This window comes from Salminus brasiliensis, chromosome 2, assembly GCF_030463535.1.
Source record: "Salminus brasiliensis chromosome 2, fSalBra1.hap2, whole genome shotgun sequence".
Classification (NCBI taxonomy): Eukaryota; Metazoa; Chordata; class Actinopteri; order Characiformes; family Bryconidae; genus Salminus; species Salminus brasiliensis.
Window position 1 is genome coordinate 16,091,038 of NC_132879.1, and position 144,179 is coordinate 16,235,216.

General features: G+C 40.3%; 5 protein-coding genes and 1 pseudogene across 16 annotated transcripts in view; 5 read left to right on the plus strand and 1 right to left on the minus strand.

Moving 5' to 3' along the window:
- Positions 1-566: 566 nt before the first annotated feature.
- On the plus strand, positions 567-4,221 carry LOC140549847 (protocadherin beta-15). Its single transcript, XM_072673590.1, has one exon. It carries the CDS (start codon positions 708-710, stop codon positions 3,129-3,131), a length of 2,424 nt encoding a protein of 807 aa, XP_072529691.1. The 5' UTR covers positions 567-707; the 3' UTR covers positions 3,132-4,221.
- A 5,997-nt stretch (positions 4,222-10,218) lies between these two features.
- On the plus strand, positions 10,219-15,007 carry LOC140549627 (protocadherin gamma-A3-like). Its single transcript, XM_072673376.1, has 3 exons — positions 10,219-10,928; positions 11,568-12,678; positions 14,981-15,007. The coding sequence occupies exons 1-3, from the start codon at positions 10,219-10,221 to the stop codon at positions 15,005-15,007; spliced, it is 1,848 nt and encodes a 615-aa protein (XP_072529477.1).
- A 1,425-nt stretch (positions 15,008-16,432) lies between these two features.
- LOC140545618 (protocadherin gamma-A11-like) lies at positions 16,433-93,175 on the plus strand. Of its 12 annotated transcripts, XM_072668503.1 has the most exons (6): positions 23,225-25,747; positions 33,673-33,847; positions 35,861-36,042; positions 80,656-80,714; positions 87,726-87,823; positions 90,479-93,175. In XM_072668503.1, exons 1-6 carry the CDS (start codon positions 23,309-23,311, stop codon positions 90,802-90,804), a joined length of 3,279 nt encoding a protein of 1,092 aa, XP_072524604.1. In that variant the 5' UTR covers positions 23,225-23,308; the 3' UTR covers positions 90,805-93,175. The 12 variants fall into 12 exon arrangements, with proteins under 12 accessions (XP_072524657.1, XP_072524681.1, XP_072524595.1 ...); XM_072668494.1 differs by having other exon boundaries at positions 23,218-25,747; positions 33,673-36,042; XM_072668556.1 differs by lacking the exons at positions 23,225-25,747; positions 33,673-33,847; positions 35,861-36,042 and adding an exon at positions 16,433-19,020.
- LOC140545686 (protocadherin-10-like) lies at positions 25,783-29,275 on the plus strand (annotated as a pseudogene).
- On the plus strand, positions 49,799-52,859 carry LOC140545678 (protocadherin gamma-A11-like). Its single transcript, XM_072668601.1, has 2 exons — positions 49,799-52,323; positions 52,792-52,859. Exons 1-2 carry the CDS (start codon positions 49,885-49,887, stop codon positions 52,825-52,827), a joined length of 2,475 nt encoding a protein of 824 aa, XP_072524702.1. The 5' UTR covers positions 49,799-49,884; the 3' UTR covers positions 52,828-52,859.
- Positions 93,176-121,627: 28,452 nt separating the features above from the next.
- The window catches only part of LOC140549628 (protein diaphanous homolog 1), a 126,494-nt gene continuing 103,942 nt past the window's right edge, over positions 121,628-144,179 (minus strand). Inside the window, exons 18-27 of the mRNA XM_072673377.1 lie at positions 142,824-142,919; positions 142,464-142,558; positions 142,268-142,369; positions 141,275-141,514; positions 140,732-140,861; positions 139,393-139,518; positions 138,035-138,198; positions 137,144-137,285; positions 131,627-131,716; positions 121,628-122,886 (exon numbers count right to left, since the gene is read on the minus strand). Coding sequence (XP_072529478.1) covers positions 122,699-122,886; positions 131,627-131,716; positions 137,144-137,285; positions 138,035-138,198; positions 139,393-139,518; positions 140,732-140,861; positions 141,275-141,514; positions 142,268-142,369; positions 142,464-142,558; positions 142,824-142,919 — 1,373 coding nt within the window. The 3' untranslated portion in view covers positions 121,628-122,698. The remainder of the gene's footprint in view (positions 122,887-131,626; positions 131,717-137,143; positions 137,286-138,034; positions 138,199-139,392; positions 139,519-140,731; positions 140,862-141,274; positions 141,515-142,267; positions 142,370-142,463; positions 142,559-142,823; positions 142,920-144,179) is intronic.

The window sequence follows — 144,179 nt, forward strand, 5'->3', positions numbered from 1 at the left end:
CAAAACTTCTGGACTCTCATGTCAACAAATAAATTGATTTGTTTTCAGCTTGTTTATTAAAAGTGGTATAAATTCACACTTGTTTTGTGAAATTATGGAATGTAATTACACATGTAACAAGTTGAGAGCTTATTTTCATTATTTACTATTTAAAACTGATATGAATTTTTAAATTTACTGATGTTTAAAGCATTCAATCCCAGAGAGACTACCTTTTAAAATCTACTTTTGGACAAAAGGGAAAAAAGTGCACAAGGCCTTATGTGTATGTTATATAGCATATGAGTTTTCTTTCTTTCTCATCTCTTTTTTTATTTCCTTTTTTTTTATTTGTCTACAAATATAATCTGCACATCATTTTGCAGTTCATATGGAAGCTGCATGTTCGTCACTTGGTCTCTGGGTGACGCTCTTCTAGTGTAGTACCACAGCAGCCGAGTGCCCTCATTCCCTGATTTCATTAGCGTTACACAGAGAGACTGAAGGGCGGGGGATGTGTGTTAGTGCTGCAGGCACAGAGCAGGGAGTGAGAGAGAGAGAGAGCGAGAGAGAGAGAGAGAGATGAAGAGGGAAATATAAGCCGACAGTATCAGGCTTCGCAGTACAGGATCTACTCCATTTTTTAACAGTCAGATGGAGAAAGAATCTGCTTTTATTTTTATTTTGATGTGTTAGGTTTTGGAATGTAATTTACTTTTTTATATAAAATGTTTTTTCCATCGAGATACATTCTTTTTTTAAGGGTGCAATGCAAAAAGATGCTTCTGATGCTTCTATCTGTTTGTTTTCTGTTTGGAGGCACACTCTGTGAAGTGCGCTATTCAGTTCCAGAAGAAATGCAACGGGGCTCAGTAATTGGAAACCTAGCACATGATTTGGGACTTAATGTAGATGAACTGATCCGACGCAATGCACGGGTTGTGGCAGAGGGCAGCCGACAGTTTTGCGAACTGAGTACTGAGAAGGGCTCTCTCTTAGTCAGTGAGAGAATGGATCGAGAAGAGCTTTGTGCACAGACTGAGGTATGCATCATCCAGTTTCAGCTGCTTCTCGAAAATCCACTCAAAGTGTACAGCCTAGCACTGGATATACAGGACATCAATGATAACAGTCCCTTCTTCGATAATGGACAAATCGAAATGGAGCTTTTGGAGTCGACAGTTTTGGGGAGACGCTTTCCACTAGAGAGCGCACAAGATCCTGATATGGGAGCTAATTCAGTTCAGCACTACCGACTCAGTGAAAATGATTATTTTGCTTTGGAAATGAATACTCAGATGAATGCAAATGCATACCCTGAACTGGTTCTTAAAAAGCCGCTTGACCGTGAAAGCCAAGCAGATCACTTCTTGACCATCAGTGGGGTGGATGGGGGTCATCCACCTCGTTCTGGTACAGCTTCTATTCACATTCATGTGCTAGATGCAAACGACAACATCCCTGTTTTTGGTCAAAGAGTTTACAAAGCCTACATACGTGAAAACTCTGACCGTGGAACGATATTGGCAAAGTTAAATGCGACAGATTTAGATAGTGGACTGTATGGTGAAATCAGCTATTCCTTTAGTCACATGCCTGATAAGACAAGAGGGGTTGTTGAGATCGACCCTGTGACGGGCGAGGTGAGGGTGGTGGGGGCAATTGATTATGAAGAGGCAATCACACATGAACTGGATGTTCAAGCCAAAGATGGAGGAGGACAGTCATCACACTGTAAACTTATTATAGAAGTGACTGACCTCAATGACAATGCACCAGTTATAGCAATCAAGTCTGCTTCCCTCTCTGTCTCTGAGGATGCCTCATCTGGAACCATGGTTGCTTTACTTAATGTTTACGATCTGGACACTGGTGCAAGTGGCAGAATAACTTGTGACATTTCTGATGATGCACCATTTAGACTTGTGTCAGAAGTAAAGAATTACTTTATGCTTGTGACTGATGGTGTTTTAGACCGGGAGAAACAGTCTTACTATAACATAACAGTAACTGCAATGGATTCGGGTACACCTCCTATGTTCAGTAGTAAAGTTGTGCCCATAATGGTTGAAGATGTTAATGACAATTCCCCTATTTTTACTCACAGTGAATACACCATTCAGGTGCCCGAAAATAGAGCTCAAGGCTTGCTTGTGATAAGGGTGATGGCTGAGGACGCAGATGCAGGGCAGAATGCTCAAATTCACTACTTTTTAGCGGAGGATGCAGTTTCTTACTTCTCACTGAATGCAGAGACTGGAGAGATTTTTACGTTATGCCCTTTTGATTATGAAATGTCAAGTCACTTTTTGATACGTGTGATGGCACAGGATGGGGGAAGCCCCCCGTTCACTAGCACCTGCACTGTTCGGGTTTTCATAGGGGATGAAAATGACAATGCACCAGTTGTCCTTTACCCAGATCAGTCTAGTGGACACATTGCAGATGACATAGTGCCCTTATCTGCTCCTAAAGGTTATCTGGTCACCAAAGTGGTAGCTGTAGATGCAGACGCTGGGCACAATGCCTGGTTGTCTTATCATATAGTCAAAGCTACACAACCTAATTTATTCTCCATAGGGTTACATTGTGGAGAAATCAGGACCCTTAGACCATTTGCAGGTGATGATGAACCAAAACAAATTTTGGTAATTGCTGTAGAAGATAATGGACCTGAATCTCTGTCCACTACAGCCATAGTAAACATTGCTTTTGAAGAGGGCCTTCCCATTATAGACGAGCTCTCTGCCTTTGGTCTGGATGAGTCACGAGCAAGAAATGATTTCACAATTTATTTAATAATCTCCCTAACTGGCGTGTCTGTTCTTTTACTCATCCTCATCACTGCAGTGGTTTACATGAGGTTTTGTAGGCGCAGCCGCATGCACCACACCTCCACAAAACTGCCTGTGTTCCCCTCAACCTATGGACCACCAGGCTACTTTGACGTTAGTCAATGTGGTACACTGCAGGATGATGATAGGTACAGTTCATTTTTAACAACAGGGTCTTGGAGAGGTGATTTTAGATTTGGGCCAGAGGTCTTTGATTATGAGACACTAAGGAAAAATGGGACAGTGGTACGCGTAAGCGGAGACAACACAGCCAATGTAAAAATTGGACCACGTACACGTCTCTCGTTGAGACAGTAATTTCAGTGCAGTTGTTGAAGGGATTTCAAATTCAGCAAAAGTAAAACATCAAATTAATAAATAATGTTTAACTTTATTATTTTTATGATTAACCCATGCATATTTTTAGAACAAATTTCTGTATTAGTGTGTATAAAAATGTCTGTTCATACTGTGTATTGAGTCTGTAATTTCAGTGTTTTTCTGCAGTACTGCATGTGACATGACCCTGTGTTTGATATGAATCTGAATTCTGTGTTTTATTTTAAGTCAAACAAACATTTTATTACATATTACTTGATTTGAAATATAATTGAGCCTGTTTTAAAGTAGCATTTTGTTTTGAGACAAAATGAAAATATAAAGACTTATATATAAAGACCATCCATTTTTCTCTCCCTTTCACCCTTTCTTGCAACATCTCATTCTGTCTCACTCTGTCTCCCTTTGTATGTGTGTGTTTGAGAAAGAGAAAGTTGGTCACAATTAAGTTATTTACAGTCTACCACTTAGTCACAGATAGTCATCCTCTATCTGTAATTCACTCTCTCTCTCTCTCTCTCTCTCTCTCTCTCTCTCTCTCTCTCTTGCTCTCGCTCTCTCTCTCGCTCTCACTCTCGCTCTCACTCTCGCTCTCTCTCTTTCTCTCTGTGTGCCAAGATCAGGGATTGGGACAGAAGGATGATCAATCTGCCAATCACATGCAGACCCATTTAGGAAAATAATTACTTACTTTACAAATCATTATCTCTACTACAGTATATATACTACTGCTATATCCTGGTTATATTTTGGTTATGTGTGTGCAATGTATCACTTATAATGGAAAGTAAATACAATAATGAACACTTCCTTTCTATGTATTATTATTCTTATGTGATTGTAGATACACTTTTAGCCTACACTGTTTGTGCCTATTGCACTGCAGCAGGAAAACAAGTGTTTGATGTGGATTTTTTCTTTGACAAAAAAAAAAAACAACACTTGATGACTAGAGAATTCCAAAATTCCCCAGTGATCAAGTGTTGCTCATTGTACTATTGTCTACCATTTCTGTTTTCAACCAGCATCTTATTGGTTAATAAAACCAGATTACTAATTTTAATAAAATCATGCAAACATAATTAACATATGTTTTTAAATAAAATGCAATATTTGTTTTCTGAATAAATTAGGATAAAACAGGTTGTGTGTGTGCTACTAGTTACTTTATGATGTGTGTATACCAAGTCTTACATGTCCAACCTTTAACTTGAGTTCACAGGCTTTTCTTTAGTTCAGCCATTTAAGTAACTTTGGCCCATGAGCTTCTCTCATGTCGAGAATCAAAATGGAGGAAGAAGGTTTGTGCCTGACCCTGCCAAAAGTAATTTCCAATAATCTGCTAGACTCTCAACGCTATAAGCCGGTTAGAGGGCTCTCACAGGCTGTGTAAGCATGAAAGCATGAAAATGAAATGCTTGGTCATTGCAAAGTGTATTGAATGTTTAATGCTCTTTGTGGTCATTTTAAAGGCTTGCAGGTTCTTCTATCCATTAATTTATCATCCCACTAATGTTTACTCCTCATGACAGAATCACCAAATCTCACACTATCCAGAATTTGGTGCATGGCTATTTTTGACTGTTTTTTAAGCTTGATTTGCTTTAATTTGATGATCTCTTTATTGAAAACATTATAATACTGTTAGATATGAGGTCACCCAGTGCGGTGTATCTCCTTGGCAGACAGTTTTTTTATGTGTACTTTATAGCAGCTCACAACAATCAATTTGAGGCATCAACTCAAAACATCTACTTGGAGGAAAAACACAGCAATTAGACAATTTCATGTAGGCCTGTAGATCCCTCAGTCAAATCATACAATGCCACAGACAACAAAACAAACAGAATATTCCCAATAGTGATATATCAAATCACTGTGGATTGCAATTATAATCTCATACTCTGACTTTCATGTGCTTGTAGATGTACAAACTGTACGGACACATGCACAGCCCTACTTTTGTAACAAACACGCATACTGTAGTGCATTTCATAATGAAATATATTACAAAACAACACTTAAACCGTAACAATTTGACTGACCACTAAACACAAAGACAAAGTTAAAGTTGGCTTCACCTTACAGTTTTACCTATGAAATAGGTCACACAAGTGAAACAAAAATCACTTTTTTTATCAAATTTGAATCAACACTTAATATTTGTCTTAATTTGTGTTGTGTTATTTGTGTTAATATTTGTGTTAATGGGTATTTGTAATTACCACAAGCCTGAATCAATCCTGTAATGTTTATACATTCCAATTTCATAGCATATACATGTGTTTCAGAGGCCATTCAACCATATACAATAGATTTCTGCTTTTAATTGTGTCTATATAAATATTCAGCAAATCAATTACTGGACACATGATTTTGGGATTTTATCCTGGTTCTGACACTGAAATGTCTTTTTCTAGCTTATCTGTGATGGCTTGCAGAGCAACACAAAGCTGTACACATGCAAGACAGTCACTGTGTGCTAACTCCCATGTATGCATAAATGATTGCTTTAGGCAGACCTAGTTTTTGCTCCACACAGCAGCCATGTAGGAAGGAGAAGGAAAAGAAAGCATGCATGACTGTGTGCAATACAATATCATCTTCAGGATATATTTTGTTAATTAAATATAGTTTTTTAAGATTTGTCATTGTCATTCATCAAATGCATAGATGAACAATGCAGTATTAACTTTGAGTTAGTAGTAGAGCTGGGGAATATGACAATATTTTATTGTATCATGATAAATTTTGCTATTGTGATACACAATATCCTTTTATTAGTGTATTATTCATGAGTTGTATGAGTTCACTACAAAGGTTGGAATCTTATTTAACTGAATGGAGTGTAGTAAGTTCTGAGTAAGAATTACAGTACTCAGTATGGGATAGTATTTGGATAGCAGTTTTTTTTTAAATTACGTTGTTAGTGCATTTTGTCTACATAAATATTGGTTGAACTGACATAAGGTTGAACTGTTTACTGTCAGATCAAGGCATGCACTCAATAATGTGCTTGTGCACTTCTGTACATATTCTATACTCTCCATATTATTTGTGAAATTACCAGTTATTTGATTGTATAGTTACTCCATCTTGTGGTGGTTGAGAGAAGCAAGAAAGCAAGTTGGGTTTGTCAATAATGTGTGTGTGTGTGTGTGTGTGTGTGTGTGTGTGTGTGTGTGTTCTGGTCTCTGTTGTAGCTCTCTCTGCTGCCACAGTATGCTTTTATGTCTAGGGTTCTTGGCCCACTTTCTGTTGCATTTAAATTCACTAGGACTTGCACACAAGCACAGACACTGAATAATACATATTCTTAACACTGTGCATTTTGTTTGCAGCACTATTAAAGGCTTACCCTTATTTGATCCCATCAATGCAAAAAACTACACATTATAAAATGATTTATGCCTGTGAGTGACATAACAAATGATGGGTCATACCAAGGGAAAACAAATCACATTTTTATTCAGTGTGAACAGTGCAAGCTTTTGTAAATTGTTATTTATTTATATTAACATATGTTGCTTCATAGACACAGGTGGAGTTTTACAGCCAATGTTCACATTGCAAACTTGATTTCTCCATCATTATTTTGAGTTTTAATTTCATCTTCTGATTTTCTACATCACATACATGTTTGTAAGTCAGTACATTTTTGTTTCTTATTAGAATAAACAGTCCACCTTTTCAGCACCTGAAATTACTTTTTTATCAATATGTCTTAAACAAAACATTAATCTGGGTTTAATTGTCGCATTGGAATGTATTGGATCTAAGACCACACATGACTTGAGATACTGTCTGGTTACAAAAGATCAGTTTTCTTCTGTTTACACTACTCTTAGAAATACTTTGCAGGGTACTTGTCATGGATCAAAAAGACATGTACAGCTTTACATGAGGCACTTGTCCACAGCTTTACCTAGATATTAGGATAAGTATTCATGAAACTGAAACAGATCTCCTGAATGGTCTTTGTTACAGATAACTGAGGCAAGACAGCTGTGTGGACAATAGCATATTATGGAGATTTTGAAGCATATATGTGTGTGTGTGTGTGTGTGTGTGTGTGTGTGTGTGTGTATAAATAAGATATTTGGTAAATTTATCAGCCAGACTTTGCAGTTTGAGTATGAATTCTGCCCAGCTGAGGATTGTCATAAGTTGTGGTTTACACTAGCATATATTTAGTTCAATTCAAAATCACTTTATAGTTTTTTTGTTTGTTGTTTTACTGCAAATTTTGTCACAAAGGGATGTTTTAGCAAGCCAAAAGCGACAATGGCAAGGAAAAACTCTCAGACTGAGAAACCAAAATCAGCACTTAAAAGGGGAACCCATTCTTCTCTGGTCAGCCATTATGCAACCATTCTTTTTCTATGCACAGAAGACAAATATAATAATTTCGATTATTCCGTATTATGCTCTACGTTACACTGACTCTGTTGGCACTGGGACCCCCCAACATGTTTATAATTACAACTACATGTTGATGAAGGCAAATAAACTAATTCCAGCGGCTTGGGGACTATGTGAAACAAGTGATCCTAGGAGCGGAAAAATCCATTAGTCAGACCCTGTAATCAAACTATGCAATTACAAACTCATGTTTTGTTTTTTGTAAGTATATTGTTAATGTATAATTATATTGTGCATGTGTTTAAATGATTTAAATTATCCACAATTAGCATATAATGTGTTCAATATTCCTGACAAAGAGGATGTATAGAGAATCATTGAATAAATCTTTTTTTTATTTAGTGCTTTGATAATATATTATTATAGTTGTTCTTGTGCACCTGACGAGCAGCAGCATGACTTCGTTTTGTTGAATGTAATTTTCTGTGTCATGGACCATTAAATATGTCAGATTATGTCATATTCTGTTTTTGGACTCTTAGTGGCGCTGTTGATCTGGGATTTTTCCCATTTCGCAATCTCTGAATGCTAGCCACTCATATGTCTTTTTGAATTGCCGGCCCTTTCCCTTTGTGAGAAGAAGAGCATCAAAAAGCAGAGTAAGAGATTTGCTGGCTGTTTAAAAGGCGGAATTCCATCGAATGTTTGGGAATAACCAGGAAAAAAGAAAGAACACGCTGGATTTTGCCAATGAAGCCTTTCTTCTTTGTGGGATTCAGTCATGCCTTTCCAATGATTTTTTTTCATCGTTTAGACTTCGCGGATGTGTACCTTACATTCTTTTGTCTGTTATTTTATTCAGTTCTTTCGTTGCTGTCATTACGCAAGATCTAGTTATTTATTTAAAAAGGCTCCGAGCATGGATAGTGGCCGGAGAAAACATGCAGGACATAGAGCTAAAAATAGATAAAGGGGACCGTGTGGTAAATGAAAGAATAGACCTAGAATGGATCTGTGAAGACATGGCATCCTGTAACTTTAGTTTTGAGATCATCCATTTAGAAAATCCAATTAGGTGGCACCGAGTCATTTTAGAGTTTACTGACATATATGATCATCCGCCTACATTTCTGACCGAGGATCTTACATTTGAAATAAGCGAGTCGGCACTCCCGGGCTCGCGGTTTGTGTATGAGAGAGCGGACGACCCGGATGTTGGGCTAAATGCTCTGCAGAGCTATTTTCTGAACACAAATCATGATTTTGTTTTAAAAGAGCACGCCAATCCGGGCGGTAGAAATGGTGATCCAGAAAGCTTTAGATAGAGAGGAACACCCTTTTTCTCCAAAGTTGATTTCTGTAGATGGCGGGAACCCTCAGCGCTCTGGCACTGTTAATTAGATGTGTTAGATGTGAATGACAACGTTCCTGTTTTAACCAGACTGAATACAGAGCTTTGGTGGTAGAGGCTTATCTGATTCTATTAAAATTATAATTAAGGTTATGGATGTTAGCGACAACGCACTAGTCATTACCATAATGTATTTTAGCAGTGCTGAATCAGATGATGTTCCTCCAGGTACAACGGTTGCAGACTACGATTTGAATGATAACGGACGGGTGACCTGCAATAATTAAAGGAATGCCTTGTCGGATACAGTGTTCTCTATCAAACCATTACAATTAGGTTATTAGTATCATTAAAACTCAGGATAGAGGCTCCCCATCCGTAAGCAGCAATGCAACAATAAATATTTTAATCCAAGATGAGAAAGACAACGCGCCTCAGGTTCTGCACCCAGTTCAAAGTGGTGGCTGTTGATGTGAGTTTATATGAGAGCCAAAAATTCTTGGCTCTCATTTAAACTGCAGAAAGCCACAGACAGGGCTCTCTTTGAAATAGACAGGATGGAGAAATAAGAACTTTGCGCCAATTGATCGTTAAAGATGTGTACTCTGTAAGTAGTTGAAATGACAATAAAGCCTCTTGACTTTACTTGAAAATGTTTATATTTTCTTGTATGTCTTATATTATATAGTGGGTAATGTAATTCTATTGCAGATGTTATGGCGTGTGTTGGTTCTCGCAACAATTTTCAATTTACCTAAACTTGCACAAATCAATCTTAGTGTTAGCGTGTTCTTGGCATCCATTAGCAATGATAATACATAACTCTGCTCAAAAAGACACTGCGTGCCGCTATTGTGCCGCTATTGGCTAAGGTGTTGCATATTGCGGCAATTTTTTTACCAGTTCTCATTTCAAGACATACAGTCAGAGGAGACAGAAAACAATGGCTCTGCTTGTTGCGTAGATTTGGTTCTGTTTGGAATTATTTGGAATGTTTCTTTCTTTCTTTTTGTTGACAAGGAAAATGTCTATTATTATTATTAATATTGTTGTTGTTGTTGTTTTTAAGTTCCTTCAAACTTAAGTAACTGATTTCATTTGCCTTTATTTTATTGCTATACCCGTTGGATACTGCGAGTGCCGCTGTTGGCTTGAGCAGCAGAACTGTTTTAAATATTGTAGTCACTCCCTTCTCTTTTCAGTCTACGGGGCAGTACAGGGACTGTCACATACGAATCCTCGTTTTACACTTCATTGTTCATTACCGCATATTTATATCTACTGTCTGTTTTCTCTACAACATTAGTGGGATTTGTGAGTGCAACGCTTGTATATACGGGAGATAATCCGGCTATGTGCTCCCTCGACATAACCGTTTCTGGAATCGTCATCGAATCTATGCTCAGCCTTGGGCGGAGTGGATTTTCGTTCAGGCTGCAGGTACAGGCCTTAACACTTCTTCTAGCCGCTGATGTGATTTTGGGACAGATCCGCTACTCCATCCCAGAGGAGCTGAAAATTGGCTCTTTTGTCGGAAATGTGGCGGAAGATTTGGGTTTAGATGCACACCGGATGAAAATGAGTGGTGCTCGCATTGTTAGCAACGATAACAACGAGTTTATAACCCTGGATTTAGACAAAGGGTTTCTATTGGTCAGAGAGAGGATAGACAGAGAGCAGCTCTGTGGGCAGACCTCACCATGTAGTCTCAGTCTCGAAATAATTGTTACAAATCAGATGCAGCTTCACAGCGTTGTGTTGGAGATATTAGACGTGAACGACAACGCGCCTTCCTTTACTGAGAAGGAGATACAATTAGAAGTGTCTGAATCGGTGCAACCGGGGACACATATTTTACAGGAGAGTGCAGTAGACCACGACGTTGGTAAAAATTCTCTTCAGGGATATACTTTACATCCGACTGATAAATTCAACGTTAAAATGCAGTCTGGTCCCGACGGCAGTAAGTACGCGGAGCTTTATTTACATGCGCCATTAGACAGAGAGAAAGAGGACAGTCTCTTACTCACATTGACTGCCTTCGACGGCGGAGAGCCTCAAAGGTCTAGCACGCTTAAGATACGAATTTCTGTGTTAGACGCAAATGATAACGCTCCAGTATTTATGCAGAAAGAGTATAGGGCTACTGTTGTAGAAAACTCAGCGAAAGATACAAATTTAGTAACTGTGAGTGCCACAGACGCAGACGACGGCTCATACGGTCATGTGACCTACTATTTCTCTCGTATGTCAACTGAAATTGCTGATATTTTTACAATTAATGAAAACACAGGTGAAATAACTGTACAAGGTCCAATTGATTATGAGAAATATAAATATTTTGAGCTCAGCGTCCAAGCTAAGGACCAAGGAGGGTTAATTGCGTCCACTAAAATAATGACTGAAGTTCTTGATGTGAATGACAATGCTCCTGTGATATCTTTGACGTCATTTTCCAGTCCTGTTTTAGAGGATTCACCTAGTGGCACTACGGTAGCCATTGTAAACGTAAAAGATCAGGATTCTGGTAAAAATGGAAAGGTGAAATGCTCCATAAATAAAAATATTCCATTTTCAATCCAGTCATCTTTAAAAAACTACTATATTTTAATAACGGACGGTGAGCTAGATAGAGAGAGAATATCAGAGTATAATATTACTTTCATAGCAGTTGATGAAGGCACACCGCCTTTTTCTACCAGCAAAACGGTCACACTTAAAATATCTGATGTGAATGACAACAATCCCATGTTTGAAGAGCAATTTTATTCCGCCTTTGTGATGGAGAACAACGCTCCCGGAGCGTCTATATTTTCAGTCAAAGCTAAAGATGTAGATTGCAACCAGAATGCCCGAATTTCATATCTGCTAATAGACGGACAGTTCAACGGAGAACCAGTGTCGTCTTACGTTTCAGTGGATGTGGAGAGCGGCATCATATATTCAAGACGCTCCTTTGATTATGAACAAACTAAAACGCTAGAATTCCTTGTAAAAGCGCAAGACGGAGGATCGCCGTCACTAAGCAGCAACGCCACTGTGAAACTCAACATACAAGACGAGAACGACAACGCTCCTCAGATTCTGTTCCCAGTTCAAAGTGGTGGCTTTGCGGTGGCTGAAATGGTTCCTCGTTCAGCAGAGGTGGGCTATCTCGTGACCAAAGTGGTGGCTGTTGATGTGGACTCTGGACAGAATTCCTGGCTCTCCTATAAACTGCAGAAGGCCACAGACAGGTCGCTGTTTGAAGTGGGCTTACAGAATGGAGAAATAAGAACAGTGCGCCAGGTGATCGATAAAGATGCTGTGAAGCAGAAGCTCACTGTTGTAGTGGAGGACAACGGGCAGCCCTCTCGTTCAGCTACAGTCAATCTTAACGTGGCGGTGGCGGACAGCTTCCCTGACGTGCTCTCGGAGTTCACTGACTTTACACACGACAAGGATTACAACGACAACCTGACTTTTTATCTAGTCCTGGCCTTGGCTGTAGTTTCGTTTCTCTTCATCGTGTCCATAATAGTCATACTCTCAGTCAAATGCTACAGATGGAGACGTGAGAGAATGTTTTACAAATCCGGTGCCAATCTGCCAGTGATTCCGTATTATCCACCCCTTTACGCAGATGTAGGGGGCACGGGGACTCTACAGCATGTGTATAATTATGAGGTCTGCAGAACGACTGACTCCAGAAAGAGTGATCTAAAATATGCCCGACCTTCCAGTGAGAGCATCAATAGTTTGGACACCAGTGGAACACACACACTCACGTCTGCGCATAGAGATAAACAGGTCCATGATGGTTCTAGTTATCAGGTAAGTGGATCGCTGTTACTGTTTAGATGTTCGATGTGTTTTCGAGGCTGTATTCAACTGTAGCTTAAAGTGGGCGAGTATCACAGACAAACGGCACGCATTAACGCAGGGGTAACCACTCTTAGGGCTGCTGGCCATGGTCCTGAAATACTGTATAAAAACTCATATTTAAAAAAATGTCAAGTCTGTTGATTTGAGATTTATTTAATCCAATCACTGATTTATTTATTTATTTATTTATATGTTTGTTTGTCTGTTTTATTATGTTTTTGCCCAGTTAATTAAAATATACTTTGACTACATGCGTGATCTAACCATGCAATCAACTGATGCATGATTCTGAAGACATGAGTGCACTACAGTCGCAGCCAATTATAAAATGACTGGGTATTTCACACTTCCCGAATGCGTTTTGCTGATTTTACGGCGAATGAAACAATGTCCTTGATTAAATAAAAAAGAAATAACTATGAATCACTAGGGACCAGTGTGAAGACCAAGTTAGCATTGTACTGCATGTTCAATGTCTAGGAGGTGAACAGCATTGCACATTCCTATACACATTGTCGTTCCACCTTAAATAGTGCTGCAGTACTGCACACGTACTCGGAGTCTGCGCCCCTTACATTCGATTATCTATAGCTATACAAGCTACAGTGAGTCCAAGAAGTATTTGATCCCTTGCTGATTTTCTTTGTTTGCCCACTAATAAAGACACTATCCTTCTGCACTTTTAATGGTAGATATATTCTAACATGGAGAGAAAGAATATCAAGACAAAAATCCAGAATATAATTTTAAAGAATATATTTTAATTAATTTGTATTTCAATGAGGAAAATAAGTATTTGATCCCTCTTGCCAAACACACTCAATACTTAGTGGCAAAGCCTTTGTTTGCAAGCACAGCGGTGAGACGTTTGTTGTAGTTAACCACAAGTTTAGCACACACACCAGGGGGAATTTTGGCCCACTCTTCTTTGCAGATCCTCTCTAAATCATGAAGGTTGGTGGGCTGTCGCTTGGCAACTCTGACCTTCAGCTCCCTCCATAGATTTTCGATCGGATTGAGGTCTGGCGACTGGCTGGGCCACTCCATGACCTTAATGTGATTTTTCTTGAGCCAATCCTTTGTTGCCTTTGCTGTATGTTTAGGGTCGTTATCATGTTGGAAGACCCAACCACGGCCCATTTTCAGATCCCTGGCAGAGGGGAGGAGGTTGTCCCTCAGGATTGTGCGGTACATGGCTCCATCCATCTTCCCAGTGATGCGGTGAAGTAGCCCTGTACCCTTGGCAGAGAAACACCCCCAAAACATTATGCTTCCACCTCCATGCTTGACGGTGGGCACAGTGTTCTTGGGGTCATAGGCAGCATTTTTCTTCCTCCACACATGGCGGGTGGAGTTGAGGCCAAAAAGTTCAATTTTGGTCTCGTCTGACCACAAAACCTTCTCCCAATAACTTGGTTCATCTTTCAAATGATCATTGGCATACTTGAGGCGCGCCTCCACATGTGCTCTCTTCAGCAGGGGTACCTTTCGGGCACTGCAGGATGTGAATCCATTGTTGCGCAAAGTGTTGCCAATTGTTTCCTTGCAAACTGTGGTCCCAGCTGCCTTCAGGTCATTTGCTAACTCCTGCCGAGTGGTTGCAGGACGATTTCTGACTGTTCTCAGCATCATTGCCACCCCACGAGGCGAAATCTTCTTTGGAGCACCGGGCCGAGGTCTGTTGATTGTCATGTTATACTCTTTAAACTTTCTGATAATTGCACCAATAGTTGTTACTTTCACATCCAACACCTTACTAATCTTTTTGTAGCCCATTCCAGCTTTGTGAAGGTCAACAATTCTGACTCTGAGGTCCTGTGACAGCTCTTTGGTTTTACCCATGTTGGAGACTTGAAATCTGTGTGATCTGTCTGATTCTGTGGACAGGTGTTTTTCACACAAGTGATTAGTGAGAACAGGTGGCTTCAGGTCAGGTAACAAGTTGATTGGGAGTGTCTAACTGGTCTGTAAAAGCCAGAACTGCTAATGAATACTAAGGGATCAAATACTTATTTCACTCCATGAAATACAAATCAATTAATATATATTCCTTAGATTTATTTTCTGGATTTTCTTTTTAATATTCTGTCTCTCCATGTAAGAATACATCTACCATTAAAAGTATAGAATGATCATGTCTTTATTAGTGGGCCAACGAAGAAAATCAGCAAGGGATCAAATACTTCTTGGACTCACTGTATATGTAGCTTGTGTACATTTAGCACTTACACTTTGGTCCTCGTATTCTCAGGTTGTCATTGTGAATTTAGAGGAGTAGAAGGGGGTAAATGCTCATTAGGGGACCTTCAGGGCTGCAGGAATGTGAAGTTTAGGGATGGGCGTTCAGCTAATTTAAGTGGCACCCATCGCTGACACAGATGCAGATGCACACACACACAGCTTGTCTTGTGCCTCTTAAGTATTGCCAATGGAAAATGACACCCTGAAGCAGATAAATATAAACCTATTAGCATCATGCCCAAGGCCAGACATAGGCCAGAGGGGTAAAAGGCCCCCAGCATAAGGCTGTGGAGCAATGGAATTGTGTTCTCTAGAATCATGGTGCTCCATCCAATACTTTTGGGATGAGTTGTGGTGGTGATCATCACTCAGTTCAATCAAATCCCTAAAGTAATGCCATATTCAGCAGAAGTAGAAACAGTTACTGAACCACATACAATCATTTTTAATATCCTTGATTTCAGAAAAAAAACAATGAAGGCATCAGTGTCCCAATACATCTGTTCATATAGTCTCATTCATATTGACTGTGTGATTTGAATGTATTCGTACTATTGCATATATTGTATTGACTTATGATTCACCATTTCAAATTTCAAGCATTGACTTGAATTATGAATGAAATCATTTGGGACAAATTATAAATTTGATGATGTCATTTGATTACCTTGATTGCCAAATATGTTAAAATTCTAAAAATATACTATATGATGTGTTTATAATGTGTATGTAATTGATGTTTGGATTTTTCAGAGCATTTCACTATCCTTTAGTTGAGTCCCTTTGCCGTAAACACATATTTAGAACCATTAGTTTATAACTATAAAAATGACAAACATGCCTTATATGTTATGGCATATTAAAATTTGAGGAGGGCTGTGCTGCAACAGGAAGAGCTGATTCTGACTCTTTAGTCACATATTTTCTTGCAGTTATGAACTGTATTTCATTGTGATATATTAGCATAATAAAAGTGATTTTGTGTAAAATTACAGAAAATGTTATTACTTTTTTTAAGAAACATTTAGCTTGTTAAAATTGCAATCTTAAAGTTGTTCAAAATAGATTCTACCTATACAGCATTTTCTTATAATAGCACATACCACGTTTCAATAAACAGTGTATTCTTGATATTCTTTTAAATACATGAACAATATTGTAAAGTTTATTGGGGAAAACTTGTTTTTTTGTTTGTTATATTTATCATTATGGACGTAGATCATTTTGTTGTTTAATGTTAGATTCCGCGCAAGATTATTTTATTTAATTTTTAATTCTATTTGCTTAGCATACATAGTATAAATGTCTAAAACGTACACAGACTTACTTCTCATATGTTAGTAGTAAGTAATAAGTAGTACATTATTTTGGACAGTGAGTGCCGCTATTGGTCAATGTGTGACGTTATAGAGACGTGAAATAGTCCCTCTCCCCTCTTTTTGTTATATGAAAGAGAGGCGAGCAGACCTCTTGGCCTAGTCATAAGAAGAGAAAAGACGCAAAACATATTTTTGACGGATTTGTCTGAGAGAGTTGTGCATTTGGATTTTTATTACACATGGATCTATTACTATGAAGAACACCGCGTGGGTCTAGTTTTTATTTACATTTAAAGTAATAGTGGACATGTTTTTAAAATCGAGAACGAACATGTCGGAGAGAACAATGGCGCGGCAAGTACTGTTGTTTGTGTGTCTCCTCTTTCTCAGTTCAGTGCGCGGACAGGTCAGTTACTCCATTCCTGAGGAGATGCCGAAAGGATCTTTAGTCGGTAATATAGCACAGGATTTAGGTTTAGATTTAAAGAGACTGACATCGGGTAAAGCTCGTATTTATACTAGAGATAGCGTGCAGCATGTCGAGCTGAATAAAGAGAAGGGAGTCCTTGTCATCAAAGAGAGGATAGACCGAGAAGCGCTGTGCGGACAGACAACACCTTGCGCTCTACATTTTCAGATTGTCCTGGAAAACCCGATGGAACTGTATCGAGTTACGGTACAGATCACGGATATTAACGACAATGCTCCCGTTTTTAACCTTGAACAAATTACATTTGAAATTAACGAATTGGCCCAGCCCGGAACTAAATTTGTTTTAGAGACTGCAGTAGACAATGACGTTGACATAAATGGTCTGCAGAGCTACTCACTGAAACCTACAGATAATTTTATTGTGAGAACTCGCACTGTGCCAGATGTGAGTAAAACAGTAGAAATTATTTTGAAGAACCCCTTAGATCGGGAGACTCAATCGCATGTGTCGTTGTTATTAACAGCGTCTGATGGGGGCGAACCACGAATGTCTGGTACAATGCAAATACTGATCACAGTTTTAGATGCCAACGACAACGCACCTGTGTGTACTCAGTCAGTATATAAAGCCAGTATTGCAGAAGATGCTCCAAAGGGAACAATCTTAACCAAAGTTAGTGCATCTGACGCAGATGAAGGTACTAATGCAATCATTACTTATTCATTATCCAGTTCTGCTAAAGGAACGACGGATCTCTTCGAGATAGATCCTCAAAGTGGTTTAGTTAAGTTAATAGGAAATGTGGATTATGAAAAGAACAAAAATTATCAAGTTGCAGTACAGGCCAGAGACCAAGGAGGGCACGTTGATAACTGTAAACTGATTGTTGAGGTGATTGACACAAATGACAATGAACCTGTAATCAATATAATGTCTAAATCAAGTGACATTTCAGAAGATGCTACGCCTGAAACAGTCATTGCGATGATAAGCGTGGAAGACAAAGACAATAATAACAACGGTGTGGTGAAATGCATTCTTAATGAAAATATCCCTTTCACCATTGAGTCATCAGCCGATGGGATTCATAGTATAGTATCAAATAGTGATCTAGACCGAGAGAGAGAGTCTGGGTATAACATTAGTGTGATGTGCGCTGACGAAGGATCCCCGTCTCTCTCCAGCAGCGTCAGTCTGTCCTTACAAATATCAGACGTCAATGATAACGCTCCTGTTTTTGAGATGAGCTCATATGAAACATCTATTCCAGAAAATAACACACCAGGCCTCTCTATATTCACAGTCAAAGCCAGAGACGCCGACTGGAACCAGAATGCGCGTGTCTCCTACATACTGCAGGACTCGTCGGTTAACGGGGTGCCTGTCTCATCTTGTGTATCTGTCAATGCTGATAGTGGTGTAATCCACGCATTGCGTTCTTTTGATTACGAGCAGATAAAGGAATTTCAGTTCCGAGTAATAGCGCAAGATGGAGGCTCCCCTCCTCTCAGTAGTAATGCGAGTGTAAAGATAATGATTCAGGACCAAAACGACAACGCTCCTCAGGTTCTGTACCCAGTGCAGACTGGTGGCTCTTTGGTGGCTGAAATAGTTCCTCGTTCAGCAGAGGTGGGCTATCTCGTGACCAAGGTGGTGGCTGTTGATGTAGACTCTGGACAGAACGCATGGCTCTCCTATAAACTGCAGAAAGCTACAGACAGGCCACTGTTTGAAGTGGGCTTACAGAATGGAGAAATAAGAACTGTGCGCCAGGTGACCGATAAAGATGCTGTGAAACAGAAACTCACTGTTGTAGTGGAGGACAACGGGCAGCCCTCTCGATCAGCTACAGTCAATATTAACGTGGCGGTGGCGGACAGTTTCCCTGAAGTGCTCTCGGAGTTCACTGACTTTACACACGACAAGGATTACAACGACAACCTTACTTTTTATCTAGTCCTGGCCTTGGCTGTGGTTTCGTTTCTCTTCATCGTGTCCATCATAGCCATACTTTCAGTCAAATGCTACAGATGGAGACGGGAACGGATATTTTACAAATCAGGTGCCAATCTGCCGGTTATTCCATATTATCCACCCCTTTACGCAGATGTAGGGGGCACAGGGACTCTACAGCATGTGTATAACTATGAGGTATGTAGAACGACCGACTCCAGAAAGAGTGATCTGAAATATGCCCGACCTTCCAGCGAGAGCATCATTAGTTTGGACACCAGTGGAATACACACTCTCACGCCTGCACATAGGGAGAAACTGGCTAGTGCTAATTCTGATGTTCAGGTGAGCATTAATCATCTTTCATTCTTTATATTCTTACACAATTTCTTTCTTTCTTTAACGTTTGTAATGACACTTGTAAGTGTCTAATTCAGTATTGTGTTGTTGTTTTTGTTATTATTATTATTAATAGGAGTAGCAGTTACCTTTGACAGTCAGTCCCTAATGGTGTGTGAACGAAAACTTTATCTTATGCTAGCCATGGTATAAATGAATATGAGTTCCCTTACACGCTACCGTTACGTCACGTTTTTCGTGTATGTATGAACACAAATTAAAACGTTGACTTTTTAAAGTTTCTTTGCAAAATCTAACATGGATGGCTTTACTGTTATTTTATTTTTATCACTGGCATTCTTTCAGTGCTTTTCAGTGGCATTTCATTGTCTGTTTCGTTGGCTTATTCTATTTTGTGCTCAATCTTCTGCTTATTATTCTCACATTTAATGTGAAATGCATGCTTTAGGGACTCCCTCATGGATGAAATTTAATCTGCTGTCACTTAATGCTTTCCTCTGTGGTCTGAAGATTTGCCTCTTTAGGCAAAACCTATGTTAATTTATTTCGGCACTCATGCATTTAATTCCTGAAATAGTGTGTAATTTTTCTCATTAATCATCTGTTCTTAACTAATGTGTTTATTGTTCGCCTACATAAAACAACATCAAGCTGCACTGGCGCGTATCCTTCTGAACGGCTCATTGATTAATTACTTTGTTTATTTAGTTATTTGTGCCATACTGCTGAATAAACATTCTTTTGGGCAACATATTCTTTCAATAACTAAGGATACGTTGTATCCGTTGACATCACTGTTTACATGCCTTACAAAGTTCTGGAAAAAAAGATTTTTGCTAATTTATCAAATGTCAATGTAAATGGACCATGCCGCTTTTAAAGCCTTGGATTCAATACAATATATGTGCAGTTCATCGTGTTGCACTCAGTGTGCCGCTATTGGATAGCATGATGCAAATCAGACAGCAGGTTTGGGCAGAGCCTCTTTTACTATTTCCTACGTCCGAGTGAGCAGAGAGAACACAGTCCGAGAAGAAGCGGAGAGGAAATTCGTGGAAAATTACATTTTAAATTACTCTTTAGGAAATATCGATACATTGTTTGATGTATTGCTGCATTGGACGTCACTCAGAAGAAATCTGCATTGGATTTTAATTTGTCAGTGTGAAACACATTTATTTGGACGAGGAAAATGTCAGAGACCACAATGGCGTGGCAAGTACTGCTGTTTATTTGTCTCCTCTCTCTCAGTTCAGTGCGCGGACAGGTCAGTTACTCCATTCCTGAGGAGATGCCGAAAGGATCTTTAGTCGGTAACATAGCACAGGATTTAGGTTTAGATTCAAAGAGACTGAAATCAGGTAAAGCTCGTATTTATACTGGAGACAGCGCTGAATACATCGAGCTGAATAAAGAGAAGGGAGTCCTCCTCATCAAAGAGAGAATAGACCGAGAAGCGCTGTGCAGACAGACAACGCCTTGCGCTCTACATTTTCAGATTGTTCTGGAAAACCCGATGGAGTTTTACAGCGTTGCTGTTGAAGTAACCGATGTAAACGATAATGCACCTGCGTTTAAGAAAACTGAAATGAAATTTGAAATTAGCGAGCTGGTACAAACCGGTGCTAAATTTACACTAGATAGAGCATATGATCATGACGTTGGTGTGAATGGACTACACGGCTATTCTTTAAGACAAAGTGACAACTTTATCCTAAATCCACAGAGCCAGTCAACGTTTAATAAGAAGGTAGAAATGGTTTTACAGAAACCGTTAGACCGTGAAAAACAGAAGCATTTCACACTGTTGCTAACTGCTGTGGATGGAGGTGTTCCTCAGATGTCTGGCACAATGCAAATAGAGATTACAGTCGTAGACGCCAATGATAACGCACCTGTATGTTCTCAGCTTGTGTTTAAGACCAGTGTTGCTGAAAACTCGCCAAAAGGCACAATTGTAGCTACCGTTAGTGCGACCGATGCAGATGAGGGCGCGAATGGAAAAATTGCTTACGTCATAACAAACAACGGCGACGAAGGTGCAGATATTTTTGAAATTAATGAAGCAGACGGGGTATTAAAATTGATAGGCGACATTGACTTCGAGATCACTCGTTCACATGAGATTGACGTTCGAGTTACAGATCAAGGAGGCAATTCTGATACCTGTAAAGTCATTGTTGACGTAATTGACACAAATGACAACAAGCCATCAATTAAAATTATGTCAAAATCGAAAGACGTGTCTGAGAACTCACCAGCTGGCACTGTTATTGCAATGATAAATGCTGCAGATCCAGACTCGGGGGAAAATGGCAAAGTTCACTGCTCCCTGGATGATCATTTACCCTTTACTCTAAGACCTACATCTGCTAATTTTTTTAGTTTGGTTACCGATAGTAATCTAGACCGAGAGAGAGAGGCTGGGTATAACATCAGTGTAATGTGCGCTGATGAAGGGTCTCCGTCTCTCTCTAACAGTGTCACTCTCTCCTTAAGGATATCAGATGTGAATGATAACGCTCCTTTTTTTGAGAGAACCTCATATGAGGCCTCCATTCCAGAAAATAACACACCAGGCCTCTCTATATTCACAGTCAAAGCCAGAGACGCCGACTGGAACCAGAATGCGCGTGTCTCCTACATACTACAGGACTCAATGGTTAACGGAGCTCCAGTCTCATCTTACGTTTCTGTAAGTGCTGATAGTGGCGTTATCCACGCAGTGCGCTCTTTTGACTACGAGCAAGTGAAGGATTTCCAGGTTCGCGTAATAGCGCAAGATGGAGGCTCCCCTCCTCTCAGCAACAATGTGAGTGTGAAGATAATAATTCAGGACCAAAACGACAACGCTCCTCAGGTTTTGTACCCAGTGCAGGCTAGTGGCTCTGTGGTGGCTGAAATGGTTCCTCGTTCTGCAGAGGTGGGCTATCTCGTGACCAAAGTGGTGGCTGTTGATGTGGACTCTGGGCAGAATGCCTGGCTCTCCTTTAAACTGCAGAAAGCCACAGACAGGGCACTGTTTGAAGTGGGCTTACAGAATGGAGAAATAAGAACAGTGCGCCAGGTGACCGATAAAGATGCTGTGAAGCAGAAGCTCACTGTTGTAGTGGAGGACAACGGGCAGCCCTCTCGATCAGCTACAGTCAATATTAACGTGGCGGTGGCGGACAGTTTCCCTGAAGTGCTCTCGGAGTTCTCTGACTTTACGAACGACAAGGATTACAACGACAACCTGACTTTTTATCTAGTCCTGGCCTTGGCTGTGGTTTCGTTTCTCTTCATCGTGTCTATCATAGCCATACTGTCAGTCAAATGCTACAGATGGAGACGTGAGAGGATGTTTTACAAATCTGGTGCCAATCTCCCAGTTATTCCATATTATCCACCCCTTTACGCAGACGTAGGGGGCACGGGGACTCTACAGCATGTGTATAATTATGAGGTCTGCAGAACGACTGACTCCAGAAAGAGTGATCTGAAATATTCCAGACCTTCCAGTGAGAGCATCATTAGTTTGGACACCAGCGGAACACACACACTCTCGCAAGTACAGAGGGAGAAATCGATTATAAGGGATGGTTCTTATGAACAGGTGGGTTCTAGCGGTTATGAAATGCGAGTTCATCCACAGATATACCACGACATGCCGTTTACATGTATGTACTCTTAAAAGTATTAGTATAAATGTATAATAATCTCTCTCTCTCTTTCTCTCTCTCTCTCTCTCTCTCTCTCTCTCTCTCTCTCTCTATCTATCTATCTATCTATCTATCTACCTATCTCGCTCTCAATTAAAAGCTATATATAGATATTTTATATTTAAAAGACGCCCTCAACGTTTTAATGTCCTCATTTTATTGTTTATTATTAGTATTATTATTATAACTATTACTATTGTAAGTGTTTTGCTTTTTTGACTTATATAGTATAGTTCACAGTCTTATTTCGTTGTTGTATAAAAATCTGTGTATTATAGGTATTGTCATTGTTTTGAAACTAAAACATTGCACAGCTTTTTCGTTGTAATGTGTCGCTTTTGCTCTAAGTGACGCTGTTGGGCAAAGCATGCAGCATCGAACGGGATGTTCTAGATACTCCTCCAGATTCTGACGTCACGACGGAAAATACTCAGTCTTTTTTCTCAAATGCGCAAAAACGTTCAGTCACTGTTGGCCAAGGTGTTGGCCTGATATTTTATGTTTTTATATTTAAGTTCTAAAATTCATCGTGATTGTCTCAAATTAGGATTGTGCACTGTTGTCGTTGCATTATGGCCGGTCTTTGTTCTCTCTTTATTTATAGATGTAGCTACTCCGTCTTTATTTCGACATGTTTGAAGCCGCTTCTCGTTCTTCATTTCTTTGTCCTGGTCTTTTCACATGGGCAGGTCCGTTATTCTATTCCTGAGGAGATGAATAAGGGATCTGTTGTGGGAAACATCATGCTGGATCTCGGATTGGATGTTAATAGACTGAAGTCTGGTCGAGCACGGATTTTTACCGAGGACAGTCGTGAGTACATAGGTCTAAATGTGGACAAAGGAACTCTGGTAGTGAGAGAGAGGATAGATAGAGAGGAGCTGTGCGCCCAGGTCACTCTATGCTCCTTACATTTTCAGATCATTTTAGAAAACCCAATGGAGCTGCATAGAATTGATGTAGAAATACTAGATAGCAATGATCACGCGCCTGTATTTACGAAAAAGGAGATGAAATTTAATATTAGTGAATTAGCTCTGCCTGGAGCTCGTTATTCGCTTGACAGCGCTAAAGACCCTGACGTAGGTCAAAATTCTCTCCAAACGTATAAGCTTCATCCAACTGATTTCTTTATACTTAAAATCCCTGCACTTTCTGACGACACAAAATATGTTGAGATGGTTTTGCAAAAGCCTCTAGACAGGGAGAAGCAAGAGGAGCACAAGCTAATTTTGACTGCTTTTGATGGTGGTATTCCCCAAAAATCAGGCACCATAAAAATAAACATTATTGTTCTTGATGCAAATGACAACGCTCCAGTTTTCACTGAGTCGGTTTATAGAGTTTCTGTCCAGGAGAATATTGCAAAAGGCTTAGTTGTTGTAACAGTAAGCGCTACGGATGCTGATCAGGGAACCAATGGGGATGTCAAATATTCTTTTTCTCAAAGCAGTGAGAGCGTATCAGAGCTTTTCGATATTGACAGCAATACCGGGCTCATTACAGTAAGTGGGCTCTTAGATTTTGAGAAAATAAAAAAGTATGAGTTATACGTCGAAGCAACAGACAAGGGAGGATTAACTGACACCAGTAAGGTAAATATTGAAATAACGGATGTAAATGACAACGCCCCGACCATAAACGTAATTTCATTCTTGAACCCAGTTGCAGAGGATGCGCCTCCCGAAACAACAATTGCAATGCTAAGCGCCAAAGATTTAGATTCGGGGAGAAACGGGCAAGTTAGATGTACAGTAGATTCAAATGTGCCATTTAAAATTAAATCCTCCTCTTCTAATTTCTACACTTTAGTCACCGATCAGTTTTTAGATCGAGAGAAACGCTCTGAATATAATATAACTATAAGAGCTACTGATGAGGGTTCTCCTTCATTTTCTACTAATAAAACACTGAATCTGAAAATATCTGATGTGAATGACAACGCCCCTGTGTTCCAGCGTCAGTCGTACACCGCTTATGTGCTGGAGAATAACACACCTGGAGTGTCTATATTTGCAGTGACAGCAGCCGATAAAGACTCTGGTAACAATGCTCGTATTTCCTATTTTCTTGAAGATGTTCTCGTGAATGGAGTCTCTGCCTCAACTTATATTTCAGTGAATGCAGAGAGTGGAGAGATCATTGCAGGTCGCTCTTTTGATTACGAGCAAACTAAAGAGTTTCATATTCGCGTAAAAGCGCAGGACGGAGGAAATCCTCCTCTCAGCAGCAATGTAAGTGTGAAGATAGTGATTCAGGACCAGAACGACAACGCACCTCAGGTTCTGTACCCAGTTCAGACTGGTGGCTCTTTGGTGGCTGAAATGGTGCCTCGTTCAGCAGAGGTGGGCTATCTCGTAACTAAAGTGGTGGCTGTTGATGTGGACTCTGGACAGAACGCATGGCTCTCCTATAAACTGCAGAAAGCCACAGACAGGCCATTGTTTGAAGTGGGCTTACAGAATGGAGAAATAAGAACTGTGCGCCAGGTGACCGATAAAGATGCTGTGAAGCAGAAGCTCACTGTTGTAGTGGAGGACAACGGACGGCCCTCTCGTTCAGCTACAGTCAATATTAACGTCGTGGTGGCGGACAGTTTTCCTGAAGTGCTCTCAGAGTTCTCTGACTTTACACACGAAAAGGATTACAACGATAACCTGACTTTTTATCTAGTCTTGGCCTTGGCTGTGGTTTCGTTTCTCTTTATTGTGTCCATCATAGCCATACTCTCAGTCAAATGCTACAGATGGAGACGTGAGAGGATGTTTTACAAATCCGGTGCCAATCTGCCAGTCATTCCATATTACCCACCTCTTTACGCAGACGTAGGGGGCAACGGAACTTTACAGCATGTGTATAATTATGAGTATTGCAGAACGACCGACTCCAGAAAGAGTGACCTGAAATTTGCCAGACCGTCCACTGAGAACATTAGTTTGGACACTAGTGGAACAGACTCGCTCACTCATGTGCAGAGGAAGAAACTGGTCCATATTGATTCTGACACTCAGGTGAGGTTTTAAACATATCAATATCGACATCTAGAACTGTAGTTAATAAGAAAAAAAAGGGAATATTAATGAACATTTAATGAATAAAAAAATGAGTATTGACAAAGTAAAAATATACATTATTACTACTACTACTACTACTACTACTAAAAATCGTTCATTTGAGTCCTCTGTCCATGGTGCTGAAGTGCTGCTATATTTCGTTATTTACTCTAATGTTCTATCCATGTTGTGGATGCCATCACATACCGATTCATAAGCATTTTGATTTTGCTTTGGCATATGCATCTGTCTTACAGCTGTATTTCTCCACTTCATAAAAAGAGTATACTTTTTTTTGTTTGTTGGGTTTTTTGTTTGGGTAGTTCAGTGCATTGGACTCAGAGTGCCGTTGCTGGCCAGCCTGTTACAAAGATTATCTGAGGAACCTTCCACTCTGTTTCCTCATGTCAGAAGAGGAAATAGACCGGAGCAGAGAGAATTAAAGATAAAGATGAATTCAATCTGTCTGAAAATATAGTTCTTGATATTTTAACTGAAAGACAGCAATGCATTTTTTTGTTGCACTGTGAATATCGCTATGGGAGAATCAAGTTTATTTACATATCACTAGATTATACACCATTTTCTTCTGATTTTCTCTCTGATTGAAAAATGGTGCGACAAGTACTGCTGTTTGTGTGTCTCCTCTCTCTCAGTTCAGTGCGTGGACAGGTCAGTTACTCCATTCCTGAGGAGATGCCGAAAGGATCTTTAGTCGGTAACATAGCACAGAATTTAGGCTTAGATTTAAAGAGACTGAAATCAGGTAAAGCTTGTATTTATACTGAAGACAGCACTGAATACATTGAACTGAGTAAAGAAAGCGGAGTCTTTGTCATCAAAGAGAGAATGGGCAGAGAAATTCAGTGTGTACAGACGACGCACTTTACATTTTCAGATCATTTTAGAGTATCTGATGGAGTTTTATAGTGTCACGGTCAAGATTATAGACATAAACGACAATGCTCCTTCGTTCAGAAGGAATTAAATGCAATTTAGAATATGTGAGTCAGCTACAGCTGGAGTGAAATGTTTGTTAGAAAGAGCTGTGGACCCAGATGTTGGTGTTAATGGTCTTTGAGTCATACAGAACTTCTCACTCAAAATTCATAATCAAGCAGATGGAAATAAAATTGTAGAAATGCTTCTCCATGTACCTCTTGATCGCGAGAAGGAGGGGCAAATGTCTTTTGTTCTGACTGTCTGACGGGGAGATCCGCGGTTGTCTGGAATTTACATTATCGAATTCACTTACAGGCAACTGATGATGGCAGCTTTACAGATTCATGCAAAATTGCTGTTGATGTTATTGATATAAACAATAACATGACATTCATAAATATGATGAGTAAAATTAATATTATATCTGAGGGCCCACAGAGGAGAGGTTGTAACAATGATACAAGTTCAAGATCCAGACTCCGGTGAAAATGGTGAATAATTTCTTTAGTTTGGTTACAGATCTAGACCGAAAGAGAGCCTGGGTATAATATTAGTGTGATATGCACTAATGAGGGGTCTTCGCCTCACTCCAGCAATGTCACTCTCTCCATACAGATATCAGATGTGAATGATAACGCTCCTGTTTTTGAGAGGATCTCATATAAGGCCACCATTCAAGAAAATAACACACCAGGCCTCTCCATATTCACAGAGAAAGTGAGAGACACCAAATGGAACCAGAATGCACGTGTCTCCTACATACTGAACAGAACGTCCACCTCCTCTTACATATCTGTCAATGCTGATAGTGGCGTTATCTACGCAGTGCTCTCTTGAGCAGATCAAGGATTTTCAGTTTCACAAAATAGTGTGAAGCTAATGATTCAGGACCAGAATGACAACATTCCTCAGGTTCCGTACCCAGTTCAAAGTTGTGGCTCTGTGATAGCTGAAATGGTTCCTGGTTCAGCAGAGGTGGGCTATCTCATGATCAAAGTTGTGGCTGTTGATGCAGACTCCGGACAGAATGCTTGGCTCTCATATAAACTACATAAAACCACAGACAGGGCACTATTTTAAGTGGGCTTACAGAATGGAGAAATAAGAAGTGTGCCAGGTGATTAATAAAGATGTTGTGAAGCAGAAGCTCACTGTTGTAATGGAGGCCAATAGGCAGCCCTCTCGTTCAGCTACAGTCAATATTAATGTGACTGTGGCAGTTTCTCTGAATTGCTCTTAGAGTTCACTGACTTTACACACGACAAGAATTACAATGCCAATCTGACTTTTTATCTAGTCTTGGCCTTGGATGTAGTTTCGTTTCTCTTCATCGTGTCCATCATAGCCATACTGTCAGTCAAATGCTACAGATGGAGACGTGAGAAAATGTTTTACAAACCTGGTGCCAATATGCCAGTCATTTCCTATTATCCTCCTCTTTACGCAGATGTGGGGGGAACGGGAACTTTACAACACTTTTATAATTATGAAGTCTGAAGAACGACTGACTCCAGAAAGAGTGATCTGAAATACATGATACCTACTCAGAGTATCATTAGTCTCAATTCAAGTGGAACACAGACTCTCACACATGCGCAGAGGATAAAACTGATGAATGACGATTTTAAATTTTGGGTGAGATTATTATTGTTGTCTTTGTTGTTATCTAGTTTCTTATTGAGCTTGAGGCTCTGTCGCTACTCTTTAAGTATTCCAGACTGTTTATGTCTCTACTCTTGTTGCTGAATGTGCTGAAATGGGAACTCTTTTTTGTGAGTGCAGTTTTCTGTATAGATCAGTGTTTTTTTTATTGTTAATGTTTTTTAATCCATTGCGTGTCAGACAGAACAAAATTAACATTGCATTAATATAGTTATCATGCTCTATAAAGGGAATTTCACACAGTAAATGTGCTCAGTGATCATGTATGTCATCCATTTTTACAAACCAACTGTATTAATAAACGCACACATTCGTGCACAGTTTATGTTGATGTTTAGTAAATAACACAATTCTTCATTTTATGTCTTTAAAATCAAAATGAAGTAAACAGAAAATTTAGAATTATATTACACAAATATGTATAATACTATATAATGTGTTAGAGTGCTCCTAACTGGTGATGTGTAGACGAACTTCACATTGTTTGAGTGTTAAATGTTGCAAGACAATTGTACTGATGTATTGTTTTAATCAAGAGTGAGCAACCATGTCCAATTATGTACAGTTTAATAAAGCACAATCATGTAATGATAACACATGACAACTAGATTTGCATGAAATACTAATTTTTATCATCTTATATATCACAATGAAGATATGTCATATTCTGTTTGCTTGTATGCCTCTCAGCATTTTTGTACATTTGGTCATTTTTTATTCTGAATTTTTATTTTTTCTGTCTTTTTAATTAATGATCCTCTTTCGAACATAGCATAGAGTGTGCGTGGTTCGTCATATTTATATATTTTGCTTTTTTTCTCAGTGCTTACGTGCATTTTTAAAAAATCTTTCCCACGTTGTTCACTTTCTGTCCTTTTTCACCGCAGAGATCTCCTTTTAGACGTGATACCTTTGATTATTGTGTGGATCGTCATTTTTTTTAAATGTTTTTCTCTTAGTGTTCTCATTCTTTTTGGACAAATCCTTAAGCTTTATTGCAATGATCCTCTCTCAGGCAAGGTAATTTACATATTTGTGTAATTCTTCCTGCTGGACCCACAGTGCCGCTGTTGGGCAGCGTGTTAAAGTGTGAATGCCGGATTCTGAGGAGAGCCTCCCCTTCACATTGGAGAAAAGAGAGTGAGAGACAGAGAGAGAGAGAGCTTCATAGGCGCACTTCAAAAACACAGAGCCTAAGAAAGGTCTTGTGGATAAAGAGATCTACGTTACATTTTAATATTTTTCAGAAACATTGACTGATATGTATTCGAACTGGATTTCTAGTCCGCAAAAAAATATTCGTTTTGGCATTTAATACATGGACGTTGCTGTTTGTATGGCACTGCAAAATTCCGGTGAGAACAATGACGCGGCAAGTACTACTGTTTGTGTGTCTCCTTTCTTTAAGTTCAGTGCGTGGACAGGTTAGTTACTCCATTCCTGAGGAAAAGCCGATTGGATCATTAGTCGGCAACATAGCGCAGGATTTAGGTTTAGATTTAAAGAGACTGAAATCAGGTAAAGCTCGTGTGTTTAGCGGCGACACTGCCGAATACATCGAGTTGAACAAGGAGCTAGGGGTACTGCTAATCAAAGAAAGGATAGACCGAGAAGCGCTGTGCAGACAAATCTCCCCTTGCGCTCTACATTTACAAATCATTCTAGAAAACCCGATTGAGCTCTATCGGATTACTGCTGAGGTTACGGACATTAATGACAATGCTCCTAGATTTAAACGGACGGAGAAGCGCTTTGAGATAAGCGAATCTGCCATTGTGGGATCTAAATTCATGTTAGAGAAAGCAATTGACGAGGATATAGGAATAAATGGTCTTCAAAGATACATTTTAACGCCTACTGACAGTTTTAATCTAAAACTTGGTAACCAGGCGGATGGTAGCAAAACAGTAGAAATGATTTTGCAAAAACCATTAGATCGAGAAAAACAGGAGAACATGTCATTATTATTAACGGCGATGGATGGTGGAGAACCGGTCATGTCAGGTACACTTCAAATACACATAACGGTGCTTGATGTGAACGACAATGCTCCAGTTTTTACTAAGCCATTATATAAAGCTGTAATCACTGAAAATTCACCAAAAGGCACGTCAATTATTTCAGTTAGTGCGTTTGATCAAGATAATGGATCAAATGGCCACGTTAGTTATTCAATTTCGAATAACATAGACAGGATTTCTGAGATGTTCCATGTCGACGAGAAGGGTGTGGTAACTTTAGTTGGATACATTGACTATGAAATCGCCAAGCATTATCAAATAGATATTGAAGCTACTGATAATGGTGGACTTTCTGATTCTAGTAAAATAATGTTAGACGTTATTGATATAAATGATAATAAACCAATGATCACACTTATGTCAAAATCCACAAATATACTGGAGGACTCACGGCCAGACACAGTGATAGCTATTATCAATGTTAACGATCCAGATTCTGACAGCAATGGCCAAGTCCACTGTCGAATAATTGAGAGGATACCTTTTACAATTCAGTCGACGTCCAGCGACTTTTACAGTATTGTCACTGAAAGCGATCTAGACCGAGAGAGAACGTCTGCTTATAATATCAGCGTGATGTGCGCTGATGAGGGGTCTCCGTCTCTCTCCAGCAGCGTTACTCTCTCCATACAGATATCAGATGTGAATGATAACGCTCCTGTTTTTGAGAGGACGTCATATGAGGCCTCCATTCAGGAAAATAACACCCCAGGCCTCTCCATATTCACAGTCAAATCTAGAGACGCCGACTGGAACCAGAATGCGCGTGTCTCCTACATACTTCAGGACTCGTTGGTGAATGGGGCGCCCGTCTCCTCTTATATATCTGTCAATGCTGATAGTGGCGTTATCCAAGCAGTGCGCTCTTTTGACTACGAGCAAATTAGGGATTTTCAGTTCTGCGTCACAGCGCAAGATGGAGGCTCTCCTCCTCTCAGCAGCAATGCCAGTGTGAAAATAATGATTCAGGATCAGAACGACAACGCGCCTCAGGTTCTGTACCCAGTGCAGACTGGTGGGTCTGTGGTGGCTGAAATGGTGCCTCGTTCAGCAGAGGTGGGCTATCTAATGACCAAAGTCGTGGCTGTTGATGTGGACTCAGGACAGAATGCCTGGCTCTCTTTTAAACTGCAGAGAGCCCCAGACAGGCCACTGTTTGAAGTTGGCTTACAGAATGGAGAAATAAGAACTGTGCGCCAGGTGACCGATAAAGATGCTGTAAAGCAGAAGCTCACTGTTGTAGTGGAGGACAACGGGCAGCCCTCTCGATCAGCTACAGTCAATATTAACGTCGTTGTGGCGGACAGTTTCTCTGACGTGCTCTCGGAGTTCACTGACTTTACGCAGGACAAGGATTACAATGACTACCTAACATTTTATCTGGTCTTGGCCTTGGCTGTGGTTTCGTTTCTCTTCATCGTGTCCATAATAGCCATACTGTCAGTCAAATGCTACAGATGGAGACGTGAGAGGATGTTTTACAAATCTGGTGCCAATCTGCCAGTGATTCCATATTATCCACCCCTTTACGCAGACGTAGGGGGAACGGGAACTTTACAACACGTGTATAATTATGAGGTCTGCAGAACGACTGACTCCAGAAAGAGTGATTTGAAACATATGAGACCAACTCAGAGCATTATTAGTCTCGATACAAGTGGAACACAGACTCTTACACATGCGCAACGGGAGAAACTCATAACCGACGAATTCGAAGATCAGGTAAGATATTATTATTGTATAATATCTATCTATCCATCTATCTATCTATCTATCTATCTATCTATCTATCATAATAATAATAATAATAATAATAATAATAATAATGACTATTATTATTCTTTTTTTATTATTATTTTATTTTCGCTATATATTTCACGTTTATTTTTTTATTGTTGCTACGATTCAGATCACTCTCTTTCGCAAAGCAGCTTTCTATATGGTTTCCTTCATATCCATACTGTATTATAATGAAGTGTACTTTATTTCTAAGGGCTACTTAATTTGTAATATTTATGTACATTATTTATTTAAAACATAATCATATGACCAATATTTTTCCATTTGAAGGACAACCGTAAATGCTTTCCTTCTTTAATTTATTTAATTAAACAATTACGGTATAGTGGGCATTAATGTAAACTTTGCTTAATTTGTTTTTTATTTTAGTTGTAGTATAATTTATAGGCTATGTTTTACGCTGTTTTGGTCAGTGTCTAAAGGCTATTTCCTGATCTTTCCTATATTGTGAAATTACTAAAACTATGCATTCTGTCTTTAATTCGAGATAAAATCGTTCTCGATCTTTGTTGGATATTGTGTCCTACCTTGATTATATTTACATATGCCAGTAATTGTATAATCTTCGGAAGTGGATTATACGCCTTGTGAAATGAGATCTTTTTTATATAGTGGCTGAAATAAGAAGCTCTTCTTCCCTTGATTTCACGTCGCAGAAACAGATTAAACGTCCATGGGCTCTAATATGGGCGAAATTCTCTTTAGACAATGCAAATTACCCTCAACGATATACTCTAGAACCACTCTTTATACTCGAAGTAATTGTTAGCATTAGTAACGCTAATACAGTAAACAACGTAAAGACGCTGTGAAGCAGACACTTTCTTCTAACGTAGTAACGTAACGTTTCCTACTACATGTTACACCCCTGTCCTTGGTGCTGACATTAAGACTTCCAAGCTTTCAGAGAGCAGTTTTTCACATGGGTCACTTTAAATACTAGAAATCACCTGTTTGACTTTTATTCATTTGTTTGCCTAAATGTTCTTATCCAGTACAATGAACATTTTGCTTTTTTCTCATTTAGGATTAACTTATTATTATTAGTAGTAGTAGTAGTAGTAGTATTAGTATTATTATTATTTTTGCTGTAGGTTAGATGGCAGTGAAAATGTCACTTTATTACATTTTTTTTTTATTTCTTTTTAATCATATTGTAGTTGCAATTACATTAATAGGCTCTGTGTGACGCTGTTGATTAGTGTGTGATTCAAACGCATATTACTTGAGCCTCCCAATGCAGTGACGTCACTAAGACTGCCCATACTATTACTCATTCCAGATAAACTCTGCAAACCGGGAATACGTACAGACGTCGTTCTTGCTCAGTTTAGTTATTTTGTGGTACTATGACTACATTAAAACATGTGAATGTTTCTATCAACATATAAATCGGATTTTAGACTTTACAATAAAATATCTCTTTGTTCTATGTTGGAAATGACATCGCTGAATCAGGTGAAGCTTCTCGTCCTCTTGTCCTTTGTCCTGGACGTTGTGCACGGACAGGTCCGTTATTCCATTCCTGAGGAGATGAATAAGGGCTCTATTGTGGGACACATCCTGCAGGATCTCGGTTTGGATGTTAAAAGACTGAAATCTGGTCGAGCCCGGATCTTTACGGAGGACAGTCGTGAGTACATCGGTCTAAATGTGGATAAAGGGACTTTGGTTGTGCAAGAGAGGATAGATAGAGAGGAGCTGTGCGCCCAGGTCACTCCATGCTCCTTACATTTTCAGATCATTATAGAAAACCCGATGGAGCTGCATAGAATTGATGTGGAAATATTGGATATAAATGACCATGCCCCTGTTTTTGCAAGAAAGCAAATCGATTTTGAAATAAGTGAGTCAGCCGTCCATGGAGCTCGTTTTTCTTTAGATAATGCGCGTGACCCTGATGTAGGTTTAAATACATTGCAGAGATACACCCTCAACCCAACCGATCATTTTACATTGAAAGAATTATCTCGAAGCGATGGAACAAAGTACGTTGAGATGGTTTTGCAAACACCGTTAGACAGAGAACAACAAGAAGAGCATAAATTACTATTGACAGCATTTGATGGAGGCACTCCTCAAAAATCTGGAACTGTTAAAATTACCGTCGTTGTTATTGATGCAAACGACAATCCTCCCATGTTCAGTCAGCCTGTTTACCGCATATTCTTGCCAGAAAATGCCCCGAGAAGTAGCATAGCTGTCACAGTTAAAGCTACAGACATGGACAAAGGAGCATACGGAGATGTTACATATTCATTTTCACAGAGCACTGGAGTCGAGGCCATAGACTTATTCAGTATTGATTCTGTAAATGGAGCAATAAAAGTGAATGGTCTCTTAGATTTTGAGAAATCTAAACTTTATGAACTTAATGTTGAGGCCAAGGACAAAGGCGGACTAACTGATACCAGCAAGATACTGTTAGAAATCACTGATGTAAATGATAACGCTCCTGTTATCAGCATTATCTCATTTTCTAATCCCATCCCAGAGGATTCTGCCCCAGAGACTGTTATAGCGATGCTGAATATTAAAGACATGGACTCCGGGAAAAACGGACAGATTAGATGTTCAGTTAATTCAGAATTACCATTTCGCATTAAATCCACCTCCTCTAATTTCTACACTTTAGTCACCAATCAGTTTTTAGATCGAGAGAAACGTTCTGAATATAATATAACTATAAAAGCTACTGATGAGGGTTCCCCTTCATTCTCTACTAATAAAACACTGAATCTGAAAATATCTGATGTGAATGACAACGCCCCTGTGTTCCAGCGTCAGTCGTACACCGCTTATGTGCTGGAGAATAACACACCTGGAGTGTCTATATTTGCAGTGACAGCAGCCGATAAAGACTCTGGTAACAATGCTCGTATTTCCTATTTTCTTGAAGATGTTCTCGTGAACGGAGTTTCTGCCTCGACTTATATTTCAGTGAATGCAGTTTCCGGAGAGATCATTGCTGTTCGCTCTTTTGATTACGAGCAAAGCAAAGAGTTTCATATTCGCGTAAAAGCGCAGGACGGAGGAAATCCTCCTCTCAGCAACAATGTGAGTGTGAAGATAGTGATTCAGGACCAAAACGACAACGCGCCTCAGGTTCTGTACCCAGTGCAGACTGGTGGCTCATTGGTGGCTGAAATTGTGCCTCGTTCAGCAGAGGTGGGCTATCTCGTGACCAAAGTGGTGGCAGTTGATGTGGACTCTGGACAGAATTCCTGGCTCTCCTATAAACTACAGAGAACCACAGACAGGGCACTGTTTGAAGTGGGCTTACAGAATGGAGAAATAAGAACAGTGCGCCAGGTGATCGATAAAGATGCTGTGAAGCAGAAGCTCACTGTTGTAGTGGAGGACAACGGGCAGCCCTCTCGTTCAGCTACAGTCAATATTAACGTGGCGGTGGCGGGCAGTTTCCCTGAAGTGCTCTCGGAGTTCACTGACTTTACGAACGACAAGGATTACAACGAAAACCTGACTTTTTATCTAGTCTTGGCCTTGGCTGTAGTTTCGTTTCTCTTCATCGTGTCCATCATAGCCATACTGTCAGTAAAATGCTACAGATGGAGACGTGAGAGGATGTTTTACAAATCTGGTGCCAATCTGCCGGTTATTCCATATTATCCACCCCTTTACGCAGATTTAGGGGGCACAGGAACTTTGCAGCATGTGAATAATTATGAAGTCTGCAGAATGGCTGACTCAAGAAACAGTGATCTGAAATATACCGGACCTGTTAGTGAGAGCATCATTAGTTTGGACAACAGTGGAACACACGCTCTTACGTATTTGAAGCGGGAGAAACAGGTCTGTGAAGATCAGGTGAGATATAGTTTGAATGTGTACACACACACACACACACACACACACACACACACACATATATATATATATATATATATATATATATATATATATATAATTGAATATCATTAAATAATATAATATTTACACCACACACTAAAGTGGACATATGAGAGGGGTCACATTTTACACAGTATATTGTTTTTGAACTTTTTATGTAAAATCTACAGTCATTCACAATACAAACATTTTTGGATTACGAATGATACAACGAATGTGTTTTGTTGTCGTTATTGTTAGATGTTAGTTTGTTAAGATAATGTATGCATCTGTGTTAATCGCTTTCATAAGGATTCCCGCTGCAGAATTTTTTTTTTTTCAGTTGCAATAGTTTTCAAGCACTCTGGGTGACGCTGTTGGTTAGTGTGCGCATATTTCTTCATCTATTTCTAGACACTCCTTCACATTTTGACATCACGCATAAAGGAAGAAACCACTTTTCAAATAACATCTTCTTGGCGTGGGCGTCGTAGGGCACTGCTTATCAGCACATTTTGATAATATTTAATCTGTATTTGTCTTCAAGTTCGTGATCATCTGTATTTTGTAGGTAGATTAAAGCTCTGACTTCATGGATGTTCTTTGTTCTCTCCCTGCTCGGAATAGCGTCTCGATGACTGCCGTTTTTCAGCGGCTGATATGTTTTTCCGTGGCTTTTTTCAATATCCTTGAAGTAACACGCGGGCAAGTCCGTTATTCTGTTCCTGAGGAAATGACAAAAGGCTCTGTTGTGGGAAATATCGTTCAGGATCTCGGTTTGGATGTTAAAAGACTGAAATCTGGTCGAGCACGGATCTTTACCGAGGACAGTCGTGAGTACATCGGTTTACATGTGGACAAAGGGACTCTGGTAGTGAGAGAAAGGATAGATAGAGAGGAGCTGTGCGCCCAGGTCTCTCCATGCTCCTTACATTTTCAGATTATTCTGGAAAACCCGATGGAGCTGCATAGAATTGATGTGGAAATATTAGACATTAATGATAATTCTCCTGTTTTTACAAGAAATGAAATCAATTTCCAAATTAGCGAGTTGGCGGTTCCTGGTGCGAAATTTTCTTTAGACGTTGCGCATGACCCTGATGTAGGACTGAACGCGCTTCAAAGATACACTCTTGAACCAACCGACCATTTTACGCTAAAGGAAATATCACGAAGCGATGGCACAAAATACGTGGAAATGGTTTTACAAACACCATTAGACAGAGAGCGACAAGAAGAGCATAAACTAAAATTAGCCGCATTTGATGGAGGCACTCCTCAAAAATCTGGTACGGTCAAAATTAATATCTTAGTTATTGATGTCAATGACAATACGCCAGTGTTCAGTAAACCTGAATATCGAGTTACTATTGAAGAAAATGCACCAACAGGTGCTGCATTAGTGACAGTAAGTGCCACTGACAAGGACAAAGGCTCTTACGGGGAGGTTATGTATTCGTTTTCGCAGAGCACTGGTAAAGCTTTAGAGCTTTTTACATTAGATGCAGACACCGGAGCAATTCGAGTCAATGGTCTCTTAGATTTTGAAAAATCTAAACAATATGAGCTAAATGTTGAGGCAATGGACAAAGGGGGACTAGCTGAAACAACTAAAGTGCTAGTAGAAATCACTGATGTGAATGATAACGCTCCAGTTATTAGTGTTCTTTCATTTTCCAATCCCATTCGAGAGGATTCTGCCCCGGAGACTGTAATAGCGATGCTCAATGTTAAAGACATAGACTCCGGTAAAAACGGACAGATTAGATGTTCAGTTAATTCAGATTTACCATTTCGCATTAAATTATCCTCCTCTAATTTCTACACTTTAGTCACCGATCAGTTTTTAGATCGAGAGAAACGTTCTGAATATAATATAACTATAAGAGCTACTGATGAGGGTTCCCCTTCATTCTCTACTAATAAAACACTGAATCTGAAAATATCTGATGTGAATGACAACGCCCCTGTGTTCCAGCGTCAGTCGTACACCGCTTATGTGCTGGAAAATAACACACCTGGAGTGTCTATATTTGCAGTGACAGCAGCCGATAAAGACTCTGGTAACAATGCTCGTATTTCCTACTTTCTTGAGGATGTTCTCGTGAACGGAGTTTCTGCCTCAACTTATATTTCAGTGAATGCAGAGAGTGGAGAGATTATTGCTGTTCGCTCTTTTGATTACGAGCAAATCAAAGAGTTTCATATTCGCGTAAAAGCGCAGGACGGAGGAAATCCCCCTCTCAGCAGCAACGTGAGTGTGAAGATAATTATTCAGGACCAAAACGACAACGCGCCTCAGGTTCTGTACCCAGTTCAGACTGGTGGCTCTTTGGTGGCTGAAATTGTTCCTCGTTCAGCAGAGGTGGGCTATCTCGTGACCAAAGTGGTGGCTGTTGATGTGGACTCTGGACAGAATTCATGGCTCTCCTATAAACTGCAGAAAGCCACAGACAGGGCGCTGTTTGAAGTTGGCTTACAGAATGGAGAAATAAGAACTGTGCGCCAGGTGACCGATAAAGATGCTGTGAAGCAGAAGCTCACTGTTGTAGTGGAGGACAACGGGCAGCCCTCTCGATCAGCTACAGTCAATATTAACGTGGCGGTGGCGGACAGTTTCCCTGAAGTGCTCTCGGAGTTCACTGACTTTACGAACGACAAGGATTACAACGACAACCTGACTTTTTATCTAGTCTTGGCCTTGGCTGTAGTTTCGTTTCTCTTCATCGTGTCCATCATAGCCATACTTTCAGTAAAATGCTACAGATGGAGACGTGAGAGGATGTTTTATAAATCTGGTGCCAATCTGCCGGTTATTCCATATTATCCACCCCTTTACGCAGACGTAGGGGGCACAGGAACTCTACAGCATGTATATAATTATGAGGTCTGCAGAACGACTGACTCCCGAACGAGTGATCTAAAAAACATGAGACCAACTCAGAGCATAATTAGTCTTGATACAAGTGGAACACAGACTCTTACACATGCGCAACGGGAGAAACTTATACCCGACGATTTTGAAGATCAGGTGAGATTTGGTTCTTATTATTGTTATTATTTTTATTGTTCATAATATTATTATTACTAGTATTGTTTTATATTAGTAGTAGTAGACGTTGTTGATGTTGTTGCTGTAGTTTTAAACGGGTTTTCACGTTGACATTAGCACTTTTGATCTAGAAAGAGTCCTTACTGAATGTGTTATACCGCTGTCCTTGGTGCTGAAATTAATATTCGGATTTCAGAAAGTGCAGCTTTTTACTTGAATCCCTTTAAATACTGTATTTCCCAGACATCAGCTGTTTGGTTTGTATTATGATATTCACCTAAATATTACAAAAAACATTTCTCCAAAGTTTATCATATCATTTAAAATAAACTGAAATTCTTTCTATTTTGTATTGCATTTAGCTGTAAATGTACGTGGTGGCCCGATGCCGCAGACATTTATTTCGTTTTTTTTATTTTTTATTTTTGCTTCACTTTCTAGCTTATGTTAGCTGTAGGGACATGTTTAGGCTCAGTGTGGCGCTGTTGGTCAGTGTGTGAAGCCTTTCATTGCTCATTGCTTGATCCTCCATATATTGTGACATCACTGAGACTGCGCCTTTTCCCTTTCATTCCCCCTCAAAAAAACCCTCATCAGACCGAGATCACGTACATGAGTCATTCTTGCTTGTACTTCTTTTCAATGTACAAGTCTTTTATGATCGTCAGGAGCGGATTATAGTAATTTCAGTATAAGATCGTTTTGTTCTTTGTTGACCGAAAGAAGACTCTCTTTTACCCGAGATTTGATATCGCTGATACAGATGAAGCTTTTTCTGCTTCGTTTTTTCTTTGTCCTGGCTTTTGCGCACGGGCAGGTTCGTTATTCTATTCCTGAGGAAATGAGTAAAGGCTCTGTTGTGGGAAGCATCGTGCAGGATCTCGGATTGGATGTAAAAAGACTGAAATCTGGGCGAGCACGAATCTTTACCGAGGACAGTCGTGAGTACATCGGTCTAAATGTGGATAAAGGGACTCTCGTAGTGAGAGAGAAGATAGATAGAGAGGAGCTGTGCGCACAGGTTACTCCATGCTCCTTACATTTTCAGATTATTCTTGAAAATCCAATGGAGCTGCACAGAATCAATGTGGAAATATTAGATATCAATGATAATGCTCCATTTTTTGCACGAAAGGAAATAGATATCGAAATTGGTGAGCTAGCCATTCCTGGAGCACGGTTCTCTTTAGACAGTGCACATGATCCTGATGTAGGATTGAACGCACTCCAGAGGTACACGCTTCATCCAACTGATCAATTTTCATTAAATGAGGTATCTGGTAATGACGGTGTAAAATATGTTGAAATGGTTTTAAAAACGGCTCTTGATAGAGAAGAACAGGAGGAGCTCAATCTAATTGTAGAAGCTTTTGATGGAGGCACTCCTCCTAAATCTGGAACGGTAAAAGTTAGGATAATCGTAATTGACGCAAATGACAATGCTCCATTGTTTAGTCAATCTGTTTACAGGGCTGTGTTGACAGAAAACTCACCGAAAGGAACTGTTGTTACCACCGTGAGCGCATCCGATAAAGACAAAGGAGCAAATGCTGATGTTGTCTACTCGTTTTCCCATAGCTCTGGAAAAACATTAGATTTGTTTAACATTAATGCTCACACTGGTGATATCACTGTTAACGGTGACCTAGATTTCGAGAAGACCAAACAATTTCAGCTAAACGTTGAAGTAACAGATAAGGGAGGTTTAAAGGACTCCAGCAAAGTCGCAATTGAATTAGTCGATGTTAACGACAACGCCCCAGTTATAAGTTTAATTTCCTTCTCTAACCCAGTTGCCGAGAACTCCGCTCCTTTTACTGTTATAGCAATGCTAAATGTGAAGGATTTCGATTCTGGTAAAAACGGCCAGGTAAAATGTACAGTTGATCAAAATTTACCGTTTAAAATACAACCTTCCACCTCTAATTTCTACAGCTTAGTAACTGACAATCTTCTGGATCGAGAAACTACAACTGAATATAATATAACTATAAGAGCTACTGATGAGGGTTCTCCTTCATTTTCTACTAATAAAACGCTGAATGTGAAAATATCTGATGTGAATGACAACGCCCCTGTGTTCCAGCGTCAGTCGTACACCGCTTATGTGCTGGAAAATAACACACCTGGAGTGTCTATATTTGCAGTGACAGCAGCCGATAAAGACTCTGGTAACAATGCTCGTATTTCCTATTTTCTTGAGGATGTTCTCGTGAACGGAATTTCAGCCTCGACTTATGTTTCAGTGAATGCAGAGAGTGGAGAGATCATTTCTATTCGGTCTTTTGATTACGAACAAAGCAAAGAGTTTCATATTCGCGTAAAAGCGCAGGACGGGGGAAATCCTCCTCTCAGCAGCAACGTGAGTGTGAAGATAGTGATTCAGGACCAGAACGACAACGCACCTCAGGTTCTGTACCCAGTGCAGACTGGTGGCTCATTGGTGGCTGAAATCGTGCCTCGTTCAGCAGAGGTGGGCTATCTCGTGACCAAAGTGGTGGCTATTGATGTGGACTCTGGACAGAATGCCTGGCTCTCCTATAAACTGCAGAAGGCCACAGACAGGGCACTGTTTGAAGTGGGATTGCAGAATGGAGAAATAAGAACAGTGCGCCAGGTGACCGATAAAGATGCTGTGAAACAGAAGCTCACTGTTGTAGTGGAGGACAACGGACGGCCCTCTCGTTCAGCTACAGTCAATATTAACGTGGCGGTGGCGGACAGTTTCCCTGAAGTGCTCTCGGAGTTCACTGACTTTACGAACGACAAGGATTACAACGACAACCTGACATTTTATCTAGTCTTGGCCTTGGCTGTAGTTTCGTTTCTCTTCATTGTGTCCATCATAGCCATACTGTCAGTCAAATGCTACAGATGGAGACGTGAGCGGATGTTTTACAAATCTGGTGCCAATCTGCCGGTTATTCCATATTATCCACCCCTTTACGCAGATGTAGGGGGCACAGGAACTTTACAGCATGTGTATAATTATGAGGTCTGCAGAACGACTGACTCCAGAAAGAGTGATCTGAAATATGCCCGACCTTCCAGTGAGAGCATCATTAGTTTGGACACCAGTGGAACAAATACACTAACGTATGCGCAGAGGGAGAAACATGGCTGTGAGGATCAGGTAAGATGTAGTTGTAATATATACACAGTAGCAGATTTATCTATTTATTATTATGTTATGTTATTATTATTATTATTATTATTACTATTATCTGAACCATTTTGTAAGGTTTTTTTAACTCCGTTAATAGCGTTTATGCACTCATGCTGCAGAATATTTTCAAAGACTATATTTTCGCGCTGCAATATTTTTTCAGTGCTCTGAGTGACGCTGTTAGTCAGTTTGTGGGGATTTCTTTATGTAAGTGTAGACACTCCTTCCCGTTTTGACATCACGCATAAAGGAACATGCCTCTTTTCAGAGTGTCTGTACACAGTGCAGGAATAAACGGGTGCTGAATCTTAGTTCAATCGGATTATTAGATATTTTAGCTTCACCTTCAAAATTGTATTTTCTAATTTTATAAGGTAGACTTACCATCTGACAACATGGATGTTCTTTATTGTCTTAGCGCCCGGAACAGCGGTTTCATCACTGGTGTTTTTCGACGGCTGATGTGTTTTTTCGTGGCTCTTTTCTTTGTCCTGGCCGTTGTGCTCGGGCAGGTCCGTTATTCTATTCCTGAGGAGATGAAGAAAGGTACTGTTGTGGGACACATTGTGCAAGATCTCGGATTGGATGTTAAAAGACTGAAATCTGGTCGAGCTCGGATCTTTACGGAGGGCAGTCGTGAGTACGTCGGTCTAAACGTGGATAAAGGGACTCTGATAGTGAGAGAGAGGGTAGATAGAGAGGAGCTGTGCGCTCAGGTCACTCCATGCTCCTTACATTTTCAGATCATTCTAGAAAACCCGATGGAGTTGCATAGAATCGATGTGGAAATATTAGATATTAATGACCATGCTCCTGTTTTTACAAAAAATGAAATTAAAATCGATGTTGTTGAGCTAGCTCTTCCCGGTGCTCGATTTTCTTTAGACAATGCGCGTGATCCTGATGTAGGACTGAACTCATTGCAGAGATACACCATTAGTCCAACCGATCATTTCACTTTGAAAGAATTAACTCGAACTGATGGTACGAAGTACGTTGAGATGGTTTTGCAAACACCGTTAGACAGAGAGCAACAAGAAGAGCATAAATTACTTTTGACAGCATTTGATGGAGGCACTCCTCAAAAATCGGGAACGCTTAAAATTACCGTCGTTGTTATTGATGCAAACGACAATCCTCCCATGTTCAGTCAGCCTGTTTATCGAGTATCATTAACAGAAAATGCTAACAAGGGAAGGACAGTAGTGACTGTAAGCGCGACAGACAAGGATAAAGGCGCAAATGGGGAGGTTACATACTGTTTTCCAGAAAGCACCGGCATTGGAGCTGCAGATTTGTTTAGTATTGATTCTGAAACTGGAGAAATTAAAGTAAAAGGTATTTTAGACTATGAGACATCAAGACAACACGACCTTAATGTTGAGGCCAAGGACAAAGGCGGACTAACTGACACCAGCAAAGTGCTGGTTGAAATAACTGATGTGAATGATAACGCTCCTGTTATCAGCATTATCTCATTTTCTAATCCCATCCCAGAGGATTCTGCCCCAGAGACTGTCATAGCGATGCTGAATATTAAAGACATGGACTCCGGGAAAAACGGACAGATTAGATGTTCAGTGAATTCAGATTTACCATTTCGAATCAAATCCTCCTCCTCTAATTTCTACAGTTTGATCACTGATCGGTTTTTAGATCGAGAGAAATGTTCTGAGTATAATATAACTATAAGAGCTACTGATGAGGGTTCTCCTTCATTTTCTACTAATAAAACACTGAATCTGAAAATATCTGATGTGAATGACAACGCCCCTGTGTTCCAGCGTCAGTCGTACACTGCTTATGTGCTGGAAAATAACACACCTGGAGTGTCTATATTTGCAGTGACAGCAGCCGATAAAGACTCTGGTAACAATGCTCGTATTTCCTATTTTCTTGAGGATGTTCCCGTGAGTGGAGTCTCTGGCTCTGCGTATTTTTCACTGAATGCAGAGAGTGGAGAGATTATTGCTGTTCGCTCTTTTGATTACGAGCAAATCAAAGAGTTTCATATTCGCGTAAAAGCGCAGGACGGGGGCATTCCTCCTCTCAGCAGCAACGTGAGTGTGAAGATAGTGATTCAGGACCAAAACGACAACGCGCCTCAGGTTCTGTACCCAGTGCAGACTGGTGGCTCTTTGGTGGCTGAAATTGTGCCTCGTTCAGCAGAGGTGGGCTATCTCGTGACCAAAGTGGTGGCTGTTGATGTGGACTCTGGACAGAATGCATGGCTCTCCTATAAACTGCAGAAAGCCACTGACAGGGCACTGTTTGAAGTGGGCTTACAGAATGGAGAAATAAGAACAGTGCGCCAGGTGACCGATAAAGATGCTGTGAAACAGAAACTCACTGTTGTAGTGGAGGACAACGGGCAGCCCTCTCGATCAGCTACAGTCAATATTAACGTGGCGGTGGCGGACAGTTTCCCTGAAATGCTCTCGGAGTTCACTGACTTTACACACGACAAGGATTACAACGACAATCTGACTTTTTATCTAGTCTTGGCCTTGGCTGTAGTTTCCTTTCTCTTCATCGTGTCCATCATAGCCATACTGTCAGTCAAATGCTACAGATGGAGACGTGAGAGGATGTTTTACAAATCTGGAGCCAATCTGCCGGTTATTCCATATTATCCACCCCTTTACGCAGACGTAGGGGGCACAGGAACTTTACAGCATGTGTATAATTATGAGGTCTGCAGAACGACTGACTCAAGAAAGAGTGAGCTGAAATATGCAAGACCTTCCAGTGAGAGCATCACTAGTTTGGACATCACTGGGGCACACACACTCACGTATGCCCAGAAGGAGAAACTGAGCGTTGATGGTGGTGATGAGGTGAGATTTAGTTAATACTAAGACTTGTAGGGCTGTGTTAAGGTTTGCAATAACATTGGAAGTGTAATATCTCTGAATTCGGCCTTTTCCTATATGTTTTTGTGAACAATACTTTATTGAACTTTTTCTAACAGATTAGTTCCACATATCAACATTATATAGGAATTATAAGGGATACACTCACTAACAAAAAGTAAAGAATAATAAATAAATACATGCAATGATAAATTACATTCTTGCTATTCTTTTTCTTCTTCTTCTTCTTCTTCCTCTTGTTATTATTATTATTATTGTTATTATTGTTAATAATAATAATAATAATAATAATAATAATAATAATAATATGTTGGTGATGTGTGGGTCTTTACATCGTCAAAAATAAATACATTGCTTGTTTGTAATTTAACAATAATATCTGAGCATTGTCTCTCAATTGGATTTTCTTGAAGGCAAAATATTTCCAAATACTGTGTGTTTGTTGTATTATTCCTTCAAATGCTCTAAGTGACGCTGTTGGTCAGTGTGAGCAGGTTTTCAAATCTTATTTCTGGATCCTCCCCCACATTGTGACATCATGCATAACGAAAAGTATCTCTTCATTTCGGAATGGCGATCCAGCGTAGACCCATTGAGAGTGATTGCTTTACAGAACATTTGTATTCTGCTTATTAATGAGAATAGGCTTGTACTATCGTAGAGCGTTTAAATAATTTCATTATGGATTTCCTTTTTTCTATCACCAAGCGGAAAATCCTCTCCCTCACTTTTGTTAATCGACGGATGATACCGTGTTTTGTGGCTTTTTTCTTTGTCCTGGACGTTGCGCACGGGCAGGTCCGTTATTCTGTTTCTGAGGAGATGAATAAGGGCTCTGTTTTAGGAAACATTGTGCAGGACCTCGGATTGGATGTAAAAAGACTGAAATCTGGTCGAGCTCGGATCTTTACGGAGGACAGTCGTGAGTACATCGGTCTAAATGTGGATAAAGGGACTCTGGTTGTGCGAGAGAGGATAGATAGAGAGGAGCTGTGCGCCCAGGTTACTCCATGCTCCTTACATTTTCAGATAATTCTGGAAAACCCGATGGAGCTGCATAGAATCGATGTTGAAATATTGGATATAAATGATCATGCTCCTGTTTTTGAAAGCAAAAATATAATTATAGAAATTATGGAATCTGTCACCGTGGACTCTTTATTTTCATTAGAAAATGCACATGATCCAGATGTTGGACAGAATACAGTGCAAAGATACACCCTTAATCCAACCGATCATTTCACACTGAAAGAATTTGTTCGAAGTGATGGAACAAAGTACGTTGAGATGGTTTTGCAAACACCGTTAGACAGAGAACAACAAGAAGAACATAAATTACTATTGACAGCATTTGATGGAGGCACTCCTCCAAAATCTGGAACTGTTAAAATTACCGTCGTTGTTATTGATGCAAACGACAATCCTCCCATGTTCAGTCAGCCTGTTTATCGAGTGTCATTACCAGAAAATGCTCCTAAAGGCAGTACAGTAGTGAGAATAAATGCTATTGACAAGGACAGAGGCTCTCATGGGGAGATTACATATTCATTTTCACAGAGCACTGGTAAAGCTATGGACTTTTTTACCATTGATCCGGAGACCGGAGACATTCAAGTTAATGGTCTCTTAGATTTTGAAAAATCTAAACAATGTGAACTAAATGTCAAGGCTATGGATATGGGCGGACTAACTGACACCAGTAAGGTGCTGGTTGAAATAACTGATGTGAATGATAACGCTCCTGTTATTAGTGTTATCTCATTTTCCAATCCCATTCCTGAGGATTCTGCCCCGGAGACTGTTATAGCAATGCTGAATATTAAAGACATAGATTCCGGTAAAAACGGACAGATTAGATGTTCAGTGAATTCAGATTTACCATTTCAAATCAAATCCTCCTCTTCTAATTTCTACACTTTAGTCACTGATCAGTTTTTAGATAGAGAGAAATGCTCTGAATATAATATAACTATAAGAGCTACTGATGAGGGTTCTCCTTCATTCTCTACTAATAAAACACTGAATCTGAAAATATCTGATGTGAATGACAACGCCCCTGTGTTCCAGCTTCAGTCGTACACTGCTTATGTGCTGGAAAATAACACACCTGGAGTGTCTATATTTGCAGTGACAGCAGCTGATAAAGACTCTGGTAACAATGCTCGTATTTCCTATTTTCTTGAGGATGTTCCCGTGAATGGAGTCTCTGCCTCTGCGTATTTTTCACTGAATGCAGAGAGTGGAGAGATCATTGCTGTTCGCTCTTTTGATTACGAGCAAACCAAAGAGTTTAATATTCGCGTAAAAGCGCAGGACGGGGGAAATCCTCCTCTCAGCAGCAACGTGAGTGTGAAGATAGTGATTCAGGACCAGAACGACAATGCGCCTCAGGTTCTGTACCCAGTGCAGACTGGTGGCTCCGTGGTGGCTGAAATGGTTCCTCGTTCAGCAGAGGTGGGCTATCTCGTGACCAAAGTGGTAGCTGTTGATGTGGACTCTGGACAGAATGCCTGGCTCTCCTATAAACTGCAGAAGGCCACAGACAGGGCACTGTTTGAAGTGGGCTTACAGAATGGAGAAATAAGAACTGTGCGCCAGGTGACCGATAAAGATGCTGTGAAGCAGAAGCTCACTGTTGTAGTGGAGGACAACGGGCAGCCCTCTCGTTCAGCTACAGTCAATATTAACGTGGCGGTGGCGGACAATTTCCCCGAAGTGCTCTCGGAGTTTACTGACTTTACGAACGACAAGAATTACAACGACAACCTGACTTTTTATCTAGTCTTGGCCTTGGCTGTGGTTTCGTTTCTCTTCATCGTGTCCATCATAGCCATACTGTCAGTCAAATGCTACAGATGGAGACGTGAGAGGATGTTTTACAAATCTGGTGCCAATCTGCCGGTTATTCCATATTATCCACCCCTTTACGCAGATGTAGGGGGCACAGGAACTTTGCAGCATGTGTATAATTATGAGGTCTGCAGAACGACTGACTCCAGAAAGAGTGACGTGAAACATGCCCGACCTTCCAGTGAGAGTATCAGTCATTTGAACCCCAGTGGAACTCAGACACTCATGCATGTGCAGAAGGAGACACTGATTAATGACTTTGAAGATCAGGTGAGATTTCAGTAGGCCTACTATTTTGATTTTATATGGCTCTATATAAAAACAACGTTGACAACTTTGCCACAAAATGTTCTATATGTAATTTTATTTTATTATGAATCATTATCCTGACATCACTTGCAGCTTTGTTGTTGTTATTCTTTTTACTAAATGTTACTTATAATAATAACATTCATGATAACGGCAATAATAATAAGAACATGAGCGGATTTACCAGGGTGGCATAGGGTGGAAAATGCCTCCCTCAAAGAAAGCCTTGCCACCCCTGCTGCCACCACAGTTGGCAGCACTAAAGTAGGCAATTAAAGCTAATACTGATTCAACGTCTGTCAAGGAAAACATTGTAACTAAAGTTACTTTGAATCAAACAAAAATTAAGATTAACGGTAGCATTCATAGTTTTTCTCATGAAAGAGAAAGGATGAGGTGGAAGGAAAGAGAGAAAAGAAGGATAAGGAGGAAGGAGAGAGAGAGAAAAAGTGTGAGGAGAGAGAGAGAAAAGAGGTTGAAGCGGAGAGTGAGAAGAGAAGGATATTGTTTATTGTTGTTATTGTTGCTTTTAATGTCTCTTCTTTTGTATATAAAGTATAAATCTGTTCAAGCTACTGAGGGACAAATGGGGAAAATGGGATCTGAGTAAACAGTAAAAGTGATGTCCAGTACCTGTTTGAGTGCCATGATCCATTTACTTCCACAATGTATTTATGCTCACCTTAGTACAGGTCAGTCCATAGATCTTCATGGGTGAAGGTTTTTAAAAAAGTTTCTTCTTCTTGTACAAATACTGCCTGCAATGTTGCCACTCTGACAAAGTCAAAAACTGTTTACTTTCCCTCTCACACATCTGCCACTCATCACCTGCGTCTTACCTTAATCTCTTTCCTTTGATAATGCCCACCGACAGTTGTGTCACCATACTTCTGTCTCCTATTAAGGGACATCAAATTGTATGGTCACTTATTCCTAATATGAACTGTTTCACATGAAACCTGCAAGACATTGATTGCATGAGATTAAAATTGTATGAGATTGTGAATGGCAGCCTGTGCCCTTTTGTAGTGTGTACATACTATTTCTCATCAAACTGTGATAAAAAAATTATATATATATATATATATATATATATATATATATATATATACATCTGCCATGTGTTGCCACCCCTAAAAAATCCCTGCCTCCTCTCGCCAGCCCCTTAATATTTTTTTGATCTACCCCTGAATACGAATATTATTATTGTTATTATTAATGCTATTAGTTCTCTTAAATGCCAGTGCGTTAATATATTCAGCAATGAAAATGTTTTATACTAACCTTGTTTAATGCATTGAGCATTTTATTTTAGTTCAATGTTTACAGCTGCAAAACGTTCTTTTTTGGTTGTTGTAATATTAGTTAAAGTCTCTAAGCGACGCTGTTGGTCAGTGTGTTCAGTTTGAAGCTCAGTTGTGGATCCTCCTCCACATTCTGACATCATGAATAAACCAACATTGTTCAGTATTGTAGAACAGTAGACAACCATTACTTGCCAGTCAATACAAAAGTATTCCGTTGCTGGACGGTTGTTGGCATATTTGGCGCTGGATTGAAATATTTGCGTTATGGATGTTTTTTACTCTCTCACTGCCTGGAATTGCTTCCAATTCACTGGTGTTTTTCGACGGCTAATGAAGCTTCTCGTCCTCTTGTCCTTTGTCCTGGACGTTGCGGACGGGCAAGTCCGTTATTCTATTCCTGAGGAGATGAATAAGGGCTCCGTTGTGGGAAACATCGTGCAGGATCTCGGATTGGATGTTATAAGACTAAAATCTGGTCGAGCTCGGATCTTTACGGAGGACAGTCGTGAGTACATCGGTCTAAACGTGGATAAAGGGACTCTGGAAGTTAGAGAGAGGATAGATAGAGAAGAGCTGTGCGCCCAGGTTACTCCGTGCTCCTTACATTTTCAGATCATTCTAGAAAACCCGATGGAGCTGCATAGAATCAACGTGGAAATATTTGACATTAATGATCATGCTCCAGTTTTTGACAGAAAAGAAATCAATCTTGAAATAATGGAATATGCCGTGACAGGCTCACGGTTTTCGTTAGGCAGTGCGCATGATCCCGATGTAGGACATAACACACTGCAGAGATACACCCTAAATCCAACGGATCACTTCACTTTAAATGAATTATCTCGTAGTGATGGCACTAAATTTGTTGAGATGGTTTTACAAACACCGTTAGACAGAGAACTACAAGAAGAGCATAAATTAATTCTGACAGCGTTTGATGGGGGCACTCCTTCAAAATCTGGTACCGTAAAAATAACCGTTGTTGTTATTGATGCAAACGACAATCCGCCTGTGTTCAGTCAGCCTGTTTATCGGGTATCATTACCCGAAAATGCTCATAAAGGCAGTACTGTGGTGACAGTAAGTGCTACCGACAAGGACAAAGGGGCTTTTGGGGAGGTTACATATTCATTTTCACAAAACACGGGAAAAGCTATGGATTATTTCACCATAGATTCAGACACGGGAAATATTCGAGTTAATGGTCTCTTAGATTATGAAAAATCTAAACAGTACGAACTATATATTGAAGCAATGGATAAAGAAAGACTAACAGACTCAAGTAAAGTGCTGATTGAAATAACTGATGTGAATGATAACGCTCCTGTTATTAGTGTTATCTCATTTTCCAATCCCATCCCTGAGGATTCTGCCCCGGAGACTGTTATAGCAATGCTGAATGTTAAAGACATAGATTCCGGGAAAAACGGACAGATTAGATGTTCAGTTAATTCAGATTTACCATTTCGAATCAAATCCTCCTCCTCTAATTTCTACAGTTTGGTCACTGATCAGTTTTTAGATCGAGAGAAATGCTCTGAGTATAATATAACTATAAGAGCTACTGATGAGGGTTCTCCTTCATTCTCTACTAATAAAACACTGAATCTGAAAATATCTGATGTGAATGACAACGCCCCTGTGTTCCAGCTTCAGTCGTACACTGCTTATGTGCTGGAAAATAACACACCTGGAGTGTCTATATTTGCAGTGACAGCAGCCGATGAAGACTCTGGTAACAATGCTCGTATTTCCTATTTTCTTGAAGATGTTCTCGTGAACGGAGTTTCTGCCTCGACTTATATTTCAGTGAATGCAGAGAGTGGAGAGATCATTGCTGTTCGCTCTTTTGATTACGAGCAAAGCAAAGAGTTTCATATTCGCGTAAAAGCGCAGGACGGGGGAAATCCTCCTCTCAGCGGCAACGTGAGTGTGAAGATAGTGATTCAGGACCAAAACGACAACGCGCCTCAGGTTCTGTACCCAGTGCAGACTGGTGGCTCTTTGGTGGCTGAAATTGTTCCTCGTTCAGCAGAGGTGGGCTATCTCGTGACCAAAGTGGTGGCTGTTGATGTGGACTCTGGACAGAACGCATGGCTCTCCTATAAACTGCAGAAGGCCACAGACAGGGCACTGTTTGAAGTGGGCTTACAGAATGGAGAAATAAGAACTGTGCGCCAGGTGACCGATAAAGATGCTGTGAAGCAGAAGCTCACTGTTGTAGTGGAGGACAACGGGCAGCCCTCTCGTTCAGCTACAGTCAATATTAACCTGGCGGTGGCGGACAGTTTCCCTGAAATGCTCTCGGAGTTCACTGACTTTACACACGACAAGGATTACAACGACAACCTGACTTTTTATCTAGTCTTGGCCTTGGCTGTGGTTTCGTTTCTCTTCATTGTGTCTATCATAGCCATACTGTCAGTCAAATGCTACAGATGGAGACGTGAGCGGATGTTTTACAAATCTGGTGCCAATCTCCCAGTTATTCCATATTATCCACCCCTTTACGCAGACGTAGGGGGCACAGGAACTTTACAGCATGTGTATAATTATGAGGTCTGCAGAACTACTGACTCCAGAAAGAGTGACCTAAAACATGCCCGACCTTCCAGTGAGAGCATCATTAGTTTGAACACCACTGGAACACACACTCTCAGGCTTGCACAGAGGGAGAAATTAAGTCATGACTATGAAGATCAGGTGAGATTTAGTCAATGATGAGAATGATATAAAGCTACTACAATTAATTCACAACATTTTAGATTTTATTTCACATTTTTTTGATAATTTTAATACATGTTTTTTAATTTGATGTTATTTTATTGTGGGTCATTTTTCTATGATCACTTGCAGCTTTGTTATTATTTTTTTCTTTTCATTTTCTTTCCTATTTTAACTGCTATTATTTTCATTATTTCTTTTCCATGTAAAGATGTCAAACTTTTTAGAAATTAAATATTTTATAATAACGTATTGATAATATGTATTTTTTCTATAGCTCAATGTAAATAGCTGCATAATTCTTTCTATTCCTTTTTTTCGTTGTAATATTCTTTTAGGTCTCTAAGCGACGCTGTTGATCAGTGTGTGCAGGTTTTTAGAGTTCAATTGTGGATCCTCCTACACATTCTGACATCATACATACACCAACATTTTTCTGCATTTCAGATCGATGCAACAGTGTTGAAGAGGAACATCTACTGATTGCCAGTTCATATAAAAAATGACCATAGTACGGAATTGTTCTTAGCATATTTGACGCTGGATTGTAGAATTTTCATTATGGGTGTCCTTTGTTCTCGCACCTCCCGGAATAGCTTTTCTATCAGTGGTGTTAATGGACGGCTAACGAAGATTCTCGTCCTCTTTTCCTTTGTCCTGGATGTTGTGCACGGGCAGGTCCGTTATTCTATTCCTGAGGAGATGAATAAAGGTTCTGTTGTGGGAAACATCGTGCAGGATCTCGGATTGGATGTTATAAGACTGAAATCTGGTAGAGCTCGGATCTTTACGGAGGACAGTCGTGAGTACATCGGTCTAAATGTGGATAAAGGGACTCTGATAGTGAGAGAGAGGGTAGATAGAGAGGAGCTGTGCGCCCAGGTTACTCCATGCTCCTTACATTTTCAGATCATTCTGGAAAACCCAATGGAGCTGCATAGAATCGACGTAGAGATATTGGATATGAATGATCATGCTCCAGTTTTTGACAGAAAAGATATTAATCTCGAAATTAGAGAATCTGTCTTGGCAGGCTCAAGGTTTTCATTAGACAGTGCCCATGATCCCGACGTAGGACAAAATGCACTACAAAGATACACACTTAATCCAACTGATCATTTCACTTTGAACGAGTTGTCTAACAGTGATGGCACAAAGTACGTTCAAATGGTTTTACAAACACCTTTGGACAGGGAACGACAAGAAGAGCATAAATTAATTTTGACAGCATTTGATGGAGGCACTCCTCAAAAATCTGGAACTGTTAAAATAACGGTCATTGTTATTGATGCAAACGACAATCCTCCCATGTTCAGTCAGTCTGTTTATCGAATATCATTACCCGAAAATGCTCTTAAGGGCAGTACCGCAGTGACAGTAAGAGCAAACGACAATGATAAAGGAGCTAATGGGGAGGTTACATATTCATTTCCACAAAACACTAGGAAGGTTATGGAGTTTTTCACCATAGATTCAGACACGGGAGACATTCGAGTTAATGGTCTCTTAGATTATGAAAAATCTAAACAGTTCGAACTAAATGTCGAGGCAACGGATAAGGGCGGACTAACTGACACCAGTAAGGTGCTAATTGAAATAACTGATGTGAATGATAACGCTCCTGTTATTAGTGTTATCTCATTTTCCAATCCCATTCCAGAGGATTCTGCCTTGGAGACTGTTATAGCAATGCTGAATATTAAAGACATAGATTCCGGGAAAAACGGACAGATTAGATGTTCAGTGAATTCAGATTTACCATTTCGAATCAAATCCTCCTCCTCTAATTTCTACAGTTTGGTCACCGATAAGTTTTTAGATCGAGAGAAACGCTCTGAATATAATATAACTATAAGAGCTACTGATGAGGGTTCCCCTTCATTCTCTACTAATAAAACACTGAATCTGAAAATATCTGATGTGAATGACAACGCCCCTGTGTTCCAGCGTCAGTCGTACACCGCTTATGTGCTGGAAAATAACACACCTGGAGTGTCTATATTTGCAGTAACAGCAGCCGATAAAGACTCTGGTAACAATGCTCGTATTTCCTACTTTCTTGAGGATGTTCTCGTGAACGGAGTTTCTGCCTCAACTTATATTTCAGTGAATGCAGAGAGTGGAGAGATTATTGCTGTTCGCTCTTTTGATTACGAGCAAATCAAAGAGTTTTATATTCGCGTAAAAGCGCAGGACGGAGGAAATCCTCCTCTCAGCGGCAACGTGAGTGTGAAGATACTGATTCAGGACCAAAACGACAACGCGCCTCAGGTTCTGTACCCAGTGCAGACAGGTGGCTCTTTGGTGGCTGAAATTGTGCCTCGTTCAGCAGAGGTGGGCTATCTCGTGACCAAAGTGGTGGCTGTTGATGTGGACTCTGGACAGAATGCATGGCTCTCCTATAAACTGCAGAAAGCCACAGACAGGGCACTGTTTGAAGTGGGCTTACAGAATGGAGAAATAAGAACTGTGCGCCAGGTGACCGATAAAGATGCTGTGAAACAGAAGCTCACTGTTGTAGTGGAGGACAACGGGCAGCCCTCTCGATCAGCTACAGTCAATCTTAACGTGGCGGTGGCGGACAGTTTCCCTGACGTGCTCACGGAGTTCAATGACTTTAAGCACGACAAGGATTACAGCGACAACCTGACTTTTTATCTAGTCTTGGCCTTGGCTGTAGTTTCGTTTCTCTTCATCGTGTCCATCATAGCCATACTGTCAGTCAAATGCTACAGATGGAGACGTGAGAGGATGTTTTACAAATCCGGTGCCAATCTGCCGGTTATTCCATATTATCCACCCCTTTACGCAGATGTAGGAGGGATGGGGACTTTGAAACAAACTTTCAATTATGATATGTATGGGACCACTGACTCCAGAAAGAGTGACCTGAAATATGTCAGACCTGGCAGTCAGAGCATCATTGGTCTGCATGCGGGTGGAACTCAGACACTACTGCGAGTACAAGAGCAAACACAGACCCTCGAAGAGTGTGAGGATCAGGTGAGGTGATATGTGTTATAAAATACATTAGACTGCTTGTCTTGATTTAAAGTAAGGAATAACTCATTCAAATTGTAGTTCATGTTTTTTTTTTTCACATGAGCGCTCTGTTGCAGTGTGCTGCGTTTCTGGTATCTTGATGGTGTCATTGAGGGCACAGGGTTACGTTGTCAATCTGACTGAAACACTACAAATGGAAGAGTTTAATTCCATCACGCACTTTCCATCTTGGTTTCTTTTATTATAAAAAGAAAAACAAAGGTCATTTTCCGTGGCATTGGTCATTTGAATGTATTTTGAATTTCTACAGATGTAGTTGTTTATTTCTCTATCCTGAGTCGCCATTTAAACTTTTTTTTTTCTCGCAGGGAGTTGGAAAGTGTAGATTACAGGTGTACAAATGAAAGTGACAATTTATTTAAATGTTGCTCTAAATCTGTTTTTAGACACGAGTTCTGTTTAACAGTCTAGAGGCTTTATTTGTCATTTCAGCCATATACAAGTACACAGTGGAGCGAAATGTGTGTGAAGTGCAATTTGTAAACATCTGTGCACACATAAAAAATACAATAACTATAATAATCACAAAAGACAGTGGGTACAATAAAACAGACAAGAGAGTGTAGCGCCGTTCCATAAAAGCCATGCTTGTAATACAGAAGAGTAAGTGCAAAGAGCATTTATAAAATGGTTAGCATGTTGAACGAAAAGTGGTTCGTCTGTGGCGTTGCTCAAAACCATTAATAGCGCCTTTATTTTTTTTATATATTTTAAGTGTGAATGAATAGATTTTCCCTCACACTTTTGACTGTTTAATGTTTTCAAAGAAAAAAAAGTCCTACCGAAATAACTGGACTTAATCAATCAGTGGGTTCATGTGACGATTTAAAAAAATGAAAAAAATCATGACAACATTAAATTGAGATTTATACCACTACCTTCCACTCGGTACTTTAATGGAAGTCACTGCTCCATTTACACGCCGTGTGTTAGAGTTAATTTAGGATTTCTTAACTCGTTCAGTTCAGATGATGGCTCTTCAGCGCTTCAATTATAAAGCTGAGTAAAGTTGCGTGTAGTTTCTATTCGAATCTCTAAGTGTCGCTGTTGGTTAAAGGCTTTGATTCTTTCTAATGTAAGCAAATTCTGCACCTCCCATTTTAGTGCTATTTGCGCATGCCTGCTATCTTGGATATCCATTTCATATTACACAAAGACTTGACTCTGTCGCCCCAGCTTAAACGTTCTCTCACATTTCTCTCTGTTTTTTATTCCTGTAACATTGGATGCGCAAAGTGATTGATTTTTAATGAACAGTCTTGGGGATATGAGATATTAATCTTGGGTACGATTCTGTGACGCTGCCACCTCGCAATGGGAGAAAACGCCTTTCTTGTACGGCTGTCCTGTGCGTTCGTTGTCTGCGCGTATTTAGTCCACTGTGCGTCTGGACAGGTCCGTTACTCCGTGCCTGAGGAAATGCCTCCTGGTTCTTTCATAGGTGACATCGTGAAAGACCTGGGTCTAGAACCTGAACGTTTGACCACGGGAAAGGCTCGGGTCTTTACAGCAAGTGGACAGGAATATGTGGAGCTAGACCGGGGCAAAGGGCACATTGTTGTGAAGGAGAGAATGGACCGCGAGCTCCTCTGCTCTAGCGCGATGTCTACGTGCAGCATCAGCTTTGAAATCATTCTAGAGAATCCCATAGAGCTCTACAGGGTCACGGTGGAGATATTAGATGTTAATGATAACAGTCCTGCGTTTCCAAGAGGAGATATTCAGCTGGAAATCAGCGAGTCAGCCTCTGCTGGCGCGCGCTTTTCCGTGGACAATGCGCTCGACCCTGACGTGGGATTAAACGGGATTCAGAGCTACTCGATTCACCCAACTGATCACTTCAGCCTGAAAACACAGAGCCGAGCAGGAAGTGGGAAAAACGTGGAGCTTGTTTTGGAGACCGCTTTAGATAGAGAGAAAGAGGAGCATGTGTATCTAACTATAACTGCTACAGACGGAGGCACGCCTAAACGTTCTGGTACTGTAAAAATACACATTTTTGTTTTAGATAATAATGACAACTCTCCTGTATTCATAAAGCATTTTTACCGAGTAGCTGTACCTGAAAATACAGCTAAAGGGACATTATTGCTTATAGTTAACGCCTCTGATGCAGATACACTCCCTAACGCACACATTGCCTATTACGTTGAACACACAACGCCTAAAATCAGAGATTTATTTTCCATTGACGCATCCACAGGTGAAATATGGCTCGTTGGAGAGCTTGACTTTGAAGAAGCCAGTGTTCATGAGTTTAAAGTCCAAGCAAAGGACCAGGGTGGGCTATCTGACTCTTCTGAGGTGGTCATAGAAGTGACTGACGTAAATGACAATGCACCAAGAATCACGCTCATGTCTTTTTCGAACACATTGCCTGAAAACTCGCCCCCTGGCACTGTTGTAGCAATGATCAATGTGCAAGACAGTGATTCTGAGGAGAACGGAAAGGTTACATGTTCATTGGACAAAAGCCCGCCCTTCAGGACTGAATCATCTCTAAACAATTACTACAGCATATTGACCGACTCCAGCCTAGATAGGGAGCAAATGGCAGAATATAATATTACAATCACAGCAAAAGACGGCGGTCAGCCGCCGTTGTTTAGTACAAAAACATTGTTGGTGAAAATTTCGGACATCAATGACCATTCGCCTCAATTTGAACATGACTCTTTCAACGCGTATATAACTGAGAATAATTCGCCCTCTTTGTCTTTGCTTACTGTAAAAGCGAATGACGCAGATTTGGGGGCGAACGCGCGCATTTCTTACTTCATTGTGGATAAAGATTTGAACGGCGCGCTTGCATCGTCTCTAGTGTCGATTGATTCGGGAAATGGGATACTTTACGCACTGAAATCCTTCGATTACGAGCAAATAAAGTCCTTTAGCATCACCATCAAAGCGCAAGATGGTGGCTCGCCTCCTCTGAGCACAAACGCAACCGTGAACTTCATAATCCAGGACCAGAACGACAACGCGCCTCAGGTTCTGTACCCAGTGCAGACTGGTGGCTCTGTAGTGGCTGAAATGGTGCCTCGTTCAGCAGAGGTGGGCTACCTCGTGACCAAAGTGGTGGCTGTTGATGCAGACTCTGGACAGAATGCCTGGCTCACCTATAAACTGCAGAAAGCTACAGACAGGCCACTTTTTGAAGTTGGCTTACAGAATGGAGAAATAAGAACTGTGCGCCAGGTGACCGATAAAGATGCTGTGAAGCAGAAGCTCACTGTTGTAGTGGAGGACAACGGGCAGCCCTCTCGATCAGCTACAGTCAATATAAACGTGGCGGTGGCGGACAGTTTCCCTGACGTGCTCTTGTTCAATGACTTTACACACGACAAGGATTACGACGACAACCTGACTTTTTATCTAGTCTTGGCCTTGGCTGTAGTTTCGTTTCTCTTCATCGTGTCCATCATAGCCATACTGTCAGTAAAATGCTACAGATGGAGACGTGAGAGGATGTTTTACAAATCCGGTGCAAATCTGCCAATCATTCCATATTATCCACCCCTTTACGCAGACGTAGGGGGCACAGGAACTCTACAGCATGTGTATAACTATGAGCTGTGTGGGACAGCTGACTCCAGAAAGAGCGACATCAAATTCGTGCCTTCTTCCAGGCAGAGTGTTTTAAGTGTTGACCTCGGTGGCACAAGGACTGTGCCTAGACAAAACAAACACACAGTTGACCCGGATGTTGATAATGAGGTGAGGACCCTGTGGTATTTAGTTTAATTTACATTGTAGATAATTGTGGTTGCATGCTACAAACATATGAAGTGTTTTGGTAATTTATAGCAATTTATGGAGCTGTATTTGGTCTGTTTTGGAGGGGGCAGAATGTGGGTGGAATGTAACAAACATTGGCGTTACAAGAATCTTATGTATTCTCTTATGGATTTTTGCTTCTTTGTTTACTCCTTACACAACCCATTGCCCCTAATGCAGGCCACTCTACCCTGTACCATCATACTTTAAGCTGATTCAATACGTTACGATTTGTGTTGTGAAGGATCCGTCTAAAAATAATTACCACAGATCAAAAACAGTATGAATAAGAGAGGAAAATATACATGTCAGGTCTGTCTGTGTAGTTCTGAAGGAAGCTAAGTGGTGAGATATGTTAAGAAATTGTATCTTTCTGCAATTCATGAGTGTACAGTTGCATCATACATATATACATAGATACATATATATTTTCCCTTTTCCCTATTTGTTTGAGTGCTTAAGTTAAATGTTTGGTAGTTTAATGTTGCTCTTGACTTTATGCACAATGGACACTAAACATGTAGTTAATTTTTTGAGAATTTCCCCACTGTGGGACTAATAAAGGATTATCTTATCTTATAAAGGGCCCCAAAGAGATTTCAGCAGTGAAATGTGGGGCAGACCTTTTGAATGGTATGTTCCTTTTAAGTTCACCTGTCTAAAAGCTCTCAATGTATGGATGAGAGAGAGGAAACATGCTTCATAACATGATCAGCAGTTTATGCCTGCATGGTGCTGCTAATTAGTGTAAGCTAAAACTGTTCTCACTTAAGACAAGCTAAAATTAAAATTGTTTATTTGAAATGACAGGGAGTGCCCTTATTATTATAGTCCTAAATCCCATTTTTGGATCATACTGTTAATTTATTCATCATAAAAGATTCACACAATGTCTGTGAGATTGAAAAAAAACAACCAGCAAACTAATGGTTAAAACCGCGCAAGTCTTTACCACGACTAATCTGTGTGTAGCTCAATTCTTCATCAGTCTTCTAACACTTAAGCTAATGAATTGTCCAAGCATCTTGATTGTCAGCATCGAGTTTAGTGAACGAAAGAAAGGTGGCCTTAATCTGAGAAGAGAATTTAGAAAATATATTGACTCTGACAGGCCTTCTGGTTTTAACTATACAGTGGGAATAACTGACAGTCAATTCAGCTGTGTATCACTGATGGTATCAAGTTATCTAATCCTGTCCCATTTCTTTCTGATGCTTAGAAAGAAAAAATAGTTGGACAAAAATGCTTTAACAAGAAAGGTCGGAGGTTAAGATATTTATGACTGTGGCTTTTCTTTCCAGGTGGGTGTATAGCTTTAGAAGATTCATTGTTGACCCATGTTAAAAATAACCTCTTTTCCAAGTGGCTCCACTTTTTAAAAAGGTCCTATCAGCACCAGCTCCTCTGTTTTTGGTGTTTTGGAGAGGCAGTGGACCTGAGATAAAGGTTCATGTGGCAGTCAGATGTGGTACTCATTTTATACAGGAAGAGAAGCATGTGGATTGTGTTTTTGCATCACGCTGAGTTTTATGAGGGTACGGTGTGGCGGAAGTGTCTGCTTCTGTGAATAGTGCTCTTCTGTTTGTAATTTAAACAGAATAAGGTTGTATAGTTCCGATATTTTTATATACAGTGGGAGTGTATGTTTGCATATTTCATGATTTGTATGTAATTATTCATTCATTAATGTCCATTAAGTGTGTGTGTGTGTGTGTGTGGGTGTGTGTTTGTGTGTTGTGTGAACTTGTGCTCTTCAAGAAACAAGCTTCCTCACATCTGGACTCACTTTCCAGACTTAAGTGCTTTCCAGACTCATTACTGTCAATACTTTTCACTGCAGAGTGTAAATCTTCATGCCTCTGATGTTACCCTGCTCAGTCCTCACTTTAAAGAAGTTGGATAAATCCAAACCGAGTGCCTATGGAAAGTTAAAGGACACAGACTGGAATGTGAACATAGAAGTGTAAACTGGACGATTTTGTGCTTTGTGACTGTGGATAGAGTATCAGTGTTATAAATAATTTGCACCTGCAGTAACCATTTCTCACAGTTCACATTCATAAGCAGAGACTAGGAAAAACAAAAAATCTTTCCTCTGTCTTTCAGTGGCTGTTCTGACAGTAATACAACTGACATTAAACTAACAATATTAGGAGCCTATTGGCATTGGCTACATTGTGGATATGTTGTTGATCATTTCATTGTAAAGTAAACACTTGTGACTACAGCATACAACTCATGATATGGCACTGCTGATGCAAGCAGATGGTCTTTTGCCTTTCTGATTGACCAATTTGTTGATATTGTATATCTGTGCATGCATTTGATGAATAAAACTGCAGGAACATTCAGCTGGTTTGGCAAGATCAATACCAAGCCAGCTTAATAATGCAATATACCTTGTTTGGCATTAGTGTTGGTCAGTTTCATACTCAAATGTGATTATGAGGTCTGGGTCAGGTCAGGGTTAGACAACATTTTGTTGGGCTGCATTCAGGTTTAAGAGAAAATTTCAAAACACGCTTTCAAGCGAGAATAATTTTGAAATATTAAGGTTAAGGGCTGTTGATAACACGGTTGTGGGTTCGATGCCCTTGAGCAAGGCCATTCACCCTCTCTGCTGCCTGTGCACTGGAGTTGGCTGCCCACCACTCTGTGTGTGTTTACTACCACAGATGTGTCAAATGTGGTGGACATATTTCACTGTACATTGTACAGCGACAAAGACTTGCACCTACTTTTATATGCTTAGTTATGGTGTATTCATGGTATTGATTAAATGAGGACACTGCAATATTCAGTTCCACTTCACAGTCCAGAGCTTGCAAAGTCACATGGCTGTTAGTTTCTTTATTTCTAATGGTCAATGTGAGATTCCTTCCCTGACACTTTTTTAGTCAAGTATATTTTCTAAAGCTTGTGTTTGTGTCTGTTTCTCTCTGGGACATTCTTTACGTTCTCTATATTGCTACCTGTAATGGTGATCTAATCATCTTTGCTGTAGAGCTATTTCTGTCCTTGCCTGTCTTGTACTCTCTGACCCGGTGTGGCCCTCAATGCAGATTAAAGAAAGACAGTGATCAGGCTCTAAACACCGGGGTGTGAGTGTGTGTGTATTTAAATATATCTCTGCTGTGCCCAGTGTGGCATGTGCTAATCCTCTGAAGGGATTACTTTAGCTTTATCAAGGCCAGTGAGACAGTAGGGCAAACACACAAAAATGTGTATGTTTAAAATTAGAACTTTACAGGAAAAGGAAAACACATTCTTTACTTTCAGTGGCAAAATCAGTGTCTGTCAAATGGCTCTGCTACTGTGAATGGGAATTGAGCACTGATGCTCTTAAGGTCACAGAAAGAGTTCAGTATGGCCGGTAATAGCTACTGTTTCTTAACAAGTCTTGCTCTAAGGAGGTCAAATGACTAAATTACTGAAAAAAGCAACAATTAACCTGCCTGCTGTGTTATGCGTAATGCAGCCCAGTCGTCCCATTTTCTGGGTTTCTCTCTGTGCTTCCCATCCCTCTTCTGCACTGTCTCTTTCTGTCTTTCCCCTCCCCCTCTCCAGTTGCACCATTCTGCAGTCTTTGTGCCATGTGAGTGTGTATGTTTGGCTGCTTGCACTTTCTGTATAGAACAGGCTTCTGTATAGAAAAGGCTAAAAATATACAACAAGGTAACAACCCTGCTGTATACGACAGGGTAACTTTACTACAAAATACAGCAGAGATCCTTAATCAGTCATTATTAGTATTATATATATATATAGTTCAGTTATTGACTAATATTTAATATGGTAATAATATGGTACTCACATCATTACATTGTGTGCTTTAATGTGCTGTATCAATCTTTTTCCTCAGACTGTTTTTGTTTTTTTCAGCTCCTAGTCCATATTCATCTTGGGATGTGTTGCCACAGCAACAAGCTGACTCACAGGCAGGGTTGTACCATTATGGCAGAGTCCACAGGGGGGCAGTGAGAGGTCTAAATCTGAACATTATAGAATAAGGGAAGGGGGAAATGGAGGGGAAGATGAGATACCCCTGAACTAGATGATGCAGTACAGTAGTCTAAGTTTGTAGGCAAATGTGATGGGGGAAGGGTGTGTGTCTATGTGAAAGGGTGTGGATGTTTTAGGTTCACAAGGGTGAGTGTTGTTCTCACCACAGTTTAAGAAATCTGACACAAGTGTTGTTGTATCTTCAGTTGCCAATGGATAGCATTCAAGCAGTATCACCACCAACCATAATAGTGGTGCTGTTTACTGACTAGTGAAATGTAATAGAAATTAAAGCATGTAGAGCACTATACTTGTCTATTTTTGCCTCTTTATCTAGCACACATGCAGGGGGGCGGGGGGGGGGCACATGCACAGATACACATGCACACAGTCATGAATAACACATTCTTTGTCATCTGACATGGGTCCTCTGCTGCTGTATTAAGGATAGTGCACATTTCTTAATTACAGAGAAGGATAATGCAGCTGATGAGGAATAAGGAACTTTCTTAACTTGTAATTAGATTTATTTCCAAGCAATTTGTACTATTTTTATTGATACATTGATCATGAATGTGTTGATTTTGTTTTATTGTGATAATACATCTTTCTGCCTTGCTCTGCAAATCATTATTCTGACAGTCAAAATACAAAGCTTTGTTCTGACACTCACAGCATAGTAGTACATTTGTGTTTAAGTTACATTTGTGTTTAAACATCCTTCTAAGAGGAATCTGCTGAACTGCCTTGTAAACTATGTCTGCCTATGGGTTAAGCTCAGTTTACATTACATTGGTTTTTCACAAGCATTTGTGCACTCTGACATCACATACAACAGTGTTTTTTATGGTAATCTGTATATTTATGTGTCTGATGTGCTTAATATGTCTCTACACAAACATGGTATGATAACTAACAATGATTTGTTTGACCATAAACTGTGAAATAAGCTGTGTTGTGTTTTGCTGTAACGCAAAGAGGACGGGTAAGTATGAGTCTTGGCCCTGAGCTGCCTGAATAGTGCGTCATCCTAACCAAACTCCTTCATATTTTTTCTTTTTCATGACATGATGCTGATGATGGCCATCTGACCTGCTCCTGCTTCTGCTCTGGTCTTATGGTGTCTCTTAATAAAGGTAAGAGACCTTTTTCCAGTAAGGTACCAATAATATTACTAAATGTTCTTTTAATGACAACATATTTTGTGTTATTTTCAGCACAATTAGTGTGTTTATCTCATTGAACACTGATGGTGTGTACAGATATTTTACTAGGCTAATGTGTTTTGAAATCTTGTCATGTCAGTAGCATGTTTCATTTTTTCCTGATACCAACATGGTGATTAAATAACATGTACAAGACCCAGTTTACACCTAGTCACTTCATGTGACTAGTATCTGAATTGTGTCCTGATAAGATTTTAGCTGCATGCATACACATTGGTTTAATAATGCTGTGTGTAATTATGTTAACCTCACTGTTACATGCGCCCTTATGCAAAGATTTGTGCAACACGCATGACGCATTTGAAGTTCTGCACAATTTAAAAGAGCACATGTTAAAAGAAGTCTGACGTACCTTGCTGACAGGCAAAAAGAAAAGGTTAAGTGTTTTATTCAGTTGCATTAGAAGGGTTGAATGTGTTTAGTGTTCAAATAGACCATGTGGGGGTTGGTTTCCTCGCCTAGTAACCGCTTCGGTGTGTATCTGTGGGAGGAGAGCAGGAGGTCTTTCTGTATGTATGGCTTTCTTCCACATGGCTGTGCGCTGGATGCAGAGGCGCGTGCTCGCCGCCTGAGTGGCGCTGTTCGCCGTAGTGGTGCTGAAACAGACTCCATGACTCTGCTGTGGCGTCAACGTCTTACCCCTCCCCTCCCTCAGCCTCCCTCCTCTCACCACTGCGCATGCCTTTTAGCTGTCTGCAAGTTCAGGGATTTTTAACATCTGACTTGAATTGTAGGTGTGCTTTGTGAGAGTATATTCCAGATTTTGTACTTAAAAGTGCTGAAAGCAATTTTGTTAAAAACTGTGTTAATGTTGTTAACAAGTAAAGATAATGTATTACTCCTGCCTCTTGCCTGCACGAGCGCTCTGAGCAAAAACGGCAGAGTGAGGTTTGAGTGCTGTACCACAGGGTGGCACTAAAGAGGTCTGAATCGAAATCAGACAGACGGGAGATTTGTTTTTTTGTTTTTTCTTGGTATATTTATTTCTTTTTAAAATGATGTATGGGCTTACTAATGTGCTGTAGGCACAACAACAAAAACAAATAATAATAATAATAATAATAATAATAATAATTATTATTATTATTATTATTATTATTATTACTATTATTATTATTATTATTATACAACACTAAACCTTTCTTTTTATAATAATAATAATAATAATAATAATAATAAATACATATACTACTAATATGCGGTGAATGAGTGATCATGCTCTTTTTCTCTTAAAAAAAACAGAATCTTGCGAAGGAAAGCAGAGTGTACAGGTTTTTGGTGTGTTATGATGTAATATAATTGGTTCCTTTACAGTTTTATCTAGACTTTGTACATTTTGAACCATATGTTTGAATGTTTGTATGACAGAATAAGAAAGGAGTGTGTTATAGTGTGTTATGGTGATATTATTTATTACTATCATGGGCCACAAGATATGGAGACATTCACTACCGTGTATCAGAGGAACTGCAGCAGGACTCTTTTATTGGGAACATAGCTTGGGATCTGGATATTGGAATAAAACTGGTGTAAATTGTATATAACATCCAGGGCTAGTCAGCAGTACTCCAGGTTGGATTTGGGAAAGAGGAATTTGTGGTGAATGACAGGACTTTCAGCAAGACTCTGTGTAGACAAAGTGACCCATGTATTTTGCCTCTGGAGCTTGTGAGAGAAAACTCATTGCAGTGGTAGAGATGGAAATATACAATATTAATGATAATCCCCCATCTTTTCTCACTACAAAGCAAACTCCTAAGAATCCATGATTGACCATGAAGAAGCCATTGTACTGTAAGTGATTGTGTGCTGGTGTTCCAAGCTGAGCTTGACTGTGAGAAATATTCTTAGCATTCTTATCATGAAAATTGTTGCCACTGACGAAAACTCTCATTGGTGATGTTTTGGTTGTAAATGATCATTCTCTAGTTCTAGCCTGAAGGTAGAATAATCTATCCTCTGTGAGAAAGCAACAATACTTCAAAGTGCAGTATGTGTCTGTATGTGAACATTTTGTTAAAGATAATGTCTCTCCATCTTTGAGCAGCAATATCACAGTTTATTCTTGACCAAAATGACAATACTCCTGTTGTTATCTACCCCTTCATACCTTCTAACCACAAGATACACCACTCCACTCATGTATATGGTCACCCAGGCTCAAGCCACATTGCCTGGCTTTTCTACAAGCTGCTGGAAGCTACATGTGCATTCCTGTAGAGAATACTTATGCATGTGAGATGAGAACTAAACGTGTTTAGAGCATGACAGGAACACAGACGGGCCTTTTAAGAACATTGAAGTCCTGGGAGGAGACTTTGTCCCAGAGCCACTCTTATAGGTCCTCTCTCTTCTTCAGTATCAGAGTTAGTCTTATTAGTTACCATCACTGTTGACTTTAAAGACATGATTAATGTCCTGGATGCGTATTTACCTGTCAGCACCTGGACCTTTGAGAGACCACAAGTCTATAGGTTTATCTTCAGATGTTTGAATATGCATATACTGTTTCCAAAATAGTTTGTTGTCCAGAGCAAAGCAAGATTTTTCAATAAGACTACTTGTCACCGCTGGTGCTGTTCAGTTTTGTAGTGTTGAAGACTGCTAGATCTAGTGATTCTTTATTATTTCTTTAATAATCCAGTATAATCATGATGAAAGGGCCAGGAGAAGTGGTGCAGAAGGAATTATATATTGTGATAATACTTCACATTAAAAGTTAGGAGTGTTTTTGTAAAGTTATAATTTTGGAAATACATGTTTGTGTGTATGTGTGTGTGTGTGTGTGTGTGTGTGTGTGTATGGACAGCAATGATAAGCAAGTACATTTGATTTCAACTACTAACATACTAAATACCACATTGCCCCTAAGCATTGAGCTTTGTAAGAGTAAAGGCTCAATAAAGACTCTTACATTGCAAACCTGTATTCTTTAAAACAAATCTTTGTCTGTCTGGGTAACATTTATAAAAACAGTTACATATTCCCACCGCTGTCTCTTTAAACTGAGTCATGCTCTTATTGGTTCATACTACATTGTCTGTGCACCAATAGGAGTCCAACTAACTCTGAGCGATCCAGTCTTCTCAGCTTCAGCATCAGCTTTGAAAGAGTGTGCGCAAAAGGATGGAGACAAACACTTACACCTGTTTTGATTTTACAGCGCGCTTCGGTTCTCTGCTATGTTTTAGAGCTTTGGGGTTCTAGGCGTCTGTTTTGCAGATATGGTGGACTTTATCAGTATGGGAAACCTCGTCGTCTTACACTGATCGGTATGGCTAACGGTATGCACAGAGGCGTGTGCTGTGCGCTGGCACTCCGGCTGGTGTGTGCGTGTTTTTGGTGGACCACAGTCTGCGGGCAGATTCGATACACTGTACTAGAGGAATCCAAACGGGGCTCGGCTGTCGGAAACCTCGCGAAAGACCTGAGTTTAAGTTTGGCTGACATGTCGAGCCGTAACGTGCGGATTGCCTTCGAGGCTGACGAGCGCTTTTTTAGCGTGGACTTGGGGAAAGGGGAGCTAGTGGTAGAGGAGAGAATAGACAGGGAGACTGTGTGTGGACCGAGCGCCAGCTGCGCGCTTCCCTTAGAGGTGATCGCAGACTCTCCGTGGCAGCTGCACCGAGTGGTCGTGGAAATTCAGGACATAAACGACAACGCGCCCAGCTTTGCCACAGAGGAGATGGTTCTGAAGGTGGCTGAGCACGCCGTGACTGGAATGCGCTTTCCTCTCGAAAGCGCACAGGACCCGGACGTCGGCAGTAACGCAGTTCGCTCCTATATCTTGAGTAGCAATGATTATTTTTCTGTGGCTACCAAAACTTTGAAAAACAGCAGGAAGCTACCTGAGCTTGTTTTAACGAAGTCTCTCGACAGGGAGAAGCAATCTACTCACGAGCTGCTGCTGACAGCGGTAGATGGAGGGAGTCCGGTTAAATCGGGCACTGCAAAAATCACCGTGCATGTTCTGGATAATAACGACAATGCGCCTCAGTTCACCAAACAGACGTATGAGTCTGCCATAAGCGAGACAAGTCCACCTGGAACACTTATAGTCAAACTTAAAGCTGTAGACATAGATGAAGGTTCAAATGGGCAGATCCGCTATTTATTTGGGGAAAGAACTGTTGATGATGTTCTTCACACTTTCGATTTAAATTCAGAAACAGGCTTGTTAACTCTGAAAGGCTCTCTTGATTATGAGGAGGTGTCATCCTATGAAATTGATGTAGTGGCCAAGGATGGGGGCAACCCTGAAATGGAAGGGCACTGCAGTGTCCAGATTAATCTGATTGACGCCAATGACAACAGGCCAGAGATAATTATCAAATCCCTGGCTAATAGAGTACCTGAGGACTCCCCCATAGGCACTGTTGTGGGATTAATAAACGCTCGGGATATGGACTCTAATAACAATGGAAAAGTCACACTCCAGGTAATAAGTAATGCACCTTTTAAGCTAAAACCAAGCTTTGAAAATCACTACGAATTAGTTACCACCGCTTGGCTGGACCGTGAGAAAAACATGCTTTACAATATTGACATCAGTGCCACAGACTCAGGCAGCCCCCCTCTCTCAGCTCAGAAAACTCTCATAATCAGTGTTCAAGATGTCAATGACAGTCCTCCAGTATTCTCCCAGCCTTCATACACTGTATATGTGAAGGAGAACTTCCCAGCTGGAAGAATCATCTGCTCAGTAGCTGCTTCTGATGCAGACCTGGGTGAGAATGCAAAGATCTCTTACTCCATCTTGGACTCCAAAGTCCAGGATGTGTCTGTGTCGTCTTACGTGTACATTAATGCGGATAATGGCAGCATCTTCAGCATGTACTCTTTTGATTATGAACAACTGAAGGTGTTTCAGATTCAGGTACAGGCCAAAGATCACGGTTCTCCCTCCCTGGGCAGTAACACCACAGTTCATGTGTTTATCCTGGACCAGAATGACAACACCCCTTCTGTTATCTACCCATCTGTAGCTTCTAACCACAAGATGCCCCGCTCTGCTAAAGCAGGCCATCTGCTCACTAAGGTAACCGCAGTTGATGCAGACTCAGGCCACAATGCCTGGATCTCCTATAAGCTTCTAGAGGCTACAGATGCATCTCTATTCAGTGTAAATACCTACACAGGCGAGGTGCGGACTAAACGTGTTGTTTCAGAGCATGACGACTCCTCTCAGAGGCTGCTCATAGAAGTGAAGGACAATGGTGATCCAGTGCAGTCTTCCACCATTAAAGTAAATATACAGTTTGAAGATGGTCTGCATGAACCTGTCTTAGACCTCCAGCACAAAACTCCTGAACCCATCAGCAAAAGTGACCGCATTACATTTTACTTGATTGTGTCTCTGGCCTCTGTGTCTCTGCTGTCTGTGGTGACATTTGTCATCTTAGTGATGAAGTGTGTGAGAAACAGAAGCAGCTCCACTTGCTGCCTGAGACAGATCGACTCTGATGGCTACAAACAACCTAGCCAAAAACTGCAAATCCAGCTGAACACAGATGGGCCTATTAAGTATGTGGAGGTTCTGGGAGGGGACATGTTGTCCCAGAGCCACTCCTTCAGGTCCTATCTCTCTCCAATGTCAGAGTTCAGTGATTTCACCTTCATTAAGCCCAGCAGCACCATCGACTTTAAGGACATGATCAGCGTGCTGGACGCATCTTTACCTGACAGCACCTGGACTTTTGAGAGTCAGCAGGTGAGATGAAATGTGCTGGGATGTTGTAAACACCACACTTCTCTCACGTGTGAAAAATGAAAACTGATTGTTGTGAATAATTCAAGTTGGTTCTATGTCATTAAGTTGTGTGATTTTCAGTTTTGTTCTCCAAGCTGGCTCTAAAGTTATCTAAAGTCTGGGTGAGGAGTACTTTCTTGTATGTTTTTGTTTGTTATTTACGCAGTCTAATGCAAATTGTACAAATTACATATTTTGTTGATTTTCTAAGTGGAAGTATGTACTCATTCTCAACTGAAATATACTTATGTGACATATATATATATATATATATATATATATATATATATATATATACACACACACATATATATATATATATATGTATATATATATATATATATATATATATATGTATATATATATATATATATATATATATATATATATATTCTTCACTTATTTCACTTTTCTCTTTCTTCCATCTCCTTAATTCATACTCTTACAGGGTTTTGTTAGCTTATTTGGTTTATGCTAAGTTTAAACACACCTACTCAAATGGCACATTTTGTTTGGTAAAGGACTATTTTTTGGATTTTTTTTCCGAAAACCAACAAAGCATGTGCATTTTTGCCTCTCACAGTTAAAATTAGTAACATATAAATACTCATTTCAATGTGGAAATATTACTGCAACCTTTTCAGTTTGAAAACGGAGATTAAATTAAGCCGCTTTAAAGAAACAGTGCCCTCGTGTGGTGGATTCTGGACTTGGCATCTCCGGCAATCTGTTGAATAGATTGCCTTCAATGTTCCGTTTTTTCCATTGCACACCAGGCTTCAGCATCTATCACACGGAGAAAAAACATAACTCAGCTGTATAATCAGAGAAAAAACGTATTAACAATATGATCCTATGGTAATTATGTATTGTCCATACGATGAGAAAAGTTGTCCCTGCAGATTGAAATCCATCCTTAGTTTATCCATCTTCGTTGTCACTTGAAAATATCTTTGCTGTGAGTCGCCCTAAACGAGTGTGTCCTCAGCCAGACAGACTTCAGTCTGCTCTTCAAGTTTTGTGCCTCTGCAAAAACTGTGGATGCGTTTATGTGAGAAGAGTGATTCCCCAGCCGTTTTCGGACACAGACCTCATCCTGCTTTTCGATTGGTTGGTAGTCTGTAGATATGTTAATGCTGGTGAATGTGTGCTGCTGGCATATCCTAGCACCGGTGACGGGATACTACCAGCCAGTCCTAGCACAGGAGAGGGGATACCATAAACCAATCCCAACACAGTAGGCTGCGCATGTCGGAAAACGGGTGGAAAAGAAAAAGATGGTGTAAAAAGCCTGTTGCTCGCTTGTGACCAATAGGAAGAGGCCCTTTGTGGCCTAGTCTCCTCCCCTCTGAACAACGGAGAGGCAAAGGCAGCGCAGGGAAGTTTGTGGAGACGGCTGGATGGGCTCTTGTTTTTCTTCTCGTTTTCTAATTTACCGAATCGTTTATCGGTCACCATGAATTCTTCAAAACGCCTCATTCTTCTGCACACGAAACGGATTAAGTTTCGAACGGCGTGGTAGAGACCGTGGTAGAGAAAATATGGATTGAACACGGGAGGAAACCCCCTTCCGAACTTTCTTCTCCAGCTCTCTCTCTCTTACAATGGAGTTGAGAAAGAGGAGCCGCTTCCCGGAATGGCGCGCGCTCTGGCTCGCGCTCTCCCTCTCCTGCCTGTCGAGTGCGTCTGGGGAGCTCAGGTACTCCGTCCAGGAGGAGCAGAAGCCGGGCTCCTTCGTGGGCAGCATAGCGAAAGATTTGGGCCTCACTCCTCAGAGGCTCATCGAGAGAAGCGTGCGCGTCGTTTCGGACTCTGAATATTTTGAGATCAACTCGGCCAGTGGCGCCTTGGTCATCCGGGAGACCATCGACAGGGAGCACATGTGCGACTCGAGCGCGGCATGTTCTCTGCACCTTCAGATTGTCCTCCAGACCCCGCTGGAAATGCATCGCGTTCTTGTGGAAATATTGGACGTGAACGACAACGCGCCGCAGTTCCCGGCGAGGAACTCATCGCTGGAGATCTCGGAGGCGGCCGCGCCTGGAACGCGCTTCCGCCTGGACAGCGCGCGGGACCCCGACGTGGGCGTTAACTCTTTGCGCACGTACCACCTGGCTCCCAACGACTGCTTCGGCCTGCGGGTCGAGACCAAGAGCGACGGCGGTAAGTTCCCCGAGCTCGTGTTGGAGAAGGCCTTGGACCGAGAGGCGCAGGCCTCATTCCGCCTGCTGCTCACAGCCGTGGACGGTGGGCAGCCCGAGAAATCGGGCACCACCCTGCTGCTTATTAAAATCCTGGACGTGAATGACAACGCACCGGTATTTGACGAGCCTGTGAAAAGGGTCAGTCTTCTAGAAAACTCTCCTGTGGGAACGGTTGTAGCTAAACTCAATGCCACTGATGCAGACTCTGGAATGAATGGGGAAGTGACTTTCCTGTTCAGTAAATACACATCAGACAAAATCCTGAGTCTTTTCAGTGTGGATTCTAAAAGTGGGGAAATGCGTGTTATTGGGGAGGTGGATTATGAGCAAACCAATAATTATGACATCACTGTCCAGGCCCGGGATGGTGGGACCCCTGCCATGGAGGGCTCTTGCAATGTCAAAGTAGAAATAACAGATGTGAACGATAACACTCCGGAAGTAACACTGACCTCTCTCACCAGCCCCATCAGTGAGGATGCTGAAACCGGCACTGTCATTGCACTAATCAGCGCGAGGGACTTAGACTCTGGTAAGAATGGCCAGGTGACATTAAAGGTGTCACCAGGCTTGCCATTTAAACTGAAATCTGCCTTTGGGGAGCATTACACCCTTGTCACAGATGGTCGTTTGGACAGGGAAACTGTCCCTGAATACACTGTTGTTGTTACTGCGACAGATGCAGGCATGCCACCGTTGTCTTCTCAGAAGACATTTGTGGTTAGTCTTTCTGATGTGAATGATAATGCCCCAGTGTTCTCCCAACCCTCTTACTCTGTAGACATTGTGGAAAATAATGCCCCTGGTACCCCAATAGTGACAGTCTCAGCATCGGACCCAGACTTGGGGGACAATGCCCACCTGACCTACTCCATTCTGGCCTCCACAGTCCATGGTAGTCCTGTGTCTTCTTACGTCTACATCAATCCGGAAAATGGGAATATCTTTACTATGCGCTCGTTAGACTATGAGCAGATGAATGCCTTTAAAATCGAAGTGCAGGTACATGATGCCGGGACGCCACAGCACAGCTCCAACGTCACCGTCCATGTCTTTGTCATTGACCAGAATGACAACCCTCCCGTTATTCTTTATCCTACCCACACGGATGACTTGGGCCTCCAGCTAACCGCCCCTAGCTCTGCTCCTGTCGGCCACCTCGTGAACAAGATTGTGGGCTTTGACCCTGACAGCGGGCACAACGCATGGCTGTTCTACAGCATTACTGGGGATGATGCTGCATTCTTCCGCATTGGAGCACACACAGGCGAGCTGCGCACCACGCGTAAACTGGCTGACGATGAGCAAAGTGCCCGGGAACATGTGTCTTACAACTTTGTGGTGGTAGTGCAGGACAACGGCGAGCCTTCCAAGTCCACTACAGTCCCTGTTACTGTCATTGTGGAGGAGAAGAGCATTGATGCAGTCCCAGATTCCCACAAACCTTTCTCTCGGAAAGTGAGCGGGATGACCGACGTAACGCTGTACCTCATCATATCTCTGGGCTGTGTTACATTGGTCTTTCTTGTGACCACTATTGTGGTGTTGGTGCGGTGCCTCAGACACAAGGACAACTTGACGTGCTGCTACTCAAGGAAGGGCTTCCGTTCCAGGCATGCCTACCAGCAGCGCTCCCATAAAGACCTCCACCTCCAGCTCAACACGGACGGTCCGATCCGCTACATGGAGGTGGTGGGGGGCCCTCAGGAGCCCCACACACGCACATATAGACCCTGCTACTCAACCCTCTCAAGCAGGAGTGACTTTGTGTTTGTCAAGACTCCCATGCTGAGCCATAACAACACATTAAACATGACTCTAACCAGGAAGCACTTAATGAACTCAGCCAATGAGGTGAGCGTTCAGCTCTACACACAAGCCAATAATATTCTATGACGTTTTGTAGTTCTGTGCATGATGGTTATGCTGTCTCTACATTGAACATGTTTCACTTCAGGTGCACATTAGTCCAGCACATTGTGATCATTTCCATGCTCGACACACCACCTAAAGCTGATAACTAATTGGTGTGTCAAAACAGGTGTGTTTGAACAGGGAAATCACCAGACTGTGCTGGATGAAGGCCCTCCAGGACTGAAGTTGGGCTTGCTGCAGATCCATAATTTGACCATAATTTTCTTTCATAGTCTACTACAGTAATAAGACAAGATTACTATGCCAGGCCAAAACAGAGGGACGTAAGGAATAGGAGAAGGAAGATGAGACCAATAGAAATGGTCAAAACAAATACATACATATTATACAGACCTAAGGAATCAAAGGCAGAGTCTCTGGAAGTAGAATTCAGTGGAAGGAAGTGAGGTTGATCATGAAGAGAGAGGTTTTGGGTGATAAAGGGGTTGAGAGAGAAATAGTTGGCAGATGGCAAAGAAAGGAAGAGGAACTGACTTTTGTGCTGAGAAGGAAAGTGGGGGCTGGGTAAATGGGGACAGGGGGAAGGACAGAGTGGATGGGGGTGTGGAAGAGAAGAAATCACTGGCTGAATAACAGGATCTCAGAGGTCATCCTGTGACCCTGAATTTCCTGTTGTGCTGGACGCCAGTGATTGATCTCATACCTTTTGAGTCATGTGACCTCCGGTAATGTGTAAGTGTGTCATCTCTGGGCAACCCCATAATAAATCTCCATGGTAACTGGGTTTCTGACATCCCTTAGTGTTCTCCAGACCAAGGAAGAAAATAAGTTTCCCTCAGACAAGCTGAAATCTGCTCTGTGGAAACACAGTGGACATGTTCAGAGTCAGCTGTACTTTTTGTTATTCCTGAATTGAAGGAAATTGAAGCATTGTGCTCTTACTTTGACCTCATTACTGAAATGTACTTACCAGTGCTTTAGTCTCTTCTTTCACTTACTAGAGTGAAGGTGTTTGTCAGACCCCTTAAAATGTTGGGTTTGCTCTGTTGGAATGTAAAATCTAAGGTGAAAATTTATTCTGTCTTCAGAACGAGGTTATTTGTGCCCATTGATTGTTGAAGCAAGGCTTTGAGTAATCTCTGATGTTTAGATCATGTTTTTAGGGGAGGGAAGCGGGGATGATCCTGAGGATGAGAATTTGTTGTCCTGTTCTTCCTCTCAATCTCCTAGCTTCTCCCTCGTGTCCTATCGTTCAGTCCTCTGGGAGTCATTTTGGCCTTTGGGCTGTGAGGAGACCATCTGGCTCCTCTGGCATGACACGTGCACAGTGTGTCACTGTGTATGTGTATGTGTGTGTGTATGTGTGTGTGTACTGGAGGGCATGTGAGCTGCAACAATAACAGGAGGACTAGCCACTAATGGCTCTGACATTCAGCACAGGAGAGTAAAGCCGGAGGTTTAAGCCTTCTACTTTAACAAGTATAATGGCTCTAGGGCCAAAGGGGACATTGGATTATATTGCATAAGTTTGTCTCTCTTGTGCTTACTGTCATTATCCATTAATCCCTTTTTTTTCTATTATAGATAGAAAAAAGGTGGAGGGGCCTTCCCTTGCCTGCTTTGTCTGCTTTGCTCTCTTTGTGTAGCAGTAGACATTAGGTATCTTATACAGCCAGTTGTCTCTTAGTGTGCTGTGTTCCTGGCAGTCATTCTGTTCCTTTTCTGTCTACTTGTGTGTTTTTCTGATGATTCTTCTGATCACCATGGCAGCCATTTTACCCTCTAGAGCGTAGGTGTCTCACACTTGGTGTCAGTGTTTAAAAAGTGTTTGTGTATAGGGTAGATTAACCCACATCAGTGGAGTGCTTCTGATCTCTAGTGTGTTCTTCATCTCACTAAGACCCCCTGCCATGGTCTAAATTGTGCTGGTGGAGAAGACAGTTCTGCTGGCAACCCGTATCACAATAATCAGATTAATGAACACCCTTCAGGCAGAGTCGACTTAGAGTTCTAGATTACTCTGCACAAATGTCAGTTTAGCCAAGCTGGAGGTCTTAAAATGTTCCTATAATTGCTACAGCAGTTTCAATAGCACTCTTAAAAATGTGGGTTCTTTAAGGGGTATTTAGTAAAAGCTAACTTAAACAAACATTTGAATACAAAACAAAACATACAAAAACAACTCTTGAATATGGTTCTTTGAGCAGTCTTTTAAAAATAATTCTATATATCCCCAAAAAGGGGTTACTTCAGTATAAAGCCATTTTTACATTTAAGAAATTTAAATCACTTAAATGAAGATAGAAATGAATTATAAGCTTCCCCTTTAAAGAAATTCTAGTTCAAAGCAAAGACCAGGCATAGAGATGATAATGACTAAAATGATAAATAAGCTTTCCAGAGACGATGTGATAATTGTGGGTCAGTGGCAGTATTGTTCACATACTTATCAAATGTATACATGCCAATTCTGATGCAGATAAATATACATAGTTAGGAAGGTTTTTTTTTTTGCCATTTTGGAAATTTTTGGAGTTTTTGAGGTGTCACAGAGGATAAATAATACAATGATTTATGCTTCAGAGTTGCAAAACAGAACAAATCATAAAATATAAACCTTTTAGAAGGTTTAGATATCTAAACATTCTGCTCTTCTGATGTACAATAGTGTCATCAAATATCAGTATATGTTGGTATAATGTTATAATGATGTGATGTGTCATAATATATGTTATGATACACTATACAAATGGTACATTATACAGTTAATTTGATGATTTATTTATGTAGATCAACTGCAAATACTAGAATAAAACTGTTGCTTTAGGTGAGAGAGGTTTAACACACTAGCTGTTTTTTTGCAGCTGGCCATAGAATTCTATGTTAGTCACATTGCTTCTGGCTGCTGGTTTAAGAACTGTCAGAACAATGAGGCATGGTTCTGTAACAAGCTGTGATGATTACAGAAACATTGAGGTGTTCTTTTGTCTCTACTGTGTGAGTTTCATACACACAAGCCTGGCTAGACATCCTTGAGTTTAAGTCTGACAAAGAGCTGGAAAACAGTATCATAGGAAACATTATTAGCTAAGAGGAACTTCCTCCCTGATGTAGAGAATAGGTTCGTGAGGTCAGCAAAAGGATGTGTGTGTGCACATGCATAGAAGCAGCTGTTTTCAATGCTTTTTCCGCTGTGGTGTAGAGTTTGGGTATGTATCCGGTTTCCACATTTATAAGTGACACTGGCACTCAAAGTGTTAACTCCCTGTTAAAGGAATGGTTTAGTCAGAAATGCTAATAGTGGACAAATAGCTAACAGTGGACAATAGTTAATAGGCGTGTAAATTCTTTTAAAGCTTCATTTCAGAATTAAGCTTCTATAACCATATCAAGAACAATTTAGGAACACTTTGATGAGTGTGCTGATTTGATTGTTGTTTTTAATAAATCATATGATATTTAGTCCTATTAGAATCTTGCACTTTTCAGCCGTGTCCGCTGTGGGATTTAAGTGGTGCTCCCGATGCAGCCAGAGAGATCTAACCCACTGAGCCACAGCTGTTTCATTAAACTCCTCACCAACACACACAAAGTCACGGTAGACCCAGGAGCACTAAAAGCTGTGATTTAGGTTAACCTCATGTTGGAAATTTCCTAAAGATTGTGTTGAAACAGAGTGCTTCTTTAGTGGTCCCCAGGGCAGTTAGGCTGAGCGCATGACCCAACCATAGCTATAAATGTGTGTGTGTTTGTGTTTCTATGTGTGAAGATGCATGCATTTGTTTCATTGTGACCTTGCACTTTCTCAGTATCACTCAATGGGCCTCATTCACCAATATCTTCTTAAGAATCTTCTTAAATTAGCAAAAAAAAAGTTATAACGAAAGGTCAGATTCTTGATGTATTTATAAACCACAGAATTGTTCACAGCTCTGCTGTTATAATGATGGATGCCATTGTACTTGTAAACTAAACAAATCCCAAATAAGTAAATATTGGAGAATGTAAGAAAATTTGTGAAAACTACACAAGTGAAAAGTGGATTTTAAAAACAAATGTATTCTCAAGAATACAGGTAAATATGGCCCATAGTTATTGTTTAAAGAAACTAGTGCAGAAAAAGTTTAGAATTTCTTGTCATATAAATGTTTATTTGTTTAATATACAGTAATAATACTGTATAAAACATTATCGACTCTTAAATATTATAGACTCTAAAGTTTAGAGATACTTAGATTTGTATATTAAATATTTAGAGGATATGTTTTTAAATGACAAATAATAAAGTGTAATTAAAAATATAGTTAATAAATTGATGGTCAGCTTATCTGTCTGAGATGTTATTACAATTTTAAATCATTGTTTTTCTTTTTGTTTTTTTTTTGTTTTGTTTTTTTAAAGAATGTACATGTAATACATATAGGTTTTAAATATGTATCCGCTGACCTTTATTTATTTATTTATTTATTTTAATTGAACTGAAAACAGCGACACAAGGCTTTAGAACAGTGGAAGAAATGACTTTGTAATAACCTTAATATCGGATTGCCCCAAACTCTCTTCTCTTATCACCCCTTTACCAGGCCAAGAGAAGCCACTACATGCTTGTATGTGGACATATAATGTATTGAATGGACAGTAAAGGGACAAGCCAGAATAAAAAGCCAGTGTTAAGAAAAATAGGTTTGCTTAGGTTTTGAAAGGTTTTATTTGACAAACTTGTACAAACTCTATACTGTGATATACTGAGACCATCAGAGACTTTGTTACACAGTCACATACATTTTTGTGGCCTTCCTGTCCTGCCCATTAGTAGTAGTATAGTTAATGCACTGTACTGAGTTATCATCTGTGACTGAACTGTGTATTTGCACTTTAAATTTCATCACAAAGTTAGCATGCTTTTGTGTTTTTCCCTGGAAAACAGCGTGACCTTGGCAGCAACCTTGAAAGCGCACAGGGCCATCTGACTCTGCACTGCAGTCTTTACAGTGCAGGAATGTCAGGCCTTTCAGTCGCCATGTTAAAAAACAATGATTTTTCCTGTCTGGTGTTCCTGTGACTGCTAAAACAGAGAAGTGAAGGGAAACAACTACACCGATAGTGAAATGGATCAGGGAATGAGATCGGGAGGAAGGGAGGATAGAGAGGGATCAGAAGGATAGAAAGTGAGAAATGCGGATGAGTAATGTCCTCCCTCAGGTTTCGGAGTGTGGGCTAGCTCTACTCACATTCCTCTCTTCATTTGTAACCTTCGGTATATATATACACACAGAAGGGTCATACCCAGAAGGGTACTGGTCCTGGTTGGAGAAGCAGAAGCTCAAAGCACTGTTTTGTACACATTTACAGAGAGAGAATATTTTAACTAATAATATAAAGGTTGTACTAATGAAGGTCATGTGACTGTTATGAGACTGTACCCATATGTGTTTGATATTTTAGTGCTTTGTTTCAGTCTTGAGATCAACACTTACTGTGTGCACATTACACAGAAGGGTGCTGCCAATAGCAGTGGTAGTGTTCGCTGCGAGTGTATATGTGTGTGTGCAGTGATCACACCTGCGTTTGCCGTGTTAATGGACTGTGCAGTGCATTATGTTTATTGTGTCTTTTTGTGTGACAGCTAAATGTGTTTTGTGTGTGTGTGCACACTGCTAGTCCCGGAATAGATGTTAGTTGCCTGTGATGCGTGTATGTGTGTATCCCTTAACCCCTGCATAGAGAATGAGTAGAGGAACTTAAATTTTTCTGTAACTACCCATCATCTCTCCTCTTTGACCCTTTCTTTTGGTGCATTAGTACAAGATAAGAGCCTCTCTCCAGTGCTGTTTTAGTTGTATACTGTCCTATATGCTTCCTGTCCACTGAGCATGTCCTTTGCTCTCAATATAAACACAATGGCATCTTTGTTTGCTGGCTGTGTTTTCACGCACTCACTCAATTAGTCCTAGCGCTCATTTCCCGAATCCAAAAACAACCAGGGATTGTTTTGAAGGTAGTTGTGTTGAACTTCAAGCTCAGAGTTTTTTTTTTTTACTAATTCATAACCCTAAAAGCTGTTAACTGTTTGAAACAGGAGGCTGAGTGCTTTATAAAACAATATTGCAAACGGACAGATGTTAGGGGGCTTTCTTCATGTTGCAATCAGTGCAGACTCTGACACACACAAACACACAAACTCCTTGCCCTCTTTGCTAATGTAGCCTCTGCCCCTTTTTGTCTCTTGATAATTGAGTGAGAAACACAGTGGAGCGCTGCTTTCCAGAATTAAATGGCTTCCACTGCTTGCATACTGATTTTGCAGCAGGCCCATAACCTCACAGCACCAATGTTTTAAAATGAACCGATAAACGTGCAGAATGCTGTCTTTTATTTTCTAAAGTTAAAACAATATCATTTTTTTTCTCTACAGCAAAAACCTCCTAATGCTGACTGGCGTTTTACGCAGAACCAACGGCCCGGACCCAGCGGGTGAGTTCATTACCATAGATTTGGATTATGCAAATGCTTTAGTTCCAAAACATGAGTACACACCCAGCTAATGCTTACACATTTGCAATGTATTTAAGTAATTTTTGAATTATTTTTTACAGTATATTCCATACAGTCATATTAAATATCTGCACAAATTATAAGCAATACAATACAATTGCTTTTTTTTGGCAAGTAAACATTTTACTTAATCATGCAATTTCCTGCAATGATCTACTGTTGCATAAGTTTTGGTTTATTAATTAAAATAGCTATTTGGCATTTATTTTTGACTTTTTTATTTTTACAAATTACATCCCTATAATCTACTGATAAGGACATGGAGTTCATTGTAATGGATTCCCATCAATACTGTTAACAGAGGGATTACATTCATCCAGAGCTACTTGGGTTTGCTGTGTTTTGAACATACTCCACTAATGAATGCACTGCTAATGGTGGTGCATTTCTATATACTATTTATAGTGTAGTTTGGGACACAACCACAACAAATGTTTTAATGTGCAAGTGTGCTATTTTCTGCAATGTTAATCGTCCTTCTTATTTTCAATTTTCATACCATATGTCTTCAAACTTGTTGAGGCTTGTTTGGCGTCCATGTCCCTTAAATGGAGACATAGCTACTATGTCTTATATAAAGTATTCCTGGATCTGCCAGTTGCTGCTGAATGTTAGAATGAGCCCAAAGCACTGTGAAGAGATGAAGAGATGGGAGAGGGCGTGTAGGGGTGCCCCTGTTGTGTAAGGGAGGGGAAGCTCTGAGTGTGTGGGTCTGTGTGTGTGTTGGCTGATGAAGCAAAGGTCGATGTTTGCTCATCAGAGTTCACAGCAGGAGAGAGGACACAGAAATGTTGGCCCAGAGACAAACTGAACACAAATAGAAGCCCACTCTTCCTCCCTATCTTTGTTTTTACTCATTGTTAAGACAGCATCATCACAGCAACACAAGAAAGATGTTTATATGTTTAATTTTCCCACCATTCAAAAACATCTACTAGTTATTCAAATGTAGTTGATCAGCAAATACATGTTTGCTTATTATTTAGTTGGCTAATGACGTTTGTATGAGATTATGTAACAACTGAGAACGAGGGGGGAGGGACAAGTAGGAAGAAGTATGTGGAGAAAAGAGCAGTGAAGGAGAGAATCTCTCTGAATAACCACTCAGATTACTGTGTGTTGACTAAAATGTCTGCCGCCTCATCATCCCCTCCTCCTCGTTTTTCTCTTTCCAACATGATTCTGATTCAACACAGACAGAGCAAAAGCAAGAATGAGAGAGGTTGGAAAGTTGGAAAGAGAGCTAAGAAGAGGGCCAGAGTAAGAGAAAGAAAGGAGAAAACTGGAATGTTGGAGTCGTGTTGATGCCATGTCTTCTCCCCCAGTTCTAACTGATTGCTGCAATGGCAGAGAGTGCCACTGGGAATACTGTGTCGTATGTGACTGACAGTCACTTGCAGCACTTATTTCCAGTCAGTTAACCATTAGCCAATGGCATTCGTCCTCTTCTTGTGTGTCAGCCAGACCCAATACTCACTCTGCAGCAATTTTTACAACAGGCATTATGCAACACATTTCTGCCAGAGAGTTTAAAATAAGCCATTTGGATTAAATTAAATCTCTGTGTTTAGTGTGAAATGTCAGCCTGTATGTGCAGCAATATAGAAAAGCTGTACAGAAATACAGCTCTGTTCACCAAAAGGGTTCGGCTGGAAGAGGCAGTATTTGTACTGTCATTCTGTTTGAAGTAAGCCTAGAGGGAGCATTTAGGAATGAGGATCACATAGTCATAGTCAACATCATTGCCTCTCCCAGTGTTGTACACCCACTTCCCATAAAGCAGAAGGCAAATGGTGTGTCGCTGATCTTGTTTCAGTCATTACCCGTTCCAGTCCAGCCCCCTAAGATGGACATCGCCCCGCAGGCTGAGGTACAGAAGTGTAGAGTAGAGCAGGATGATATATATGTTAAAACCCTTTGTATTCCTATGTAGTCATCCCCTATCAGCTTTCCCTCCTCAGACTTTGGTCCAGCTGTAGTGTGTGGTGTGTGTAAGCCATTGCATTGGCTTGGGTCACTTGTCGTTTTAATATATATATATATATATATATATATCCTAGGTTAGCAGTCTAGGTGGGAGTGATGGAGTAGCGTGTTTGATGTAGAAAAGTGCTGTCCAACTGATCTAGTGCGGAGGTTCTCAACAATTTTGCAGCCAAATACCCTTTCTATGTAGAGTGAAGAGCATGAACTTCAACAGCCAGCTGCTAAAATCTTCCACTTATCATTATACACAGTCATGTCAGAATATTATGACCACCCCTGGTTTTGAATAAACTCTGCCCAGGACGCCATAGATACCACATGACAGGGTTTGTCCAAGAACATGAATTAACAAGGCCAGTAAAAGTACTTTAAAGTAGTATAAATAAAGAAGTGTAAGTAAGTGAGCACACCAGTTAGTTGTAGCAAAGTGCTAAACGATTATCATGAGCAAAGGACGTGAATAGACGGATGCTTAAAAGGGCACAATAATAGGGTATCAGGCAGTAAAATCTCAGAAACTGCTAATTTTGTGGAATGTTCTGGTGCAGCTGTAGTGTAGGTGTACAAAGAATGGACTTCTTGCACATTGAGTGCCTCCGAACGTCATAAAAGTGGTGCCCCACAGGTCATGCCACACCGGCTTACTAGCATAATCTGAGCCAAAGGGTAGCCAGTACCACTTTTGGATAGGTGATTATAATATTCTCATATGACTGTTTACATATAGCATTGATGTTGTTGTTTTCTGTACTCCTTATTTGAAAAGTGGTTTTGTTTTGCTGGTATAATCAGATTGTTTTGTGAACTGATCTTGGCCAGCTTAAATGCCTCGTTTGCTAGAACCTTAAGATAGATTGCATTTTAGTCTACTATCATTGATCTCACTAAAACAGCTTCCAAAGTTACCATTGTGTTTGAAACTGGTATGAATTTGCATAGTGATGGTTCAAGTCAAAATGTAGACTGACTGTACATCATAGGCCCATGTGGGTTCCCCATCCCCACTTTCAGAACCGTGGATGTAGTGACATAGTGATTAAGAGAGAACTAGGAGTCTCTGAGAAAGAAAAATATTTTTTGTTTATTCTTGGCAATGTAACAGCTTACTTCTGGCCAGCAGTGCCTGTGTGTTTGTGTGTGTGTGTGGCTGTCTGTTCGCTCTTTCTGACCTGGAGCCTGCAGTCTTGACCACAGGAAGTCATTATCCAACCACAGTATATGATAATGCTGACCAGAGGAAGTGCTATCTACGGTCAGAGCGGTGCAAAGCTAATTAGGTACAAATGAGGCATCTTATCCACTGCAACAGATTCAGTGGAAAATGGGAAACTCACAATGACAACAAAGTGTCTTTTTCCTAAATCCTGTCCTGGATGCTAATCTGGCATCGGATATGCTGTTTGAACTCATTTTACTCTAAGTTGAGAAAGAGGGACCTGACATGATCAGAGTTTTTCTGCTCCCAGACAGTCTAGCGATCTGAACTGCAGGTGTATGTTATTACTAAATTACTTTTAATAAAAGACACAATCTTTTCATCCTGTGCTCTTATGATCATTCCTGAACATTGTGTGTATGCCTGAACATTATGCTAACTTGCTAATGGTTCTTAGATGGTGCTTAGTTCCTCTGTTTAACTAGTGTAGCTAGCAAGCTCAGCTTAGAGTCACCTATTTTAGCTTAATGATACCATTTTATTGCTAATCTAATAAAGGTTAGAAGTAGACCAGTTAATGGTACTGTTTTTCAGACAGTGTGTGCTCATGGAGGACCTCTCTGTGATTACATTGCAGCAACCAATTGTCATGAAACCCTAACTCCTAAAAGAGTCAGTGATGTTGATTAAAGTCCACATAAATCAGAGATCGTTTGATGTTTGAATTGGTAAACCTGATCTGGATGCAGCTGTTTGAATGGTCTGACTAGAATGGTCCCAGTGCCTGACTGTGCATAGGTCTGCTGTTCATCAGTTCTTGCAGTGCTGGCTCGAAGCCCCTGTCCCCTGCCTTCCCTCATTTTAGCTCTTCTGGTTTATCCTGCTTTCAGTACTTGGCAGACGGCATTTGGCAGCGCCTCTCCTCTCCACTGTGCTCCATTCCAGCATCTTCTCCTGCATGATGTTTTTCTTTCTCTCTTTCTTTCTGTCTCTCTATGTACCTTTCCCCCTGAACATTGCACTTTTAAACTTTATTCTAGTTTAAACCTTGTGTTTTATTTTGTTGGTCTTTCCAGAATCAGAATCAGGTTTATTGGCTAATTATGTTCACACACACAAGGTTTGTGAAATTTGTTCTGGCTGTTAGTGACTCTCTAGTGTTAACAATATACAGCTACATATAATTTACAGACAATACACAATATACAGAGAACATAAACCTAAACAATTTTCTGTGCTATTCATAAGCAGCATGTTCCTCCAACTGTCCTTCTGTTCTTTCTCTAATCATGCTCTGTATGCAGATGTGTCCTCTGTTGGTGAGAGTAATTGTCTCCTGGCTCCCCAGAGAGAGTAAAACTGTGCGGTAGGCCTGTTTTATGACCTTCAGGCTTGTATAAAGCAGGAAGTGAGCCCCTACAAGACCTTTACTTCCTTTTAACCCTTTTCAGTGCCAAACCAGAGAGAGGCAGATGGACTGAAGCTGAATATTGATCCACTTTTGGAGTGTCTTTTTAACCTCAGAGGTTGACAAGCACTTAAAGGGACGTGAAGGATATAGTTAGTTATAGTAGATTTTGTGAGGACAGGAGGGACCTGTTTAGCAACAACTTCACAATTTGTATGAATCAAGCAGATTTAAAGCCTACTTTAAATAAGACAGATAAAAGTGGAAAATATAAGAACATGCCACTGCATATGTAAGAAAGGGTTCATTAACCTAACTGTCACTACAGGGACTCTTCTAAATGTTTTCATTTTAGAACTACAGCATCAGTCCATGAAACTATACTGTATATGCTGAAAATATGCTGTATATTATGCACAAGCCTAAGCCACCTAAGCACTGTTTAACACTGTTTACCTGGGCAGAAGTGTGATTGTGCTTTATAAAAGCTTCTTGTTTTTAAAAAGGAAAACAAGCTTAGTTAGAAAAGCAAAGATTTTCTCCTTGATTCCCCAAACAAAGCATAGATTTGTTTTGATACACCAGCAGCAGCACACCTGATTTAACCTGCTGTTAATATTGGTTAGCAAAACCAGGTTTTTACCCTGTTCTCTAGTGTTCAGGACCCCACAGGAAAACCACAGAGCAGGTATCATTTATGTGGTGGGTAATTCAACATTCTCAGTGACACTAACATGGCGGTTGTGTGTTAGTGTGTGTTGCACTGGTATGAGTTGATTAGACACAGCAGTACTGTCTGACTGTCTGTTAAATCTGGAAACTGCACTATGGAGGGGTGATTTTCATCAGATTCATTAAGACAAGACAAGACCGAAAATGAATGAATACATTTTGGATTAGATCTTCAGCAGAGATGTGGGGTTGGTTCTTGTAAACTGATATGTTAAAGTTGTTTGTGAACCCTAATGGGACTTGCTTGAGAATCTAATGTCTGTCTATAAAGATGCAGCATGTTTGAGAGAGGTTGCCTAATAAACATGTTGTGGGTATCAGATTTCGTAGTTTTATTACCTGACTTTGTTTTGCTATGCTCTCTAAAGTTGTCTTTGGCCAAACAGAAAGAACAGATTGCTGCTGGCAGTTTATGGACGTTGGCTTGATCTTAATTCACCTGGCAACCTTCTGTTGTCATTAATGGGTATTAATGTAGCGCATTCACCAACAGGAACATGCTGCGTGGCCGGTAGTGCTTTAGTCTTTAGGAGCTATTTGTCCTTTGTGAATGTAATTAATACGGGTTGTGAAAGTGTTGTCTTCTCTGTTGTAAGCTCTAATTGAGTCATTATGTCCATCTGGTTCATACTGGAGCTGCATGGCAACTTTAATCCTCTGTAAAGCTGAGTGATTCTGTATGTTAGGTGTTGATGATAAAACAGAGCCTGAAGTGTGCTTACTGCTGGTAATCAGGAAAGCCGCCATTAAAGGAGTGTGTATCCATCTCCTAAATCTTAGTGTGCATGTGTGTGTGAGAGTGTGTTGGGATTTTCTAATGAGGTGGACGTTACTGAGATCAGGGTACCTTGGCTTTTGTTCTCTGTAGATGCAAATTGCTGAGTTTAAAAACAAGCCTTTGAAGCTCAATTCAGTCCAGATGGAAAAGCTCAGTGGCTGTGTGTACGAGTGACTGTGTGTGCGTTCTACTTTCAGGCAGCTGTTACCTCTCTGTTTCTGGTCTCATTAACTTTTCTTTTTACAACATGACAAGGTTCAGGACAACATGGAAGGTGAATGTTTAATGTGTGAGAGTGAGTGTGAGTGCAAAAGTGAGTGTGAGAGTGTGTTTGTGTCTGCATGTTCATGCTAGTGTCTATTTAACTGTAATTGTGTGTGAGAGAGAAAGTGAGAGAGCGAAGAGATGGGGAATCTGGGGAAGAAAGGAGAGGAAGAGAATGCGGAAAGAGAGTGAGAGGGAGAGAAAGGGGAGAAAGACAGGGAGAGAGAAGAGAAAATGAAGAAGGGGTGAACGGGAAAGGAAGGAGAGGGGGAGGGAAGGAGAGAAGGAAAATGGAAAAATGAAAAGAACGCAACGAAAAAGAGAGAGAGAGAGAGAACGGGGAAAGGACTGAGAGAGGGGGAAGAACAGAGAGAAAGAGAAGCTTGATCACACTAGTTGTAATTTCCCTCCCTTTTCCTTCAGGCTGCAGTAGATTGTCAGGTCTTATGACTTAGAACAAGTTAAGTGCCTTATAACACACACACACACACACACACACACATAGCGGCCCTGCAGTGAGAATGCACTGCAGATGTGGTGTTAAGGAAGGGGAAAACAAAATGGCTGCTGGTTGCTGACTCCTCTTCCTCTCTCTCTTTCGTGCAGAGCCGCTGCCACCCCAGAGGTTGCCGTGGGAACGGGACCCTGGCCCAACCCCCCCACTGAAGCTGAACAGATCCAGGCTCTTATGGCTGCCGCCAATGGTGAGAAACTTACTCACTCACACACTCTCTCTCTCTCTCTCTCTGACCTGTTTTGTGTTTGCTGGAGGGGACAGAGCAGCTGCATACTCATTGATAAAGCCTACTCTGTACTCATCAGTACTTTTTTTGTACAACTCACACACACACACACACACACACACATACAGCCTCTCTGTTTTTACACAGATAGATGTCATCTCTGTCACGGAAAACAAGAAACTTGTATCTCCAAAACAGCAACTTTACAAGAGAAGGAAAACAAACCTCTGAACTTAATGTAAAAAAAAATATTTTGGAACATCTCCATTGGTCCAGTCATCAAGAAATTCAGGCACAATGTAAAGAAAACCGGCTAGCTTCACATTATGTCAAAAAGTAAAAGAGGTTTGTTTTAAGAGCAGTCTGACCTCTATCATAAAAAGAGTGTGTTTTTACAATAACACACCACAGGGATACAGAGTTTCTACTGTAGACGTCATTATCATCAGATCAAGGGCTAGCCAGTAGCAGTAGACAGAGGGCACGTGGGCAAGAGGAGAGACACACATGGACAAACACACACACTGTTCAGTCTACCAGAGCATTTCCATCCCAATCAGAGCAGAGGACAGCTCATTTGCTTACCTCACAGACTGTCTCTCCCTTCCTCCTGCTAGCCTTCCATTTTCTCTGCTACTGTGACTAAGCAGGCATACAAATCCCAGCATACACACACACATTATAATCATCATCACCATGGCAGGCCTCTCTGTGCAGTTTTGGAGCACACACTGTTTTTGGAGTACTCTTAGTTTTGTTTGGAGATGCAGGCTGGATTGATGGTGCTCAGTAATTTGAGTCATGCAGAAGGAACCGCCGTCATTATTTCCATTGTTATTGCCTCAGTGTTCTCTCCAGCAAAGCCTCTGGAGTTTCCCTGAGCACTCGTAAAGTATGACCTGTACTGTTTCAGAGAGAGCGAAAGAGAGAACGAGCAAGCAGGGGTGTAATCATATATGGTCTTTACTGAGTGAGACTGAGGTTTGTTTGGGGAAGAAACCAGCATGAACACATACAGTGAAATTCCATTTCTTTACTAGAATTCCTTAAGCAGGCTTTACATGCTAACGGCCTCACCCAGCATGCAGTGCTGGAAATAGAATATCACTCGCATTACATAAAGTGAAACCTTATTCAAGCTCAAATTCAGCCACAAACGCCTCAACTTACTAAAAGAAGTTTTATGAAACAGCTAATCAAAACACCAGTAGCGTACCAGACAACTACATCCACCAATCATAATCATGCACATAATAAACACAACAAACAATATTAATAAAAACTTTATACACAAGAAAATAAAGTGGAGGATTAAGTAGTAATATATGTGGAGGAAGAACATTGCATTTCTATGAGTTTTACAATTTTTTAAATGATTTTAAAGACATTTCTTCAGTTTTGGTTTGTTAAGTTACTGAGTGTCTCTTTTTCACAACTTTATGTATCCATAATATTTTAACATGCACACAAACATACTAATATTGCCAGATAAAAAAAAGTACTATATATATATATATATATATATATATATATATATATATATATATATATATATATATATATATAAAATTAGTTTTTTCCCTTTTGTCCCCTAATTTGATTCTGCCAATTAACCCAGCCATTCATAGCTCCCCTGGAGCACTAGCAGCACTCCTAACACTAGGAGAAAGAGGACACATGTCTCCTCCATTACATGTAAAGATGGGCAGCGGATACACTCTGAAGAAAAGTGCTAGGTTCCTAGCTTAGCCACATCAGCTAACAGATACCAGTACCAGATTGCAGCTTCAAAGGTAGATAAGCTTGGCTGTCTTTGGCTTGTGTGTGTGTGTGTTGTGAGCATAGCTGAGCATGGTGCGGGCTGTGGGAGGATTTAAAGAGGAATAGTGAGTTATGAGCCAAACACTACATCATGCTGACACTAACATGGAGAGTAGAACCAGATGAAAATACACACACACACATTCATGTACTCTCCAAGGCTCTGATTTGCAGTGGCCTCCCATGGGCTTTACATATATATATTTCACAGCACTGGATCTTTTCCGGCATTCCTTCTTTTATTCACACACAAACACCCACCTGTTCCCTCTACTTTGCCAGCTTAACAGCTCTGTAAGTCTGCAGCTGATGGTGATTACTATAACAGGTTACACTGTTGAGTGTTATTTAATTGATTGAGTATTAACTGTTTTCTGCAGTTTCCTTTGCCTTCACTACAGCGTCAACATTGTTCATAAAGTTTCATCTTCGTGAAGCAATAGAAGGTGTCCTCTACACCTGTGGTTCCCGACCCTGGTTCTGAAGGACCCCCTGTCATACACATTTTAGTGATCTCCTGCTCCAACACTCCACCTTCTAGATTTTTGGTGTTAAAAAATTAGCAAGAATAAAAACACAATACAGGGGCAGTGGTGGCTCAGCGGTTAGAGCTCCGGGCTATTGATGACAGGGTTGTGGGTTTGATACTTTGATACTCAGCAAAGCTGCAACTGTTGGGCCCTTGGACAAGGCCCTTCACCCTCTCTGCTCCCTGGGTGCTGCAGAAATGTCTGATTGAATTATCCTTGTTGACTAATACAGCACTACAACTCTGTTCTTTCTGCTTCTTTACAGAAGTTAGTGAGGCCACAAACACTCTGGGTCCGGGCACTATGGGCTTGAGTACTCGCTACAGCCCGCAGTTCACCCTTCAGCATGTCCCTGACTACCGGCAGAACGTCTACATCCCTGGCAGCACTGCCACACTCACCGCCAACCCCCAGCAGCACCAGCAGCTCCAGCAGCTCCAGCAGCTCCAGCAGCTCCAGCAGCCCCAGCAGCCCCAGCAGCCCCAGCAGGCCCTGCCCCCGCCTCAGGCCTCCGCCATCCAGCCTGAACCACCCAAGGCTGCCCAGACACCCGCCAGCAAGAAGAAGTCTACCAAGAAGGAGAAGAAGTAGAGATAGAGAGCAAGACAGAGAGGTGTTGAATGAGGTAGTGAGGCCTTGGTATGAGGTTGGAGGGATATAGTCAGTAAGAGATGGATGGATGGATAGAGAGCGAGAAAGAGAGAGGTGAGTTACGGAAGAATATGGCCTGCTCTTCTCACACTGCTTCAGAGATTGGTGAGCTTTGGTGCACTGACCTTTGCTGGGTGTATAAAGATAAGAAGAATGAAGGAGAAACATCAGTGTATTAGTGCGCACCTTCCTCTGGAGTTTTCTTTCTTTTTATTCATTTTAATTTTTTTTTTTTTTTTTTTACACAGTTTTTTTTTGTTACTCTCTTGACTTCTGATGGTGGTGGGTGTGCAAGAAAGAAAGCCCACCGTCTGTTCCAGTCCTACAATTCACTTCCCTGTATTACAGTATGTCTTGTGTATGATACTTTTTACACAGAGATTAAGGTTCCATTAGACCTCTGGTCTAGCTGAATGTTCCTGAAGTTGGGAGATTTTTTTTTTTTGTGAAGGACAATACTTTTACATAAATGACATCATTTAAGATGTATAACAGTGCTTTGTGATGGGGATCTTGTACTTCTTCACTTGGAGGGAGAGGGGTAACCTGTGCTGATCATCATGTTGACAATGACTATGATAGTAATGATTATATTGGTGATAATTTGCTTGAGAGTTTTTAATATCCTGTGCTTAATTTCCTGGCTTTACCCAGACGAAAAGTGAAAATTGATTTTTGTAATATATCACTTTTGTGTTTTGATTCTGTTTGACTTTTTGTCCTCAAATCATTTTTCTTTTCAGGTATTTAATAGCTGTTGCTGTGCCTAGGCTACCACTGATGGAATTCATCAAATATAACAAAGTATGAGGGTTCAGCTTTTAAGAATTATAATACAGGTAATCCTTTTGTTTTTGCATGATGCATTTTTAGCCAAACATCCTACAAAGCTAAAGCTAAGAGTAACTATGCATTGCTTGTCTAAGAAGAACCTTTGGAGATCAACTTCATTTGTAGCGGATGTTAGAATGAGAAGATGATTTGCTCTTTTCTAAACCATCCATTGTGTGCTTCTTTTCCTTAGTTTTTCAATTTGACTCGCTTCTTGATGAATGAATTAGGAAGTTGTCCAAACCATTTCAAAATGTCTTCTAAATGCTTTCACCAGCCCAGTGCATGTATAACTTCTAGCCTTGTGGCATGCTACGTGTTCGGAGCCAAAACACGATACATAAGACTGTATCATTACCAGCTGCCTGATAGTCCGTTAGAGCCTGATTAAATCTTTTAGAAACACATCCATCCTCTAAAGGTCTTCTAGACTGAAGCTGGAAGTATTTCACTCTCTCACCATGAAGTGTTGAGGAGCTGTTTGATGTTCAGGGCCCAGTGTCCTAAAAGTATCTTTGTGTTCAGATTATGTTAATTAGTAGAGTGAGTGTCCAGTGTAATGCTCATTCGACCTTTTACTAATCATCTTTGAGCTAAGATGCTTTTGGGTAACCCTGCCCAGAATTATGAAATGATTCAGTGATTCATGGTTCATATTTGAAAATGCCACTCAGGAGGGCAAATGGGATATTCAGTTCAGTTCCCATAGCTCTAATCAGCTGGAAACCTCGATCATTTTCTTTCACCACCTGTCTACTCATTGCTGAAAAAATATGTCCTGTTGTAAATAGACATCAATTAATATACAGAGTAAGGTGCATTTACACAAATAAAAACATCCAATAAGATTTCAGATTCTAAGCCTGAAAGACAGACTTAATACTGGAATGTGTTGCATTACTTTTGTTTTTATAGTAAAATAAAAAAAAACAAATAAAAACAAATAAATACATATAAAGAAATAAATAAATAAATAAATAAATAATGTTCTCAGAGATGTGTTGCAGAAGTAGTGAGTTAGCACATGAAGGCCAACACTAACTCAATTGTAAATAAAGAGATTAACTTTTAAGGAAATAAAATAAAGTGACACACACAAAGTCTAGAAACTTGTGAAGTTTTTGCATATATTTTTGTGTTATTTTTTTTTTCCTCTCCTGCTCTTCCTTCTCTGATTGATCACCCTTGAATGCATAGACACAAAAATAACAAACCACCTAATCTTCTGTAACCTTGCTTTCTTTTGTGATTTCTATTGTGCATATGTACTAGACTGCTTCCTAATGTCTATATGAAGAAACAAATATAAATATTATCTATGTGTGTGTCTGCCAATTCCGTAATGCTCTGTATCCCACTGTAACATCTTGCTAAGACCCCCATTCTCCTCAGTGTTACACTTATTTTATATGCTAATATTTATATTGCTGTTTTATTTTTTCTTGAACACTGACATTTCAAATAAAACGTTATGAAATCATTCCTCCTTTGCTGTCTTTGACCTTTATTGATACTCATGTATTGTGTAATGATGTGTCTAATGCCATTTTTAGTGCTATCATTATTAAAATAATCTCTAATAATATCTAATTATATATTTTTTTAATTACTAAAATTACATCAATTATTTCATGTTAATTTAAGTTAAAAGTATGAATCAGGAGGATAATGCAGTAGGGGGTGGAGTTTTTTAGTTATTATTTTATGTATAAATAATTCCCAAAATATACACCACTTACTAATAATAGTGACCATTTAATATAGTATCATACAATAATATACATAGTACCATTATTATTCAAAACCTGGCTTATCTGGAAGATGTGAAATGTACTCCTAATTCTAGAACTAACCAAATGCAAAGTTTTAAACCACATACTGCTTCATTGCTGTGTTTAATGTATCTGCAAAACTGACTTCACAATTAGTGCACTTGATTTTAAAGCAAGCTATAAACAGTTTGTATCTGGAGCATCTGCTTGGATGCAGAGAACAGCTGGAAATGAAATCCCACAAATGGAGCAGAACGCTTGTCTCAGTGTTCTATTTATCACCACAAACAGTGTTTTATAGCAGAACAGGGGGCGGGGAAAAGGGAAAGGAAAATGGAAAAGAGCACACTGACTGTGATTTAATAAATAGCAGCACTGTCAGGCAAAAACATCTTATCTCCAAAATGGCAACATGCTTGAAGATAATAGGAGAAGCAAAAACTGCTTGTGTTTCAATGGAAGTCAACATGAAGAGATCGTTTTGTCATTTTGGTCTATTTTTATTGGTGGTTTTATTGAATGTTTTTGTGGGACAGCTACAATATACATCATGCTGTTACACATGGAAAAATCACTAATCAGCTTCCCTAAAACGCATGTATTTGAGGGTATCACACAGCATTTCAGGGAAAGCTGATTTCAGATGCACGAACAAGGCAGGTGGAAAAAGTGGCTTTTTTATTAGATACACCAATCTTGCTGGTATGCCTGTTGATATCAGAAGCGCCATCAAGGTGGGGCCAGGGGAGCCACTGCCACCCTTATTCAATTGCCAATTCGCACCACCATTTGCGCTGACCCAATAACTGAAGAAAGGGGGAAGGCGGTGTCAGCATGGCAGAGGAAGTTGGAGGTGAGTAGCAGCACATATTGGAGGCCACATATGAGGCAAATGTTGATTTCTTATACAAATTTTCATTCCCTCTTAAATAGTGCTGTGGACAGGTTGGAAATGGCCAGGTACTCGTGCCAGAATGTAGCTGCTGCATCATGTAAGGTAGAAAAAAGCCATGCACCTATACAGTATGTGTCTGATAACATGGGCAATGAGTGTGAGTAGGTCAGTCTAGCTAGACTAACTAAGGCTGTCTGCTGTTGAAGACCAAATATGTTTACCTTGGAATAGATGTCAGTTCTGCTCCATGAAACTAAACTGAACTGGACAGCCCTGGGCTAACTATGCTTATATGCAGTGTAATGGCAGTTTGACTACACGCACTGTCTGGCCGCTTGTCTGAAAGCATGGGGGAGCTACACTAACTAGGCTAACTCTAAGAGACAAAGTTATGCATGCTCAGCTCTCATCAAAAGACAGAGAGGAAAACAAGGCTAGCTGACAGTGTTCCCTTTCATGGCTGCTTTTATTCTCTCTCTCGCTTGCTCTCAGGCTCTTTCCTGGCTTTCTCTGCCAAAGTCTCTGCATGTTTTCTCAGCTGTGAGGTTAGAATACAGACGAGGAAGCAATTCACTATCCATTGGAAATGGGACTGGTCTTTAAGGCTCAGATCTGTAGTAATAATAGTATCTGCAGCAGTGAATCTTTACAGCAAATTTTAAAACAATTCCTTTAAACGACACATAGGATGCTAAACAATATTAATTAACAGTACTACAGGAGTATTGTAAAGACTACTTTAAAATAATACTACATATACATAATACAGTTTACCCTAAGACAGAACAGCAGATTGCTCAAAGAGAGTTCCACATGCATTGTATACTGATTACTAGAAATCATTACTACATGAATATATACAGATTACTCTACAGCAGTACTTTAGGGATGACAGGACTGCAAGATTATTATTTTTAGATTACTCTTAGATAGTATTACAGCAACATTATATTATACAGATTAATCTAAAACTACAACAGTAATATTATAGATTACTGTACTATTCAGTACTATCAGTACTATTGGAATATGGTACAGACTACTCTACAGTAGTACTACATGAACATTTGACAGATTGCTCTAAAATAGTCCTACATAAATATTATTCTGATTACTCAAAGACAATTCCACAGTAATATTATACAGATTACTCTAAAACAGCACGACAGGAATGCACTGAACTACATGAATATTATATAGATGAACAAAATGTGCTACAGTACTGATCAAATGCACAGACCAGTATTCACCAAATATACCACAGTATCATGACATAGGACAACATTTAAGTTGTAATAATGTTTGATTTGAGTGTTTTGTTTTGTTATTCTTTTTAAATAATTCTTCACTAATTGCAGTTTTTAGTCATTTTCAGTCTTTTCACTATAGAGGGAACACTATGTAGTGAATAGTAATTAGGATGGCAAGTGTATATTTCCAACCAGTTCAGTATAAATTCATGTTGTTGTGTAACACCAATACTGTTATTCTGGTATAAATGATGAATGATGACAAATATACCAGAAGTGAATGTGTCTTATTTCTGCTGTGTTTACCCTATAGAAGCAAAGACCAGAGGGCTAAAGCTTCTGGTTAAAATAGATCAAAAAGAGACAGGGTCAGAGGCAGGGTGAGCTAAGTCAAGTTTAGAGGAACTGATCACAGCTTAAACCGGACAATGATTAAAGACCACCTGAAGAGAAAAAAAGGTTTGGGGAACACTCTCTCTCTCTTGCATATAATGAAAAAGCCTTTGGGAAGTCTGAGTGCTAAGCTCTCTTTTGTTAAGATAAGAGTAAAAAAGAAAAGAAATGTTCTGTCTCACACACACACACACACACACACACACACACACACACACACACACGAACGACAGAGTGAAAAACAGTGAATCCATCAGAACACATTATCCAACATTAGAATCCAACAGGACAGAAATGTCCTAAAGGCCAGACTGCACCAACCAGACAAACATGGACAACGCCGGTGTAGACCATTCTCTCCTGATTCTCTAGTTTGTTTGAATATTCAGCTCTTTTTCGAGTAAACATTAGACTGTTTGATTGTACTTGTGTTATCTGGTTCATCTACTCTGGCCTTAGAAAAGATGAAACATGAGGTCCTAAGGTGGTTGAGTAATAACTGGATATTACATGAATTTGGTTATACAGCATTATCCCGTTCTTGAAAGCGCTGTCCTGCCAGAGTTCCACAGCGTTCCATCCCTGGAGTAGCAACAATTGAGATACTATTTTCTCCATTACAAGACAGTGGAGCATCAAAATGATTCTGAAACTTTTATTTTGAGGTGAGGAGAGGAATCATTTCAATACAATATTCATGAACAAGCCATAAACAGAATTATGTAGAGGTTCTTTTAACTTGGTGTTCTTCACACATCTCATTTTCAAACTAGGACTTTATTTTTTGTTTATGGCAGTGGAAACCTGCCTTACCCATGGAAATTAGTGTGTCTACAGGGTTGAAGGTGAAACCTGCTGGAAGGTAAATCTCCAGGTGGAGGGTCGGTGACCACTTTTTTTAATGGAATCACTTCAGGCAATCCTTTGGCAACTTCCTTTTTGTAGAATGTGGGAAATAACATTTTGAGACACCACTGTAGTCATCTGGAATGGAAGAGCCCATTCAATTCCAATGCAGGCTTTAATCACGCCCTTAGAACAAGTGAAAGGCTGTTGTGGACTAAAACAACAGCTATTTTTAATACAAGTGAATTGATGCATCCAACAGCATCATCAGGTACACACAGATCAGTATGGAATATTCAGTTCACTGAGCTGTGAGTCTGTGATGAGTGTGTGTGTGAGAGAGAGATAGAGAGTAGTGTGTGTGTGTGTGTGTGTGTGTGTGTGTGTGTGTGTGTGAAGGAATCTGAGTGTGAATCTAAAGCTTGTTAGACATGCACCCCTGATAAAAAGCCTTGTCCACACTTCAGCGTTCGTAGTGGCAGGTGCTGTGGAGCTCTGTGAGCAGCTGCAAGGGATATTCTAAGACCCTGACTCCACTCAGATACACACATTCTGAAAAGTGGATCACATTTACACACAGCAAATGAGCATTCTCCTTTTTCAAAATGCATGTCCTGTCAATAAAAGACAAGAATCTTGTTTTTCATTGTTTCTTCATGGCTTTCTTAGTATTTGAAGAAAAGTCATAAACACCTGAGAACATTTGATGTTAAGCTTTTTATCTAGACAGTATAGCTTAGTATTAGGGCACTAATATTAGAATAAATGCAAATAAATAAACAACATATTGTGATTGTAACTTTATTATATTTATTATTAAGAAGAAGCAATGAATGAGCATTTTAATAGTTTTGTCCATGTGGTGTATAAAGTTAAAGCTTTATATATTAATATAATATTATTTAATATAATATTTATATTAATATTTAATTAAACCTTTCAGTGTGTGACATTATTGTAATGAGTAGTACAGAACTTTTTTTTTTTCTTCTAAACTACAGAGTACAGAGTTCAACTTGTAATGTGACTGTGAATGTCCTGCGGCTTCCTGTGCTGCACAGAACTCCAAATCCCAACCTCAGTTGTTCCACACACCCAGTTCCTGACATCATGCTGAGAAAATGCTGTGCTCTCTTTAGTGTTTCTTTAGTGTTCAGGTGACATCTAGATGTACATTGCTGGTGGAATTTGCCTGAGACACATTCCACCAGAAGATTCAAACACTCTAAATCAACCACAGAACACACTCGAGGTGTTGTGGAACATAATGGAATTTCCCCACTGACTCCAGACTGGACTGCAGGGTGGAAAGTGTAATGAGAGAAAGGTGTAAAATCTGCCAGGCCACACAGACATTCCAGCCATTATTCTCCAGTCTAGTCTTTCCCCTAGCAAGCCTTTCTAAGAACAATTATTTTGTCTTGTTTCTGCAGTGATCAGTCTGGCTATTACAGATAGGAAGGGTTTCAGTAAAGAAGATGAGGAACATAACATGACACTTTAGCTGCAAAATCTGACCACATGTGACTGGTAGCAGTGACGCCTGAACTGCAGGGAAATATCCATCACGTCACCATGGCAAAGACACAACAAACAAACATGAATCCACATCCACCGCAGAAAGATTACAGCTCATACAGTATGGCATGCAGTCCTTCAAAAGCATGCATTCAGTGCATACAGCAGTCTAGTTGCCACTGAGCAAAGTACTGAACCCACCACATCCCTATGATCCCCCTTTGGTTCTCTTCATCATTCAGCATTGCTTTGAACCCAGCAGCTAATGGGAAGGGCACAGTAGTATGTCCTCATTTTCAAACTGCCTGTTTCTGAAGAAGCAACTGTAAAAACTTCTATGAAGTTGATTCTAATACTTGCACATTGTCATCTGACAACAAGGCATCTGTAGACCATTAAACCCCATTTACACCTGGTCACTTCATGTTTCTTAAGTCTCAGGATGATTTCTGAAAAGATGAAGCCACATAAAAATGCAGGTGTAAACACACCCAAGACGCTTTTAAAACAGGTATGAATCCGATCACTGTACTCTGAGACACATTTGACCCCACGTTAAAGCAGTGTAAACATATCCATCTCTCTAAGATGCATTTGACAACCAAAACTCCTCCCAGTGCAACCTAAACAGTATAGTAATAATTATCGCGCAATGAGCACATTTGCATAATTCATCCAACACAGCAATCAGATTTCAGCCTGACTAACCAGAGACGCATTTGACTACTAGGTGTAAATGGGGTCCAATTTATTTTCCACAGACCTTCATAAGACATATAGGCAACTATACATTGCATGTTTTAGGAGAGTTCCATATCTGAATTTAAACGGCTAGTTTAAATTCTGCAGATTTTACATGCATTTAGAAAGTTCACTGTGAGCTCAAATGTGAAGGTAGCAAATCACAACCAAAGATTCATATAAAAAGCTAATTATCTCACTGATGTTAGCTTTGTCAAGGCCGGAGGGTTTTCTGTTAAATAATCCACTTCTCATTGTCATTCTCCTCCTTTAGTCCTGAGAGTGACAAAAGTTATAAATGTATGTTAAAAATGAGGGACAGTGTGACTTGAGGAGGTGTGTGTGTGGGTTTTACAGGGTGCTTATAGCTCTCCAGCCTGCTCTCCAGCCTGCTCTCCAGCGTGTCACAAGTGAGGAATGCTCTAAATGGGACTACCTTTGGCCCACTTTTTGCACCCCTTTCTTACTCAAGCATCTTAACCCCATCCACTGTTTTCTATTATGCTTGTGTAGCTCTATCTTTAGCACCTTGTTGATAGCAGTAAGAAAACAGTCTTTTGACAAATATGTATTTTTGATTATAGAGGAGAGATGTGCTCTCTGTAAATGATGGTTTTCCCCTTACCTCACAAGTAATCGAATCAACCAAGGCATAACCAATGATGTCTAAAGGTGGACAGTGTTTTTGGGATGGAGAAGAGTATGGGGTTGGTTAGGTGTTGCCATAATGCGCAACATCCTCTATCTCTCATATGCTACAGAATGTGATGAAGTGTGTGAACGGCATGAATATTTAAACAGAATGAACACAAATGTGCCTCTACATCTCCCTTAACCTTTCATCTTCCACCCAGCAAGCAGAGAGAGAGAGAGAGAGAGAGAGAGAGAGAGAGAGAGAAATATACAGACACATTGTAGGCGGAAGATGGAGGGGGTTGGTTAAAGTAGGGCAGTGGAGTTAAGATGACTCTGTAGTGTTGAGGCGTTTTCTCTCTCTGTTCTATGATGGATAAATACAGCAGTCATCAACCTGACTGTGTGGTTTCCCACAGTCATCAGCACAACCATTCATTACCATCAGTCAGTCTGCTCACACTGACGACTGTGTCTGCACAGTCACTGTACAATACAGTGTCTGTGTCAGCTTTATTTAGCGCAGTAGAAGGATCAAACAGGCTTCAGATTTAGACCTCATCCACACAATAGCACTTTCACCAGCCCAGCAGGGGTCAATAATGGATTTTAGCATCGTACATAATATTAAGCCTACTGCATAGCAAACACAGTGGTTTCGTTCAATATCGTACACAGAATCAAAGTCTGATTTCTGCCAGAAAAAAAGCTTGCGCCATCTCAATACATGAAAGAGAGACAAAAAAAGAGAAAAAAAACAGAAAGGAAGGGACAAACATAGGGGTTAGTAGGGTTGTGGCAAACACAAGTGGCTTTACACTGCAGAAGAAGCTGCTCCAGAAAGCAGGCAGGTAGCAGCACCCAGGAACAAACAGACTCCCAAAAGTTTGCCGATGATACAACTGTGCTGGGTCTCATCAGCAAAGGCGACGAGTCAGCATACAGAGAGGAGGTGCAGCAGCTGACAGACTGGTGTACAGTCCACAACCTTCACTGGAATGTAGAGAAGACCAAGGAAATGGTTGTTGACTTCAGGAAATCAAGACCGGACCACTCTCCGCTTAACATCAACGGCTCCTCTGTGGAGATCGTTAAGAGCACCAAGTTCCTTGGTGTCCACCTAGCGGAGAACCTCACCTGGTCCCTGAACACCAGCTCTACAGCCAAGAAAGCCCAACAGCGTCTCTACTTCCTCCGGAAGCTGAGAAAGGCCCGTCTCCCTCCACCCATCCTCACCCTCTTCTATAGGGGAACCATAGAGAGCATCCTAAGCAGCTGCATCACTGCCTGGTTTGGGACCTGCACAGCCTCTGACCGCAAGTCCCTCCAACGCATTGTGAGGACAGCTGAGAAGATCATCGGAGTCTCTCTCCCCTCCGTCATGGACATTTACACCACCCGCTGCATCCGCAAAGCAACCAGCATTGTGGATGACTCCACCCACCCTTCACACTGTTCTCCCTCCTGCCATCAGGAAGAAGGTACCGCAGCATCCGGTCCAACACGACCAGACTCTGCAACAGCTTCTTCCCCCAAGCCATCAGACTCCTCAACACAACTCAACTTCTGAACTGATATCTTTCTGGTACATGTACACTCTCCCTCTCTCTCTCTCTTTCCAACCATTTACCCCAGATAACATGGGAAGCATTTTTTGCACAAGCATTTGCACTAATAACTTTACTACCTCACTGGACTCTATTTATTGCACATTGCACAACTTGCACACTACCGTCATTATTTATTATTATTCTCTGGTCTGTACTGTGTTGTCTGTCCGCACTTGTTTGTTTGTGTTGCACTTGTGTCTTGTATGCACTGTCTATGTTGCACCATGGTCCTGGAGGAACGTTGTTCCGTTTCACTGTGTACTCTGTATGTAGTTGAAATGACAATAAACCCACTTGACTTGACTTGACTTGACTTTCAACAGTATTGAGACATGGGGGAGAGAAAAAGATCTCCACCCAGGAGTTTTCAGAAATCTCAATTTTCATTGAACCAAACCACCATTTTTGAATATGCAAGAGGCAAAAACACAACGAGAATAAACTACACTTTTAAAAATATCTGTATATGTGCAGAGGGGGGAAAGATTGATATTAAAAAGACCTCAAAACATGGCAACAGTCACATTCTACATCAGTCACAGTAACCATGGAAACAAACCCAAAATGATGATGTTAGCAAGCTCCTTTACATGAAGATTGCATATTTGGGTTATGGTGTGAACACACATTCCCACCCAGTCTCACACACATACCAACCACACAGTCTATATCTGGGATAATTAGTCATTAGGCTGTGTGCAAATTTGAGGTGTAACCTTCTATAGCTGTTCCTATAAGTGGGGAAAAAAATAATTGGGTCTTTTTTCATGAAGACCTTTTTTTAAAGGAAGACTCCAGCATTTTCTGATCTAGTGTCTATCTATAGCACCTGTAACATGTAGCACTGAAAATATTTTCTCTTTAATTTTAACTAACACAGTACAGAAAACCCAGAACACAAAAGACACCAGTGCGCCAGTACACTTTCTGCATCAGTGGGTTCACTGTTCGTTCACGAAAGTAAAGAAACATGTGTCTGAATTAGTGTGCATGTTAACGACATTATACAGTTGTTGTAGATGCAGATTATATTATAAAAAATCATATGAGGATTAGCAAAATACACTAAGGTGTATTATTCAGTAACTACAGGGACTTCTGTAGAAACTGGTAAAGCTATTCTTTGGTAATATAAGTCTGCAATAACACTTTCAGTCCACCTGCGGTCCATAAGTTTAAGGGTTAATACAAAGAATAAGAATGTGTGAATGTGTGTGGCAGACAGTAACATGAGGAAATTTATTCTCATCTGACCCCCACTCCCACTCACTGCCCCGCTCACTCATTCACTCTCCTCCCTCTGCGGAAGTGACTCAAACAGACACAATGCACAACGGGACACTAAAGCCTTGTTCATAAAGGCTTTCCTCTGTGTGTCTGGGCTTGAGGAAGGTTGATGCAATTAGCTCATCATTTTGTCATTAAATTACTACAAAACCCCCAATACATGAGACACAGCAGGGAGCTGGTTATTCATTTATAAAGCCCTCTGTTTCAGACACGGGTGTTCCTCTGTTAGATCCTATTAGCAATGGTTGTGGTCAGTCTAATCTACAGATATCTGAACTCTGTGCACTCTCAAGAAATGAAAAAGTTCCTAACTCTACTGTTGGGTACAAGCACTGTCAGTGGGGTGGTATCCTAATGGACACACTGCAACTAGTAATTTAGTTAGGTAGTAACATTCCATTGTGATTCTTAATATTAATTATTTATTTCTGTCACTACTTTTTTCTGTCTCAACACATTTAACTACATACTACATACACATATACTTTTCTACTGGGAAAGTGTATGTGATGTACCTTCAGAATGTTTTTCAGGTGCACTATTAGACCTTAAGGACCATGTTGTACCTCTGAGGGGACATTTACAGCATGTTGTCTTTACCTTGGAGGACAAAAGTGTTTCTATAAAGTTTCATTTTTATGACAGTGTAGTATAACAGCTCTTAGCATAAGAGCATAAGAAAATGTATGTTTGAAAGTTTGACTGAACATGCACTGTAGAACTATAGGGCATCTCTAGACATAAGCTATTAACCATAACAGTGCAAACATTGAAGTGAGTGCATTAAGTCATTAAAGAAATAAAAAGGAAATACACATGGCATCTGGTTTATGGGAGTCAAAGGAACATGTAAGTAAAGAAACTAGTGCAAGTAACTGTCAACTGTAACCTGTTTGGAAAGATTTGGGTATAAAGTGAACAACTGCAAAAGTGTAAATAACAGCAAAAAAAAAACTATAAAAAAATAAAGTGCTGGTGTGCAAGGATGGTTAGGGTGGTACAGTGTACCTATAACACAGTGGCAGTTTACAAAAGTTTTTTTTTTTTTTTTAAATAAGCAAGATTGATATATAATTAATTTTTATTTTGTACACCAAAAAAAAAAACTCTCCAACTGTTAAATAGAGGAGGGGATTGGTAATGCTTTAGGCTTGTGTGGCAGCCAGTCCTATAGGAAATGCTTTTTGGGTGAAGGGAAGAATGGCTTTAATTCTATTACAGCAAACATCACACTGTCTGTAAAACGTTAAAGATGGCAAAAAGATGGCTTCTAAAGCAGAATAATGAGCCTCAAGATGTGCAAGCTGAGGATTTTCCCATGACCCTCACAATTCCCCAACCTCCTCAAAAATCTGTGGATAGACCTCAACAATTCTGTAGGTCAACTAGTAGTAATTATAAATCACAAAATTCACTTTAAGACCACTTCTTTTTTCTGCCACTCACTATTTTTCTGTAATAAACAAATGTTGATCAATCTTAGACATTTTTAAATTGTTTATTTATGACGTGGGGTATTTTTTCTGTGACATTTGATTATTGCATTACTATTTTGGTTTCGTAAAGTATAAACTATCATGTTTGTAATAGAAATGTTTGAATGTAATGAACAAAAAAAGCAAAAACAACTTGATGTAAAGGTTCTTCATACTCATCAACAGACATGGTCCTTTATGGGACTAAAAGTAGTTCTTCTACGGCATTGCTCATAGAACCATTTAGAGCACCATGATGTTTATTTTAAAGATTTTTTACTGATCTGCTGAAGCTGTGGCTTGTTAAAAATCAAATATGTAAACATTAAAACATTAATGTGAACTGTCTACTGATCTTTTTTTTTTGTTGTTTGTTTGGTTGTTTTTTTTTTTTTTAACCTTTTTTTGTTTAATTTTTGTGTGTGGTAGTGTTATTTGTAACATCACATGACAGACTAAACCAAGAGGTTTATTTATGATAAATAAATATTAAATAAAAACGGGTTCAAAACACAATAAGAAAAAAAAAAAAAAGACACTGCTTGATATGCTCTGAAAGCTAGTGCCAGTGCTTCAGAATGTGTTGACAAACAAACAGGCTTTTCCACACAGGAAAACAGGTGAACATGATTAGTACTCAGGAGAGGCTGATCAGCAAACAGTGTTGTTGGTTGGTGAGACGAGAATTCAAAAGATGCATTATGTGAGTCTGATAGTGATCAAAGTCCATTTGAGTGTTTAATTATGGTTGTATTGCATTGTCTGTATTGTGCTTGTTTGACTACAGATGGAAATGACCCTTTAGGGTTAGGGTTAGGACATTTTCTGCTGATTAGTGCCTGTCAAATATACAAATAAAGTAAAGAAATAAAAAGTTCTATAAAAAATATGGATATTAAAATAATAAATAGGTTTCAGCATCATTAACTAGGGCCTGGCCCTATACCACCAATTACCCATCCATGCTGTCTCTCAATGCAGCATTTTCACTTAATGTAGTTCAATCGATTAGTGACCCTGTAACACAGACCTGTCTCTTTCTCTCATTCTGTCTCCAATTCTCTCTCTACCAGACTCACACAGGGTCTACCCCACACACACACATACACTCACAAGCTATACCCTGGGGTATAGGAGAACAGTTGCAGACATAACCTGCTTTAACTGACCTAGTGCACCCAGAAATCTAGACACAGACCCAGACACACACGCACTCATTCGCCTGATATCTCTCAGGCCAGCAGACACACTCCAGGAATTATTTATGGTAGCTGCTCACAGACAGCTGACCACCAACCCAAATCAAAAGTCACATTGTTTAAACCCACTGTCTGTCTCAATGTCTCACACACACACTAGAACTGCCTGATATTGACTGTATTAACAGATTGTCCTGAGTAATTCTGTGGCTGAGCTTATGAGCTATTTATGTTCAACAGTGATCAGCACATTGTGGTACACACTGCACTGAAAAGTAACAAGCCCTGACATGCTTGATTCTGTTATATCAGGCTAAGAAATACATGAACAGATGTCATGAACACCTGGTCTGTCCATGCTTGCCCTAAAAAACAAAAAACACAAAAAAAAACGTGTGATTCCATGATTGGGGTGCCAATTAGCCCATATTTCAGTTTTACAAACGAACCTCTAAGAATCTAAGAACATGCCTTTAGCATCCACCATTTTTTTTTTTTTTTGCTGAAATTGACTTAAATAAATGCGTCGAATAAGTAATATAGACTTTTGCACATTAATAATTTAATTAGTGCACCATTTGGGTCACAAGGCTGTTCTGGTGTACTTTTAAATAGCTGTCAATTTCACATGATTGAAAATAAAGGAACAACATGCACACAGGTCATAGTGAAGAACACTTTTACATGCATCTTTTTACATGTTATGTAGTAGCACACAGTAGTACTGTGACAGTGATGTATTTTTATTATTTGTGGTCGGAAATATTTTCAGATGTGCTATAAATAACTATTTTAACTAACGGAGCAAATAATAGAGGACAATGTACTTACCGGTGGATGTTTACTATAGTGAGGGCATCCATGTCTTCATTCAATGGGGAAACCATTGTTTAATTTGTTTAGATGGACAGGCTTCCTGACAGAAAAGTGATGTCATACCTGTTCCTGTTTGCTGCTGTACAAGCCTGGTATAACACAAATGGCTAAGAGTTTGATTAGGCCATGATGGAGAGCTGGTTGAGCCTTATTCAAACAGTTGTTTGAATAACTCAATAATTGTGTCTATATTTGTAATCATTTTCTGTGTTGCCTGAAAGTTTTATTTATCTAATGGAGCACTGGGATTTAATAAACACTCATGCTGCAAATGTGGCTAGACTGGACAAGCTTTACAGAACAGCCAATTCCATTATGGAATATAGCAAACTATTCCATTAACTGCAGTCATCTTCTAAAACAATGAGTGTTCTGGATGTTCTATGCATTTGTCTGTCAATTATTTCACATACATAGTTTGCGGTGTGAATGAGAACCCCAGTAGAGTGCATATTCATCACATTCATCTTCTGACTGACAAGACCAAGTACCAGTACAGTTTGTCTGCGAAGCCTTACAGGCACTAACCCACTTTTACATACATGAGTCAGAGGACAGGACATAGGACAGCAAATCCTGGACACAAAGTAGGAATGAGCTTGATTATTTAAATACACAAATATCTAAACTCATCTTAGCAGCTAAAAGCTAGTTAAAAGTCATACTGCTTATACAGATTGGATATAGTTATTTTTGGCACTTAAGCTAACGTTAGCATGGCGGCAGTATAATCATTTCTTCACAACCTGCCTTGTTTCAGCTCCTACAGTAACTACAGTTTCATTCAGTTGATTTTCGTCAACTTTCTATGGTTCAATCTCACATAACTCACATCAACAATAGAACACATTTGCGAAGAGAGCTTGGACAGATCAAATAGATTTCTTCATGAAAGACCTGATCAACTTCTCTTAGTGAACATGTTAGAAACAAATCAATTTGATCAGGTTAAAGCAATGCATAAACATGCTGGGAAAAAAGGGTTCTATGTAGTCTTGACCGAACCTCTTGGTGCTTGACAGACTAGAACCATTTTAGGGTCACATTTTCTCAGTCACAGACAGTTGGACAGTCACACACCACTAACAACTAGCAATGGGACTTCTCATACATAAAGTGTTCTGTGGCAGGCCACACATACACATACACACACACACACACATACACACTATTTTTGTCACCATTTTTGGGGTGGGTGTGAGCTTCTTCCTAGGCCACACGTCTGATTCATGGTGGTCAGCTCAGCAGAGACACGGCCTGAGGACAAACACAAGACACCCCAACACAGAGGTGTCCTTCATCATCATCATCATCATCATTCCAGCATCAGCCTTTATAGCATTGGCAGCAACACAACAAAGGCTTCCATTTACAGCCCAGAATGCTGCATTCAGCCCTGCTAGATAACATTTTTATGAAATAAAAATAATTTTGAATAAAACTAAATCTGTTATGGCTATTACTACATGTAAAAAGGTAAAAGCCTCTTTCCTACTAAGAAGAGCAGGTTGTTCGTAAATAATGACTGTTGAAAACTAAGCATATTGCGTCCATGGATTCACCCTACCATCTGTGAGCCTCAATCGAGACTCAGATCAGGTTAAGTTCTTCCAATCTTCAGCGCTGAAGTTTTGGTGAGCATGTGCCCACTGCAACGTTAGCTTTCTGTTCTTAGCTTACAGAAGTGGAACCTGATGTGGCCTTTTGCTGTTAAAGTTTGGTGCGTGTGTAATAATTATTATTATTACTATTATAACTATTACATTACCATCTCATGTGAAATCCTGATACTGAAATGATTATGAGATGCATCACTGCATTACTGTTTAGATCGGAAGTGCAGAGTGTGTATCGAGTGTCTGTATATGTGGCTACATCCTGGGTAGATTTACACAGTGGTTAAAATTCAGCATGCATGCTCCCCCTCCTCCACAAAGGCAGAGCAATGAAAGACATAACACACACACACACACACACACACACACACACACACACACACACACACACACACACAGGCAGCTAAGCAAGCTCAAGTATAAGCATGTAGGCCCACACAGTATCTCTCACAGCCTTCCTCTTCAGTGTGATGTTTCACCCTTACGCAGGCCTGCAGCAGAGTGAGGTGTTATTTTCAGCAGCAGCAAGGCAGTGAGGATTAAAGTAAATTAAGCATTAAAGCAGATTTGCCTGAGGAACATGACACAGATTCAGAGAGGAAGACGGAAAGCTTCCTCTTCACACCAGAGATTCTGACAGGAGGAAATAACCTCTAGTTTCTGAGGCCTACACACAGCCACACAGACTCATTATCCTCTACAGAAGCTTACTGGCGATCACTGCTAGAGCAGCATTATGCAAGAATTGGCATATCTTGATCCTCAGCTCCCCGTACAGTCAGGAGGTGAAATTCGTGCTAAAGGACGTGCTTTTCACATGCATTTCTGGACAAGCTGAGCGATACGGAACAGTCATCTGTAGTGAAAGAAGCATGCAGACTGAGTCGGTCAATGCATTTCGCCCATACATTGTCCTGCCTGTTTTAATAGCACAGTTGCTGGCATGCAAAGCCTGGAGCAGCATCTATAGAAGTGCTACTCACCTTATTACAGTCAGTGAAGACTCAACATGATTTTAAATCTGAAGATTTTAAGATTTGAGGGAAAAAAATGTCACAATTTTTTTAAGTGAATATAAGTTCAATTGCTTGACTAGAGAGGTATAAATCCCCCTGCATTGAACTGTGGAGCAGTGGAATTATATTTTCATCTGACATCAGTACTTGATCTCACTAAAACTCGTGTCATAATGCAATCAAGTTCTCATAGCAAAGTCTAGTGTAAAGCCTGGCTAGAAGAGTAAAGGCTGTTATGGCAACAAAGCAGGACAAACTCTATATTAATACTCTCACATTCAGAAGAAAAGTAGGCTGAGCTAGCTGAGCTAAAATCTACAAACCTTTGACTAAAGTGCATGTTTATATTTATATATATATATATATATATATATATATATATATATATATATATATATATATATATATATACTCCTCTAGGTATATAAAATCCTCTCTAGGTTTCCCTGTATTTTGATGGTCCACTGTATATGTGTCCAATGATACTGACTTTCATCCACCTAAATCCTATCAAATTCTATGCATTAATGTTTTTTGGGTCCAAATTGCAAGCCTACATCAAACCCTTGGCTGGTTGTTAATAATCACCTGATGGCTTGCTAACAATTTAAGCTTTTGGACTCATCCATAGTAGACTATCAAAATAAATTGCAAACCAAAATCTTTAGTAGTTGAGAGTGGGATACAAATGAACACAAACTAGCATTTTTTACAAATGTTTTGACTAACCCCACTGGCAGGGTTACCGCTAACCATGAGAGGCTAAACTTCATTCAGTACAGTTCAGTGTTGTTTGATCTAGCCAAGCTTTCCAAACCAAATAAATAAATACAAATAGCAGCATCTAAATATGCAGTCATACATGGCAGATCTAAGATGTAACCACAGCGTTTTATACAACTTTACTTTTTTTTTCTTTTTTTTCTTTTACTTTAAAGTTATGCTATATTACTTTTAAGAGTCACTGGAGAGTGACCCCAGATTTATAGATGTGCATTTTGTGCTTTTTTTCTACACACAACTCAGTAAAGAAAAATTTAAATGATATAAAATAGGGTCTTCAGAGTGAATCTGTCAAAACTGACATGACCAAAAAGCTATTATGTTAAATAAAACTGTTTGACTGTAGTTTTACCCTGCTGTTCCCGACCTCAGCAAAAACGAACAGTTCTTTTCAGGATTCTAGTTAATTCCTTCATCCTTTCACAGGTTCTTCATTAGAGAAGAATGTGTTGGGGAGGAAGAGTGTCACTGCGAGTGGCAAAGCAGCTCAGAAACTAGTTCTCAGCATCAACCTTCGCCTTCTCCTCTTTCACTCTGCATAAGCAAAGGATTCAAATGTAGGCCAAGCTTCTCCATCTTCTCCTCAGCTTCTTTATCTCTGTGTCAGAGTTATTCCCTCAAGAGCATATTCAGACGAAAATCTGACAGAGCTCCGCTGCACACATACTTCACAGGAAATCCAGACACACTGACTAAAAGGAGAAAATCCTCTCTCTATACGGTGTGCATCCTCATCGCATGCCACTTTAGGCAATAAAGCAGAGAGAAACACACTCAGATGAAGACATTTACTTATACTTGAGTCGAGTCCAGACGTATTTGGACAGTGTGAAGTTTAGTAATTTTGCCACTGAATTTGAGGAAGCAATCAATATATAATTGAAGTGCAGACTTTCAGCTTTAATTTAATACACATTTTCTCAAGCTCAAAAGTCAGTGGACAATGAACTGATGAGCAGTTTCATCGTCAGGTAAAGCCCATTCCCTTTATTTAATTTAATTCAATTAAACAAATGAAGAAGGCTTTGATTACAAGTGTTGATTTTGCATTTGGTGTGCATGGGAACTCCTAATATGCAACCCATAAATAAGTATGCAAATGAAGGAGTGCATAATGGGGTGGTGATTATCTAACATACTGATCTCACTTATACTCCAGTATGTGTAGCATATACAAATCTAATCTTTAGATATAAGGCTTTGGTAAAATGCTGTTGAGGCATGTAATGTGGATTAAGTTGAGTAATGAAGATGCATGTTTATTAGAACATCTCCAGGAAAGAAGCACACTTCAGTCACACCAAACACACATAAGAACGGTTAATGATTATGATGATCATAACTGCCATTTTTGTCATTTGCATTCATGACCATAAAATAATTAAATAGTTAATTTGTTTAAATGTTAATTATTATTATTATTATTATTATTATTATTATTATTATTTATTTTTACATTTTGTAATATTATGACACTATTCCTGATAGCTTTATTGTTACTATTCATTGTCAACTGTCACAGGTTTGCCTTCTGTTAACCCCTTAAAAAGCCCAAGGACCTCCTGCGGGACGGAAAAGTGTCATTACAAACTGCTATTACCAAAGAATAGCCCCAGCAGTTTGTCCCTATAGTTACTGAATAATAATAAGTGTGTAATACATCTTTCTGCCTTAAGGGGTTAATGTACTCTGCAGTGTTTAAACATATGGCCACTGCATCAACAATGCAATGCTTCAACAGACCTTCACTGTCTGGGATCCGAAAGCAAACAGCTATTAGAGCTTCAGCAGGTGCTGTTTTTGTCCACTAAGCCTGTATCCACCAAGGCCAAGTTCAACTAACTAGCCCTGCTAAAGCCCTTCTTACTCGCATGATTTAGCAACAATTGCCACCTGCTGAAACAGAATCTGTCCTCTGTGTCCACCTACACAGGCCTGTCTGGCCTCTCAGACTGCCAAACACATCTGTGTGAACAGCCAACTGTACATTTAAAATGGACCAGCCATATATGAGCACTGGATGTCAGGGTTCAGAAGGTTTATTCATGTATTGCTATTATGCTATTAAAAATAGACGATAAAACTAAAATTATACTTAAGCACACTTGGCTAATACAGACATGTATACAGACAGGTTTCAGTATATTTGGCCTGTACTTGTACTTACACTTAAGTATACTTAACTTGTACAGCCAAGTATATAAAAAAAAAAGTTGACACATATTTGGCCTTTACCTAAACTTAGTCTTTTGCTCTAGATATTTAATTATAACTAACTATTCTTGCAATATACATAAAGTTTTAGGATACTTGGCTTGTGGCAGGATAGATTTTAGCTTATGGTAGGAGAACTGACCATGCCAAACCGCCCCAGAGTGCGAGTGCCCCAATTAGAAGTGGATAAGAAGATGGTTTCCCATTTAGATTATACTTTCATAAACTAGAAAGTGGGACAGACGTCTAAAACTAGCACCTATACGTTCACTTACAGTGTAGTGGACCGTATAATTGCAGTACAAAGTAAAATGTAGTTGTAAACTATTGTACTTAAAGTTAACTGCTCTTGAACGTAAAGTCTACTTTAAGTATACCAAAGTATCAAATAGAAAGTGGATTAGTACACTTATAAGTATCCAACACTGATATTAGTATACATACTTCAAAAAAATATATACTTGAACTTTACTCAAGTTTACTTACTAAAATAAACTTTAAGTGTACTTTGTGTAAGGTGCTAGTAACGAACCTGCTTATTCAGCTAGCTCTAAGCTCACAGCCGCTATTTTACACAGACATCAAACAGTGATGTATTGCTACATATCACAATCATTACATTTCTGCATTAGCAACTGATGTTATGCTGCTTTGCGAGTAAACTGGACCATATTCGGTCTTCACAAGCTGGGCATTAACTCATCGATGAAAGACTGACCGCTGGGCTCCCCCTGCTACCCGTATTAGACCAGCTGCTTACCCTGTACTCAAGCATTAGCTTGAGGCTAATTTAACAGCCAAATCCCTTTGCAAGCTAATTGAAGTTATCATTATTAGCAAAAGCTGCTTTCGACACAAATGGGGACTCTGTATCAAACGTTGTTGTGTACTAACATGCTTGGCTGGCTCCTGCTCAAGACCTAGAAAGAGAATCTGGGGTTTTGTTGCTACCAAGCTTAAAAAGTCAAATGTGTGGTCTATCCCCCTGTACCCTCTACTGAGACATCCAATAAGAGCAGTGGCCATTTCTATACTCTGTCAACACCTCAACAATAACATTGTGGAATGGAATAGACTAAACATCATACAAGACAGATAACGTAATGAAACCAAGCGATTTTTCAAATCTGTTCACATTAACATTAAATTCAGCAGGAAGGATTAAACACCACATACTTTTTGTGGGAATCTTTTTTCTGTGGCATCTCAGTACAGAAACTGCACCTCCTCCCAATCAAGCATTTTTCTTGTAGCTATCTAGAACATTCTGATCCTCTCTTACCCTCCCACTCCTTCTATTACCCCTATGTGGGCAAACATAACTCCTCCTAAGCCTGACACTTGTCACTGCTTTGAAGGAGGCGCTTTGGAGAAAGGTGGTCTCAAGCTGTTAGAGAGAGAAACAGTGTATTCAGTAGACTACTTTATGTTCAAGCTTTAGCGAGTTAGAAGAAAGAAGGAAGGAATTAGAAGGACAGAACCAGGGATGGGAGCAGTTAATTCCGAAAGCCTAGATGGAGGGAGATTTAGAGAGGGAAAACCAGGGCCAGCGGCAACATTCTTACAGCAAACTTCCAAGAAATGCAGAGCAAGAATGATGGGAATTTCTCAGGGACACAGGGACTTCTCAAGGGACATTAAACTCAATGAGACAGGAGAAGAGAGTCATGGGTATGACATTAGTCTCTCTCTCTCTCTCTCTCTCTTCTACTCTGTAGCCCCACCCCTTCAGAAAGGCTGAAATGTTCTCCAACATTGGCCCAGCTACCTGGAGACCACAGACACACACAGCCAGCCAATGGGCAGGCCTGGGAACCAAAGCCCGGCTCTCGGATAGGCCGGCTGCCTCCTCAGAGCTCATTATTATATCAATGTGGCTGTCATTGTGTCGTCTGGCCATGATCCGGCCAATTATGCGCTGCCGCTTTGTGCTCTTTGTCACAAACAACCTTATAACTGGGATGGAGGGAGTGAGGGAGAGAATAAATTAGTGAAAAAAGGGATACAAGAAGAGACTGAAGGATTAATGAGTAGTCATGAATGAAGAGCTGACGTGTAAATAAGCAAAATATACAAAGACAATCTAAACAGATACAAATGCGCTATTAAATGATGTATTAAACCATTATTACAGATGCAAAACATTACCATTCAATTCCATCTGAAAGACAATCACGAACACTCAGCAAATGGCTGTATGTGCACAGTCGCACAGCTGTTGCTCTACTGTGGTTGTCTTGAACAAAGGAACTCGCTCAGACTCTTTCATCCCCTGGCTTCTCTTTAGTCAGTGCACTAATCATTTCATTATGCCTGTCTGTCTATTTCAGTTCTTTCCTTTCTCTCGCTTCCTTCCCTTGTTCTTTAGATCTCTCTGCACTTTATGGCTTTTTCCTCGTCCGTCATGCTGTGCGTTTACTACTTACCCCCACTAGGCCGTCAGCACACACACTTCTCTCTAGCCACTATATCATCTCTCAGCAGCAGTGGTACACTGTGACTGACCAGCAGCATCTCTAGAACTGACCTGAGTAGAAATGAAGGCACAATTAGAAAGAGAAGACAACTGCAGTCTTCACTGCTGTCCTCGGACCTTCTATAACGGTTGGAGTTTTCTTTTCCACATGTTTTCCAACACAGTCACGCAAGCTCTCAATGCTGTTTTTAAAATCTGGTGACGGGCTGTTCATGGAATTATGTGAACATCCTCATCCCTCAACCCCAAGCCATCATTTGATGAGCGGTGTGCAGTGTCTTGTTGTCACATCATGTTATTTTGTGGTTCTCCACTATATAAAAGAAGGTCATGCTTCCTTCAGACTTTAGACTCAACCGGCATCATAGTGCATATCACAAAGCTTTAACATTTGTGATGGTCAACTGGAACTCTAGTTGATACATTTTTTGGACATCAAATTTGAAGTTTTTCAGCTTTGCCTATGGTAGAGTCTTCTTTCCCGTACTCTATAGTTTTTACTCCTGAATTGTAATTCACATAAGATGTGCTACTCATCTGATGAAGATTGAGATCCAGATTAAGCACCCTTTAGCAGTACAATGGAAGTCAACCTATGCATTTAACCCATCTGTGACAGTGGCAGTGACACACACACACTTACACTAGTTAGAGCAGTGAGAACACACACACACACACACACACACACACACACACACACACACACACAACAGTGGACAGCGGATTGCACTCATGGAACAAATTATTTTTTGGCGGGGGGGGGGGGGATTGGTGAGTGGGGGGGTGTTAGTTGCCTTGCTCATGGGTACTTCAGCCATGGATGTTGGTCCTGGCAATGGATATGGGCTGTGGGGCACCATCCAATACCTTTGCAATGTTTTTGACTTAGAACTAATCATCCAACATTGGTACAAGGCCTCACTTATGTGACTGTGTGGCTGAATGCAATAAAATTTTCAAAGCAATGTTCCAACCTTACCCAGTAACCAGAGGCTGTTACTGCACTCACTTATTTTCAGAAGAAGCAATGTCCACAAACATTAGGATATATTAGTCCAGTATTGGAGTGTTATGTAAATACCTCATGTCTTTAAATGTCCTTCCCTTCGCTTTTTGTCCAGTTAATGCAGGCCACATTTAAAATAAATATTGACTCCGTTCTAACTTTCAGTGATGCATAATGTTGATGACATTTGGGCTTGTATATAGCTTTTAAATAGGTCCAATAGTATTTAGACAGGAAGCACCTCCGGCCAAATGTTTTGGAAGAATTTCTAGGCAAAGGCTTTGTCGCCCCACATTCTGGCCAAAGGTCTGTGGCTAGCTCTGTTAGCCTAATGTATTTGATAAGCTTTTGGGCAAAAAGGTTTGGCACCAAACTTTTTAGTCACCACCCTGTTAGCCAAACACTTTGGATGAGCTTTTGGAACCATCGTCCTTTGGGTAAAATGTTTGGCACCCACATTTTAGCCTAAAGTTGGAGCTTTTGGACCAGCCCTTTTTTTAAGCACCCAATCACTGCTGAGCTGCAATCACACTTTAAATAGAGAGTGCAGTTCCTGCAGAAACTTTATGTCATAGATCTATCCTCAAATACATAAGGTTGCCATATAACACTGACAAACCTGTTCCTAATACTGTATGTTACCAAGTGAATACTAACAGAAGCCAAACAACTGTCAGCACTGCAGTCACAACTACACATATAGTTTTGGATATTTTAGGCTGCTCTGGTGAGGGTTTAGAGCATTACACTTCAAAACTTATAAATGAGGAAAGTGCATCCAGTGCTAACAGGAAAGCAAAGGGACAGTGAAATTAGGAGCTAGCTACAGTATCAGCCCACATAGAACATGCAAGCTCTATCAAAGATGAATGAATGCTTCAACATACCATTAGGCACTCTAAGTGCAATAATCAGAAGGCTTGGAACATCTGGAAGAAACCTAACAGGAAGAAACAGCAAGAGCCTGTTCTTGTGTCTGCTGAGGAGGAGCGTGAGAGACACAAGGACGCCAAGGAACACTGTTGAAGAAACACAGACTTCAGATGGACCTGGGCTCATAAAGTCTCCAGAACTATAGAGCAGAGCATTAAAGTCAATAGTCAAACAAGACAACAGCAGAAGCACTTTATATCTACTGACTAGGAATGTGGGTTAAGACCACTGATTATAGTAAACATGCAGAGTGCACATTTCTAGTACCTCTGCTGGCTGGCTGCAGTAAAATATGTAGCTCTGCCCATTACCATATGTTTCCATATGTAAACATGTTCAATCTCATTTTCTTCTCTAGCTGTCTTTTAGGCAAGGTTAGGAATGATGTGATTGACAGCCATGGCTGGAGGAAACCAGGGGAAAAATCCACTTTGCTTCTGCACTGTAAGCTCAGTGAAGGCGGTCTGAGACATGCTTGGTCTGGGGAAACGGGGCGGGTCTACCAAATAAGTAGGCAAGTCTGGTTCTGCCTCTAGTCTGAGACGCTGGTTGCAAATTTAACATGACTGACAGTTCTGACTTTATTTCTATAGAACGGAAGGGAATGGAAACGAGGCGTAAACGTTTTCTACAGTCACTGGTTGAGAATGTCGTGCTGTTAAAGCTCCATCAGCCTCTACACTAATGATTGTGTCTCCAAAGATCCAGCTGTAAAGATCCTGAAATTTGCAGATGACTCCACTCTGGTGGGCCTCATAGCCAACGGTGATGAGTCTGCTTACAGAAAGGAAATTGAGCAGCTGGTGTCCTGGTGCAGCAACAACCACCTGCTGCTAAACACAGAAAAGACTGTAGAGATGGTGGTGGACTTCCGACGCAATCCACCCACCCTTCCCCCCCTCCACATCAACAACACTGCAGTATCAATGGTGGAGTCACTCAAGTTCCTGGGCACCACCATTTCCAGAGACTTGAAATGGGAGAAAAACACCATCTCCATCATCAAGAAAGCTCAACAAAGAATGTACTTCTTGAGACAGCTCAAGAAATTCAACCTGCCACAGACCCTGATGATCCAGTTCTACACAGCGATCATCGAGTCCATTATCACAGCCTCCATAACTATCTGGTTTGGTTCCTCCACCTCACAAGAAAGAACCAAACTCCAGCGCATCATCAGGACAGCAGAGAGGATCATAGGATGTAACCTGCCATCACTTCAGCAGATCTACTCCAGCAGGATGAGGAAGCGGGCTGGCAAGATTACATCTGACCCCTCACATCCTGGACACCTCCTCTTCCAGACACTCCCCTCGGGTAGAAGACTGCGGTCCATCAAAACCAGCACAACACGTCATGCTAACAGCTTCTTCCCCAGAGCTGTAGCGCTCCTCAATCACAGTGGTCACCTCCCACTGTAAACCTCTAAACTTACAACTGAACTGTACCAAACCGGACTGAACAGTTATTTGCACTCTGCCTATTTTGCACTATGACTATTTGCACACCTGTACAGATGTCCTTTTCTTTTCTGTAAATATATTTTTCAGCTCTTTATTACCTTTATTACCTTTAGTACTTTCTACTTTTTTTTAATTTATCCCCTACCCTATTTATTGTTTAGTGTCATTTTCCTTTAGTTTAAGACGGTGTTCTGTGTTTCTTTGTTACTTGTCATGCGTGTTGCTCTCACCAAGACAAATTCCTTGTATGGGTAACATACTTGGTGAAATAAAGAGATTCTGATTCTGATTCTGAAGTGCTGCTGTTGACATCAAATGCACAATAATAATTCCAAGAGCCTTCGTACACAACATAACACTTCGCTGCGGAGGCATTAACCTGAGGTGGATATACCATTAGGCAGTGACCAAAAACATACCTGAAAGATCAAAACATGACAAGACAATATTTTGTTCTAAATAACCTCTAATTTTCAGTCTGAATTGAAGAGGAAAGAATTCCATCACACACATTTTCTATATGAGTTCTATAACATGCTACGTAAGATCTAGACCAACTTAACCATTAAGGAACACACACACTGTGGTGGCTGTTATGGTGATGGATGTTTAACACGTGTTCCTCTGGTCACAATAAGCAGCATGAGGATGAGCCTTGTTCTATTCTTAGTGGGACAATTCCCATATCCCCATGGAAATACAACATTCCTCCCTCTCTGTCTGTCTCTCCCAGCTGTGAGAAGGAGAATCAGAAGAAGCCTAAGAAGAAGAATCAGAAGAAGCATGACAAGCATGAAGTAAAATGACTGTTATATTGTGTTATAATGTTATATTCTTAACAAGTACATAAATTTAAATACATTTGGTTAGTGGCTTCAATTCATTATGAGGATATACCCACCCCTCCTAAACCAAAGTGGAATAAATAGAGAGATAAACAGCAGAAAGAAACAGAGAACGAAAAAGTGTATATGTGTACGTCAGAGGAATGCCTTCAATCCGTGGACTAGGATGTTCTCTGTCTAAGCTTGAGCTGTGGAACATTGGCAACCCACAACGGAAATGTGTTGGGAGAAGAAAGAGGAGACAGAGAGAGCAAGAGACTGACGGAAGGACAGCAGGCAGCAGCTGTCCCGTAAGCTGACTGTCCTAACAGCCGAAACAACTGTTATTGCACTCAATAGGTTCGTGTTCGAACAGTCTGAAGTTATATGAATAAAATTCAGAATACAGAGCTCCTGGGATTAGGCCAGAGGACATTCCACATCTGAGCTGCATTTTTTCTTTTTGGCCACACAAGGCACCCTACACACACACACACACACACACACACACACACACACACATTTCCATTCCTATACTTGTAGGCCTTACATTACTTAAACTGACACTGGAACAAGACAGCACTAACGCTAACCACAGATCTGCTCACTTAGTGGAAAAGAATTTGCTGAGGTATTTTAAGGGCACACGTATGGCAAAAATAGAGGTCCGGCATAGAAGACCTCACAGGTAGGGTTGGGTCGGGCAGTTTCCACTTTTCTCATACCGTCTCCAAGTATGACTACGGCATATGGTATTACTGGGGTGGGGAGTCACAAGTAGAGCAAGTAGCACAGATGGTCCTACGCTTACGTAGCTTCCATGTCATCTCATTGTGCGTCTCATTAAACTGCTCTGAGTCAGGAGATAGAAGCTTTAGCCTTAGCATTAGCTTAGCTGGCAGGATAATCTCCTCACCTCAGAACACACTCAAGTCTGGCTGAGAGAATCCCCACTTATAAAGGTTTGACAATAATGACTCAGATCAAATAACTGCTGTTGGAAGAAAAAAAAAGCTGCATTTTTTTGTGGTGCCAATTTGCTAAGCTAACCTTTGCTTAACTAGTTCGGCTACAGATCCTCAGAATACCAAACATTAGAGGAAAGCTGCTATTCTGACTAATTGCTGCATTATGGACACGTAGGCAGCTAGTTAGGCTTATATAAATATGCTAGCAGGCCGAACACCACAGCAAAGAACATGTCCAGAGGGTAAAGTTTGAGAGCACAAAGTTGAGTTAATGAATGTTTGTTGGATTGGTTTCCATCTCTGGTAATGACCGTTTTTAGGCACGTTTAGCCTACTGGTTCATCCAGGTCTGCTTGCTTCCTTTGACAAGGGAAGTTTGTCGAGCTTTGCAGTTACTGTAGGTCTTTTGTTTTTCCATCTGTTTTCAGGACATGACTTCACCCATTGGTGACCTCCCACGGCACCTCCATCCTGCGGAGCACCTCCACTCTCCTAAATGCACATTGGGGAATAAGAATTTTGAAATACTGTCCTCATTTGGAGGAACTGTCTCTACTGTCCAGACAAGGCTTTCTACTAGAAAGGTTAATACCCCCCTATAGCCCATGCTTGGCATTAGACATGGTGGCAGTAGGTCCATGTCTATCTGCTCCAGAGAGTCCTATTGTATTGGCAATACTTCTATTAGGGGACATGCTGTGTGTGTGCATGTTTGGAAATCTGTGTCAGCAATGTATGCAGCTTAACATGGCTGAATGCATTCAGTAGAAGGGATGCCCACAAATATTTGGACATATAGTGTACTATCATCATTCTAAATACTGCAGAATATCTTATTAACTCATCAAGTGCTTTACACACACTCTCTTTCATATGAACACACAAGTCAATGAGATTCTACTGAAGACATTTTAATGGCAAGGGTTTAGGGATTAACAGAATTGGAATCATTCCTTTCTCTAAAGACAATTTAATATACACACATTATCAATTGCATTTCTTATTACAATACTCATACAATAAAACAATCAGCAATAAAAATTTGTATAGAAAACAAAATCCTTAAAAATAAAGAGAACAAAAAAAAAAGAAACAACAAAGAGCAAGCCATGGGCATTCTGTTCTCCAGTGATCTAATCTCCCCCAGCATGTACACCAGCCAATCATGCACTCACGGAAGTAACAACTTTGAAAAGGAATGTTCAGGTGTGCAGTGAAGGTCCGTAAGGCCTTCACGTATAAACTCCAGCAGAGATCAGCATTCTGAACTAGCCAAAACCTGGCCAGTCAAAATTTAAACATAGGCCTGTTACAAGACAGCCTGAATCTCACCAGCTAGAGCATCAAAGAAGACCTCATGGTATAATGAGCAATGGCCCAAGATCTTAACACTGTTGCTAATGCAAATTATTGGTAACTGCAAAAATGAAAGGCAAAAATAGGTTGTTCAGTTCAATTTATATAGAATGAGGAAAATCCAAATGGAAAGCTAGTGAGAGTCAGGATGAATCAAACAAGCCGAGAAACTTGCAGTTATAGGCTAAATGTTCCGCAGCATAATCGCAAAGTGCTCTCCATGCAAAAAAAAATGCTTGGGCAGTGTGTCTTACACAAGCACACACTCACATACATTACAGCTGCATTCATACAGTACTAACCAGTTTAAGGAAGCTTCCTTCTCAGGATTTTGATGACAATCTGATCAATGGTAAGCATCAATAGTAGTCCTCCTCTTCCTTCCAACACACCTAACTTTCACATCCAGTGTTTTTTGCCTTCCAGTGCTGTTAATATATGCTAACAAGTTAATTAGAAATTCAAAATTCCAAGTGTTGGTCCAACAACATCTCTAGGTCACAGAAAGCACCTTCAAAATCATGTTGGCTAAACTGTCTCTGCATATTTTGTCCCAACATGTTGTGCAGGACTGAGAGCTTACCCCTGATTTGGCCATTGACAGGGCAGAGAATGGAGATGCCAGCATCTGAAAGGCTCTCTGGATGCTGCAGTCATGTTAGCAGTTGGCAGTTGAGACAGGTGAGCTTGGGCACAGCTCTAGCTTTCCTGCATATCCTGCAAATCACTCTTGGACACGACAGACGAACCAACTGAAACTGCTGGGGGGGGGGGGGGGGGGGGGGGGGGAATATGTCTGTTGCAGCAGTTTGGAGGCAGTCATCAAGGGTGTATTAAACTCAGCTGTAAGGCTACAGTATACATACATGTCTCATACATACAAACACGAGAGGACGGAAATGCACACGCTCGCACACCCACACAGAAAACAGCTCTGTTTATGAGATGCAAAATTTATAACAGTAACAGACGGTACAGTAATTACAGAGGGCACACACACACACTCACACAGGCTCAATCACTGTGGTGACATAATGACAGACTAGTCTAAATTTAGTCATGAGATCTGCAACAAGAGCCTCTTTTGGACCAAAATAAAACAAGTCAGAAATAGCAGAACATAAAGGGGGGAAATGTTGTGATGAGGTACCAGACCTTCATTAACCCAGTAACACACACATACACACACACACCCAAGTGAAGGGGAACTGAACTAAACTTAAAGAATGCCTGTGATTGGTTAACCCTTCCACCTAAGGCACACTGCTATTGTGTTGATGCATTCAAGCACACATAATTGGCACTTCTTATTTTGCTTGTGCTAATATAAACCGTACATCCACCATAAAACACTTTGCATACAGTATCTTCTGCATAGTAAGTACAGTTGGTTCTAGAAAAAAACAAACAAACAAACAAAAAAAAAAACAATAATGACAGTAAAGGCAAAGCCCTTTGTGTAGACAAGAAGGACAGAACACAGCGACAGTAAGAATCTTAACTTCAAATGCAGGAATGTACTGGGAATGTAATAAGATCCATCCCTTGACAAATGATGAATGTTTTACAAAAGACCTAAAAAAAATCTTTGGGCTGTTTGTATTACCTTAGATAATGAACAAGAGTGAGATAGATGAAAATGACCATGGCATTAGGGCAGTGGATGAGTGCAGGGTGGTGGCAGCACTCTACAAGCTTCCAGTGAGGGGCAAAGCCTACAGAGCCCCTTTTCCACAGTGATATTGGCCATGAAGGCTTTACCTGAGGGTATGGTGCACATTTGGCCCCCAAGCACTATGTGTCCAAACCCCTAGCTCCTTTAGCAGGAAATAACAGGGACTAATAAGCTCTTAATTGGACCTTGATGGAATGTCTTCTAAGAGATCCTCCAGTGAACCTGTGTCTTCCACTGGCTCTGCCTTTCTGGTCTCACTCTCCAATCGTTTCTTTTTGGCCCCGGAACTAGAAGGGGTGTTTTCCTGCAGCAGCTCTTTGGCTAGAATGTTCGTCACTGCGTGGCCAGCTCCTCTTCGATTGGCTAAGAGTGAGAGTGCATGAGAAATAGAGTGAGGAGAAAAAAGATAATAGATTAATAAGTGTTCAGAGGGTCACATTATCTAAATTGTTGATAATGCCCAGTTAGCAGCAACACAACTGTAGATCATGCTGGTAAGGATGAAGGTCAAAAGCTTGGGCTTGACTAATGTGTTCAGTTCATGATATCCTCCACAAGCACTGATATTCAGTTATTTATTTTGTACACCTCTAAATAAAACCACATGCATCTCTAAGGAAAACCATTCAGTTCAGTCCACAGTGTCTGCTGAGCTAACAGTTATAACTTACAGTTAACACTTACAACACAGGCTAAGCTGGTAATCTGAACACAAAACAAGATCAAGGCTAGAATAACAAACACACTTACTTTTAGTATTAGCATGTGTTAAGATCTGAGAGTGTGTAAAGAATGGTTTAACTAAACGTTTTGAAGTCAGTCTGTTTATGTTTTGACCTTGTTAGATCAAGTCAATAATCTTCTGAAATCAAGGCCATTAATAGGGAGCCTGTCCCACTTCTACAGTTCTGCAGTAATAGCCTTCTGGAAAAGCAATACAGTAGACCAGTGGTCTACAGCCTTCCTCCTGGAGAGCTCCATTACTGCAGATTTCACCTCCAACCCAAATCTAACATACTCCATTCACCCGAAATAAGATACTAAATATGACCACTGCTGTAGAAACTGAAATACTGCTGTAAAGACTGAATTCGATCAGAAGAGCACTACTGAGGTCAGGTACGGATATTGGATGATTAGCACTGGACTACAAATGTCAAAAGGAATCCAGTGCTGCTCCAGAGTTGACTCAAGGTATCTACAGCTGATGCACACTCATGGTGTGGCTGCTCCAGAAAATCCTTTCTACTGTAAATGCTTTTCTTTTTAATAATGTTTTTTCCGTCAAATTTTTCCCTTTCCCCCAATTTGGTACTGCCAATTAACCCACCTATTCGGAAGGTCCCCCTAGCCACAGCATCTTTTTAAACATTGTCGGGCAGCTGACATGCTCAGAGGAAAGTGTTGGGTCCCCAGCTCCACGCACCAGCTAACAGACGCCAACATCTCTATGAGTGATGACGATAAGGTGCCATCTAACCCCCCAGAGAAAGCACAGCCAATTGTGCTCTCTCAGACTACGGCCGCTGATTGCAATGCGGCATTGCTCGGAATGTTTCCATGGAAAAATTCACATCACCTTTAGGCTTCCATTTTTCTAGACAAAAGCAAAGCCTCAGTCCTCAGCAGTGTCGGCAAAAAACTGTACTGCTCTGCACTGACCTATTCAGACAGGGCAGATTTATCAGCATATTTTCAGCAGTGGTCGTCACAAAGACTTAACTGCAGAACACAGTAGGTATGTAGAATGCCCCGTTAGTCTCAGTGAAGACAAATATGCCTTGATAGAGGACCAAGTGCTGCTTATAATAGTGAAAGAAACCTCTACAAATCATTTCTTACTGAACAACAAAACACAATGGAAATATGGCTGCAGTACAAGATGCACTCAAAAAAAAATCCCCCCCCCAAAAAAAAGAACACAGGAAAGTTCAACTCATAGATATGGAAAATCTAATGGTGATGCTGGCTGCAACAGGCTGGATGACTTGAATTTGACTCTTTCTCTAATACCAGCCCAGGAGATTTTTCTCTCACTAAGAACTGTTGAAATATAATAATGCAATGGAAACAGTTGAGGACCCGTTTTAGAAATCATGGATTCTGTCTGCTCTGAAGAACAGTTCCTGTATGTTCTTCTGTCAAGGTTTACCATCGTATTACATGACTTATTATTAGCCATCATACATGCAAAACCACACAAAAACTCATGCAAAAGTAAACCATGGATAAAACTCAATGGCCGGTTGGCTTAGACACAGGAACACACCCAAACTGCCATTGATGTTACAAAGCCTCATGGTTCACTAAACAAACATAGTCTGCAGCAAACACTGCAGGGTACAGTTGACTACAGCATGCACACACACACACAGTTACCAGGCTTGTGTCCAACATGAGCTGGGATAAGGACAGGACTGAGTCTGTTGGAGAAGTAAAAATCAGTTAGAGGATGTGTGTGAGCGTGAGAGCCTTACTATGGCTGGTGTAGTTTCACCTGAAGATAGAATGATGGTGGGATTTTAAACCAGTATGAATCTGAAATTTCTATTCTTATGGTCTGAAAGCAATGACCATGAAGATCTGTAATTGTCTGTAGAAATGTAGAATCTGTAGGTTGGGTGCTCACCTACCGTAGGGGGGTTCCCCCTTTAAACATACGACTAGACGAGTTAAATTATTTACAAATTAAACAAGAGAAACATTATTGTTACCACTATGATAGTTGTCACACTGGCACACGACAGCTTCTTTTGAGAGCCGCAAAAGGCACACTTAAACTCAGTTCAGTAAGCTTCAGTGATACCAATAACAAACCCTGCAGGTAGTGGTGGGTCAGCCCTTCAATGAGCTTCAATCTTCAGTTTTGAAAAAAGAACATTCCTTTACTCAGACTCTTCATTCCCTGGTTTAACTGGAATCATCTGAAACTGTGGATGGTGGAGACAACACCATATCTGACTGATTTTTGGTACTAAACTATGACTCTTCTACATCTCTTCAAAACTACATATATTTGTGTCATCCTGATATATCAGGATCTGGACACATACATGATTCAGCATTTTGACTATTACTACTACTAAGCAAATGAATGACATATCAGTATGCCAGTGCATAACAATGGGATCCCCACCTTGTGCGTCTTGGTTCCTCCCAAAATTTCTTCCTTAACATTGAGGGGTAATGTTTTATTTGTTTTTTTTTTGTCTTACAGATTTCTGTAAAGCACTTTGACATGATTTGGTAAATCTAAATACAATAAGTACAATTCTATACTAATATTATATTATTGACTATACAGTGTCATTTTTGAGATCTTCTCTTATTGTGTCTGACTGAACACCTGAATAAGACTGTGTGGTCATTTATATAAATGACTAGGAGATTCATTAAATGGTGTGGTTGGTGTTGTTCACCATGGCAAAGCTGAGTTAATGCTTCCCAACTCAGCATCTCACTGAGGTGTTCAGTAAGTAACACTACTACAGAGTTATTGACTGAAGCACATTCTCCACGGCCTGGTCAAAGTTCACTGTGCTCTACAGCTCTATTAAAGAAGCTTGTGACTCCCAAGTGTGACCTTCCTGAACTCTGGACTCTATTCAATTTCTCTGCTTTCCTCTATGGGACATAGTATATCCCAACATAGCCTCTCTCCATGGCAACAACTCACATCCACAGTAACCTCCTGTACCTGTGAAAATGGGAGATAAGACCAGCTGTGATTTTTAATTAGCCGTCTCATTTCCTTCCTCTCGTCTGACTCTTTCACGTCTTTATTTCTCTCCCCTGCCTGTGGGAAGGTGAAAAACAAGCACACGCTACCCTACTGACACAGTCTCAAATAATTACAACTTACATAAACGACCCACATAAGAGACAAATCTGAATCCTTCCCAAAACAAAACAAGAAACCTCTCTCTGCCAATCTCTTCTTCTTTTCCCTTCTAAAACTGTTCTGAGATCAAACATTAAGAGATTTTAATCTTAATCTTGACCTTAATCTTAATTTCACTGCCACCTTCACGATACATAAATAAATGAACAAACTTGCAGATTAACAGTGTTATGAAGCACATGCATGGGTTCAGATCTGAGGTAACCAGCACCCCCAAGAGGATGCAGAAGAGATGACAGTCCATTTCATTGCATGTGTTTAAGTGCGTAATGTCATTAGGCATGCATGATTATTGCGCCCTCAGCAGTAGATAAGAGGGTAGGTCTCCGGGCGGGTGCTCTCTGTCTCTGTCGTGCTGGGTAAAAGGTGTGTGGAGTTTTGGCTGCACTGCAGAAGCATGTGTCTCCGAGTGGCCAACTAGGCTGCAGCATTCACTCTTTTGTGAAGAAGGTTGGTGATGAGGTATCAATGTTGGCATATGAAAGCAGGGCTGAGTCAGACTCTTTTGTAATGCAGTGTGTGTGTTTGGTCACTGGTGGTAGGAGTGTGTCGAGGGGCTTTGTTTGGCAGGTCATGACCCAGCAGATGTGTGTATAAATTAAAGACAAGAATAAGTGCAGTCAAGCACACAAATGTGCATACCCGTACACCACATATATATCTCCACACCCACAAGCCAGGGAGACAGGCAGAAATGCAGCCTATCATTTTCTGCAACTATTTCTAACCATTCACCTTAATTTCCATGCATGGACATGTATGGACATTTGGGTGGATGTTTTAGCGCCTTCAACCATAGACGAAAATACTGCAGTAGCCTACTTCAGACTGCATTCAGTTTTAATACAATACAACCATAAACCATTTGATATGAAATGACCAGAAATTCTAACACAAAATCGGAAGAAACAAGCTTTTGAAAGTGGGCATGGTGAAGCAAGGTGAACAGAGTTCAGCTACTCTGAGTTGTTTTACAATACTGAAAAATCATCTACAGATCATATCAGAATTAAGCCGGTTAGAGTATTAATTAGCAGAATTCATTGCTACTTGCATGTTTGGATTTTGTTAACTAGCTTATATTGTTACAGAATTTGAATAAATACTTTCAGTTCCAAAGTAGCTGTTTGTTGAGATGCTTACTGCCCTCTTAATAGAACTGCATTTTATACTGTTTCTGCCTAGAAACCTCTAGAATGTCTCTAAAATAAGTCAAACAATATATGTTTGCTGACTAACGTACTGCTCCCGTCATGGCACAGCGCCTTTACTGTGCCTGGAGTAAAATGGGATTAAGGGCAATATCAGTCAGACTGGTCACAGATTTCCTGCCACTTCTTTGACTGGATTAGCCTCTCTGATGTGTCGGATCAACAGCACACAGTGTTCACTATAAAGTGAACTGAACCACACTACTAAATAGCAAACTATGTTCACTTATTATGTAATATGAAGTGAATCAGGAAGAGGATCACTGTGTAGACTGACTAGTCATAATAAGCAGTCAGATGAAGGTTAGTGGAATTGCTGGAGGAGGGGCTCAAGCCAACACTGCACTGATATACACACAAAGTGAGTAAGTGCTACTGAATGTGAGTGCGGAGTACTCTGGAGGTCCATTTAAGCATTGTGTGTGTGTGTGTTTCTGTCACTAACTCGGCAGCTGCGGGGGGATATGAGCCTCTCTTGTGACTGGCTGCGCTGCCATTACGCTCGGTCAGGGGTGAGAGGTGAAAGGCCATCTGCTGACTCCTGGCCACATGCCTGCAGTCTGCTTCTATTCATCTAACATCTATATAGCCAGCCACAAGTGTGTGTGCGTGCACATTTGTGAGAGTATGCACAAATGTGCCCCTGTGTAGGATAATCATGTGGCAAGTAGAGAATTTATCATCTTTATTGTGGGCGTGGCTGCCATTAAGAATATTCTTGTGCCTGTGTGAGAGTGTGTGTGAGACAGCAAAAAAAAATGTGGATATGGTGGTGTAGGGTGGGGTTCTGTTGGAATGTGCAGGATGTGTAACCTCTGAGAAAGCAGGGGTGCTTGTTTTGCTATATTTTAATAGGCTAGGTGGTCGAAGTTTGGGTCAGAGGAAGTATGAGAGCGTGTGTGTGTGTGTGTGTGTGTGTGTGTGTGCTCGTGCGTAACAGGGAGTAGTCTGCGGCATATGCTGGGATGAGTCAGAGGTGCTGTGTTATAGGGAATCAGGAGATGGCTGTCTCACCTCCTCAGCAAGGCTAAAAATATAAGACTAACCATGAGTCACTCCAGCAGCACACAAACAAGCCTCAGCGTCCGCTTCCTTTAAAACAACTGATGAAAATAGAAACAACAGGCAAGGAGCTATACATTACACACAATGTGTAATGCGACGGGGGTGGGGAGGTGAGGGGGTGATGTTGCCTGCTGGGTGAAACGCGTTGGTCCAGAGTGGTAAAATTAGACAGTATAAAAGTGAGCAAACTGTCTCTGCATATTTTGTTATTTGTAAGACGAAGGAATCTAGGATATTTGCAGTTGGTGTGGCTTCAAACTTTGCAAGCTTAATCATCAAAAAATACTAAGTAATCTGCATCATCACACTACACAGCTCTTGGTTAACTAGCAGCTCAGACTGACTGCTACAAAGTGCGCACCCTCTTCACCCCACCTGGCCAGCTATAGGTTGAATTATAGATAGATTTGGCATTTAGCAGAGCCAGGGTTCACATTTCCATTTCACATGTCCATTTTTAGCTGCTCCCATTATGCCTGAATGAAAGCATAAGAAGACCCTAGAAAACAGCTACACTGGAGAGAGAGAGGCACCAGAGACAGAAGGAATTCAACAAGGGGGGGAAAGCTGGAAACATGGAGCAGAGAGCAAAAGAAAGGGGAAAAAACATGAGGGAGAGAGGGAGGAGAGAAAGAAAATAAATTGGGGAGAGAGAGGGAGTAAACTGTAGAGGGAGTGCAAGAATAAGTAGGGGCGAAATAAGTGGGGGAGGGGAGAGAGAAAGAGAGAGAGAATAAGGGGTGAAGGAGAGAGAAAGAACAAAAAAGAGGGGGAAAAAAAAGAGCGAGAGAGCAAGAGAACTTCAACAAGTGCCACTCTTCCACATCTGGATTCATTCAGCCAGATATCCAGTTGCATGCACACAAATGCATGCATGCGTACGCACACAGACACACACACACTTAGTTATGTAGTTTGTAAATGAAGCACTTGGTCTAATTTATTATACAAAGTTAAAAATGTAAAATAGACAGTACCTGTAAATAATGTATGTTAAATGGATTTTAAAGAGTCACAGTTATGCTGTAAAACAAAGTGTATAGCTGACCACTCCTTTCCAAAAAGATCCATCTGTAGACTGATTGTGAAAACTGCCTTAGTAAACAGCTGCCCTGAGCAAAGTCAGAAAGCAGGCAAAACTCCAGTGACACTTTATTTGACGTGGTTCTTCTTAGAAGAAATAAACACTCAGTAATAAAACCACACACATGATGATTTAATGATGTGAATTCAGCTGTTTTTCCCTTTCTTTAGAGGGTCCAAGTTCAGATCTGTAGATGTTCACCTGATATCACTGATCATCTAACAAGTCTAATACAGACTATCTCAATATCCCCCGCAAACTCCTACAGACCTGCTGCTAACTCAGGTCTGGAACTGGAGCGTAGGCTGATGTTAGGCCAGGGTTAGGTTTTGGGTTGGGTTTTGCTTAACAGATGCATCATATCAACAGTAAATCTACTTAATGTCAGTAATGCATCAACAGATCATCTTCAAGATATTTTACTTTAATGTATTCAGATGCTTCACTGCTGCTGCTTCATTGATAAGTTGATATATTACTTATATTCTTAAGGAGTTAAAAGTTTATTAAACATTTACGATGGACCACTCAAAATAGTGTTACCAGAAGGTCCACAGCACCGAAGAATAAACTGCACTACAAGAGAACAGAGAGACTGAGAAAGTGAGGAGAGGATGAATAAGCCTCTCAGACCAATGTGCTAATCAGCTTTTAACCCCCCACCGCATTTCTCTACACTACCCACCTGCTTCCGTTGACCCCCAGCACTGGTGCAAATGAGTCTAACTCACCAAAATCCCGAGCACAGCACAGGTGGCAAAGACAGCAGGGGACATCAAATAATGTTTCAGATCTGTGTGCGTGAGTGTTTGTGTATACATACTGTATTTATACATACAGTATAAAGCCCTTAAATGAACAGATTAGTAATAAATCAAATGACAACCATGTTTGGTATCTGAAGTTTGCTTCTTAGGTTAAGAACAGGAGATGTTAGGCTAACACTGCTAACAAAGCACATATAAGCACATTTTTTTGCACATATAAATCACTGTGATTTAGATCACAGTATGATGTACTGTAGTCTATTAAGACAAAAAAACATCTGAACAGAGCTGAATGGGTAGGGCCATTAAGAGCAACACAGAACTTTTCCCTCACAGTAAAGCGTGTACAGTACGCAGTGCCGTCCAGTTTAGAAGCGGAATACTACATAGTATATAGTTTCCATTGTAGCTGAAACATTTCATCATCAACATGACTAGAGGAGAACACCAACTGACAGTTCTGCTACATTAGCTAACCAACACTTGCACTGACTGGCATCATGCTGAGTGGCAGAGTGAAAGGGAGGGCCATTTCACCTAAAGAGTGAGGCCATGACTCCTGGACATTGACAGGTGTGGGATCTCCTGATGATGGGATCAAAGCTCAGATGGCTGCGCCACTCAAGATTTGAGCAGGTATTTACCCAGATGACATTGGTGACAGCACAGTTGAATGTCTGTTAGTAATGTTACCCTAGCATCTTTAGTAGTACCCAAATCAAGCACATATTAAATGTCAAACATGTGACTAAATCTGGGGTCACTGATAAATCATGTTCTTTTTGTTTAAATAGTTAAACAGTCTTTAGAGCATTTCTAAATAAGCTTCTCTAAGAGTATCTGTAGATTGTATAGGTTTAAGACTAACACTAGATTACTTTTTTATATTTTTATATCATCAGTTTGGTTTCTATGTTTGATGGATGCTAAATGTTAATAAAACTACATGTCAAAATTTTGGTTGCTGGGCTTTGGGATGCTTACGGCCTAACTTTTAAAACAGGGCTGGGGACTTAGAACCAGAGTAGATCTTCAGATCATTCAGACCACTAATTCAAAGTATATGATGCACTACCTGCTTGCCGTGGTCCCCTCTTCCTCCTGAAAGCAGCTCCAGACTGTAGAGCCTCCAACAAGCCGTCCATGATACCGGTCTCATCGCCATCTATAAAGCACAAAGAACACAATGTATTCATACTGTCCTCGCATGGTCACCCAGAACAAAAAAGGCTATTACTTTACACACATGCATGCATACAGTCCTCCATTATTCATAAAGTATACTACACACACAAACAAAAATGTACACATATTAAGGTCTACACTCACACAAACTTTCAAATGCAGTCTACCCTTGCCCGTAAAAAGCTATGACACTAACCAATTACCAAAGCTAAGTCCCCAATTAGCTTTAGTCAAATTACACTGTGCTAATGAACAGCTACTAGCGTCCATTCAATGTTACTGGTGTTAAGTCAAGCTATTATTTTCAACAACTGGGCTGATCTTCACTTTACCATACAGAACCGTTCTATTCTGAGAGTGAATGAAAACTGGAACGACACTGCCCCCTACACCACACACACACATCTCTCCCACCGGATGTGATGACGCACACGAACAGAGGAAGTCACCAGTCTCACAGACAGAGTGATGTCACATTAACCTAAAAGGGCAGTGACCCACTTTTCAGTCAGGCAGGGTAAATCTGATTGACTATATAGTGTAGAAATACAGTACATATCATCACAGTCACACAAAAGCCCCGTCTCTCCATATTTTGAACTTATATATATATAAGCAAAGCACTATGGCCATTTTGATTCTTTGATCAGAAAGGGGTCAGAGGTCTCCCTCACACACCATCCCTTAACATCCACAACACACACACACACACACACACACACACTACAATCATAACAATAATAAAAAGGCTTGACCTGGCTCTTCCATACTTCACACACACAAAAATCACCACCCAAAAAACAGAATATACAGAAGACACTGGCTATAATCCCCTGTAAAGCTGGTGCCAGATGGCTTTGTGTCTGAGCTGTCACAGCACATAAAAAGAGAATCCATTCTCTTTCTCACACACACACACACACACACACACACACACACACACACACACACACACACACACACACACACCTGCAGTCCTTATACACCACTAAGAGAACTCTCATACAAACTACATGGGAACTAATTTAGGTCACCCTGATTTTATTTTGAACCTCAGACCTTCTGTTTTAATTTCATCTACAAAGTGTCACACACACAAATCTACATAACTATCTGAAGAACAAAGACATGACTGTTTACTCCAAATACAGGGTAAAGCAGAATTAGGCACACAGACCACACAGTTGTATGTGTTTGTTTGTTGGAAGGCTTATGCGACATACTGCTGCTCTAATGTCAATACATACAGAAAAGCCTACAGGCAAGACTGAAATTAGACTGAATTATGAACTGAATTCACAATTACTTTGTAATTTATGCTAATTAAATTTTACAATGGATAATGGAAACTTTAGAAACAATAGTGGGCAGCTGGACAAGCAGGGTATAATTATATAGGTTATATGAATAGAAGTAAAAATGTACTGTAGATGTGTAGTATATTGTTGCTGTCCACTGAAAAATATTTCTGGTAATCTGGTCTATTCATCCAGATTTATTTACACTCTGTACAGAGCAGCTACAAGGTTTAAATAATAGAGAAAACTAAAAACAGACAAAATGGAGAGATGTTTTTCATTGGACAGTGATATGTACTAATATACTGTAGATGTGCAGTATGTAAACTAATATACTCTACACATGCAGCATATGTAGGCTACTAATATACTGTAGACATGCAGTATAAATATTCATTCACTGTACATATGCAGTATGTAACAGACATGCAGTATACATACTAAATATTGTAGACATCTGGTGTATGTGATATATAATATACATATACCGTATATGTAGTTTACAGATGTGCATTATACGTAATATACTGTACAAATACAGTACATGTAATAGGCTATAGATATGCAGTATATGTAATAATATACTGTAGATATGCAATATATGCACAGAGTATATTGCACTACTTCACAGTAAGCAGAAATGACCTTGCTATTTGATATGCTTCTCAGCAGCAGAAAACGTCTTAATCACTCGGCATAGCATTCGTACAGACACAGCTTACTCCCAACACACGAGTTGCTAAGCTCTACTAAGCTGTATAATATAATTAGGGAATCTGCTCTTTGGGACGTCACTCAAACAGGTTTCTGTCCACATCTGTGAGCTTGTAGCACCCCTAATGGACATTTCAGCAAACACATCAAGCACATCTACACTGCCTTATCTGTGAGGCTCTAGCACCCCTCATGGTGACTCATCTATTCAAACACTCACAGGCAGTTCAGATACAGCATATATTGTGCATGCATATATTGTCATAACTGTACATAACAACATCCATAACACTGTCCCATCTGTACACACTGATCACACTGTATACTGCAAAGATTAGTCACTTTTCAGTTATTGCAAATCTGTAAAATGTACACTATATAAGTTTTTTTATGCTCTTTATGTCACCATTGCTCTCCGGTTAGGGCTTAGGGGCTTGGACCCAGATTTCTATTAAGCTGCATTCTGATTCTGAAGTCCATTGTATTTTTGTAAATGTATTCGTGTGAGAAATTTACAGCACATAAAACACATCATATTCAAGACACTAAGCACACTGTGTGTGTGTGTGTGTGTGTATGTGTGTGTGTGGTCATGCAAGGACAAAACAGCACAATCCCATTAGGACATCTGCCTTCTCTATGTGTGGGACGCTCCCACCCCACCCCCACTGACACACTTCCTGGTGTGAGCAGATGCAGCCAGTGCTCCTATTTTTCAAGCAATACTGACGCCCACCGGCCAGACTGTGAACTACCTGAGAATCTAATGCACAGAAGAGAAACACACATCTGACTCACTGGCGCTCCTAACCGTCTCACATCTATCTAAATGCCCACTTTATTGTGCTGGACCCGTATATACATATACATACGCGCACACACAAAATGTAAGGTTTTCATTAGTTGTCAGTTATAACCATCAAAATGAAAAGAAATAAACACTTGAAATATATCAGTCTGTGTGTAATAAATACATATAATATACAAGTTTCACTTTTTAAATGGAATTATTGAAATAAATCAACTTTTTCATGATATTCTAATTTTATGACCAGCACATGTATGTATGTATGTATACACACACACACACACACACACACGTATGTATATATATATATATATACACATACATACATACATACATAAATGAATGATTTAAATGAATGTCAGTAATTAGTTGGGATGATTGGGAGCATTTTGCAAGCAGTTTACTGGCTACAGTGGGGTAGTACAGAACAGCGAAGTGGGAACAGGACTCAAACACAGAGCACTGACTGTTGAAAAGTGCTAACGACTGATAAAATATTAAACACTGCGGTTCATTCTCAGGGTCAGAGTGCTAGACTGAGATTGTGTGTGTTTAAGAAGACAAGGCCGAGAATTCCAAACAGCCAATGACCCTCAGAGGGCACTGAACCTTGTGTGTGCGCATGTGTGAGAATGACGGTGTGTGAGAGTGAGCAGAGAAGTAGAAGAGAGCGCAGAGAGGAAAAAACTAAACTTTGTTCTGATGCTACTTCTCAAAAGAAAGAGAGGTGATCAGGGGAACACGCAACCCCTTCCTAATTATTACAGTATTATGTAATAATAATTAATTGCTTCATTTACAGTGGTGTATATATAGGCATTGGACATTGTTTATTAAAGACCAATCACAGAAGCTTTTCACAAGCAAGTTCTGGCTACCTGTAATGTCTATCCAGAGGAAGTTTCTTTTGCATGAGTAGAAAATTCAGTTTTAGGGATGCGCTGTATGTTGTGGAAAGACTAATCAGTGGACGGATTTGATGAATCAGTCGAATTAAAGCTGAACGTCTGGATACCATGCATCCAGGACTGTGCTTGCGAAAACAGCAAGTAAGAAGTCATGTATTTAATCCTTAATTATTTACATATTACATATATTCTGCATACCTGTACGCCTGCTTTGACCAAACCTATGTTAGTTTAGGGGAGGAAAAAAGCAGAGAAAAAAAGTGGAAAAAGCAGGGTTGGAGATAAGAGCAAACTTGAGTGTCCACTCTCATCTCCAACCCTGCTTTTTTCCCTAGTTTTTTTTCCTCACAGGTGTTAAAATCACTTGATTCCATTTTTAGCCATCATCATATTTATGTTCATACACTTCATTTTTATGTGTCTGTTACACCGAAACCATATAGTTTCCATATAGTTACAAAATCACATCCTAGTCTCGCTGTGGTAAATTACCCAACAGTGCATTAGTGTGCACCAGAACGTTCATACACACACTGCTGGACTGAGACAGGGGGTACATATACAAGGCAGGTTTGCATAGGGCGTATCCTAATACACTAAACGTCTCAAACAGTCCACCTGTATGCAAATCTAACTTCTCTCTAGACAGCAAAAGAGGCAACTGTAGAGAAACTGAAGCTTTTATAAAAAAACTATAAACATGGTAAACATGTATAGTTTAGTTGAATGTATATATTAATAAGGAAATCAAAGCACATAGCAAAGTCACATGCATCTCTTTTTCTCTCTCTCTCTCTTCCTCTCTCTTTCCGACACTGTTCGGCCCGAGTAGTGACACTGTGAGAAGTGTGGAATTTTAAAGTTCTTAAAAACATAAACAACAGCCAAAAGAGAGGAGGAAAGAAGTACAAACTATAAGTAGGTCAGAGAGAGTAAGAAAATGAGAGTGAGTGAGAGAGCGAGAACGAGCGAGAACGTTTGTACATATGTATGTACGTAAAGCATTTAGTGTTTGATTAGTAGTGCATAGTCCATTAAAGAGCTTTGTTAATGTAAGGGTATTTGAAGTTAATTGTGGCTGTTTTTTACTCTAGCAGTTCTTCCAATGTCTGCAAGAAGCAGATTCACATTCCAGGGCAGGAATGATTATACACACATTTCCCCTGTCCTTTCCCCTGACCCGTTTCTCTCTCTCACTGTTCCTGTTTTAAGGATGTTCAGCCACATATGGTCATGTGAAAAAGTTGGGACACCCCATTAAACCCTTTATCTTTTTCAATATATTTAAACATAGACATTTGACCTTCGCTTGAACAATATTGGGAGATGAAGGTAAAATAATTCTATAAGAAATACAAAAGAATAAAACTAAAAAACTAATTAAATCGTTTAAATGTAAAACCTTAAAACACCCCCACATTTATTACTTCAAATGTCTAATATTAGAATTATGAAGTCATTCTGATTCTATTCACACAGCATGTCTTCTGCAAAGTAATCTGAGTCCTCAGTGTACACACTCACACACTCAAATATTTCATGGGCTGTGACTGCCCTCAGTGGTTGTTTAACAGAGCTGCATCTTCTTGTTAAAACACACAAGGCCACAGCCACAAACATCTTTCACTATCTTTTTCTCACAGCAAAAAAACAAAAAACACACAACACAAAAAACATACCATCGTTGATGTCCAGTATCTGCCCGGAATTCATTTTCTTCTGTCTCTCCTCCTTCTCTTTCTCAGCTTTCTCTCGTGCCAGTTTGGCCTTGCGCATCTTTTCCTCTGACTCCTTACGTTTCTGATTCTCAATCACTGCTTGCTGCAACACACACAGACAGACACAATGTCTTTAATGTAACAGATAACAACAGACTTTGTGTTTACATTAGCTGGTCTTAAATGTATTACTACTATTATTTGTTTACATAATGGTGCAAATCTGATTTGCCAAAAGTAGGGAAGTTCATCTGTATATCCATCTGTGTTTGTGTTTTATAGTGTGTAGGCATGAGGAAGTCCTGAATAATGGGAAAACAGCCAGTGTCTGCCTAGATGTCTGTGTTTAATGCACTAAACAAACACCGGACAGACATAATGATCTAACCACCTGCTGTGCTCTCTCGCTCACTTTTTGTCACACTCACACACACACACACACACACACACACACACACACACACACACACACACACACACACACACACCCTGCAGCTGGAGGTCGACCTGTGTAGACAGGTGTAACAGTTTGTGTGTGTGTGTGTGTATTTATTTTGTTTGTTCTGTCTCCCTGACAGCATACAAAAGGATAACGGCAGCATTTACATCCTGTAACTAGATCCAATGTGTCAACATTGTGCTTTTTAATGCCCACTTCAACAAAAGAAACGGGGTGAAAATCAAACATGGACAAATGCTTTGAGATGCATATGACTTAAGGTTTTTCAGTTTTGACATCCTTAGACCTTCATTAGTGATCAACATCATCTGCGACCACAAGATTACTGTCGGCTGGATGTTTCTGGTTAGTGAACTACGCTGAAGGTCCCAGAGCCTGACGTCTGACTTTACCTGGAACATATTCCTGAAGTTGTTTAGGTCACCAAATAACTCTTCCGGGGATATCTTCTTAGAGTCAAATATGAAGTACTTCCCCAGGTTCTCATACTCCTTCTGCATGTTGCTGTGCATCATCTCCAGCTTCTCAAACTGCTCTCGTGCAGTTGCCACAAAACTGTGCTCTGGTCAGTTAAAGAACATCAAAACAGCAATGCAAAAGAAAGATTATGACTGTAGACAGACTGAAACGATGGTGGAATGCCTCATGTATTTCTTTAAAAGAGGTAAACAGTATACAGTGGTATGCAAACATTTGGGTACCCTTTGTCATAATATTTGCAAAAGTAGAAGATGTAAAACTACAGGACAAGAAGGATAAGAAGAAATCCTGCCCCTAATATTTGGGATTAAACATAGGACCTAGCCCATCCCATATTCCAATTCACCCACTACTTCATTAGCTCTTCACAAAGGTCATCAGACAGGCACCTCTGGAAGAATGAACAGTGAGGTCTAACGCCCCTGACACACTCTCCTCCAAGCTCAATTCACAAAACTATCACTAAACCAACTTCCCTCCCTGGTGACTCCCTAGTGAAGGCCATACCTAGTTCCCAGACCTCACACTGTTAATGCATGCTTGGTGCCACCAGATAAATGTGGACTCTATACGCACTACATAAACAACCGTACACATTACTACATCAATGTAAATCCACACTGGCCTCTCGAGACCCACTGGCACCTGCTAATGCATGCTCAGTGCCATCAGTTCCATGTGGATTTAACACACAACCTCAACATCACTACATTTTCCACCAAGCTACACTTTCACATTCAATCACACACTACTCTTTCCCAACCAACCTCAGCTCTTATACACAAACACTGACGAAATATTTTAGCTACTTCTGATATTACCTTCAAGGCCACTCTAAGCACACAGCCTCTGAATCCAAAGGCAATCTGAAAGAGTGACTGGTGTTGGGTGGGCTTTGTAGCAAAATTTGTCACTACTGGTATAATAAATACCTGCCGCCCAATCTCTCTTACTGTGCCCCCCCCCTTTTTTATTATATGGAATAAAACCGAATGTTAAGGTGGGAGAATAACAACAGTATCAAAAACTAACAAGTATGAGAAAGCAAATGTGTAAAAATATACTACAGAAGCTGGGCTTCCTGCTGTGTACAGAGCAACAGAGGTCTGTTGGTCTCCATGACCAAAACAGGATGCAGTGCGATAAAGAAGCATAAAGGACAATCTCACGGTATCACACTAATTCAATTTTCTGCAAGTAATAAACAGTCGGTTGTGAGGCACTACAAAGGCAAATAAAGCCTAAAGCATTTCCTGTGCAGTTAAGGATATGGTCATTTTCTCAACAAACTTGTCCTTCTCATTTTGAGGCGGAGGGAATGTCTCGATGTCCTTCTCTAGACTCTTTATCTGCTTCCCCATTTGATCCAGATTTTTCTGTAGCGTCTCAGCTGAGACTATGAGGGAGAGAAAGAGAGAAAGGAGGATTCATTTTTCCATCTCACATAGCAATCTATGCCACAAACTAACTTCTGTTTGAAAATGTCAGCTGCACTTTTTATTGTGTGCAGCATTACTCATTATTAAAAAGCATGGGGAAATAGCTTAGCTCAGGGTTCTTCACCTCTGCTACTGAAAAGCTGATGTCCAGCAAATTTGTTGATGGGGGTTGTAAAACCCTGGTTAAGCTAAATGCCACATAGGCTAGTACACACACACACACACACACACACACATACATATACACACATATACACACACATATATATATATATACACACACACACACACACACACACACACACACACACACACACACGAAAAAAGTTGAAAAAGTAAAAAAGTTAGGACTTTGACATTTAAATATGTACACTTGAGCTTGATTCTAACAATACAGAAAGTAGTAACTGTATAATGTACTTAATAAAAACACTTCTTGTGAGCATAAAGTTAGGACGCCACATTCTTCACATGAGTTGCTTCTTATAAGGCATTAGCTGCAGTGAATTAGAACATGGTTAAAGATGATTCTGGAGGAACCTGTCTTATTTAAATCTCAGTTTAATTTGCTTTTGATTGGCGAGTTATCACCATGGTAAGATCCAAAGGGCTTCCTTTGCCTTAAAGCCTTAGACTTTGAGATGCATATGGATCTGTGAAGAGTTTTCCAAAAATCTCAGACCTGTTAGAAATCAGTAATAATAATTTACAAGTGACATGGCCAGATCAGGTTGTCTCAGCAAGTCCAACAGCAGACCTTGGGATATGTAAAGGAGTCTCCAAGAATCCTAAAATGTCATCATGGGACCTACAGGTAGCTCTTACCACAATTGAAAAAGTACAGCATTAGAAAGAGACAACACACAATTAATTTTCACAAAAGCTGCTGCCAACAAAAAAAAGGTAGGTCTTTGTCTATGTCTTTGCCCAGGTGTTCCCTGGTAGACTTTAGTCTTGTCCCGAAAATCTTTCTGAAAAAGATCTTTTCAAACTCATGTACATCTACAACATTTTCTGAAGGCCTTAGCGAGGCTCTGGCCATGGTGATACCACTCACTTCAACAATCAAGAATAAACTAAACTAAACAAGACAGGCTTGTGCATATACAAAGCTTTCTGATGACAATAACAAGACAAATATTACTACATTAAAAAATAATCATGAGGCACCTCTGCTGGCTTTCTCCAGGTGGATGAGCTCATCAGGGAAGTGCATGACTTCGGCATAATTCTCCTGACATGTGTCTGCCAGGAAATGCAGTAGAGTCTGCTTCTGATCTGCCGACTTGGTGTCCCTGAGCTACAGACAGAGACAGACAGCAATATTAATAATGGCATTGAAACATGCCATATTGTGTAGAAGTGAACAATATGACAATATGTAATATACTGTAAGAATGTATTAATTTTGGTGACTGACAATGTGCCTTTCCTGAGAATATTGTGGATATCACCCACCAACTGCACTGTGCTTTACAAAGAGCAAAAGTAGTCTGGTTTAATATAAGAAAAATAGGAGAGTCTGGAGAGGGGTTTTTACATTTTGCCCATACTTGGTGTATCAATAAAACTGTCTTTGAAATTCATTACTGAATATTACCATATAACCCCCTAAGATTTTGTGCATGTTTTGACACATGCACACAAGGTCTGAGATACTGTGTGAAGCTTTCTGTTGTCTGCAGTGGTCATGTATGTGAGAATGAGAGAGACCTTGCATAAGTAACTGATGCTGAATCCAAAGGATTTGGCGTTGCGCGACCCAGCGTTCATGTAGTTGCCGACGAGCAGAATGATCTGCAGCAGCTTGGAGAAGTTCTCACTCTGGACCATCTCCTCACAGGCCGCAGTTACTGCAACAATGTCCGGCTTTATATTATTGACCTGCTCTTCAAATTGCAGCCGGAAAAGAATGGCACTCAGCCGCGGCTTCAGTTTCTTCACCGAACTGATCTAGAGAACATAGAGAGTGTGGAGAATGAGGGACACTGGAAAAATATCACTGTTACCATGTTGTTTTTAATATTTTTTTATCATTGTTATCATAACTTTGTAACACTGTTGTTACACTATACATCCAAATGTCTGTGGACATCCCTTCTAATGAATACATTTAGCTAGTTTAAAGTTGCACCCATTGCCGAAACAGATTAAGCAAATACAGACAGCGTGTCGAGTGTAGAGAAGCATTGCCAATAGAACAGGACTCTCTGCAGCAGACCAACATGAATCTACTGGCACCATGCCTAATGCTAGATATGGGCATGGGAGTATTCATTTGTGGAGCAGTGGAACTGTGTTCTCTGACATGATGGAGCTTTATCCAGTAATCATGGGATAAGAAAGCAGTAGAAAGCAGTAGTAAACTCACCGATTTGAGAAAAAAAGACAATCTAAGAGCAGGTGTCCCAATACTTATAGTACAGTACTCTTTATAGTATACATATAGAAGATTACAAATGTGGAAGTACATGAGTGTACACTAACTAGGTTATAGACCCATCACTTCAAACACATTCTATTATTATTATTATTATTTTTTATTCCTCTTAATTGCCTGTGCTATAAACTGTTTCATTAGTTTAGTGATGCTGAGTATGTTTGAAAACAAAGAGACTTCATATAATAGTAATGAATTACTGTTAGTGTGTCAAAGTGCTTTTATTGAATATGCTTTTGTACCAGAAGTGAGTAAGTGTCTCTTACCACTACTCCAAACTGTTCAGACTCTGCAAGGTCGTCATACTCATCCTTCATCTCCAATAACACGTTTAACTGCTCCTGCTCAGGCAACAACTTCAGCAAACTCTGAAACACACACACACACGCAAACAAATCAGATGCAAAGAAGATCATATGGTTTATGCAAGCTACAGGCAAAGTAGGAAGAACACACACATACCTGCACCATGTTTTCTGTGAGCACTTTCTCGTTAACCTCCAGAATGACATTTTTCATCTCCTCATAAGGCAGTCTGTTTGATCCCAGGAAGATAGCTGCAACGTATATGCAACAATATATGGAAAAGAACAGAAAACATTCTCTTAGCTGTCTTAAAGAATTCCCCAAAACATGAAGAAATGCCTGAAGGCTACATTGTTAATTTCACACTACACTCTCAAAAATCAAGCTGCGAAAATGGTTCTTTAACTGATGCCAGAGAAGAATTACTTTGGGTAGAGTATATATTGTTGATCTGTTGTTAGCTAACAAACATATACACGTCACATGATCAAGAATATATGCAAGTCCAATACTCACAGAGGTTCTGAGAGGACTTGGCATCAAGAACTTTCAACTCCTTGACTTTCTTCTTTTGAGCTGCCTTCTCTTCACCACCATCCTGCTCTTTCTTAACTAGAGAGAAAGAGAAAAAAAACAAACAAAAAAAAAAACATTAAATTAAAACATTAAACATTAAATACACACTTTATTAGGAACACCATCTGGAAGCAGACATGACCTTCCGTCTCAGGGTTTGTGTGTTGTACAGTGCTTATCTGAGTTACAGTAGCCCCCCCCCCCCAAACCAGTCTGGCCATTCTCTATTAACCCCCCCCTTCCCCCTTATCAACAAGGTGTTTCAGTTTGCAGATTTTCTGCTCACTGGATGCATTTACTTTACGTCACCATGTCTGAGTAAACTCTAGAGACTTTTGTATTGAAAATCCCAGATGATCAGCAGTTCTAAAAACACTCAAACCAACTGATACCAACAAAGCCCCCCCCACCCCCCATTCTGACAGCTATGAAAATTACAAGGAGCTGCTGGCCAGAATCTGATCTGCATGATTTTATGCACTGCAGTGCTGCCTCATGTCTGGCTGATTAGACAACTGCATGAATAAGTAGTAGTAATAAACTGCTCACAGAGCGTGTATCTATATGAGAATGGGAGGAGGGAGGGAAAGCCAGAGTAAGAGAGGGTCTGCTGCCTCCCTTTTTAGACATTTATGTGTTTTCTACTTCACTTTGCATCACTCTGCTGTTCAAAAGAGGAGCAAAGAAAGATGAACAGAGAAATGAGGAGAGACAGATAGCTAAGAGCAGAGGGATAGAGATGGGGAAAGAACAGAAGACAAAAGAAGAAAGATATGATAATGGACAGATGGACAGTGGCAAACAAAGAGATACGAATGGACAGAGACAGATGAGAAGGGGGGAAGAAAAAAAAAAAAAGAAAAAATATATATATATATCATTCCCAGCAGCAAAGTGTCCAAAAGGTGAGAGAGGCCATATATATGTGTGTGTGTGTGTGTGTGTGTGTGTGTGTGTGTGTGTGTGTGTGTGAGAGAGAGAGAGTGTGTGTAGCCAGGGGATAAGACGAGAGGAAAGAAAAAAGGGCAAATCAGAAAGGAAAGGTTATTCATGTCACACAAGGAATATGAGCAGCTGAAAAACTATCCTCACAGCAAGGTCAGTATACTGACCAAGGGGGTGGGGGGGGCGATGACACTGAGGAAACGGATACAAAACACTGTCATCAACTAGCCACCTAAACCATGTCTACACTTTACACACTCGGCCCACCAGCAGGACGCCACCGTAGGTGGTGTGTTTGTACAGTCACATTAGCTTCAGAGCTGTTGTAGCTGAAGGGAGGAGCAGCTCCCA

What these genes read in the sequence shown, in the direction of transcription:
- LOC140549847 (XM_072673590.1), top strand. Translation starts at nt 708, where the DNA reads ATGTTTTTTCCATCGAGATACATTCTTTTTTTAAGGGTGCAATGCAAA.
- LOC140549627 (XM_072673376.1), top strand. Translation starts at nt 10,219, where the DNA reads ATGTGCTCCCTCGACATAACCGTTTCTGGAATCGTCATCGAATCTATG. An exon ending in GACGGCGGAGAGCCTCAAAG is followed by an intron (nt 10,929 to 11,567) that starts GTCTAGCACGCT and finishes TTTTTCTACCAG; the next exon opens with CAAAACGGTCACACTTAAAA. An exon ending in ATGATGGTTCTAGTTATCAG is followed by an intron (nt 12,679 to 14,980) that starts GTAAGTGGATCG and finishes TCGTATTCTCAG; the next exon opens with GTTGTCATTGTGAATTTAGA.
- LOC140545618 (XM_072668494.1), top strand. Translation starts at nt 23,309, where the DNA reads ATGGCCGGTCTTTGTTCTCTCTTTATTTATAGATGTAGCTACTCCGTC. An exon ending in AACAGGTCTGTGAAGATCAG is followed by an intron (nt 36,043 to 80,655) that starts GTGAGATATAGT and finishes TTTTCTCTACAG; the next exon opens with CAAAAACCTCCTAATGCTGA. An exon ending in TCTTATGGCTGCCGCCAATG is followed by an intron (nt 87,824 to 90,478) that starts GTGAGAAACTTA and finishes GCTTCTTTACAG; the next exon opens with AAGTTAGTGAGGCCACAAAC.
- LOC140545678 (XM_072668601.1), top strand. Translation starts at nt 49,885, where the DNA reads ATGGATGTTTTTTACTCTCTCACTGCCTGGAATTGCTTCCAATTCACT. An exon ending in GTCATGACTATGAAGATCAG is followed by an intron (nt 52,324 to 52,791) that starts GTGAGATTTAGT and finishes TCTGCATTTCAG; the next exon opens with ATCGATGCAACAGTGTTGAA.